Here is a 135,617-nt window from a genome sequence, read left to right as displayed (position 1 = left end):
AGGGGGGGGGGAGCGCGGGGACCCCCGGCGGAGCGGCCGCGCTCGGACCCTCGGGGCGCGGGACGGGGTCGGCGCGGTGCCCCCGGGATCCCCCCGCGCCGCTCAGGTGCATCCCCGGGGGACCGTCCCGCCCCGCCCCGCCCTGTCCCCGCACGGCCGGGGCGGGGTCCCCGGGGAGGTCGGGGCACCGCGGGGACCCGGCTGGGGAGGGAGACTCGGGACGGGAAACTCGGGAAGCGGCTGTCCCCTGAGGAGAAGGGAGGGAGAGCTTGGGAACGATAAGCAGCTGCGCGGGGAAAGGGACGGCGGCAGAGTGCGGGTTTCTCGTCTGCTCCCACCACCCCCGAGGGTCTCCTCCCGGGGAGTGGGAGCGCGCTGCCAGCACCGGGGCTTATCCCCGGTGCCTGCCGTGGGTTCCCACTCGCCCTCCAGGTTTTCTCATCCTTCTCCCTGACTGCTTGAATAGCCCTCTCCCTCTTTCCACCAGGCCGGGTTCCCGGACCCCCACCTAGGTGTGCAGCAAGCGCCTTCCCAGGCCCGCACGGGCTGTGTATGGCCACAGCTGACTCCAGAGAGGTACGGTATGGCCACAGCTGGCGGCTCCAGAGAGGTACGGACAGGGGTCTCCGGGAAGAAGGATGCTCCCTGCCCCGCAGTTCAACCACAGCATTGCTCTAGGCCAGCTTGGGGCTGAGAATAAGAACCAGACTTCCCAAGGCTTGAGGCTGCTCCCAGGTGGGGGTTTGGGACAGCCTGGTTTGCCATCAGTACACATTAACTGGATGCAATGCTCTCAGGCACAGGATGGGATTCTTGGGGCTGTCCGGTACAGGACCAGGAGCTGGATTTGGTGATCCTTGTGGGTCCCTTCCAGCTCAGGATATTCTGTGATTCTCTGACACACCCTGGGTGGTGTATGAACAAGGTGTGGAGAAGGCAGCTCTGGGGAAAGACCCCCTAAATGAAGTGTGATGGGTGCCACATACTTTGCAGACACAGGGTAGACTAAGCAACCCCATGGTAAATAAAGGCAGCTCCACCAGGGCATTAAAATCTGTGCCTTTGTCCTGCTGGGGTATCCCTTTGTGTTGGGCAAACTGTCACCCACAGTGAGAACACTCGGTTAATTTATGAGACCAAAAGATGTGGTCATGGAGTGGCCATGGGAACTCCTAAGCTCATCAATTAACCACAACCAAAAACCAGCTCAAAAACGATGACTGTGGCCACAAACCACGGGGCTGCTGTGCCTGAGCACAGCAAACCCACACCAGCGCCTTGGTGTCCTCCCAGCACTGCCCCAGAGCTCACACACCATCACAGACGCCTTCTTTTCATATTTCACTTTTTTTTTTTTAGCTTAGACCTGACCCATGCATTAGAAAAGCCCAGGGATGTCACCGAAAGGACACGCACAGATAAAAGGCAGTGCTGACACTGTAATATCTCTGAGTTATTCCTATACCACTCCGAGTTTAAAAGAAACATCTGTTAGCAAGGTATTTGGACTATGAATCCATCAAAATTTGTGAAATATTGCTATCGCCATTTCAAATGTATCACACTGTGTGTTATTCTTAACAAGGAAAAACAATTTTGGGAGTAGCTGCTGTGCAACTTTTTTAAGTTAAATAACATTTTCATTGAAAATACTCCAGTCTATAAACAAAGTTTACATGAGGGCCTGTATAGCACTGTTCCTAAAACAGACCTCTGGACTGGGAAAGGCAACTGGCTCCCTCTTTGTGGGATGTGTTCCCCTCTTTGTCTGAAGACCTCACTTGGGTTTTGTTAGGATCAGAGAGTGGCGGTGCTGGAAATGTTTGTCCCTGAGGAATTCAGTCGCACGGCATCCAGTGCCTGCTCTCCTAAGCCATCCTGTTAAACTGAGATCCCAAAAATTGCTTATGTAACGCTGGTTAACCATGCCCCTGTGCGAGGAGGTGGCCAGCTGGGGCCAGAGAGCCAGGGCAGAGCAGTGTAGTTTGGGCTCTCGTAGGAGGCAAGAGCGTATTTGAGTAGCTCCTTGGTTACTAAGAAGTGTTAGTCATGGGGAAAGCTGTAGTATTTATTCCGTAAAATGTAAATACATAACCCAAACCACAAAGGAATAACCATGGATGGAAATAGTGTAGCGTTTACTGAAGGAGCTGGGCTGACTTTCTACAGAAGCTGTATTTCCTCAGCCCCATAGAGCGTAATTCACCTTGAACGGAGCTTCTGCTCCAGCCCGTGGAGTTACACATCGGCTGAACTCGGTCCAGGCACACTAAACAACCCAGTGTGTTACATATTCCAACCAAAAAAGTGATGCCAAAACGGAGCTAAAAATACAAATGTGGAAGGTTTGAAAAGCAAACACTGCTTAATTCAGCGGTAGATGCAGCATTAAAGATCCAGCACATCAAAAACAGAGAACATTGTGTCTCCACTCAACGCAAGGCTCAGCTCCCCTGATCACACCTCACATGGGTGAGAGGGGACTGATGGTGGTCTTGCCTGTGACCCAGTCCTGGCCTGACTTTGGGATCTGTTGCCAGGTTTTTTCCTCTCTGTCTTCTGTGAGAAACCTTCTGGGAATCTCTGCACCTGGACAGCAAGACCATTGGTCTCCTCTGGAAGCAAAGCACTGGGGCATTGGGGACATCATCCTGCAAAGACTGGCCAGACAAAGGGGTGATTCATCATGTGCAGACCTTGGCTGTGACAGTAGACTTTGTTGGTGGCAGCAAGAAGCCCAGGTGTCCTGGAGCCCCAGTGCCCAGCTCTGCTTGCAGGGGTCATTAGCTGAGGGGCAATTATTTGCTCACTTTTGTTTCAATCGTGGGTTTGCCCAGACATGTTCCTGATAAAATCCCAGCCACTCACATCTGACCCATTTCCAGGTTTTCTGTACTCAGGACCTACCAGCAAGCACTGCAGGTTGAGGTTCAGCACCTCTAGAAATTAGGCCAGCTCTGTTTACAAGGGAAACTTCTCCTCTAATGGCAGCATTTCAGGAGATGCCTCTGGACTCAGACCTTCCCAAACCAGTTCTTGCATCCTATGTTATTTTTAGAGCAGCTGCACCTTTTTGGGCTCTAAAGTTTGCAAACAACCCGCCTTGGGAAAAACAAAAAAGAAAGAAAAAAAAAAACAAGTGAACTTGCCTCACCAGATTTGTGCTTGAGCAGAAACAAGCCTAAAACCATAAATAAATAAATAAATAAATAAATGCCTATGTCAGAGACATTTTAGTGACATGAATTACAGGAGGAGATGCCCATAAGTGTGCTAAGATCAATTCCCTCCTACCCTTTCCTTTCATCTGCCCAAGCTTGTCAATTAAAACAAAGGGAACTGAGCAAACAACTCCAAGGGATTACATTTTCCAAAGTAGCTCTTCACTAAAGAGCCGACTGGTAAAAACAAGTGCAGCTGCTTGAATGGCGAAAGGAACATTTTTTACAACCACTCTGAGATTTTCATGATTTCTCTGAGTGCTTCAGAGCTGGCCTGTTCTACCAGAATGTTCTACCTCCTCTTGAATAAATAAATTCATACTTCTCCTAAAACACAGAACTGGGCCCAGCTTGGACTTTATTTCTGTTTTACATTTAAGTGTCTCTGCCGAGGTGTCAGGACCACGTCTAGAACCACTCCTGAGCTAAGAGGAGAATCAGGTTCAGCACTGCTGTTTTATTCCAAACAGGGTTTTTTTTTTTTTACAAATCCCTCCAAAAACACTGTGTGGGAACATTAAAATAATGCAGTTCTAAAAAGGCAGTCCTTGGTAATCAGACACATGACAGTCAAAACAGTAGGATTGTCTGCTCTTTTCTATTTTTAAGTTTTTAAGGATGATTTTTATTGTTTTGAGAATGCTATTAAAAGGTTGGCTGTCCCACGCAGGGTGAATCTTAAGTTGCTGTTACTTGACTCATTCACTTTGTCACTTTTCAGAGATGCCCAAGAGTGAGCAAGGGTAGGAATGTCACCCCTTGTTGTTCATACAGACACTGTCTGTCTTCTGCTGTGAGAGTGTGAGGTCTCTACCGCTAAATATTGTTCATTTAGAGATGACGGGCCTCAAAATTCGGAGGTGTGGATCTTTCGGGCTGGACATCAAGAAGAATTCCTTCACAGAAAGGGTGGTTAGGCATTGGAATGGGCTGTCCTGGGAGGGAATGGAATCAGCATCCCTGGAGGTTTCAAGAAATGTCTCAGTGCTCTGGTCTGTTTGGGAAGGTGGTGATCGGTCAGAAGTTGGACCTGGTGATCTTGGAGGTTTTTTCCAACCTTAAAGTTCCTGTGATTTCATGATTAGGGAACACATTCAGCAACACGACTCATAAAATAGAGGGAGAACCATTTTAATGGTCTGTTGTTAAAATTCCCCTGAGCTGTGTTAGAAACACATCTGTTGTAAAATCATCTCCACATCAATAGATTTCCTCGAGGGATGTTACAAGAAGAACACGCACTGATTTCATCCAGCTTTTGGAAAGAATCGCTGCCTTTAGCCCATGTTTGCTTCTGCACTGTGTTGCTCCCCACCCCATCAAAACCTCATCCCTGTGAAGCAAGGAAGACCTCCAGAAGATGAAGGACTCATTCCTCCTGCTCTGCAATTGTGGCTGGTACTAATAAAGCCCATCATTCTCCTAATGAGCGCCGTCCAGCCATGTGGCTACCGGAGACAAGCAGATTCCTTTTGGATCTGATGAATCATGAAGGCTTTTGGAGAATAGCACAGGGCTGGCAGCTCCCTGACCTTACAAACCACTCAGTGTGTCTCTAGCCCTGAGATGTGGCTTTGTCTGACTTCTGCTGTGACTGATATTTCGCTCTCCCTCACAGCCAAAATCTGCAATTCCACACAACCACATAGCACCTCCGGGGTGCCGACATTTGTCTTTGTCCTTTAATTGCAGCTTGAGATCTGCTGCCAGCAGAAACTTTAATGATCTCAAACACTACTACAAGGTGTAAATAAGCAGAGCAGGACAATTGCTGTAGAAATAATTCACGTGAGCTCTACTGGATTTTTAGCAATAGCAAAGGATTTTACTGGTAGGTGTTATAGCAAGTGCTGGGAAATGTCAGCACATGGATGAATTTAGAGTTCATTAATGTGAACATCCTCACCTGAAAGCAGAGAGGAAGGATCCTGCCCAGGAGTCCCTCTTGGGAAACATGGCTATGCCCTGTGGCCTCCATCTCCAGCAATAACAAACTGGTGGGGCTCGTTTATACCAGTTGCCTGGTGACAAAGTTCATACTCACAATTAATCATCATTCTTAGAAAGTGCTCACTGAATAAACTTACACAGGGTGTGTGTGAGAGCAGAGCATGAGCCTCCCACAGACACGTGACACTGAAAAGATGGTTTCTGAGGGAAAGGCTCCTGCTCATACTGTCACAGAATATCCTGAGTTGGAAGAGACTCAGAAGGATCAGAGTCCAACTCCTGGCCCTGCACAGACACCCCAACAATCCCACCCTGGGCATCCCTGAGAGCATTGTCCAAACACTTCTGGAGCTCTGGCAGCCTTGGGGCTGTGGCCATTCCCCTGGGCAGTGCCCAGCACCCTCGGGGGGAAGAGCCTTTTCCTGATACCCAGTCTAAACCTGACACAGCTGCAGTCCTTCCTGACAAACCTTTCAGCAGGACCTACTCCAGCCCAGAATGGCAAGGCTCTCTGTTCTATTATTGATCAAGCAAGCTAACGAGTGAGGTGTTAGCTGGGTTTATTTTCAATTAGAGACGTTCTTACTTACTATTACCTGCTCTACCTCGTTGTGGGGCAATAAAAAAAACACTTGTAAGCAGAATCAAAGCCCACCTTCTGCCCCAAATAACCATGACCCAAAAGTACTTGAGCGGGGATGCAGTTTGTGTCAACAGTAGTGAAACCTGATTTCATTTTTGGCTTTTTTCTACATAAGCAATTATCTGTTTTCCTCTTCCCTGCTTCCATCATGCACAGACACTGACTCAGCAGCCCAAAGGAGGCCTACTCCAACCTGGGAAGTTCAAAGGTGATAGATTTGGTGCAGAGCTACAAGTACTGGGATGCCTAAAGAAAGGTTGTCCTAGTGATGAAGGACCTGATTTCGACTTCAGAAGGTCTAGGTTCAGCTTTGTGCTTCTGTGACAGTGGCTGAATCATCAGGAATCTACTTTATCCAAGTGGTTAGGAGTATATTAAACAGTGAAGAGTAATTAAGAAGAGGCAATTAGAACTAAAAGCAGGTCAGAGCCTCCATTCTGGAAGAACAAGAGTATTTTGCACCCTTCTCAGAAATAAATAAAAAATAAACATTACTTCTGAAGAGGTCCTCAATTTCCATCCCAACAAACAAAAGGCTTTTAAACCATTTCAGTGGGACTCCAACTCCTGGGAAAATACTGGATGAGTAACAGGATATGGAGACTCTGTATGATCTCTCACTGACAGCATGTGGAACAAAAATTGTACTGCCCTATCCATCACTGGAGAGACCCTGGTGATTCACTGTCACCCATGGCAGAGGAAGAGGAAGGAGAAGGAGAAGGAGGAAGAGAAGGAGAAGGATGAGAAGGAGAAGGAGAAGGAGAAGGAGAAGAATGAGAATGAGAAGAAAAAGAAGGAGGAGAAAAATTAAAAGAAAAAGAAGAAGGAGAATAGGAGGAAGAAGGGAAGAAGAAGCAAAACTGAATATGCCTGGAAACGAGAGATTAAACACATTGTAGTCAGAGCTGGGTTTCCAGCATTTTTCAGAAATACTCATCAGGGCTTTACATTACTGGCTGGCAGCCACGTGGCCTGTGAACTGAAGGGAGGCCAATTTCTTGACCTGCAGGTTTCAATGCAAAGACAGTCTGTCCTCTCTGATACCTTATCCAAACGATGTGGGCAAACCAGCGTCGTACGTGCGTTCCGTGCGTGTCTGATCCCACAGGCAAACCAGCCTTTCTATTTCTATTTCCTAAAATATCAGCCACCAAATAGCTTACAGAGGGATAAAACTGAAGAACAGGGTCAAATAAAAAAACAAAAAAGGAGGAGAGGGACTTTTAGAAAGGAATATCTAAAAGTCAGTTTGAAGAGAAAAAAAGTGAAATGGCAAAAAAAGAGCGAGTCTGCAGACATCTCATATCTCTCTCTTGCATATGAAGGGACCTTGGAAGTGAGGGGGTGCTCACCTCCACAGAGGTCCACCTGGGCAGAGGGTTTACAGAGCCAGACCCCAGAGGATCAGCAGGAACGTAGAACAGGAGAGAAAACCGATATGGAAAAGAAGTGAAAACCAAGAAGGCAAATTCAGACTGGGCAAAGGGCCAAGGCAAGGCCAAGTGCAATTCTAGAAAACAGGACTGGAGCCAGAGGCACCAAGGTGTCATGACAGGCCTGCACTGGTCTGCAATTACAACCTGATGATGCACCTGCCAGGAGCACAGCATCACCCAGACAGGATGAGAAATAGGCTTAAAACAAGATTTTTGAACAAAAGGCTCAGGATGGAGGGCCTGAGCTAGCAGTTTCTACTTGTGCAGGATCTGGAGTTAGCATAAGGCTGGTATCTCCCAGTAGCAGCCCCCTGGGCACACAGGAGTTACACTTTGAGTCAGGGAAAGCAGAACTAAGTTAGAACAGTTTCCCTGAGGACCTGTTTGTTCCCCTGGCTTCACCCTGCATTCCTGCTTCTTCCACCTCTGTCCTGCTGACTGTGCTGCCTTTTCCCACCTTCTGTACACATACCTGATAGAGCAGCAAGCCTCAGAACCAGGTATTGTACGCAGCACCACACCCCAATTCGAAGAAATATTGCAAAAAGCAAATGTGCAATGTCATTTATAAAACTGGCATCAGCTCACAAATGTTCCTCACAAAGACCCAACACTGAGGTTACTCCATGGCTGCCAGAAAGTCACCTGTCCTGTCTCCAGAGGCCTCAGCAAGTCACTTCATCTCCATCACTCTTTCCCTACATAGCAGTTAGGTGCAAAGTGGTGCAGGAATCCTGATGCCTGTCCTCTCCAGCCCAGGCTGAGAAGCTGAGTGGTGTTGGGGCTTCCAGGATAAAAATGAAGTGGATTAAGGCAGATGTTTGAAGAGCAGAGGATAAAATGAGAAGGTCAAAGAGAACTTAGAGTCCATGAATATTGCCTTGAGTCAGGGATAGTGGAGACAAACCCCAGATCCAAAATACCAAGGTGAGATTGATGGAATCTCTCTCAGGGCGGTGCTACGAGGAGAGCTTGGACTTGCAAAGCTGTTGTGTGAATTTTTTCCCTCTCTTGGGACCACTGGCTGCTCCCAGAACAGCCACCATCCTTTTTCACAGGTTCCCCTACTGTTAAAACACCAGGAGTCCAGGATGAGACCACCACAGGAGGTGCCTTGATATGGATGGCACAACTGGATCACTTCCATCGTGTTTTCTACTGGAGGAGAGGGACGGGAAGCAGATTCCTGAAGGTATCTATGGAGTTGAGAATGGCTATGACCTGGGGGCTGAGAAAGAGTCACCAGAACTTTGGAGACCCAAACACTGTGTCTATGCTTGCAGGAGGTACACAGCTCCAATGTCTTGGAGTATCTCCCAATTCACTCTCAACCCTTTCCAGAATACAGAGAATTTACCTCACCCAGCATCCTCCCTTCCCTGTCCACACAGGATCACCCCTGGCCTTTTACCCAAGGATCCCTTTTGCACAGGATCACCTTTTACCCAAAACAGCAAAACTCAAAGCCCAGTCTGAAAAAAACACCAAACCTAAAACCTGAAATGAAACCCAAAAACACAGCAGTGTACAAAAGGCATTTTTAAAACAGAAACTGACTGAAGGCTGGGCTCTGTTCTGTTGCTTGAGGCATGTAAATGCTCTATTCATACATTTCAAACTCCTCCCAGCAACAGAGCTCCCAAAACACTTTGTGTCTCTGGGGTGAGCAGCTTCATGTCTCCCATGGCAGAGGGCACACACAGTGATCTGGCTCGCGTTACTGAGCAGGATCAGATGATAGATGAAGATCCATGATACTGAGCAGCAGCTCACAGGTCAAAGTCTTTCCCTTCTGTCTGAAAATCCTCCTGCACCTTTCTTTCCCAAAGTAAGTAGAAGCCCTTCATTCTCCAAAGGCTTTTGTTGCTACCAAGCTTTATGTACTTACACATCCCTGCTAGAACAAGACTTCAGCACAAGAGAATTGGCACAGTATGTTCCAGCTCACATAATTTTATTTACTTTTTGTTATGCTAAAATCTTTTGTAAAACTGTTGATTCTACTGCCCCATGAGAGGTGAATTGTAAATCCAGCCAAAAAAATCCTGCCCCACATCCCTGCATCTTAGAAAACGTAGGTTTGTTACTTTTCAGTCTCTTTGTATGCTGTTAGATTTTCTCTCTGTAATTTTATGCTGCTCAGGCACCTAATGACCTAAGTGGTCCCAGGAGAGAGGAATTGGCTTCCTCTAAGAAAAAAAAAAAATAACAAAAGAAGGGGTGTTTATTTGCAATTTACCTTACCTGACTTGTTTAAAGTGTTATCAGAATGCAAGCACCTACTTTCTTCTCTTCATTTTCAGTCGATATCCAAGATTTGCTTGAATTGAGAATGTCTAAAGCCTCAGGCATGATCCTGGGTGTTCTCAAGACTTAAATGCCACTGCTTAAAGAGTTAAAGATCTAGATGGCTGCACTAAGAGGATGATAAACTAATCACTCACTCACTGCTGGTGAGCCTGGTGTCATTTACTGAAACATGGAATGCATTTAACAATGTAAGAGAAACTCCATGCAGTGCAAAAGCCAAAGATTATTGTTAGATTGTCAGGGTTTACTTTGGAGAAAGTCCTCAGTCTAATTACCTACGTTTAAGCAACAGAAGTATTTTTGCCCTCATTGAAGAAGTTCACATTTTCCTTTCAAGCCAATGGATGGTTTGGGGTTTTTTTAATGCTACTAAGGATTGCAGAGTCTGTTCAGGGGGCTACAAAAATTTAAGACAGGGACTAGGTAGAAGAAGTAATTCTTCCAGGAAGCAAGTAAAAAATGTTTCCTATCGTCATAATCATGAGAAAAGTAGAAATAAAAATTAGACTACTAGTACTGAACATTTACCTACTGGTTTGTGTCTTCCAGTTCTGTGAAATGGCTGGAAAGAAAAGGACAGCTCTTGGCCCTCAACAGAAATGCATATTTGAAAGCCACACTCTTTTTTAATGCTATTGGAAAAAAATACTTTAAATCCTTTTCACTGCAATCTCTGAGCCTTGAAGGAAAAGAAAGAGCAGGTCCAACATTTTGGTTTTGCACTTTTTGCACCAGAATTTCGTGAATATTGGCAGTTTTTCTTAAAATGAGATCTTAGTTAAAGATCAAGATACCAAACATGAATAACACGTCAGAGGGATTTTGTGGCGCTCACCCAGTGGGCATCCAAACTGCAAATATCACTTTATTCTCTTTTACTCTATTAAACTTCAACTCCCTTGTGTGAGCAGTTGGTACAGGACCCTTTCCCAGCACACCAAATCCCAGAGCTACTCCCAGTAGATGCCACCAGAAGATTTTTGTTGATAGGAAAGCAAGGCCTGGAGTGACAGAGCCAAATGAAGGTGTGACCATAACTCATCGTTGTGGATCAGTGTCACTTTGACCCAGCAAACATGGGCAAAACCAGGCAGTGCAGTGACATCAACATGTCCTGGCAGCCAAAGCAGCCTCCTGAGACTCTGGCTGGGTGCTCTGATGTGGTCATTGCATATCCCTGCACACCAGTGTCAGTCTGACCCGATAAACACAGGTAATAAAAGCAGAGGAAGCAACACCAGCTTAGCAAGTGTTAACTGCTTACCCGTTCTCCAGAGACTCACAGTGGGCACTCTGCTCCCCAGCTCGGACAAAGCTTGTCCCATGGCTCTGCTGCTGTGACCCAAATGACTTCTGACGAGAAGGAGGAGGAGGCAGAAACACCTTCTAATGACACCTGCCTTCATGACAAGCCTGGCAAGACAGCACATGATCATTTTCCCTGCTGGGTGATGGCTGGTGGCTCAGGCAGTTCTGCTGACCTCGGTTAGGGCAGTCTCTGAAGAAGAAAGCAAAGCTCCAGCCTGAATCAAAGGATCAAAATCCAGCTGTATAGGTGGAAATTCAACTGATCAAACAGAGATGTCTTCAGCATCGTCCTGAATTGAACATCAAAAATAGATCAGATTGTTCTCAAGCAGTGGCTATTTTCCTGCACACCTAAAAGGAGAATCCAAATGAGTAAGTCAGGTGTTGCTGTGCACACTGTAAAGATCTAAAGGCAGCAAAGAGAAATGCTATTCAAAGGAACCTGCTCTTCCTGTTGTGTAAACCTCTCCCTCTACAAAGAGGCAACATTTTCCCTAGGAACTGTGTGACAACACTTGCTTCACTGCACTGCATGAAAGAGAGAGCAAACACTTTGAGATCAGTGGGACCAAAACATGGTTTTTTTTACAAGGGCATGGAGTGACAGGACAAGGGGGAATGACTTTAAACTGACAGAAGTCATGGTCAGATTAGAGAGTAGTAAGAATTTCTTCCCTGTGAGGGTGGAGAGGCCCTGGCACAGGGTGCCCAGAGAAGCTGGGGCTGCCCCTGGATCCCTGCAAGTGTCCAAGGCCAGGCTGGACGGGGCTTGGAGCACCCTGGGCTAGTGGAAGGTGTCCCTGCCCATGGCAGGGGGATAGAACAAGATGGTCTTTAATGTCCCTTCCATCCCAAACCATTCTAGGAGTCTATAATAAGAACTGGGGAACTTTTGAAATACACTCACAGCTCCACAGACCACAATTGCTACTGCAGAGCAAACTGTTTCTATTTCATCTATATGTGCATGATTTTAGGACTTGAAAAACTGCTGCCCTTGTACTTCTCAGCAGCTAATAAAAACCCTTGTTAGCAACATCTGGGTACAAGATAAGGGAACCTTACAAGGAAACATGAGGCATTCAACAGGTTTCTGCAGTGGGTTCTTCGTCGATCCTCTGAGGACTCTGCTCCAAAGTCCGCTGAGGTGTTGGGGTGTTTTTCCACTGACTTCACTGGGCTCCAAACCAAGACCTAAAGCCTCCCTGCTGTGTTTTGGACATTTATTTGTGTTTGATCTGTAATAAGATCTTTCATTTCTCTTATTCCTGTAAAAACAAATAAAGCCAGAGCACAAGAAAGCAACTAAACACATGCTTAGCTTTAAGCATATCCCTAAACCCACTCACTTAAAGTCCTTAATTCTATGGACTCCTGGGAAAGAAAAGCACATGCTTAAAGTTAAACACGTGCTTGGGGTCTTTGCTAATTAGTGATGGCCTTGTGTCTTACAGGGCCCTAAACACTTCTTAGAGCATCTGGGGTTTTAGGGCCCATATGGGAGAAATTACATGGAGACCATCTCAAAAGTGCAACTTTTAGTATTGTATCTGATGCTGGAAGCCTTTCTTTAGTGGCTTTAAGGCTGATTCTGTTACAACACCATTTACAACTAGTTGAGGGAAGAGTTTCTTAGATACTTGTAAAAATAAGAATATCTAAAACCAGAATCTCTCCTTGGCTAATACTACAACACCAGCTCATCAGGATGATCAGTCCAATCAACCTAAAACTCCTTTTTGGAATGGATGTGCTTATTGGCATCTCAAGAGCAAAACTGTCTGACTTCAGCCAAGGTTTTGTCCCTGACATCCTTCACTTTGCTTAGAGGATAAGTCTGGCTCTGGAAGACAAGTGAGCCTTTACCTTTGGGTCAGGCAGCAAAAGGAAGAACATTCCCAGTAAACTGCACAGAGCAAGAAGCACTTTTTCTCACTGCACCATGTTTATTTTGGACCTCTGCTAAAGTGTTAGAAGTCTCAGCTATCTTGATCAGACAAGGCCTGAAATGTAACATGTCTGACAGGTCAAATCAGTGTTCTTCCCAGGGAGAGAACATTTGGGAAGTTTCTTCACAAAACACATGCTAGCTCACAGGAAACCTCTCACCTTGTCAGCATCTCCTCCACAAGGACTGAAACTTGTCTTTCTGTGGCTCTTGCACTCTGTCTCTTATATGTTCCTGAACTCTTTTTCAAGGTGCATCAGTGCACTCAGCTTCAGATGCTCTTCGACTTTCAGCTCTCTATTAAATTTTATGCTGTCCCCTGTTTATAGATTAATTGTTCTGGAGGCTGAACAATGAGGCCATGTCCATTAGTGAGGAATCTGGATCAGATGTGGGCACACAACGTTTCTCTCAACTGCCAAAGCACTCAGCCTGGTGCTCCTGCTGGCTTTCCTATTTATACAGCCTGTGGGAAGACAGGTGATATCTGAACCCAGCAGAAAGCCTTCAGAAGAATATTTTTTTTGGAAGAAAAGTGATTGTTTGGATGCTTTACATCATGTGGCTGCAGTGTCTTTGATCTGAAACTAGATTTACCACAGCTTCACACTTACCTCTGAGGAACAGGGAAGTTGTGAGTTGATGCATCAACCATCAGAACCACCACGAACAAAAAGCTGCTCCAGGCTGTGCTTGCCTAGAAGCACCAGCTGCACAGTCCTCCCCAGTCCCAAGTCTAGTTAAACACATAAAATAACCTCAGCTTGGCCCTTGATATTTTAAGGATGGAAAGGAGGATAAACACAGGGAACTTCTCTTGGATCCTTCTGCAGCCCCAGTTTTTAAGCTGGTGATCTCCTTAACTCTCTGATTCTTCAGTGTCAGAGGTCCAGCTTATAGTGACTGTACAGAATAGATGAAACTTTTGTAAGAGGCATCAGATCCACCTTCTCTCAACCTCAAAACAATAGATGCAAAGCAAAAGGGCCCGGGATGTCCATCCAGTGATAAGATCTTGGATGGTTTTTGCAGCTGAAACAGTCGCACTGGTATTTCCAATGTTCTCTGAGCAGCCCATGTAATAAAGGAGAATTTACAACCAAAAACTCACCAGCATCTTCTGTGCTGAGTCTCTGATTGCATTAAAAGTCCTGGAGATATGATCCACTTTTAAACTACCCTTTGGCGATGACCTACATCACTTGTTGGAGAACAGGGGTTGATATCACTGCAGGCAAGCTGACTGTAGAAAGTCTGCATGAAGGACATACCATACAATTTAAAATTACTCTCTGGTCCCCTGCTCAATGCTTTCCTAGAGACTTCTTTCCCTCCAGCCTGTGGAAATGAAATACTGTCTTCCTTCTGATAGCAAATAGGTAAAAGAGTTTCCCAAGAAAGTTGGGGAAAGAAAATTGTGTTCAATACACTTCCTAAACCCAAAGAAGAATGGAAGGCTGTACTCTCAGTAGACCTCAGAAAATTCACTTCTTTCACCACCAGATGCCTGTTCCCAATGCTAACTCTAACCTCTCTGTTTCCCTTCCTTTCCACACAAGATTGATTCACAGAACTTGATTTAAAGGATGTTTATTTCCATAACAAAAATGATCAGGGGTCTAGAAAACATGACCTATGAGGAAAGATTGAAAGAATTGGGTTTGTTTAGTCTAGAGAAGAAAAGACTGAGGGGGAGACATGATAACAGCCTTCAACTATGTAAAAGGTTGTTGCAGATAGGAAGGTAATAAATTGTTCTCCATGTCCACTGGGTATAAGACAAGAAATAATGGGTTTAAATTGCAGCAAGGACAATATAGGTCAAACATTAGACACGTTTCCTGAGAGGAAGGACAGGTGAGAACTGGAGTAAATTAGTCAAGGAGCTACAGACTCTCCTGTCACCAGGAATGGCTCAGACCTGGCAAACCTTGCCTTGGGGTAGAGGGATAGATCATCTCTCAGGGTCCTCTCTGCCCCTTTTTCTACTGGTCTATATTTATACCAGAGAAAATGATCAAAAGTATATTTGTTCCAAAGAAAGAAAAGAGAAAATCTTTCCTGAGCTCTCCCTGAGATTTTTACTGCTGGTTTTATCTGCAGTTGCAGTGCATTTGAAGGCATCCACATTCATTTTTATTTAGACAATTAATGAAAGGACGATTTTTACAGCCCTATGCCCCTGCACAGGTTTTCTGTTATGGTTCATGCTCTAAAATGACATATCTACCCTCTGTTCAAAACCTTTCCTCTGGGTAAGACAATGACCCCACAACCATCCACCCCACAGCACAGGCTGGGTTTGGATATTGAATCTCAGCTCTGCTCATACCAGTTGTGTGAAACCCTCCAGTTCACCTTCAATGCAAAGGACAGTGGAGTAAAAAACCAACCTCTCTGGCCAGTGAAGAAAAGGTGACATGGATAACAAGGAAACATCTTCTTTTGGCACTTTATGGAAGCAAAATAGTTCTGCAATTTAGTTTCCATAAAAAGAAAAAAACCCAACCAAAATCAGAAAAAGGCAAAAATATTTGTAAGAACCTTTTAAAAAATGTTCTGATTCTTCATCTGAAACGAATTTTTGACACTGTTGGCATAACTGCATTTCTAAAGTGGTTTATGCACACACACATCCCCATGTATGTGTAACCAACCAAAAATAAATGGAACATTTTATTTCAGGCCAAATAAACATTTAGTATGGTACCAAGAGATTATTTTTTTAAGAGAGCTTCTTTTTTCCTCAAGTTCATAGTATTAAACATCTGCAGACAACAATAGCACTCAACATTTCATAAAAGGTGTTCTTCCTTCAGGTTTCCACCTCAGCTTCCTATAGAAAAGCTGCAAATCCTACAGGTCCTGCTCGACTGGGCTGGTCTGATAACAGGGTTTGTCTCCATCTGCTGGTGTTTCAGCTTTTAGAGTCTCAAATGTCTGAAAAACAGTAATATTTTTGAAAAGATTTGAGAAATTCAGGAAATAGTCCTCAGTAAGTTCTCTAACTCCTAATTTTTACTGCTGAGACCAAGTATTGTCTGTAAGGCTGGATGCCATTAAGTAAAATCATGTTGATATATCAGTGCTGATTAGGAATTGATTTTCTCTAGTCATGCTGATTTAAGATTCATTTTTTCTGATATTGGGTAACCTTCTGTTTGAATCAACCCACCAGGGAGGGTGACAGATTTACACCCAGGGTAAAACCCTACGTAGTCACCATCCAAGTCACCAACCATGAAGCACAAGTGTCCACTTGTGAGACTTGATCCTTTGACTTTGGACTGACAAAATCATCAGGAATTAGACAGGGTTGCTTCCCTCCACTGATGCCAAAATGTGACAAGTGCCCCATCCTTGGAAGTGTCCGAGGCCAGGCTGGATGGGGCTTGGAGCAACCTGGGATAGTGGAAGGTGTCCCTGCCCGTGGCAGGGGGTGGAATGAGATGGTCTCTAAGGTCCCTTCCAACCTAAACCATTCTGGGATTCCAAGTGCAGGAACAGATACCTCTCGTTGTGTCATCTAAAGCCATGAAAGGCAAAGCTCATCCTATGCTCCAGATATTAACTGCACCCCAAGGGCTTGTTCCCTCAGATTAACACAAATTCTTGTCTTCCAGCTGGATTTAGCTGGTGAAGAACCTCTCCCAGGTCTCTCCCAGCAAGGCACAAACATTTACAGTGATCTGGCAGCACATCTAGAAGTCGGGGAGCTGATACACAATACCTTGTGCACATTATATGGCAGGATTCATCTTACCTAACTCTATCCACCTGAGAGGCAGCCTCAGGTCTGAGCCAGTCATTTTAGCTCCCTGAACACCCAGCAGAGAGATGCATTTCCAGAGGGCAACTTATTCCATGACTTCAAGACACCAGTCTTTGGCAAGATAAATCCAGCCCTAAGAAAACATTGTCACCTACATTTTTTTTTTCACTTCAAAATAAAAGATCACTCTCAGCCTAGCCACCAGCAAATCAGATCTGGATTCAGCATTCACCTGATGGGCAAGTGAGGCTCTGGAGAAGGTAATGGAAATGCCCTGAATTACTTCAGCTGAAAAATACAGTCGTTTGCCTGTGTCAGAACAACTACCCTGGCTCCATCCTACAAAATTTAAATACCTTTGTCAAGGACAGTACTCACCAGGATATTCAGTTCCTGGGAATAGGAAAGAGGTTTTTATGTAGAGTGTTCTTGATTAAAATAAGTTTCCTTGTAACATGTTTCACCAGTGATTCTAAAGATGATGATCATTAAAGTCCTGCGTCAGATGCTACATAGGCTGCCTTTACTTTTATATTTAAGTGCCCACATGCACATAAATGCAGCCATCAGAGCACCATTACATCAAGAATATACGATTACATCAAGATTTATTTAACTGAACCCCCCCTAATTAGGTCATAAGGTATGATTAAGCAGTTGTTAACTGTGTCGTAAGGAAGTCTACAAAGGGAATGAAATATTTAAAACAGTAATAACATACCTATCCTGCTTTGCTATTTATGCACAGTTAAACACATAAAAACAAAGGAGCAACTCTTAATTACAAGGACAATTTATTTTGCTGACCTTCTTTTTGGGACACAAGCCAAACCCACTGGGGGTTGGTTTGGTGGTTGCTCCGGTTGACTTTGCAGGGAAAATGTCCTGGCCCGTTGTTGGAGAGGCTGCAGTTTCTGCCTGGAGAGAGCAGAGCCTTTCACAGGGCTAATTTACAGCCTTCCCCAGTGGTCAAGGGCAGCCATGAAGTACACAAATTACAGTTAAAAATAGAGATGGCTTTATGGAATCTCATTCCGGTGGCTTCCAAAGGTGCGGGGCCAGGAACACACATCTCATTCCACGCTGCCTCTAAGTCCATTTTCATCTTTTTTTCTTTTTTTCTTTTTTTCTTTTTTTCTTTTTTTTTTTTACTTTTCACCTTGGATCCTGAGCTCCACTTCAGTTTTGAACTTCCATAGGAAGGCAGGAGGTTAAACCAAACTGCTAACTGTGTCTCTTCAAAACTGACATTTAATACAGGGTATAAATCACTGTGGGAGCCTGTTATTCCTTCAGGAATGCAATTACATAGGGTCAAATAAAACATGAAAGAACCCAACAAGTTTTAAAATGTAGTATGTTCTCAAAAGCAGGCAAGAAGGAATGCAAAGCAGTCCAAATATGCTAACATCCACATGTTGTCCTGTATGAGGGGGATTAGAAGGGAAGGTTTCTGCTCTTTAATGATTATGTTGTTAAGGGTAGGTTTGTTGCAGGTTCTTGCTGAATACCAGCCCACTCAGGGAGCTTTGGGCAGATCACTGTATTTATTTAAAGCAGGTGTCTTTTATGTATCTCATTATTTTAATTGCCACCGTAGTTGTGTTTAAGATACCATTTAGCACAAAATAGGATGTGCAAAGTGGATATTCACCTTTTCCCTCGAGACTCAGAGCTGCACCCCCACTCTTCTGGTGATGGAGAGATATCAGAGACACATCAGGGGAGAGAGAAACACAGCATTGCAAAATCATCTCTTTGATAAACAAATCCTCCTGATTTAGGCCACCTCCATCTCAGTCTCACTGGTTTGCTTTTAAAAAAACAGGCAAAACCATAAATAAAACCCCATGAAACCTGCTAAAATCTGAACCAAAGATGATTAAGCAGGTTCAGCACCTCCTATAACATCACTCCCTGTCACCATTCACATTTCACTCACATTTCTCTGAGAAAAACCCTTCTGCTTTCATATTTTAGTGATGTATTTAAATAGCCTGCAAGGAAAAGTCCAGAGGTTCTAGCAAATTTTTGAGGTCAAATTTGCCACCCTCAATTTCACTACTCTGTATTTTATACCGTGAATAGTTAAACTAAGCAAACTTTGAAGTTTCTTAATTGAAAATCTGCGGTTTGTCAAGGCAACTTCTATCTGAAAGTAATTTTTTTTCAGCTAAATGGAATTTTTTAATTCAAAATGAAAGGCTTTTTGAAAGAAAGAACCATTTTTCAGCATCTAAGTATAAGAATGGCTAGAAATGTTTCTTCTTCTCTTTTTAAAGAACTGACTTCTCCTCAAGAGTGAGTGATGTTTAAAAACTACATATATGAGAGAGTATTTTGCTTTTTAAAAGCCTTATACTTTTTAAATTGCTTCAATCTTGCTTTTAAAGGTTTTGCTTTTCACATTTAAAGCAAACCTTTCACTTTTTAACCCTCTCCCTAAGAAAGTAACACAAGTAATACTCTACATTTTAGATGTTTTCCAGGGAAAAAACATTTAAAAGAAATATGTGAAATAACTCATTTTTATCTTTTCAAGTGAAGCAGGGAAAACCTTAATAAATTGGGAAAAAGTAAGGGTTTCCTCCAGATCTTTTAAAAATTACGTTTTTACAGCATATTTCCTAATGGGAAAATTACAAGTGGGGATTTTTTTCCTACAAAATCCCCATAGCTCCCACTCTCAGACTCCCTGATTTCACCTCCACTAAAGCTGCCAGAATAAAACTTTGGATTTCTCTCCCCTGTTTTATAGCAACCCAATGCATTACAGCTCCATGGGTCACTGGTCCTGCCAACACCTATATATATTCTCAGAACAAAGCCTGGGAATAAGATTTTGCAGAACACACCCTTTGTTAAAGGTAGAGGTAACACTACTGTCCATTATAAAAATAATTAAATACTTCCTATTGCAAGAATATGGTTTTATTTGCTTAAAATGTTGTCCCACTCCAGCCACACGGGTGAAATACCTCATGTGAATCGTGGGCCTCGGGGTTGGTTTGTGTGTGGGAAGGATTTTTTAACGTATTTTTAATATCAAGCAGAATGACTCACCTGTTCCAGAGGGGAACAAAGACTGCTCCAGGGGTTTCTCAAACAATCCCTGAGCCCTGTGCTTTGAAATGTTCTGGTGTCTAATTCTTCATAGGAAGGGCTTAAAAATTCCTAGCAAGGGAATCTCTGGATAAGGAACAGATTTTTCACTTGTCATGTGAAACTGTCCCCAAATGCAACCAAATTCCGAATGTTTGTAAAGAGTTGTTTGCACTTAGGCACAAATTGAATGGAGAAAGAAACTTGAATTTCACTTCCAATCTGAAGCTGTCTTCCATTCTGGGAGAATTCCCCTTTTTATAGTATTGTTTGGAAAAGAAATTACAGTGAGGAATATCCCATCTGCTGAGGAAGCACCCCCGAAATCTGAGGACACACTGGGTTTGTTGGCAGAGGTGTAGGGTCTGTGTGGTGCCAGTGTCCTGAAGCATCTTCAAGACTCCAGTCCTGATGCCTGTGACATGCTCTGAGCCTGACACTGCCATGAGAAATTAGCTTGGAAAATGCTACTAACCTGGCAAAAGTTTCGATGTTTTTCAGCCTTTCTAGAAAGTCCTCCCTCCTCCAGCTGGGAAGGTTACATCCTTCAGATCCAGCTCCTTGAGCTCTCCTCTGCTAGGAAAAACTAAACCAACAAAAGGGAAAATTCAGGTTAGATACAGGGAAGAAATTGTTCCTTGTGAGGGTGGGCAGGCCCTGGCACAGGATGCCCAGAGAAGCTGTGGCTGCCCCTGGATCCCTGGAAGTGTCCAAGGTCAGGTTGGATGGGGCTTGGAGCAACCTGGGCTAGTGGAAGGTGTCCCTGCCCATGGCAGGGGGTGGAACTGGATGGGCTTTAGGGTTCCTTCCAACTCGAACCATTCTGGAATTCTATGCCCATTTTATGTATACCTGAGTCTGTTCCAGGAAATACTCCCCACACAAGCTCAGTGACAGCAGATGTGCTGCAGAGATGCTCCTGACTGCAGAAATCTAAGGCACGCATGGTCAAGATAGAAGTTGAATACAGAGTGAGTAAAAAGGTAACATTTCATCCTTTCATCTGCATTTGGTACAGAGAGGTCACAGAATCCTTAAGGTTGGAAAAGTCCTCAAAGATCATTGAGTACAACTGTTCCCCAGCAGTGCCAAGGCCACCATTACCCCGTGTCCCCAAGTGCCACATCCACATGGCTTTTAAATTCCTTCTGGAATGGTGATGCCACCACTGTCCTGGGCAACTGTGCCAGGGCTGGACAACCCTTTGCATGATGAAATTTTTCCCAATATCCAATCTAAACCTCCTCTTGTGCAACTTGAGGCCATTTCCTCTTGTCCTGTCCCTTGTTCCCTGGGCAAAGAGGCCAACACCCAGAACACAGAGTTTGCAGTGGTCCCTCAAAGAGAAATATTCATTTCACCAACCCAAGTAAAACTGAAATAGTGAATGTGCTTGAGCAGGGAGGGAGCAATGTCAGTCCATCTCTGAATGCTGAAAGAAGTAGCACATGGAACTGCAAATCTGCTGACAAGATTTATTTACCTTAGAGAAAAGCAAAATACAGTGGCTTTATTTAATGACAAAAAACCAACTTGTGCATTAATAAGCCCAATACAGCATTATCAATATTATACAAAGGTTCTGAAGAAACACTGGGTAAAGTATAGACAGCTGTGGCAAAGTGTGACACGGAGGACAAACTTCAGTCTGGACAGAAGTGTCAGGCACTTGTACCAGGTTGCTCTATCCAAATATTAGGTAAATTCTTGGTATGTTACCACACAACATCTCCGGTGAAACTGGAGAAGAGAGGGATGAGACAAGTGTTGTAAGGAGTATAATAAACTGTCTAAAACAGAGATGAGAGCACACTGTACTGATGGAACAAGTGAACTGAAGGGAGGTTACTGGAGGAATTCTCAGTATCAGCTGTGGGATGGCTGCAGTTAACACTGCCTCTACCATGCTGCTGCTAAATGTGGAATCATTTCTATCCAAATTGCCTGAGGCACAGAGTTAAAAGACATCATCAGTACCAGGAAGATCAGAATATCATACCTGAGGAAATGACCTACAAACCACAAGATGACTCAGGGACTAATACAAACATCTTACTACAGTCACTGATGCTGTGTAGGGCACTCGTGACTCTTTCTGATGAATTCTCTGCTCAATTGTGTTTGAAACAGATTAGTTCAAAGTGGGATAAGTGTGGAAAACAGGTGCAAAGGCTGGTCAAGATCCAGGAGACATCATGACAACAGAGGTATGGAGTAAATGAAAGGTCAACACTGGCAAGTGTGGCCAAGAATAAGGAGGGGAAGATTTCTAAGGATCATGTCAGTAGGGTTCACAAACAGGACCCCAAGAGGAGTCCCAAAAGTCTGAAGCTGCAGCCTCATTAAGTTAAAAACAGCTATAAAATGAGGCTGCTTGCTCTCACTTATGGGAAGCTCAGCTCTCAAAAGGGAGAGAGACTTAATCTCAAAAACCTGATAAAAACAACACTAAATATGGATTATTCAGCAGGGGGAGGAAAGTGCTGAAAGATGGGACAGACTTAGCAAGCACTTAGAGCTGAGTAGCGTGTTCTCTGCTGATAAAGTTGTGGCTCAAGCTCTATTCCCCATTTCCTAAACACCTTGAGTGAGCACACATTTCAGAGGAACCACCAGATGCAAAAGGCACTGCATGTTAGACAGGATTTCCATCCCCTAGAAAGAAGACAGCTCTGAACAAGATCCACCTCTGAGACCAGCAAACGCCTGGATTACTAGACATTGTTATCTTTAGATTTAAAACAATGTTCTGATTTGGAAAATCCAGGTCAGTTTGAGGGTTGCAGGGTAAATCATAAACCAGGTGTGTGAGCAGTTACTGTGCCTGCCATAAACACAACGGCTGAGCCGTACGGGCAGACCCTGAGGATCATATTCAGTTGGTGCTTGATCTCTCTTATCCCACTGGTGAAACTGGATTTTTACTAAGTATTGTGATGGAGATCCTTGTTCCAATCCACACAGGCACACACACACCTACATGCATTCAGGCAGGCAGTCTCATAAACTTTAACTACATACAGAAATTCCCATATTGCCTCTTGGATATGCTCCAGCTCATGAAGGGGTGCTGGTGGATGATCAGTACCTGCCTGGTACAAAGCCTTCTCTTTTCTCCCTGGGTTGAGGGCTGTCATGAGCTGCCCTAATGCCTTTGCAATAAAACTCATCAAATTCCCCCAGTATAAAGTAACGAGCTGTAGCCTTTCTACCAACCTACATCTGCTGTTTACAGCAGGCCAAGAAAACAACCAGTGATGTCAACTTTTCATTTTGTTCCTCAGATCATCAACTCTCTGAAAATAACAAAATCTGAAAGGCATATGGACCTTCTCATAAAAACAACAAACATACAAACAGAACCTCAGATGAGTTTCCCAAGTCAGCAGGATCTGTCTGCTAATTATTACAGTACAGAGGAACCAACCATCCTGTAGCCAGAAATTACCCAAGAAGAGGCCTGAGTTCTTCCCCCAGGCTGGGCTGTTTGGACACACTGAACTCCCTCATTTCTGGGGATAATGTTTGGGGTTTGGCTGCCCAAAGCAACACAGCCACAAGACCTAAAAGGCTAGATTTAGATTAAATATTGGGAAGAAATTCTTCCCTGTGAGAGTGGGGAGGCCCTGGCACAGGGTGCCCAGAGAAGCTGTGGCTGCCCCTGGATCCCTGGAAGTGTCCAAGGCCAGGTTGGATGGGGCTTGGAGCAACCTGGGATAGTGGAAGGTGTCCGTGCCCATGGCAGGGGGTGGAACTGGATGGGCTTTAGGGTCCCTTCCAATCCAAACCGTTCTGGGATTGTGTGATAGCAGGGCACTTGTGATGGATGTTGGGGACTGCCTTTACCCTCACCATCATGCTTGTGCCTCTCACATGTAGACAGTGTGGGCTCTGCAGAGACAGGGAACTCATCTCTGGCTCAGGAGTCCTTGAGGAAATATTTTGACCCGCACAGAGAGAAATACAGATAGATGAATGGTATTGGGTCTGGAGAAAGCAGGCTGGAAAAAAGGGGAGAGAAATATCTGTAGCCACAGATGATTTTGACCCTGGAGTGCTCTCTCCTGCACCAATCCCCTCAAAGCCTCCAAGGAAATGTGTCCATGGGGGATGAGAGAATGGAGACGAGAAGAACACAGCATCCTACACAAACACAACCTTCCCTCCAGACCTGCCAGGCCTGCTCTCTCCTCATCACAAAGGGCAGGGAGGAATGACGTGAAGCAACAGGACAATTACCGTCAGCAGATGGGCCCCCCATGCACTGTGTCTGTGCTCCGAGCTGCTGCCAGCCCCTTCTTCCAGGGAGAGGATAGAGCTCACCTCCCCATCCAGAAAAAAAAAGTAGCATCTGTGGGAGAAAGACATATGTCTGGCCTCCACCGTGAACCCCGCGCCTGGCAGGAGAACGCGATGCTGATTCCAGCCCCAGCTTTTCATTCCTGTTGTAACAGTCATAAACGCCTGCTGAAACCTAAGAAGAACAAGACTGTAATCCTAATAAAACAACATTCTGGAACCCTGAAAACTAGATGGAGGCTTCTCAGGCCAACTTTAAAATTATATTCGCTTTTCCAAGAGCTGCACTTTGTGTGTGCCGGCGGGATGGCCGCTGGCAGGCTGACCCCGATGGGATGGGGGATTTCAGCAGCGAAAGGACAGGAGGCAGTTCTGCAGCACAGCAGCCATCCTGTCCCAAAATATAGAGAGAATCTCCCAAGCCCATGCTCTCAAGGTCCCCTCCTGAAAGCAAGCCTTGATCTTTTTTCCCCAAATCCAGCCTTCTTTTCCAGATGCCCTGAAAGCCCGACTCCAAAGAGCAGGAACAGGCTGTGCTTGTTTGAAGGCAAAAGCTCATGCAAAGGCACAGCTTTCCATGCTGAAATCTTTCCCTTCCTTTTTTGGAGTGTGGTGTTGAACAGAAGCCATGGGACTTGTGCACTTCCACCCCCAAATTGAAGAGCAGGAGGAAAGGGGGTTCAGCTTTCCCTCCTCTCCATCATGCAGCTCTCTAGGGACACAATATATGTTGTGCTCCCTTGGTGGCATGCCTCCAGCATGGCACTACATCGACTGGTGCTTCTCTGTGGGCCTTAAACACTGACCGGCACTGAGCCCAAGGGTGGCAGGTCCTCAGTAACCATCAATTTGCATCCTTCTCCTGGCATCTGTAGCGCTGGAGCTGCACCAGCCAAGAAGCTGCTCTCTGGAACATCGAGCTGTGCCAGCCCTTTCAGAGAGAAAACCCCTCTGTTGGTAACTCTTGTGATTTTACTGCAAATCTTCCCTGATGTTACGTGAAACCCAAGTTCCTGATGTGTCACTCCATCCAGCACTTCCACTTTAAGGAAAAAAAATTCTGTGGTCTTTCTGGTCTTAAAGAAAACACATCCCAGGAGGTGGCCTGAACACATGCTAAAGGCTAAAAGTAGCATTCACAGAATAAAAACTATCCCATGATTTTTAAAAGGTTTTTGCAGTTCTGGGGGCCTGACCTGTGATCTGGGGAGTGACATGTTATAGAGAACCCAACAATTGATTGGGCAAGAGCACTGTCTGATAACAGGTATTGGTTGGTGGTGGTGGAAAACATGTGAAAGCTCCCTGATCAGCTCTGTGGGGATGACATGAGTCAGTCCCTGCAGGAATAGCACATTGGAACTGCAAACGCCCACAGGGCACTAGTAATATTTATCTGGCAAACAGCATTTTTTATCACCACATTGTCTTAGAAGCATCAATTAATTAACTCACCAGTGAAGCAGGAAATGTTTTTCCAGGCTGAGGAAACTGTGAAGGTGCAGAGAGGCTCCATATCCCAACCCCAGGCCAGGGAGGCTGTCAGGGTCAGGGCTGGCTATTTAACAGCTCAGCACTTCAGCAGAGGATGAGCTTCCCCAGTAACCCCATTCCCACTGATACACCACAAAAAGCAGCCAGGATTTCCGAAGAGCTCAGCGTGCCCGTGTGCACCACAATCTCATCACCACTGTCCTGGTGGAAAATGAAGGGCTGAAAATCTGCTCCCAGGCCACAAAAGGCTGCTCTTGGTGCTGACACTGAGGCCCTCTTTGGACTTGGGTGAATCACTTCACACCCACATAAACATACACAGCTACACAGCTCCTCCCCACGCCACAAGACGCGTCCTACTCATGACATTCAGATCGCTCTTGACTTCCCAACTTGGCCCTGACTGTGGGTGGTGAATTCTTAGAAATCTGGTCCTGAGCTATTTTGGATTGGCCCTGCAGAGCACAGAGACTGACACACCTCAGCTCTCATGTGCATTTAGTGCTGCACAAGAGGGGGCAGATCTCAACTGATCCACAGGAGCCTCAAGCATGGAAGAAAGAGGAAAGATCTGCCCACATTAATGCACTGTTCCTCATTTGGTTTGAGTTTTGCTGAGTGCAGCCTTTAATCTCTGCTGAGTGGAGTTTTTTGTGGAGGGGAAGATTTGGAAAGAAATCAGTGGACAATATCATAGATCAAAATCATAACAGGTATTATAGCTGGCCATAAAAGAGAGAGCATCTCTGAGTGCAATGCTCAGATGGAGGACATTGAGCTCTCAGAGCCTTTCACACACTAGTTTTCCCACTTTAGCCAATATAGGCATTTCCCCTGTGCTTCTTCCTCAGGATCCCTTCAGCAATGGGATATATAAGCTGTAGAAGTCACATTTCACTTCCAGATCAGCAAAGTAGAACATTGTGTGGTATTTCAGTCCACAGAGAAGGAGGAGAGAGCGAACACTTTGCACTTAAATAACTAAAAGCTTCTAGTGTGACACAAAGGCAAACTTCACTAACCTTTAATTTTCCCCACTTCTTAATGGCACACAGATCCAATGAAATCAAATGAGATAATCCCAGCCTGGTGCAGCCTGGAAGCAGAGGTGAAAACCTCCCAGAGCTCACGCAATCAGAATAGAGCTCGGACATTGTCGACTTCCCCCCTCAACTATTTCCAAATAAAACACTTTTGTTGCTTGGCTGCTCCTGCCAAATGAGTTAACAATAAAAGAAGGAACTTGCAAAGCTTCTATCCACAGGAAAAAAAAAAAGTGAAAAAAGAAGGAGGAAAAAGAAGTTAAGGAACTTTAAGAAAAAAACAAAACAAAAGGAAAAAGCTCCAAGAAACTATAGGGCAGATCCTCTGGCTGGAGTAAATCAGCACAGACCCAGCTCTGTTGCTTTACCCCAGGCAAACTGTGGGCCTGGTGCTATTCTGCATTTCTCAGGGGCAGGGGGTGGTCTCCACTGGAAGATTGCGACACTGCAGGATACTTTTCCATATTAAAAAGGCGCTTTTTAGCGTTTTGTCTATTGCCAGGTTTTGGGTTTATTGAGGACTCATTTGGCAGAGCCATCCTGGAAGAACAATACAGATGTTTTATGGAGAAATAAACTGGGACTTGGGCTGGATTCTTTCAGTGCTGGATTCCACCTAATTTGGAGGGAGAAATGGCTCTTTTAATGAAGGGTGCAATCAAAACCTGTACGAAAAGCCAATATGCCCTGGGCAAGTGGAGCAGGAGATACACTGCCCCTCTCTGCTGCCCAGTAAATTCTGGTCTCTTTAGCCCAGCAAAAGCCTCCCAGAAAGGGTAGAGAACATCCTTTTTCAGCCAGGGAATCAGAGCACCACAGCTTTCCCTCTGCTGAATCTCTTGGAGGGAAGTGGTGACTTCTCAACAATGGGTCTTTACAAACTAAATCTTCCCCATCTTCATAAGAAGCTGATCCTGTGGAGCCACCTGGCCTTGTGAGTTCTCCCTCATCAAGGATCCACAGTCATGTCCTTAATTATCACCATTTTTAAATGGCAGCTTCTGGAGCACCTACAGATGATGTAGGCACTTCTTCACTAATGCAAGATTGCAAGGGAAGGGTTGAAAAAGTCTTACTCTCCACTCAGAGGCAGGTTGGGCTCACTTCCCTACAAGGAAGGTGATGCCAGATGACTGGGAAATCCAGGTTTATTGCTAATTGTCAGCTACACGGTGTAGAGTGCCCCTTAAATCATGGCAATTGTCATTGACAGAAGAAAGTGCTTGCCACCCTCCAGCGATGCTAAATAGTCATTGTCCTTTAGGTCAGATCAAGCTAGAGGAAAGCTGCAGGCTAAAAAGCCTTTTTTTATCTTTTCTTTGGCTTCTTCCTTACTTCCCATTACCAAATTTTGCTCTTTACATCAACCATGCCTTCAGATCCTTTTTTTTTTGTGGAGCTGAACACTTCGGTTAGCAAAGCGAAGGAAGAGAGACTTGAGTGTTAAACTGACATGCCCTCCCAAGGGTTATTAAATGTGGCCAGATGTGCTGGGCTATGCTAAAGAAATCTTCACAGGGGAAGACTCCAGAAGTGAAATACTGGAACAGAATTTACACAAATTCCCAATCACAGAGTTGCAGGTACCAGAAAATAACATACAGCCTAAGCAGCTCCAGGGAGTCGAGAGTTTGCAAATCAAGGGGTTGGCTGATAGGAAGAAAAGGGTTTTTGGGAATTGCTTTGGGCCAGCATCTAGCAAGGCAGATTAGGCTGGCTCTGATCCAGCAATGCCCTTAAGCACATGCTTAGCTTTAACCCTGAAGGAGCCACTGGAATCAATGGAAACATCAGCACCCTCGTGTCTCACAGACATTCAAGACAGGTTTGTGCAGTCACAGCAGAGAAATGAGCCCCCCTTGCCAGGCAGAGGTTTGTTTCTCCAGCACCTGCTCAGGCTGTGTGGGGTCAGTGCATCAGGCTACCTGCAGGGACAGAAATCTCCTGTTCCAAAACTGTTTCTAACTTCTCATTTATTTTCCTCTCTTTTGAAGTCAACAGCCAACTCTTCAAAACCACCTGTGAAATTCTGTAGGAGTGGTTGGAGACATTCCTGCTGGCTCCTCCAAGCCTGGATTTCACTGACATCTCTCTCTGCTTCTCTCTCAGTTTGTTATTTAAACAGCACATGGGGGTTTTTTGACCTGTCTTGAGAGACTCAGTTTTGAGGATAGATGGATTTGTTTAAGGTGGAGCTTCTCAGCTCTGGACTAGAAACGGCTACATGTAAAGCAAGGATGGAAGCTCCCTCTGAGCCCTGTGGAAAGCTTGTTCTGGGGGTACAACAAGGGATACAATAAAGACAAGGAGTTAGTTTTGCCTAGCAGCTGAGAATAACAGTGCTGTTATTTATCCATTACTGCTACTCTAGACCTAAATACTTGATTTTTAATGACCAATGACAAGGATAACAACAGTGGGTTAATATATTCCATTTCCTATTTATCTGATGAACTGATAGCCAGTCATATGCTGTGCAATATGCCGTTTTTGGCCATGCTTTCCTTTGTGGTCTCTGTTTGCATTTGCATTAACCTGGGAGTATTAATCAGGTCATGTAGACACCCAGGAACATAAACCAACTCAAACACCCCAAAGATACACACCACACTCAGAATCAACACACAGAAACCACAGGATGGAGTGCAGTGTCCATTAACTGAACCAGATTAATCACATACACACCAAGGGAGGCCAAACATAAAACATCTGATTCCCACCAGCCTCTAACTATACAAACCCAAGTAAATACTAAAGCACCCAGAGGCATGACTGGCCTCCTGTCCCTACCACATATGCTGTTAACCCCCCTTGGAAACAAGGCCATGAACAGGTTAAGGAATTACTACCCACAAAAAGACTTCTGATATGACCACTCCCTAGGAAACCACCTCCAAAGTCCATATTCTCTAAGCCCAAGTGTTATAATCCTTTCCACAAACATGTCAAGCTTGTTCTTATAAGCTTCCCTTAAGTCACAAACCTTCCTCTGATTTGAACCCAGTGTACTCAGACCAATGTAATCATAAAATCATAGAATATAATCAGTTGGGTTGGAAAAGCCTTCTAAGATCATCAAGTCCAACCATTCCCCCAGCACTGGCAAGGCCAACATTAACCCATGCCCCAAGTGCCACATCCACATTCCTGTTAAATCCCTCCAGGAATACTGTTAAATCCCTCCACCACTGCCCTGGGCAGCCTGTGCCAGTGTCTGATCATCCTTTCTGTGAAGAAATTTTTTATGACATCCAATCTAAAATTTTTACCCATTTAGCCTCATGTTCTTTACCTTACATGGCTTATTTTCCTCTCTGATGTTCCCCGTCCTGATGTTTAGATGTACAACCGTCACCCTTCTTCTCAGCTTTCATTTTCTAGGTTCAAAATGTAGCTCTTCCATTCTTCTCCCAAAAGACGAGCTCTTCCCTCCCAACATCTCCACCATCTTTTTCTGTAAGGAGCCCAGGTCAAACTCACACCTCAGGAACATGGGGACCAGAATGATCCATAGGATGCCACAGTTCCTGGCGTATTTATCTTCTCCTGGAAGGAATACCTCCTGGGATCTACGAAGGTGTGCATACGTTTTTCAGAGCCCATCCCATGAATTATCCACACATTCTCCTCCTTTGTCATCTACACATGACGAGTCTCTGCAGTGGAAATTCTTATTACTCCCTAAACTCGTGACATTGCATTTTTCAGTACTGGATTTCATCTCTTTGCTATTATTCCAGTCTTCAAGGTCATCCAGTTCTCTCTGCATGGCACGTCTCCCAAGTCTGTGTCATCAGCGGGCTTCAGCAACATGCTATGTTTTGTGCCAAGGTCATTCATGAAAATATTAAATAAGATCCATCCCCAAGAAAAATCCTTGCAGAACTCCACTCATACCCAGCCAGACACTTTCCCATGCTACTTGTTGTCACTCAGTCAGTTCATCTGAGCACTACTTGTTCAATCTCCATTTTTATGTGTTAAACATGTAAACAGCACATCATCAAACTATTAGGAAAAGGTTCTTCATCCAAATAAAGCCTCACCCTTGCAGAGAAAGATTGTTTGAACTCTCCCAGACCAACTTTTCCCAAATAAAACAGCTCAAAGGGGCCCTGAGCAACCTGGTCAACCGGAAGGTGAAAGCCAAACCATTCTAGGGTTCTGTAGTGAGCAAGTTGTCATATGACAACCAAGATACAATGAGGATGGCTCTGCTTGCTGGTAGGTGAGATCTTACACCTGCTCAACTTATTGAGAAGAGTCAGGTTCCTAAAAGCTGTTAGGCCATTGTGCATTAAAATTAACACTGTCAAATTAATGTTGTTAAAGCATGAAGCAAGTACTGAGTTACTGTAATCTTTCCTAATGGAATAACACTGTTCCAGAGAGGCTGGAGGACATGGTTTAGTGGTGAACATGGTGGTGGTGCTGGGTTGAGTTGGGATTGGTGATCTCAGAGGACTTTTCCAACCTCAATGATTCTATGATTCTATGCACACAGATGGCTTTGTGTATTAATATTCTATTATTGATAAAATCCACCAACTGCAGTACAGACTTGTGCCTCTTTCTGTCTCAGGCAGGGGAAAAAAAATGACATCAGTCCAAAGGGAATAAAGGTTATGTTGCTTTCCTTTGATAACACTGGGAAACAAGCAGCTCGCCATTCAGGATTCGTTGGTATTCGGTGTAATAAACACACTTCCTGATGGATGCATGTGCTTACAACGAGCACTGTACAGAAATGACACTGCAATTTAGGAATAAGACAAACACGAGTGATGGAGTTCAAAGCCCCACCGCACTCGCTGGGCTTGTGTTTGGTTTGCTGTTTTGTTTTGAGCCGACTCTCCATGCCCGAGAAAGCTGGGATCGCCTCGAGGGTCGCCCCAGCTGAAAAGCATCTGCAGTGATCCCCGCTGACCTTTCTCTCTGATAGCACCCTGCCTGCCTTTTAACAGGGGCCTGAACCGAGTCAGAGGTGAAACAGATAAATGACTGGAGATCCAAATGTTTTCTCAACAGGCAAGTTCCCACACGCTCAATTTTCTTTTCCTCCATGAAGAACAAGAAGGGAAAAAAATTGCAAGTGATTAGCTAATGAACATCTGGTTTGCTTTATTTGGGCTTCCTTGCAGCCAGGGGTTGCATTTACTAATTTTTATTTCCTACTAAAAACAAAAAAGAGTTTTTTGGTTTTTTTTCCAAAGCCTGTAGAGGAGAGACTCCTCACAAGTGCGGCCGTTCTTTCCACCACTGTGATTACCTGGCCCACATGCCACGTCCTGTGTGGTTACCTTCTGTCCTGAACTTTTCATGTGGTTTGACATGTCTTTAATTTAGACAATCAGACCACGTCTAACCTGAAACAAAAACACTCTTTGGAGATCTTGAGCCCTTTTTGAATCCTACAGATGTCAACCCAGCGGGATGCAAATGTTAATTATATGTGTAAAAAGGGTCGATGTAATTACATAGTAAACACAAATATTATCTGATGTAAATATAGACTGATTGTGCTCTTGCACAGCTGACTGCTAAAAATAGCTGATTTAAGGCCCAGCTCTGCACTGATTTCAGATTTGAGCAGCACCATTGATTCTCATTGACTTGCCTGTGCTCACTTCAGTTCCTGAATTCATCTCTACTTGTTTATTTTCCAGGGTTTTCACCAAACTGAACACATGACCCCGCATGGGAATAATCAGAGATGGGATTTCTGAACAAGCAAACAATGATTTAAAGATCTGTTCTTCCTCCACCTCATAGAAATCCAGTTTTCCAAGAAGGCTTGATTACACACCTCAATTTCCCCAACCATTTCAGAGCATTTCAAGCAGGTTCCCAAAATCTGTTGCTGCTTTGGGGAGTTACAGCCTTTCTTTGCATGGTCAATTCATTTCAGAGGCAACTATGAGACTAATTTTCACTGTTTACTGTTGCCCAGCACTGAACCAGGGGTTAAGGAAATAAATTGCCAGCCATAAACCCTTTAAAAACATGGCTTAGTTTCTTCCTCCCACTCCCACAGATTTACCTCACACTGACTTTGCCAGCGAGTTGCTCACTCCAGTCTGTCTTCACTGCAGTCACAAAGGCCCTCAAGCCTTGATGGCACATTTTTATTCAACAGACTTAACTCCAAAATTGTTGAAATCGCCATTGATGGCAACTCTTGGGGCCTGATCCAGAGCAAAGCTGCAGCAGTGTAAATCTGGAGGGACACTCACATGACACTTGTAACTGATATCATACCCTGCCCCAGTTTATCACCCCCATCTTTATCGTTCAACCAACTTGTTCTCTAGAGAAGGATCATAAACCCACAGGTAATTGCAGGATGGCCACACAGACAGTAAAAAGAAAAACCTGCAGATGGGTAGTTCAAAAACAGATTTCTCAAAAAACACCAAACCACTGAAAGGAGCCAAGCTGGGTCTCATTTGTGATGTACTGAGCATCTATAAGTTTATTTAAAATCAGCAATAGCTGCAATATGCAACTCCTATCAAAATCAGACATTTACCCACAACTGTGGCTTTTGAAAGACGTGATTTACTTCAGAAGTGAAGAAGAAATAACAGGGCTTTTAGACAGACTAATAAATGTATGGTCCAGAGACTTTTCCAGTAGCATATTTATTGTCCAAGCCCTCCAGTCAGCAGCACACTTAATTTTAAGCACATGCTTAAGTGTTTTACTGAACAAAGCTGAAATGTGGACCCACCAGGCAGCTCAAGAAAATCACTTTCACATCACGAGCAGTGATAGCAACCCAGCTTTTTACCATGCTAGGCACAATCCAAGCTCAGAAGCAGCTCTTCCTGGAATCTAATCAAGAACAAAGCAACCCTGGGGAGCAAGAAGGGTTTTCCTGACTTCTTAGGCTGTCCCATATGACCACCCATGCTGGGTGATCCAGCATGGAGCCCTGGAAAGGCTTCACCCAGTGTGCAGGGCACAAGCTTTAGGAGCAGGTGGTGGTAGTGACATACAGGAATGAAAAGGATGCAGGGTTAGGCAAAGCTACAACAACCACACTGTTACACCAAATAATTTTATGCACCTGACAGTGCTAATACACATTTAGAGGTTAGAGGCCCACCAAAGTCTGTATATTACCTGCACCATGTACCCCAGCTCCCTTGTCCAGGAGACAAGGGAAAGGTCCAGGGTGACCACAGACATAACAGGTGTGTAAAATCCTTCTTGCCTTGTTGAAGCCACTGGGTTAATATCCTACTCCAAGGTTTTTGTCTGGAAAAGGGACTGCTGGCACCTTTAAAAAGGGACTGATGGTCATCTTTAAAAGAGAAAGGGAAAGTAAAAATTATATTTGTTATTTTATAAGGAGTGTGGCATCAAAATGTGTCAGTCAGAAGAGGGCAGGGATTATTTTGATAAATTATCACCCACAGTGCTAAACACTAGAGAAGCCACATAAAATTATCTCTAATTGAAGGGTGGATTCTCTGGTATCCACTTAGATTACAGCATGTTCTAACCTTTTCCTGCTTTCCTGCTCTCTGCCATCTTCTAGTCTAGTAAGGGTTGAGCTTAGCTTTCCCTGTGCTGGGAGGAGGAATTAGAACTCTCTCTAAAGACTGGCCATATAGTTGTATAAAAATTGCTAAAACTGAGTAATTTTGAGATTCTCTCACATGTGAGTGAAATTGGCCCATGGATAGAGAGTGATGGGGGCAAAAAGCAGGGACAGGGACCCACATACCCAAACAGTTCCACCGAGCATGGCTGCATTAATCTTTCTCTCCCTTTAGGAGATCAGACTAAAAACAACAACCTCACATTGTCTCATTGCAGCTTCTTGCTCATTTAACACAAGAGTCTGTGACATATCAGATATCTGGTTGTGCTTGGAGGACTTGGTCATGCCAAAGTTCATGCCAGGCTCCATTCACTTGCACCAGAAAAGCAGCTCTTTATGTTCACAAAGAGGTTCAGAGCCTGTGCTGCAAGAGCAGATCTTTTGTCTGAGCAAGCCATGGCCAGCATGCCAGACCTGCAGAAATCCTGTGAACATTCCAGCACCAGCCTGGGCCCCTGCAGAGCCCATCTGAGCCTTCTGACCATTTTCCCTGTTAACTTTTAGGGACCCCTCAGGAGAGGTCTGCAAGTCCCCAAAAGAGGCACCAGCTAAAAAGCACCATTCTCTGTGCTCCAGAGCCCATTTACAGCTGCCTCGGGTCTGCCCTGGCTTGGAAAGCCCTGCAAGACCTGGAGGCTGCTCAACATACCCCACATACCCCACACTCTGCCTGAGCTTTGAGCCTGCCTCCCACAGGTGAGCACCAATCACAGAAGATAAATTCCCCAGGACCAGTGATGTGTGTAACTACGGGAGGGGATGTCAGCCCCTTCCTAGGAGCTACAAAGCAAGAGTTTTGTGTGCTGTCCTGGTCCTCCCTTTCCTTGTGGAAAGACGAAGCGTTTGTAGTGTTCTACAGCTGTTGTAAGAGTTAAGGAGAAAGCTGGTAGTTCCACTGGGCAGTAAAATGTCATCCACCAACACCTGCATCCATAGAATCAGCAAGGTTGGAACAGCCCTCCAGGAGCACTGAGTCCAACCATTCCCCAGCACTGCCAAAGCCACCACTGACCCATGTCCCCAAGTGCCACATCCATACAGCTTTTAAATCCCTTCAGGGATGGCGACTCCACCACTGCCCTGGACAGCCTGTTCGAATGCCTGATCACCCTTTTAGTGATGAAATTTTTCCTAATAACCACCTGACTACCCCCTCCTGTCAGGGAGTTGTGCAGATCCACAGGGTCCCCCCTGAGCCTCCTTTGCTCCAGCCTGAGCCCCTTTCCCAGCTCCCTCAGCCACTCCTGGTGCCCCAGACCCTTCCCCAGCTCCGTTCCCTTCCCTGGACATCCAGTTTAAATCCATGCAGAACAAGGACAGCACAGAGGTACATGCAGAGCTTTAAGAAGATTAAACTAGATAAATGCAGGGGAGGAGCAATTTCATTTAGAAAGGCAACAAGAGACCTGGATTTTCATCGCTGCATAGTTGGAGTTCCTCTCCCCTCTCTCCAATGCTCATAGACCAGGACTCCACTGCAGTGGTACTGAAAAACACAGGACTAAAACCCAGTTGTTTCCCTCAAATACTCACAGCCTAAATAGTTTTTCTTTAGCAAGGAACATTTCAGTCCATAGGAGCCTCTATTTTCCTCAGCTGTTCTGAGGCAATCCTGACCCTGCCTGATTTTCCACGTCACTTTCTGCATTGCCCACACGCCCCTGAAGCACATGGAGACTCACTGAGCTTTTCAGACATCACCTCCCAGCACAGAGGCAAAGTAAGGAAAAATCATCCTGCTGGTTCTGATGGCTCATGGATCAGAGCTTTATGTCCCTGCTCTGCACCTCAGCTCCCAGGGCCAAGGAGCCATCCCAGAACTCCCAGCCCCCATTAATGCCCGCAAAACTTAAAGATTTGCAGAGTTTACTTGCAAAGCCTTTTAGAAGAAGAGATGAGTAAACAAGAGTGAAAAGTTAAACAAAGGAAATACATTTATGCTTGTACTGTTTTCAAGTTTATGCAAACAATCCATTTCTAAAGCTGTCACTGACAGTCCTGGCACGTTCTCATTCCCCAGCTCAGAGTCATGTTGGAAACTGAAATCACAAGCATTTCTGAGATGCTTTGGGCAAAATACCTCCCTCAGCTCCACCAGCCGAAAATCAGTGAGGTTGGCTGTGGCTACAGAGCCATGGCAACATCCTTGTGCCATGATTCTGGAAGAAGAGGCAGAAGAGTCTGAACTTCTCTGGCCACAGCAGCTGTGGAAGAAACTGGAATAGAGATATCCAAATGAGTTATGAAGAGATCAGTTGAAGAAATAACAGCAGGAAACCATCAGGCAGAAAGAATTAGAAAATACTATTTTCTATCTGGTCAGGCAGTAAGTGGAGCTGCCATAAATGTAACCTTTTGCTCATGGCTTGACCAAGGGAAGGAGACCTGGAGAGCCTGCTCTCCGCCGGCACAGCCCACCACGCTCCACGTAGGAAGGGAGGACTCTCTGCTAGACCCAAGCAAAGGGTCAGCAAAGCCACAGCTTCCCAAATCATGTCCCAAGAAGCGGCATATGGGTTTGTTTCAAAGGGAAAAGCATGCACAAGCTCTGCTTCAGCTGGAAGACAGCACAGTTGCCATTCCGACGCCTCCTCACCCTCTTTCCTCCCCTCCATTCAGCTGCACAGGACAGCACGTTTAACAGCTGATCCATCTGGAGCAAAGCCTACAAAGTTAATTTCTAGCTTTGAGGTGGTTACTGGTAATTGTAGGTAATTTCAAATATAATTGCAATTGAGTTGAAAAAGCTCTGTTTGCAGTGTTTATGCTCATCACTCTAATTTAAGACCTAGAAAGCTGGATACGCTGCTCTTCAAATACACACCCATTTTTCATCTTCCTGATTTTACCACGAGCGATCATAAAAACAGCCCCAGCAAACCACAGTCTGCAATGCAAGGCAAATGTTTGAGAAGCTGCATATAAAGTTTCAAGCAAAGCTGCTTGAAGGTTAACGACGGAACATGTTAATGATTATCAAATAGACAAGGAAAGCCGCAAAGCGCTTCCAACACAGAAATGCAAGAGCCCCTCAAAATAAATGGTGGCTAACCTTGTTTGGAATAATACTTCTCTTCAAAGCCATGGAACTGTTGCATGTCGCAAATATGTCCACATGTCGTTTTAATACAGGAATAATTACCCATGGCATGTTTGTTAGTGGAAAAAGCAAAGGTCTCCTATTACTTACACATAATAAAACCTGCATTGTTTACCATGAATGAGTTATATGAGAGTGGTAATAAATAAGTGTTGTAACAAACTTTGGTGCCCAGGCCTGCAAACTGTTCTTAATATCTGCAGTTTGGTAGCACCTAGAGGCCCTGCTAAAATCTGTGATGCTGAGCCTGCTGCAGAGCAAGAAACTGCCCCTGTTCTGAAACGCAGAAAATATGGTATAGGTAGAGTAAAAACATTCAACCCCCTGAGCAGGGTGAGTCAAAACATACAAGTATTTGCAGAAAGCTCAGCTGAGAGGGACACACTGCAGGTGGCCCTTCTGCTCCCTCTGGGATGTGCCCCATACGTGCAGCCACGTGAGTGGAGAGCAGGAACCAAGCAACCTTTGATTCTGCTTGGAGCAGATACTACCAAAGAGCCCACACCAAGCAAAGCTACTCCTGTGTGCAACTGCTCCCAGGCTGGGGACTGTAACATGACCATTTTAAACACCAGGATACACCCTTGAAGTTAAAATCAACAGCTGCGTGCTGGCTTATAGGACACTTAAAATATCTGGGTTTTAAAAAATACATTTGGCTTTCTATAGTTGAAAAAACTACTTGGGAGTTTTAAGCTCTTTGGTGGCTAAAGTCATATAGAATCACAGAATGGCTTGGGTTGGGAGGGACCTTAAAGACCACCTAGTTCCAATTCTCCTGCTATGGGGAAGTTTTATCTGCCAAATCTGTGCATGGATCAGAGAATCTCTGTTCATCTCTATCCAATGTTAATCTCTGTCAACATGGGCCTGCTTGAAAAAAACCACCCAAACCAAAATCCTTTGCTTGCTGTATTCTCAACTCATCAAACAAGACACTTTCAAAGCTGGAACTACTCGGGAAATTATTTGTTTCCCATGAAAACTTCAGAGGAAAATTAAAAAACAAAAATTCTTTACCTTAACATTTTCCTACTTTTTGTTTTAAAATTTAAAAATATCTTTTCTTAAACTGTTTTTATTGGGTTTTGTCAGCCATTGGACCATCTGAGAATAGTTTCAGCAGCAAATTATCCATCCAGCTCTTCTGTGTGAAGACTTGCTATTTAAATGCAACCCACCAAGGCAACCTTCTCTGCAGAATTCAGAAATGTTATAGTTTAAAAACTATATCTAACTTGTCTGCAGAAAACTCCAAAACCTTGCTTTAGTAATGAAATGGACTTATTTTAACTTCTCAGCAGGTTGTTTCATACAGCAAAAGAAGCAGCTGTGGGATTACTGGTAACACTGCACAGGATCTGTAGCTCTGCATCACTTGACCTGAGCCAGACGTTGCTCCCAGCAGTGTTTGCTCCTCCTTCATTCAACCCCTCAAAAATGCAGGGCCGTTTTCCTATTTATTTCTGTTTCTTCACTTAGGAAAAAGGAGTTTAGGACAATTTAAGACCATCACCTCAAGCCCGAGCAAAATCCCAGTACCTCCTTGCTAGATAAAAGGGTTTACTAAAGATGAGGAGCTTTAAGGAAAAACTAATGACCAAATTGAAAGAGAAAAATTCAAGCAAATGAATTTCATGGCAGCCTTGCAAGGCTCCTTTAGACTTCTGCAGATGGAAGTCCAAATGATTGCTCTAAAATAATGCCCTGATCTCACAGGCATCAAACAAATCCAGGTGATTTGCCCTTCTCCAGCCTCTTGGTTTGATGTGTTAGACCCACAACCCTACCCAACCATCTGGTAAATGTGGAAAAAGGAAAAGCTGAATGATCAGGATCAATGGTGGTGGGGACCAGGACTTCAGATTTATCAGCAGAACCTCAGCACTTCATTGTCACTGAACTCCAGTTTCTGCAGGCACTGACCATGCCACAGGAAGGAAACCTCCAGCTCCTGACAATTATTTTTACTCTGTTTTTCCAGACTTCCAAAATTTTTGCTGTGCTATCAGTGACTATAGCATCCTTTAAGGCTTTACTGAGGAGGCAAAATAATAGGGGGGCCTCAGAAACTTGGTAATCAAAGGCAGATGCATGCAAGACATTACACTCAAGCTCTAAGAATAACCATTAATTGCTTGTGTGGGTCAAAAAAATTAGCTCCCATGAAAAATTAATATCTAAATGAAGACTAATGAGAGGCTGGTTAAATGTAGCAGAGAAATAACAGTAAGGGAGAAAAATTTAGGACCTTGATTCTAAGTGCCTGGAGTAACCAAAAGTGATGGTGAAGCTGAGACTTGAAGTCTGATCCTTCAGACAGGGCTGGACATGTTTATTAGTTCAGTCCATGGGTCACCTTTTTGTTACTTAGGGGTGTCTGGAAAAGCCTCTGTTGTTATTCAAGTTGAAAGGGCAGCAGGACCACTGAGATAAATAAGAGTCTTTCCCTGGGAGGACTCTGGAACAAGTTAGCAAGAAAAAGCATGGAAAAGGGATTTTTCCTGCTAATGCTGTGCATACTGAATGCCCCAGAGATACTCCTCCAGGAGCACAGAGAGCAGTGCTTTGAACAGATTGCCTGCAGCTCATCAGGCTGTTTTCCCCCTTTATAGCACATGCTGTCTTCCCATGCAGACTGGAGGCACTTTTGCACAGCCTGTGACCCAAGGAATAACCTCGATGCATCCACAGGAGTCTAAGCAGAGCAGAGAAAAACAGCCAGAGCTCACCCACCCTCCAGGTTCACATCTTTGCCCGGGCTGGCATCAGGTTTAGCTCATGGTGATAAACTTGGTTGGAAGTAAAGTTTATAAATTCAGTTGTTGAGACAAATTTGAAGCTCCCAGCCTGCCAAGCCCTCAAAAGAAAGGCAGAAGAGATCTGAACCTACTGTAAGGGGTACAGCTCTTCCCCTTCTAAGTTACAGTAAAATGCAGGGCAAAAGTATTCCATCCCAAAAACTGAAGTTACTCCTGCCAAATACCAGCCAATGTAAATAAGACTGCACTTCTTGATCTCTGGGTAGCAATTAGACCTGAAAGATGGTCTCATGTTATGCCCTTCAGCATCCCAGCATGGCTGAGGCAGCAGCAGCTCAGGAGCCTTGCTCAGCAGTGTCTTGCTTTGTGCTTTGGGGACTGAGAGCATCACAACCCCACGAGATGGGAAACAGCCCCCTGCCCACGTGTGGAAGGGAAGATCTGTCAGCCAGATGCCTGGGACAGAGATGGCTGGAGATAATCTGGTACCATGCACATTTCAGGGAGATCTTACTCTTCCACAGAGAAGTATGAAACCAGCCAGGGAACTTATTCTTCTCAGGAAACCTTCCCATTTCCGTCCTGCCATTGGTCTGTGAAACAGGGCATGGGTGGGTAATCCCCACCGAGCACCAGCCAAGTTCCCAGACTTCTTTCTCAAATGCTTTGCATTTCAATGCGCACATTGGAATACCAGCAAAAGGACCTTTCTTGGTAGGTGTTCTTCTGTTCCTGGAACTTGGCAGTGATGCTGGAGATGCTCTGGTGTTCCACAGGTTAACAGGCAATGTGAAATACTTGGAAAAAATGCAGCAAATGCAAGGCCAAGATAAAATATTTCTAGCCATGAAGATCAACCCTAATCTTCGTAAAATGCCAGTCAACAACAGCATTGTTTATTACTACCAGCTATAGTCCTGCTGGTACTTTCGAGCTGAGAACTGGTTCTGATTCATATTTCATCTGTTCTGCATCACAAACCTCCATCCTTTTGCCTACTGCTCCAGTGAAGAAACTTAACTCCAGTATTTCATATTTGACCCATAATATGTGGGATTCTCTACTCATCTTGAATCAACCTTAATACCTTGCACTCAGATTTTGGTGTTTATTGACATTTCATAGAGTATTGCATACATACACTTGAATTATAGATTTGATTTGAGGTGATTCTTGTGTCTGTTAATCCAAACATTTGTATTTACTGTGAACTCTGAGACATCTGATGTGGTTACCAGTTTTGATTCAGTGACTGAAGCTGTATAAATAGAAGGCTCTTTCCCAAACTACAGTTTGATCCCTTTTCTGAAGTCACATTTGTATGTGTATTGTTAAGCACCTTATTTTTTGGCACTGTCTTCTAAAACTGATCCTCGTGGTCCCTTCCAACTCAGGACATTCTATCATTCTATGAATTCATTCCCTTAAAACACTGCAAAGCAAAAAGGATTTAATTCCTGGCTAACCAGGTTAAAGACCTTTGTTTGAACATAAGCTTTCTGTCCTGAGGAACCACGATTAAAATGAAATTTTCAAAAAATCTGCATTTAAGCCTCAAAATCAAGCCAATTAAGGAAAGCAGGTATCTCACTACAGCTCTCTTGTACTTATGTCTCATGATGGGGTCTTCAATTACAGCATCATTTCAGACCACTTTTACATATCTTAATTCACAGAGTGAACAGTCCCGAATCAATGAGCAGCTACTCAGTATTTTGCTCTGCCCTCATTACACACTCTGTCTCTACAACTTCTTTTGCAACTCCAACCCTGCTCTGAAGGCAGGATTAATAATTTCTCCATAGGTTTTCCTAAAGAGCAGTTCAGTGGAATAGATTAGTGCTTGCCCAACACTAATCAATTCCCATTCACCCTGCAAAATGGGGAAGTGGTACATTGCCCATCTTATAGGCAAGGGGAATGTATATATACATTTCCCATTTTATAGGAACAGAAAGAAGGTCAAAAGTGCTCATGAATTTCCAGAGCCCAATTTGCTATGCCTTGGACATGATTATTCATGGTACTTAGCATTAAACAGTACTTTATGCATCCAACATCCTGCTCTTGTTGAGTAACATGGCTGCTGGTGGTCCTGTGCACTTCGTATCAAAATTGTAGGATTTTAAGTCAGAAGGTGAGCAGCAAACAGTGACCCCCAGGAAACATCCAGCTAAGGGATGGACAGTCCCACCTAGGGACACATAAACCCTATTTTCTCAGGCCAGCATGACAGCACCTTGATACTGGGACCATCCAGTTGGTCATTCATCACGTAATTTCCAGTTGCTGCATCAGCAGAGAAAGGATTCTTGCAGACTATAACCACATTACTAGGAGAATGAAAAATGTTCATCCAGACATTTCTCCCATTTACAAAAGAGGCAGTGGTCTGAGGGCAAAATAGTTTGTGGAGATACAATTCAAGGTGTCTGTCCCAGGGGAGCTGCATCAATGGCAGCTTTATGCTGCTATTTCCTTTACAGTTTGGAGAGTTGATACAAGGGAAAGTTTTGGGTTGGCCCTTCAGATTTGCAGTAAAATGTGTTCAGTTTTCCAAGAGGATGAATTTGTGTGTAGTTTGAGACTGTTAAGAAGACACAGTCCTGAGACTGCTGAGCACCTCTGTACCTGGGCTTGTGCCAGTACCCATTGAGGAAAAGCCATGTGTGAGATGATCTATTTCTAGCTGAGTCTTTAAAACTTCCAGGGACAAAGATTTCCCTCCTTTACTCCTCCACTAGCAACTTGTTTCAGTCTTGCCCTTGCCAGGAAAAAAGGTTTCCCTAATGTCCAACATGAAGCTCCCACACTGCAATCCATGGCCTTTGCCCCCTTACAGTGTCACCTGCCACTATCAAGAAGAGTTTGATCCCATCATCTTTGCAGCTGAACTTTAAACAGTTGTATTAAATTTCCTCTTTACTTGGCCTCAGTCCTGAAAGAAGCCAGGATTTCTGTCCTTTCTCTGGGGCCCAGATACACTCTTGGCCCAGAACAGGGGGCCCTGCTTCTTCCAGGGTAAAGGCCAAACACCTGTACAACCACCCCAGGGCTCCATCTGAGCCACAGGCTGAAGTTTCCCTTCCATGTAGGCAGCTGGGGAGGGTTATTGACCTCTTTGATATGGACTGGGGACACAGCCAGAGTCGGCATCAACAGAGGAAAATTCACATCAGAGGTTTTTTAGAAAGCAGAACAGGCAAAAATAGTCTCTGATGTGTAACTTCAGGCCTCTAGCACACAGGGAGACCTGTGGGGGCACCCTGACTGGGTTCCCAAAACCATGGGCAGACAGAGCCACCATCCTCACCAGACTGTTCGACTACTGAGAAACTAAAGCGGATCAAAAAATCTTCTTTCCCCAGATGCCATTACATTCTGGGAAACCTAACCAGAAGCAGCCAGGCAGGGAGGGAGTTTAGACCAGGTCCAAGAAGAGAAAAGGCGGAGCTGGCTGGGGCAGTTAACCTCTGACAGACAGTCTGTAATATACCTGACACAGAAAACAAACCAGGTGGTGCCACTGCTTGGAAAATACAGACACAGCGGGGGCCTGGGCGTGGAGGAGGGGGAGAGAGGGAAAACATGAGCAGGGGAAAACCGAGAGGGCAGGAGTCGTTAACCCCTGATAGCGAGTATAAAGTATTTTACTCCCCATCTCATTCATTAGAGCGCGTCAGCTCCAGGAGGACCACATCCATTCCTGCACATAAATCCAGCAAGTTTCTCTTTTTAAAAGGCCAGACACTGTCTCTGCATGGCAATCCAGCTGTCTGGCCGTCTGCCTGCCCTGCCTGCAGGACCACAAGAGCTCAGCTTTGGCAGGTGAGGGCAGCCCTCTCCTGGGGGCTCCCACACCCTCTGCCTGGCACTCCCGCTTGCCCACTGCGTCCCTGCAGCCCAGGAGAGTGGGATGGCCCCAAGGGCCACTGTGTCCCGTCCCTGTCAATGCCAGCCCATGGGCAGGAGCAGCTCAGCCCACCCAGCAGAGATCTCAGGGAGGCAGAGCTGTTCACCAGCTCCGTAGTAAAAGCTGATGTGGAACAGACTGCTCAGGGAAGTAGAGGTAGAATAGGGAGAGTCACGATCCCTAGAAGCGTTCAAAAGATGTGTGGATGTGGCACTTGGGGACATGGGTTAGTGGTGGGCTTGGCAGTGCTGGGTTAGCAGTTGCACTCAATGAGCTTACAGGGCTTTTCCAACCTTAATGACTCTATGGTTCTATAAACTTCTGGATGACTGATTTCATCCACGGTCCAGCATAGTCCTCTCAGGCATCTGATCATAGGAATTGTGATACAGAAGAAAAATGGGACTCTCACCCTCTCTGCAGAGCCACATCCTTCACAACCCTAAGGAACAAATCTCTTTTATAACCCACACGTAAATAAGGGTACAATGATGAGGGAGAGGAATGATGCAGAATAACTTGCATCTGGTATTGGTTTGGAGCTTATCTCTGCACTTCCAGCTTGAGGGGACACAGTGTACCCCCATCCTGCCCCATTTTTATAAGTTGCTCAAACCAGCAACCACCCCAGCAAAGCTCTGGGAAATGTACGAAGTAGTTCTGTCCTTGAAATCCGACCTGAATTTTTACTAAAAAGTTAGCAATTCCAATAAAAGAACAGGGGCACAAAATCAAACTATTTTTAACACATCTGTCTACAGTTAAGCAACATTGTTTTTCTTTGTGAGAATTAGTAACATCAGAAAAGTTGGAGAGCCTTGCTGGGGCTGAGGTATTACAGGGCATCTTGTATACCTTGGCATTGTGTGGCTTTCCAGGACATCATTTTAACACTTCACAAATCAGGCTTTATGGACATTCTTCTCTCATAAATCCACTGCAAAGCAAACACAGAAATTATATGTTACACGTAGCCAGGTAAACTGCACGGAAGATCACCAGCGAGCAGAGCATTTTTAAAATGTATAAAAACCATAAAGTATTTTTGGTGTTTTATGATGGCAACATTTCTTTTAGGGCCTGATCCAGCCTTCTTTGAAGTCAAATGGAGTCTTTCCATTGACATCAGAGGGTGTGGGATTTGTCTCACAGCAACTTACACCAATGAGAACAATATTTTGCTCTGAAGTCATTACTTTCTGCCATGGATGTTTGGAAAACAGCTCGTCACCTGACAATACACCCTGAAGGTACTGACAGTCCATGTGTTTTCATTATTTAAAAATGAGACTTGGTAACGGGCTCAGCTGTTTAGGGAAGGTAATATTTTTCTTAAGTACGCCTACCATAAAGTAAATTAGCAAAATCTTCTTCGAGCTGTAACTAAAACATAAGGGCACAGCTGCCCTGGAGGAGTAAAAGGGCTCTCAATGTAAACTCCGCTGATATCATCACCATCAGAAGGTCATAAAATTGATTGATTATAAATACAGTCCTCATTTGTTTACAGCTTGCATTTTTGGGTCCTGGGTAATTAGCACATTAACCATCCCTCGAAGTGAGCGCTTACAGGTGCTGCTCCCAGATAGCCAAAGTGGAAAACTGCACAAGAGCAGCCTAATTTTCCTTCCACAATTGCAGGATAGATGCATTAGGATGTAGGGGAGAAATGTCAGTTATGTGTTTAGCTACTTGATCACACCTACCCAGGAGCCAAGGGCGTAAGGGGGCATTAAAATGACCTCTTAATTTCCTTCAGCTCTAAGGTAGCACCCAAAAAATGAGAGACATGTCAGCAATGTGAGGGAGATCTCCTCTTTGGGAAGCCTGCGGCTGCCACAAGTCTTTTAAGATTCTTTTTCCCTCGGCACAAGCCAACAGAGGAAGATAAAGATCACCCTATTTGTGGTAACTGGTACTTAGTTCCTTTTAGTTACACTTAAAATAAACTCTCTTTGAGTTCTCCAAAGGTTTCAGCCTTCAGACACACCACTACCGAGCTGTAAGCCAGCCACCTTCCTCTCAGCCCCTCTTGGCTCCAAGTTCACGACTACTCTGTGCTCAGGGCATTAAACTTTAAAGTCACGTTTTATTTGTACAGCTGGATGCATCAGGTTTATGCTTATTGTCTAATTAGCCAACTAAACCACTTCTGAAAGGGTTTTAATGCTTTACCCCCAGTGAGATCTCTGAAGTGAGTGTGTGTTGAAATGCTAATGGAGACAAAGAATTCCTTTTTGTAGGAATTTGCAGTATTTTGGATACATCTCGTGGGCTAAATCTTCAACTGCTGTGGCTTGGTTGGAGTGAGGCAGGTTATTCCCAATTACAGACGTTGAAGGACTCCTGAAATGTAACAGGATGCCAGAGAAGCTATTCACTGATATTCTTGTTTTCAGATGGCTTAAAACTATGGCCAGGTTCCAGGTTTTTCCTATCTTCCACAGAAGTTTACTAGAAATGCCTCCTGCATGTGGGACAAGATAACAGCTACAGGATTCACCAAGCCACGAACAATTAAAGTATGCACTATCTGCCCTGACATTTACACAGTTTTACAGATTAATTCTTTCAAAACATTTCCACTGGCATCACCTGCTGCACAAGTAATTTGAAAAATCTCATACTTACGTTTTTTTCATCCATTAAACAAGAGTAGCAAGTGAGCAGAAAGTGAAGTGGCTGGCATAGCTGGTATCACCTGTGCATTAAAAAGGAGATCTTGCTTTACTTTTGGGGTATTTCTGTTAATGCTAACAGTGTTCCTAAACGGAAATACTTTGGAGAACTGCTTCTTCTGATGTATTTGTATAAGCTAGAGGAAAAAATCAACCTGAAAAGAGCCTCTGAACACTACAACATTGGCAGTAAATAGTGCTAATAACCCTTAATTACGGGCCTTATTTAATTCCTGTTTCCAAGTGCCATGAATGTAGCTAAATGAATGTGCTAAATGATAGCAAATTAGCTTTAAAAATGTTAATGGAAAGTTGCTTAGTGCTGAAGGCTGTTTTTTGCCCTTCTGGCAGGAGAGCAACTTCTCCATTAAGATTCCTCTCTAGCCCAATTGAATCCACAGATCACCCATTCAGTTTTTAGACCCTAACACCTCTACACATGCAGAGACCCATTTTCACTTTAAATCAAGAACATTTTAGTTGCTTTACTCCTCAGGTTGTTTCATTTATGGTTGGACTCGATGATCTTAAAGGTCTTTTCCAACCTAAAGAATTCTGTGATTCTGTGTTTTGGATGACTGAATCCTCCTGATACAGTTGTTTGATTTTGCACTAACTCAACACCCACCAGTATACACAACAGCCAACCCAAGCTTGGCTCCTTTCAGATCTGTTTTGAGTTCAAGGTGGCAAAATTTCCCTATAAAGTTTATCCAAAGAGAAACATGACAAACATTACAGGTGCAGAATACAATGCAGTGCTCCCTTGGTCTGATAAAATTTAGCATTTCACAGTGTTCCTGCGTCCTGGGCATGACGCCTCCTTGTAAAACTGTCTCATGACCAAACCACAGAAGAGAAGATCAAGCAAATGATTCAATTTCTAACATTTGAAATCTCTGGTTTTTTTTACACTCAAGCCAGTTGCCCAGCTGAGCCCATAAACACAAATGCAGTGGAAAATATGATGTGCTTGGTCAGACGGTGTTCCTGTAACAGCGATGACCCAGCAACATGAGCACAGCAATTTTTCTAGCTGCAAGTGATAATCTTTATTGAACTGATTTGTACAAAGAAGAGCAAAAATTAATCACAGAATATCCTGAGCTGGAAGGGACACACAAGGATCATCCAGCCCAACCCTTGGCCCTCCTCAGGACCATCCCCAAGAATCCCACCATGTGTCTGAGGCATCATCCAAATGCTCCTGGAGCTCTGGCAGGTTTGGTGCTGAGGCCATTCCCTGGGGAACATTCCCTGTTCAGTGTCCAACCACCCTCTGGGGGAAGAACCTTGTCAAGAGGAAGAGCTTCTGTTCCTAAGACTGTCCATCGCCCCACCTGCACACCTGCATCACTTGTGCTAATATTATTCCTCCTTACAAATTTAGCTTCAGATCTGATCTTTGCAAGAAGTAAGTGAAACAGGAGATAAGAGACAACAACATCTCTCCCCACCACCCCCCCCTCCCCCCCCCCCCCCCCCAAACCTTATCTTTGCAAAAAGAAACCCAGACCAAACTTGCAAGTTATGCCAGAAATGTCTCTGGCTATTCTGAAATGTTTTGCTGCCATTCCCCATCATTTGTTTTTTTCACACTGCTGTCCCGCTGCACTTTGAGGCTGGATGATCACTTAATGTAAATTGTCACCGGCACCCAAGTCATTGACTTGAGTTGGTTTGTTGCAGTTAAGAATCTAGTTCCTGATAGCTCGGCTTTGGCAAAGAAAGGGCTGAACTGTGTTTTGCAAACAAGCAACACAGTGAACTTCATTCTGTTTCTCTGTTCGTGAACCAGCATTGGTTTGGTAAGAGATATTTGTTATTCAAGTACTTGTTGGACAGTTTGGATCAACAATGGCTCATTCCAGAAACAGTTCATTTCAATTTCTTGCTGCTCATGGGGTGAGAACTGTCACCTAAATCAGATGGTACTGATGCTAATCTTTGAGGGGATGAGTAAGCCTTTTAAAAATAGGAGAACAAAGACTGATGAAGAACAAATATACTTGTTCACATGTAAATGCAAGTAAACAATTCCCAAACTAGCCTGCAAATAAAAATCTGTCCAGGCATAAACAGAGAGTTATCAAGGACACTGACAGCCTCAGTCTGGCAAGCCCAGGTGGAGTAAAAACTATCAGCGTTGAAGGGATGGTTATAGCCACTCTAATTAACTTGTGTCTCAATGGCAACAGGATTTCAACCTCTAATTCCTCCACTGACCCCACTAAACTGTGGCTGAATTACAGTATCCTCCCTGCACAGCTATTTAGGCTTTCAGTGATGAAGCATTCAAGGCATCCCTTAGTAAAATGCAGCAATGCTTCATTACTCAGTGTTGCTATTTGCTTACATTTTGCTGTTCAGAAACAATCCTAGCCAGGTTCCCACCTATCAGTTCATGATATTTCTTTCACTGCTGGATTAAAAATCACCACTGGTACCTTTATGTGATGCACACATTGCAGTCAAGTACACTCTTCACCTCCTCTTTCAACACTCACAGTGACTGTCTCACAGTACTCAACCATCAACTATCTCTAAACATTGGAGAGTTGAGGTGAACTTCAGGAAAAATATCAAATAAAGGTTGAACTTCCTATGAATTTCTTAGGGGGAATCAGGATGAAAACATCAGGATGTCCCTACACTGTATAGTGGTGTGTGCAGGGTTTTCTCACACCTTTTTGATGCAGGCACAGATAGAAAAACAAGGGATTTTTCAAAGCTCTGCCACTTTAACTGCCTGTTTAAAATGTCTCTTCAGATCCTGCAACTTCACTTACTACTCTGCATTGCTTCTCTGCTGACACCACGCTCAGGACAGTCTCCTTGGCTTGAATATCTGCACAGCCAGCCAAGCCAAACTGACTTCAGAACATTTTATGAAAATGTTAATATTGCTTTGTTACCTTACCAGGCAGATGTGAAGCCATTCCCAGTTGGATTTCGACATCCCAGTGCTGGTGGGTCAGTGCCTATGGCTTCGCAGAGCCTTATGGAGCTCCTCATTAGAGCACTGTTAGAGTGATGTTATTGCAAAGAGGATTTCTACATGCCATCACTGCAGCTCTCACCTCATCACCAGCCAAATGAAGGAACAAGGAAAAATACTAAAAGAAGGAACTAAAAGTGAGCTGGAATTAATTTCATTGAAATAAATATTTTTGTATAATCAGCCGTACAAGCTAAGCTGTTACTGCATCACCCAGGAATGAAGGTTCACTTCTCCAAGATGCAGACTTTTCCTGTGGATTGTTCTGAACCCATCAGGATCCCACATCCTCACCATATTTTCTCTTTGGAAGTAGCATAAAGAACTTATTCTACAACTTGGGCCATATATAAAAAGCTCCTGAGCACTAGGTTATCTCAAAAGTGGAAATCAAAGTTTCATAAATGGCTTATCAGATACAAAGATTAAATTTTATCTCCAGATAACCACGGGGTGCTCAAATTCCCCTTTGAATTCCACATCAGATACCTCACTTAAACTACCAGAATTACCAGAAATTACTAAATCATACAATCACCATAGATTGGTTTGGGTTGGAAGGAACCTTAAAGATTGTCCAGTTCCAAACCCCTGCCGTGGGGAGGGATGCCACTCAGATCAGGTTGCTCAGGATCCCATCCAAATCACCTTTTCATTAACATTTGAAAACAGGGCCTACTCCTAAAGAGGAGCTTTCAGCTGGTACAAACCAGATTATCTGCACAGATACCAAAGGGCCACAGCAATTTGTAGCACTGGAGAATCTGTCCTGCCCAAATTCAGGGAGCTCCTACAGAGCTCTCACGAAGACCAGCAGTGATGTATAATATACAGATATCAGGAAACCATCTGGGAATTCCCCACTGTGCCCCTTGACCGCAAAGGTTACCCTGTCTTGGTTTAATTTAGCTGGTTGTGGTCTGCCCCGTGCAGGGAGAGCACATCCTTCTAAAGACATTAGTGACTCACAGCCGGAACCAACCATTGTTGAGAGAATTTGTTGTTTGTCAGGGGAAGCAGAGAAAAAGTTTTGCCAAGTACTTCCTTTGGTAACATCTTATACATTTTAATGTCACAGCTGCTGCCAAGGTAAGCAAGGTAATGTCCCCATAATGAGTTACAGCTAAAGAAGTGCATCCAAATCACAAGAGTGCCCTTGAGCTGTCCCAAGGAGCTGCTGCCTCGCTGTCCCTCCCTCAGGCATCCCAGTCCTCTGCACGTGTCCCCACAACTGATCCATATGAATCCAGCGGTTGATAAACACATTCCAGCAAGTGGCAGGAGCAGGCTCTTCTCAGGGCAGAACTGAAGAAACGGAGCGGCTCTGGCAGTAGTAATTCTCAGGAATGTGCTTCCTACACGTTTGGTTTTTAATTACAACAGAGACAATTAATGGCTTCAAGAAAAAAAAGGAAAGAAATTAGATTTGTGGACGTATAGTATCACAGCCTTGAGGGATAATTAAATGAACAAAATCCGCTGTAGGAGGGAGAGTGCCCAGTCCTGCTTGTGGGAGAGGAAAGTCACCGAGCTCTGCTCCCTTAGCACTGCTGGTTTGCACTTCAGTATCTGAACCATCTCAAAGTGAGTCACCTGTGTAAGGTCCACAACAGCACTTTGTTTCCCAAATTGCTCCCTAGATCTGCATCAGCATTGTGACTCTGTGTCAGGGCCCTGAGGGCACTCCTGGCCCCTACGCTGGGTTTCCCTCCACACCCCTGCCCAGGAGCTCAGCCCAAGGCCATCAGTCCCAGCCTGAGCTAAGCCTGCAGGTTCAAGCCATCCTAACCAGAAAACAGCCTGCGTTGTTCCTCATGCCACCGGTCTGAGCATCAGAGCAAGTGTGACCCCTGGAACAGGCAGCTGGAGGAAGGAGAGGAGAAGATAGTGCTCAGGTGGAAGGCGATGAGAAGATGGTGCTCAGGTGGCAACTCAGCTCACCCCACCTCCGTGGAGCTGAGTTTCTCTTCCCTGAGACCTCAAGGAGGAGAAAATCACATATGGAGCTTTTAGGCTGTGGCGTTTTTCCCACAGATAGAAAAACAGATCTAGAAAGCTTATTCTGGGTTAAGACACTTAATTTAAAACACAGATTAATTTGGGGGATATATCTCCCAGGCATGAATTCTATCACTAGTCCAGCTTTTCCCAAAAAACTTCATAGAAAATCATCCATGAGAAACAGCTTCTTGCACCCATCTCACTTCGGTAACTTCACAAAAGCAATAAGAATTATAGAAAAACCCGCACAGACAGCATTTCCCAGACTTGCACGTGCACATTCACAATTTGCTTTGACATCAGGCTCGAGTTTCCCTGAAGCAATCATCGATGTTTCAGGTCTCAATTTTTCATTGCCCACTTTGGGGCCTGACTCTCAAAGAACAAAGAACTTCCTGAAAATCAGTTCCTGACATTATGGGCCGGTTGTTAATTAGAGACGAAGGTGCCTACATGAGGCATTTCATTTGAACATATTTGCTGACACACTCTGAGCCATCGACTTCCTCCTCACCCATCAACGGCACAACACACAGAGCTGACTTGTGCATCACCCAGGAGCTGATAGGAGCTTCCAAAATTAAAATAAAACTTTGGAAATTATTTTTCTGGTAAGTGCATTGAAGGCCTGCCTGCTACTGATGTCAATAAGATTTATTTACTTTGTTGGTGGGCAAGATGAGTTCTGAAAGAGCAACTCTAATGAAAATTGCCCGGGCATTTAAGTGACATTTTGGCAAAACACCATGGAAACATTTGGTCACATCCTCACAATGCTTAATTTCTTCCTTAAATGTGCTTTTTAATATGTCACAGTTGTTAAATTCGTAACAAAAATTCCCTTGAGACTAAACAACAGTGCTTGGTATGTGAAAAATCAACAATACATTTACACCAGTAAACCAAGAGGAAATCTTAAATAAATGTATCATTGAGTATCAGTGATGTGACCTTTATGAAATCTGACCATTCTGTGGACTGATTTTAGCAGCAGGATGTCCTAAATAAACTCAACTGGAACATATATTATCATACTCATTTCAGTTGTGACATAACTACCCAGATTTGCTTCTTCTGATGGGTTTATTGCTGTCAGTCAAACATCACTGTATGGGGGGGCAACTAAGCACTTAAATTCATTTTTAAACATTCATTATTTTTAAATGACCAGCATCCTAGAATCAAATCTTGAAATGTATGGACACGTCCAGCTATTTTTGATGGGAGGGAAGAGGAGTGGAGATTTCTATGCAAAATGACTCAGATAAATTCCTGCTAAACCTGGTGTGAAATTTGACTGCTGGGGTATTCCCTGCTGTTTCTGCCTTCGTGGGCTCTGCAATAAAAGTTTCTGCGTGGTCTAGTGGAAGGTGTCCCTGCCCATGGCAGGGGGTTGGAAAGAGATGGTCTTTAAGGTCCCTTCTAACACAAACTGCTCTGAGATTCCATGGTTCTGTTCTTGCTGCCCTAACTTTCCTTGTGTAGGACTTACACTGCATTATATAAATCCTCAGAAAAAGTAATTAACAACTTAATTTATTTGTTGTGCAAAGTGTTGAGGCCATTTCTAGGTGCTGTGGACATGCTAAAACCCGTTTATTTCCCAGCCAGTATAAACAGATTTCAGTGCATCTGCATCTCCCTCCAGGACTAAGGGCTGTAGTCCCATTTTAGTGGGATTTTTCTTATACAGAGCACTCACTGTGTGCTGGTGTGGCAGCAGGACCATTCAGAATAGGAACTGACCCTTTGCTTTTTCCTTTTAAAGGAAAATCAGCCCATTTTGGATCCTGGTTTCTAGGGCAGAAATCCCATAGTGCTTTTAGCCTTGAGCATTTACTCAGACATCCTTTTGGCTTCAGTAAGAACACAAACAGCAGCACAATTTAACAGACACACCAGTGCACTGGGATTCAGAAGTTCAGGAATCAGCTCTGCTGCTAACCGTGGCCACCTGCTTTACCTCTCAGTGCTCCTGCTCCTCTCCCACTCTGTCTGCCTTGTCTATTTGAACTGCAGGCTCCTTAATGCAAATACCATCTTCCTCTAACAGTATTGAGTGCCCAGCACTGGAGCATTGACCTCTTTTGGGATTATCAAACATCTGTACTATAACAAGTAAGAGCACAGAGACAGTCCTTGCCTCTTGGCTTTACTAATAGATGTGGGTATTTCAGCCACGACCTATGAGCCCTGTGCTCTCCAGCTTTGTTATCTCTAATTACTTATCTGCTAAAGTTGTTCCCTTCTGCACAGCATAATCCATTAACCCATTGCTCTGTGTTATTCCCTGACACTGCATTCAGAGGATGTTAGTACAGTTGTAAATTCAATCATTCCACACTATCAAAAATGCACAGGTCAAACTTAGGCCCCTGCCTTAAGCTCCCAGAGCACAGGCCATGATGAACACACCTTCTTTCTATGCTCAGTCCATATTTTTTCACACTGGCATTAGGCATGCTCTTTATGGATAGCAGAGGTGGAGAGGAACTCAGATATGGTGGGATGGTGTGCCCCTGGCTCTAGGTCTCATTCCAGCCTGGGGACAAATAGGCATGGATCTGCCCACAGTTGTCCCAAAGTCTGACTCCGTTCAATCTTGTTTGAGAACCACCTGTAGCTTTCATGCCAGTGCTGGTCTCCTCTCAGAGTCAATGCCCTTGAGTTCCCATTTTCACACCCACACTTCCCTTTATAACACTTTGTCTCCTTTTGCCTGGCCAGCAAGTCCCCACTCCTTGTCCAATAAATGTCCCTCTCCACACAGAGTGTTTCACTGTCCCTGCTTCCTCCTCCTCTTCTCTATCACCACAGATGATTGTTTCTGTCCCATACATTCCTGATTTTATTAACCCCACCCAATTTTCTGTCTCAAGCTCTGTCTCTCCTTTCCCAGACAACTGGCTCTATCCCTTTACTTGTACCCACTCTCAGTTTCCCTTGACTCATTATTTTCAATCCCTCTGTAAGTCCTGTGCAGTTTCCTCATGCTGTTTCTTTAAGCATAACCTTGGAAAACTCCTTGCTCCCATCTTCCCTTTCCCCAGTCCTTGCACTAGTCCTGGTCTCCTCTGAATTTAAGTCATAGATTCCTCCTCTACATTTTCTGGCATTTGATGACCCAGGAAAGAAGAGAACAAAGGGAACAAGCTCTAAAGCCAACCTACATCTGAGGGGAGATCTGAGGGGAAACCTCATGGTAGGTGCAGCTTCCTCACAAGGGACAGTGGAGGGGAAGCTCCGATCTCTGCTCTCTGGTGATCGGTGACAGGACCTGAGGGAATGGCTGGAGCTGTGCCAGGGGAGGTTTAGCTTGGATTTCAGGACAAGGCTCTTCCCTCAGAGGGTGCTGGGCCCTGCCCAGGCTCCCCAGGGAATGGGCACGGCCCCGAGGCTGCCAGAGCTGCAGGAGCGTTTGGACAGCGCTGCCAGGGATGCCCAGGGTGGGGTTGTTGGGGTGTCCGTGCAGGGCCAGGAAATCACTTTAATTGCAGTGGTGATAGCTTGATTGGAATTCTGCCCATTTACCACCAAAACTGTACATGAATTTTAAAATCATATTTAGAAATGTGACTTCAGTTGGGAAGTTCTTAATTTTTTTAATATATGTGTTTTACAAAAGGGGGGATAGGTTTAAGAAAAAATGGAAGTTGGAAGATTTCCCACTGGGAGATAAAGGCTGTGTTTTTTTATGATAGCATCTCTCAATTGCGGTTCCCAGGCTAAGTCAGGAGAGGCTTCTTCCAGAAGGGACTTCCCACATGTGTAAACTCTCCTCATCCAAATATTATCATGTGCTACAGCAGTAGCCAGCTAAGATATTAGAAATATTAGATATTAGGAGAAGGTTCTTCCCCCAGAGGGTGGTTGGGCACTGCCCAGGCTCCCCAGGCAATGGTCACAGCCCCAAGGCTGCCAGAGCTGCAGGAGCATTTGGACAATGCTGCCAGGGATGCCCAGGGTGGGATTGTTGGGGTGTCTGTGCAGGGCCAGGAGCTGTACTGAATGATCCTGGTGGGTCCCCTTCCAGCTCAGGATATTCCATGATTCTGTGCATCCCCCTCCTAGCACTCTGGACTGTGGTTATGTTTGGAGCAGGCAAACCCCATCAAGATTTCAGCTGATTCCCCACTGCGCACACACAGACTCAGATCTTCCCCTCTTGTGATTTGCCAAGGTAAGACAGATTTGTATTGGTACAGCAAAAATACAACATCCCTGGAAGCAGCAGGATAAATACACTGTGAAGAAATGATGTAAGAAAAGCTTTTTGCTGTTCTTCTGAATGAAATTCCTGTACTCAGTCACCAAAAGAGTACCTGCTGCTTCTGGGCAGATATTTTAAGGCACTTGATTCATTAATTGCACTTCACCTGATAAGTTTCTGGGCCAGTACCAAAAATAACTGTATTCTCTGCTCAGACATATTTTGAATGGTGCCATGTGATGATGGGGGGGAAGGGAGAACATGCAATCCTGTAACCTTCAAAGCTCAAAGTTCTCATTAACCAGCACTAAATGTCAGAGCCTTTCTAGCTGAACCTGGCAAAGTTATCAAGAGAGTTTCAAACTAGGACTCCTAAAGGAACAAACCCACTTAATGTTTGCCCACATCACCTCTGCTGGCCATGGGTGTCTTTGATCTATTTCTGTGAACACGATAAAAGGCAGCATGTCCCCAGCCAAAGCAATACCTTTCTCAACTGGATGGATTTCCAGTATTCCAGAAACTACTACAGAAACTATTTACAAGAGCATGGAGTGACAGGGGGACAAGGGGGAATGGCTTCAAGCTGTCCAAGAGTAGGTTTAGATTAGATGTTAGGAAGGAATTCTTGGCTGTGAGGGTGGTGAGGCCCTGGCACAGGGTGCCCAGAGAAGCTGCGGCTGCCCCTGGATCCCTGGAAGTGTTCCAGGCCAGGTTGGACGGGGCTTGGAGCAACCTGGGGTAGTGGAAGGGGTCCCTGCCCATGGCAGGGGGTAGAACTGGATGCTCTTTAAGGTTCTTTTCAACCCGAACCAGTCTGGGACTCTATGATTCTATGAAACACACGGCACCCAGTGGCCTAATCATGCTGCACTGATCTTCCCATGACAGAGAGACACCAGCACCTTCCCTCTCTACCTGTTCTCAAGACAGTGGATCACATCTCTAGAAAACAAAGATCAGAAGAAATCTAGCTGCAACAGCCCAGCCCATCCACTGTGCAGGTGGCAAATTCCCCCAGGAGTCAGTCAGACAATGCTACTGCTCATTAGGGCTGGGTGGGACAGGAGAAATGGGAATAGACATTTCCCTTCATTCATCAAACTGGAACAAGACTGAGAGTTCTGAAAAAAACAAGCACTTGGCACAGGCAATGACTGGGGACAAATCAGGAGAGACTTTGATCATTAAAAGTGCAAAGAATGAAGGTTAAGAAGCAGTTGTTACATAAAGGGGATTCTTTAGTTACAGGAATGTTTGATCCGATTCGCAGCTAAGGATGTGTACCCATTTTAAACGGAAAATCCTTTAGCTTTGGTATGAATTTATCTATCCTGCCAGACAAATTGCTCATATCAAACTCATTTGGATGTTCAGCCATTGAAAACACAGTTAAAGCATGTCCCTTAATTAGAAATCCCATGGAAATGAAAACAATCCTCTCTGGCATCACTTACTCTGGATGGTAAGTTGGACTTATCATCTGGCACGGCCTCCTTCCTGTTTGCGTGGGTGGATTGAGGCAGACAAGGAATTCTGCTCCTCTTCCAACAGCCCTCGGAGACAAGCAACCTCCCATGCCAAGGTTTCATCTCCCACAAGTGTCTCGCTGCAAATAGGTCTGGGAGACACGATGAGCTTCTCAGATTAGAGGTGGATGGGACAGGCGTCTTCTGCTCAGTAGGGACCAAGGGAAGCTTAGCTCAATGTTTTAATGGATAAATCTATTTTAAATCTGTTTCATTTCACTAGATAGGAGTCTCTTTGATGGGGCTGAATTTATTTTCCAGAAAAATATCTTCAGTCATTTGCTAGTAAAAACAATATAACTCACTTATTACCTTCTGCTCCTGGAAAGATGAGGTAACCCGGCCGTATCCACCGTTCCAACCATTTTACTGCTGTCTTCTATTATTAAATATGTTGTTCAAAGTCCCATGTCCCACCAGCTTGTTATTATATAAAAATTTCAAGCTCATTAAAAATTAAAAGAGGTCTCTAATCCTTACAGTCATGAAGAAAATCTTAAAAGATTAATCCCAAAGGTTAAAAAGCAAAAGGTAGATTTTACCTTTGAGTACCTGCCTACAGTCAACCAATGCATCAATTAACTTTGGGATATATTAAGATCTTTCTAATTTGAAGTCTTTAATTCAAGGTGGAATAACATCTTGAATGAAATGGTCCTGTTAGGCAGTAGGTGGTCTGCAGGGCTTTTGAGCTCGACTCAGGAATCACACAGTGAAATTCTCCAGCTTGTATTCCTCAGATCACAATTGAGAACCACTCCCAGGGACATCAGACTATTCACTGATGGGAAGAGAACCCAAAATGCTCTGGTTTTGTTCTTGTGGTGACAAATTCATGAGCTTTTGATGTTAAGCACTGGCAATGTTGATGCACTGCATCCAATTTCTTTGAAAACTTGCTTTGTTTATGGTCCCTTTTTATAGGACATTTCTCACTCTATAAGAAACAGATCCTGAGCTCTCATCCAGCATGGCCAGTTCACTTGAGATGAACTACATCAGGATTTTACCTAAAGTAGATCTAACAATTTCTCCTCTCTTTCAGGAAGAGCTTCTGAAGGGGTTACCAGATCAAAGGGCACTTGACCTCATCCCTCAAATTTCCCAGGTTTTGCAAAAGTTACAGACCAGCATCACAAAGCCTTGGTAGGAATTTCCTCTTATCCCACAAAAGGCCCTGAGGAGACTAAAGAAGTGACATAATCCTGTTCTACATGGACTCCACATAAGCAGGTTAAGAGGTGCGAAGAAAAATCATACAGAAGGGAAACTGCCTGTGCCAATCTTTCTCTGGGAAAGCTACTTCTGCTGTGGGACTAGTTCAACAAGTCTGGAGTGGTTCTGTTCCTTTTCCATCACTTTCCCCACCAAGAAGTTCCCCATTTCTTGGCTAAGCTACCCAGGACAGAGGCCGAGGAGAGGAGATTGACTGCTAGAAGCAATAAAAATAAGAGCAGGGTATTAAATAAGGCATTGCTGTAGAGTAATAGGGAGGGTGGAAAGGAATGGGCTCATGCATATTACAGTCCTATAAAAGAAAGAATTCTTAAATTAGTATTAAAGAGGGCTGAGTTACAGCATGAGAAAACTAGTTTAATCACCTATTGTGCAGCTGTAGTTAATTTTGTACAGATTTTACAGACATCCCAGCTATCATACAATGCTCTGTGCAATCACTGTGGGTGACACTCCACTTTTATCACAAGTCCTGTTAATGATGTCATTACTTGGGCAAGTCTTCCATCAACTTCAGTTAGATGTTTCCTTAAGTAGGACCCGAGGTCAGATAACACCTGATGAATATACATGGCAGGAGGACAAATCTGCTTCCTGACTGCACAGAAGAGAAACACATGGTATGTGGGGATACTGAAATACACACACATGCTTTCCACCCGGGCAATCTCATCAGGATTAGCTCCAACCATCTTGGTAACAAACCTTTAAAGCCCCTCTGGTGAGGGGTGTCTCCATGGGAAAGTCATATAATAGTCTAAAGCTCACTGAAATTCTAGTCCTTGCTTGGGAATGTAAATGACTTTCTACAGATTGGGTTTGAAAATACTTCATTAACAGCTGATTGATCTCACTACATCTAAGTCATGACCGAGTGATCAGAAAGCTGTTTCTGATGGCCACCTGAAAATCTAACAAACAGGGAGCTTGATGGCTAAACAAGCAATTAGCAGTGCCAAACTAGATGATTAGTTATCAATCAGCTCAACTGCTGATGTTCATCAGACACTTTAAAGGGTAGCAGCAAGCTAACTGGAAAACTATCCTTAATCACTTATCAGTTTGCTAAATCATGGAGAGCCAAATGACCTCAACAAGTTGTTCATTAAATCCTAAGAAAGCCCAATCTCTCTTCACGGTGTTTTTAAATCTCCAGGCATCATGTGAAGTGTGTCTTATCCTGACAGGGACATCCCCCGCACATGCAGGAAAGAAAAAGAAAAAGAAGATAAGAGTAATATTTAGTGTAACTTAGTGAAAAGCCAACTTTTCACTTGCCAGACAACTCATACCCTTAGAAATTAAACTACAGACAGCCCACGTGCCCAGGCCACCTGTAGCAGGTTCACCAGCATAGGGAGTTACACAGAGCTTCCAGCACTGCAAACACATGCAGATCTTGGAACAACACGGATTCTTTCCATCTCCTGCCTCAAGGGAGAGAAAGGATGAGGATTAGACCTCCTGGGGCTGCAGAGCCCAAAGTCTGGGAAGGGGTTAATCTGGCAGCCCCAGCTTGTCCCCAGGACCTGAAAAGAAAGAAGGAGCACTAAGGAGTGGGGGATGAGAGAATTTGCACCCAGCCAGCGAATCCACACATCTTCTCTTTGCAACCACAGGAATGACTTGCAGGCTGCACACTTAAAAATACCTTAGTTTCTGCTTAGTTTGGGATTGAATATGAAGATTCCTTCCATTACAATGGCTATTGCAACAGACTCCTTGCTTTCTGTCACTGCTGGACTACAACATTGTCACTGAGCTTCATGAAATTAAGGCCATGCAGACCCTGGAACAGGCTGTGCGTTGAGGTAACTCCTTTCCTTTCCCTGACTTTAAAGCCTGGTGAAAGCACTTGCACTTGGTGTGTTACTGCACCTGCTGTCCCCAGATTTCAGCACACACTGCCAAAGGAAGGCCAGCCCTGTCCCCAGGGTACTGATGGGAAATTGCAAAAGGAATCACTGATGTCACCATTTCTGATGTGGGAATCTATCGTAAACACACTCCCTTGCAAAACGAAAACTTCTCCAGAAGAAGAAAGGAAATTCTGCTCCTTGGGAAAAAAATGTCAGATGACTTGGGTTACAATAGTTAACTTTCCTTATGGCCATAGAAAAAACAGTTCCTGGCTTGATTGGAATCGTCCATATGCGCTGATATGCGTTAATGTTAAATCACTGCTTGGTTGAGCCTCTCCTGGTGACCTGGAGTAAAAGTGGAAACCATTTCACTTCTTCCTTTGATTTTCATTGCTGTTCTTCTATGAATTGCTTCAAACATAGAGCCAGGCTTTTCCTGACCTTTGAACACATTGCTGTAGCTACTTCTTTCCATTGGTCTCTTAAGTATTAGGAAGAAACCAGCTAAGATTCAGAAGCATTTGTAGTTGCAATACTTTTGTATTCTCCAGACCCAGGGCTTCTGGTTCCTGATGTCTTTTGGTTCTGTGACTTTCCATCTGCTGAGTAAGTACATGTCAAAGGACTGGTATTTCTGCCCCTGTGTGTTTGAAGTGCCACGATCCTGACAGTTGTGCAGCAGATGGGTTCAGTGACACAGCAAATGCTGCAACCACTGAGGAAAGTCTGTGCTCCTGGGTGGAAAGCTCTCCTTACCAGGCAAGTGAATGTCAGGTTTTATGTTGTTCTTCCACCTATCCAAGCTGATCCCCTTCAGCCCTTGTGGTGAGGTTCCCAAATAGGTATGAATGATGAACAATCACAAGTCTGTCAACACATATTTCTAATCTGATAAGAAATTTTGAAAATGCCAATCTGTGTAGCTAATTTTTATTCGCTCTTCCAGCTGCTGCTTCCTCCCCTGTTCTCTTCTCATGAATACTCAGCATGTTCTTTATTTAAGGACTACCATGATCACAGCCTCTGAGGTTAGTACCTGCAGACTCCTTTCCTGTTCTTTCAGTCATCAGCCTTCCCATTGACAGAGTAGAAAAGCAGTAAGATAAGGTTTGCTTGGCTTTAGCAATCTTCTAGTCTTTGGGAGTTATCTGGATGTTCCCAGTACAGCCTATCAGAGCTGCAAACACAGAGAGGAAGCAGTTGTACAATTTTATAAGTACAATTTGGACAATGAAACAAAAATACCTAGAGACAACAGTAAAAGCAAGAGCCACGAGATCAGCTTATTGCCCTGTGTTTTTGGGAAGCAGGGAGGCATAAACCTCCTAAATTTTATCCTTGCCATTGTACTGAGGCATTCACATAAACACATATAAGAAGATTAAAGTTAATCATAAAAATTGTTGGTTATCTCCTTAATAGTTAGGCAATTTCCTTAAAAGGAAATAAAGGAAATGCATTTTATTATATTGACAAGAGTCGGAAATTTTAAAAGAAAGTTAATTTCCATGCATCTCAATGACAACCTAACAGCAGGGGATGGAAGGAACCTCAAATTTGATTAATAAAAGGTTGCAATCACAACTGGCCGTTTTGAGGCCAGAACCCGAAACCAAGAAAAGGCAGTGAGAAGCAAAACCCCACCTGAGTTACTACAGGTGCCCTGGCAAGCAGGACCCTGCCCACCTGCATCACCTGCAGGGTCAGGCCACAGGTAGCTGGGAAGCCCACCACATGTGTGTGGTCAGGCTTGGCAATATAACTTTGCACTAAGGCTGTAAAAAAGCTATTGAACAGAACTTTTCAAAGGATGATGTCAGTGGGTGGGGGCACTACCAGGCTCACAATAAGCCAAGTATAACTACAGCTGAAATAAAACATTTGCATATAAACTTTCCCTCCTACAATTTATTAGCAGCACAGAGATAATGGTGTAACGAGTTGGTGAAGAGTTGCCATGAGATCATATTTGACTTAATGTGGGGCTTGTAGGCATTGTTGCACAGAGGAAAGGCTCATTGTGTGTAGTACAGTAAAAACTGCGGTTTAAAACAAAGGGATAAAATAGTTGCCTTAACACAGCAGCAGCATTGTCATTGTAAATCTGCCATGCCACATATTTTATTACATTTTCATAGCAGAAGAGGGAATTTACGATGTGATACTACAAGCTCCGCCAGCCTTCTTCTGTCAGTGGGGTACCTCTCTTAACTCATATCTAAAATATTTGCTGATACTGAAACGTGACTGTGAGATACAAAAACAGTCTTTTACAACTCCAGAGAACATTATATTCATCTAGCTTAGGGCAAAAAGAAGAAAAACAAATCGCTTGAGCATCTGTTTCTGCAGAGAGTGGGCACTTTCTGAGGGAACAAAGAAAGGGAACCACTGCTGAGCTGAGGCTGCTTTTTCGGGTGAAGCAGAAACACAAAGGTATTATTACCACAGACAAAATTGGTGCGAAGGGTGTATGTGAGAGACTCACCTTCATCACTACATTTTGGGGTAATATTCACTCAGTGTGGACATTTTTGGGCTTGAATCTCCTGTAGACAAATATCAACAGCAATGGGTCAGGGCATTGCATTCATTCCTCCTGGCTTAAACTAAGTCACAATATGCTCCCTACAATCAAGGATTTCTGGGGGCCAGTTATAGGATATTCTGAATATGCTGACCTTCATACAATTGTTACTTAACCATGACAGAACCTTGTCCATTCCAAACACAAGCAAAGACTTTTGATACTAAAGGTTCCGTATTGAGAACTCAAAAATAAGAAGAAGGTGCAGGTGACACCGCAAATTTAATTTGATCAAGCATTAGGCAGGTTTCTGTTCACCATAGCAGATAAAGAACTTGGTGTCAAGAAAACCCTTAGGCAAAAAGAACTAATAAAAAGAGCCACAACTTAAGAATAAGACAACAGTAACAAAAATCTAGTAGGTTGGTTTTAAATCAAGAGGGAAATAATAGGAAAAAGAACTTCAAAAGCATTCACAGGGAGGAACATTCCACCAAGGCAAAGTCATCTGCCCTTGCTTTCCCCAAAGCAGCATGATCAAAGCTGATTATGGGATTTCAAGTCCTGATTGTTTCTTTGTATTGCCCAAGCAGAGAAGGAAAATGCTTGATGCTACCAAAAGGACAAAAGGAAGATCCTGAGATATTACAAAGCAGGGAGAAGGATTTAATGTCTTTAAAGACCATCAGTGCCTCCATCCCACCCGTGTGATGACGTGAGACACAGTTTACCAGGGTTAGGATTGGCTGTGCAGTTTGAGGTAATGCACTGATATAACACTAAACAACAACATATGCACGGCATTTGTAATGAGATTGGACTTTTAACCTTCTGAAACAGTGGGAAATAACGGGGCTTTTAAAAATACCAGCTCTGAGGTAAGGAGAGGGTCAGCCCAATACAATTTATAAATATAAAACCAGTTGCATAGCTGAGTTTCACTTTAAAACATAAATTATTTGAAAGACTAAGAGGAAGCCAGAGGAGGAGTGAGAAAAAGAAAGCTGGCAAAGGGGAAAGAACCAGAGACAACAGAAGAAATGAGAGAGGAGAGGAGTAGAGCCTCTCACAAACTACCCCAGTACCGTCTCTGGGGCTCCAACTCACACACCAGTTACTGACTGTCCATTGGCCTGAGCAGCAAACTCTGAACACCAAAATCTGAGGGGTGACTCGTCCTCACTGACTGAAATGAAACCAAATGTTTGTTCCACTGTAAGGCCTGAGCTGCAAACACCACATGCTGACAGCTCCATCTGGATTGATGGACCAGATGAGGCTGGAGCCAGACACTCTGAAGCTTTAACTGCAACTAGAGTGGATCCAAAAGATTGACAGGAACTTAATAAATTTGGTGAACTCGAAGACTATCATAGAATGACAGAATATGCTGAGCTGGAAGGGACCTGCAAGGATTATGGAGCTCAGCTCCTGGGCCTGCAGGGGACAACCAAAGATTCCCACCATGTGCCTGAGAGCATGAGAGGTTCAAACAGTGGCAAAGCCAAGAAGGCCTAAAGCAAGGCACTAGTGCTGGACACAAATATTCAAGATTGTCAAATACTGGCAGCATTTTTTGGTGGAAATATTGGACCTGACAGGACCCTACTGAACTCACATTTCTGCAATCTCAGCCAATGACACAGCATCTTCTATTCTGGGACATTTCCTTCACACATTATCCAACATTACAGGCCACTCAGTATCATTACTCAGTTCCCTACTGAGTGAACTTCACTGTACCTACAACTTTGACCTGCCTCAAGAAGAGCAGAAGAGATCAGTGGCTCACCAAAGCAGTCATGGGAATTTGATACATCAAGGAACCTAAGAAATAGAAAACCTGCCTTGAAAATAAGAAACCCCAAGTCTCTTCTCTTGGAAATGGAAGGGAACTTAGGGGAGGCCGATTTCCCCACCCCTATGGTAACAACCTGGAGCCCACCACATGCCCTAGACGCCAGTCTTGCCACATCAAACATATTTTCATCTTGGTGCCATCTCAGCTGGTGGTGGTTTTACTCAGAAAAACTCAAGTTCTCCAAGACCTATGCACTCATTCTAGGATATATATCCCAAAACTTCTTCCATTAGGATCAGTTCAGGAATCTACTCCGCTTCTCTTTCCTGGGCCTGATTTTTAAGAGCACCTTTTTGCTTTCAAATCACAGCACCTGTACCAGCCCTGTGAAAGCCCTCCAGCTCTCCACCAAGAAATTACTCATGGCACTGCCACGGCACTTGGCAAGTGGCACCTCCTGTTCACCAGACTGCTCACAGCACTGGAATTAGCCTGGGACTGTAGTCCCTCATCAAGCAAAATGACTCAAGGAGGATTTGGCAGGAGAGGGAACAGCAAAATCGGACCCGAGTCAAATGCAGCTCTCCAAGAAATTCCTTTTCACTTGCGAGCGACGCGCAGACTGGAGCTGCCTTCCTGTGACTTGCCCCCACCCTCCTGCAAGGCAGCATTAGAAAGGAGCCTGTCACCCAGGGATGTTTTTCAACAATACTTCATGTCCTCTTTTACTGTCTTCTCTTTAAGCCACTTCCAAACTCAGTTCCCTTTGCTCCATACTCAGATCAGACTAATAAGAACACCACCTCAGGGAAAAGACTTGTACACAGACAGACTTCCTCTTCAGAGGATCAAACAGACCAGACTGTTCCTTTTCAAGTTTTATTAATCCTGGTTCATAATTTCCACCACATCATTAGTCATTTCCTATTATTGAATAGCTGGTAGCAGCATCATCGTTCAGTAAATAGCAAGATAACCATGCCACCTGCAATTTCTTGGCTGATACCTACCCACAACCACATCTGGGTGAAAGACGGTGAGGTAAAATTAAAAGTCAAACCCTGTAGACTTTTTTTTGATCTGTGGCTCATTTCTTTTATTCACATCATCTGCTCAGCTGGCTACATAAGCTGCCACAGACCTTGTTTAAAAACAGCTCCAGAAGATTAACACTAACCAACAGTTTGGAAATGCGGTGATTTTCACTGGAATTCCCCTTCCTGAGGCGCACAGGGTCTTTGGGGAGCTTGCTGGTTATCAGGGTTTATTTTTTGTTTGGTTTCCTAAGCTTTTCTTAGTTTGTCAACAAAACCTTAGCTGATTTTGACAGCAAAAATGGGCAGAGAATTCAAGTGCCTTGAAGCAATCTGTTTTCTATTCAGGTTTTCTTGCCCCTTCCCTAATAAACCTTATTTTTCTTAATAATATCCTTCTTTCTGCCATCTGGCTCAAGCAACTAATGAGGAGAGAGTAACCCGGTCTTTTCAGTTTAGTAGCAGCTATATACTTAAATTTCTGGAATGTCGTCTTGGACATTCTTCATTTTTCCCATGCTGAAAGGGTCTCCACACACAAGTTCTGAGTTGGGGTTTCCATGTGGATCCCTTTGTTGTGTATCAGGACTGTGTAGCTGTGATGGCCCAGAGGCAGCTGTTAGATGATCAGAAAGGGCTGTTCTCCACCCAGGCAGTAGCACTTCTCCCCTCTCCTTCTTCCCATTATCTCAGGGTATTTTCCAGCCTGCATTTTCCCCACGTGCTCCGCGGGAGAGCCTCGCAGCAGCTCCACGCCAAGTTCACAGAAGACAATGAGTCTTTCCACCATCTCCAGGGGCAGGGGATGGAGCTCCCAGTTCCTAGGCCTGTGAAAGGATTTCCTCCCTTTCACTTGTCCCCGTGAATGCAGCCTGGTACGGGAGCACGGCCACTGCAGTGTGACTCCAGCAGCCAGGAATGACTTTGGGTTTATGGCTGGGGTTTCTGCCGCAGCCTTCCTGCATGACCTTAGGCAAGAAATCGCTTGTCCTTAGACTTTCTCAGGGCCTGTTTCAATTCATCCCTGCTGTTGTGAGCACAAATATTGGTCATTAGAGGTCAGCTCAGTCCAGGTGAAAAGAGGTAATTAAATACCTAATGACTAATGCATTTAACAGCCTTTTGGGGAGTACACAGCTGCTTTATCAGGGTGTGACCTGTCAGGCCAGCAGTGTCAGGCCTGCAGACTCCTTTTCCCATCACTCGGGCACTTTCAGGTGGAGTTTGATAAATCCAGGAGCAGGATTATGTGAATTGGCTGCACAAGGCTGTGATAACACTTACACAGGTGACACCCTCACTGAGTGAGTCTCTCCTGGCACACCTTGGCAATTTGTAGGTCCCTGACTGTGACCTGCTATCACTTGGTGTTTCAGTCTTACCTACAAGAGGCAGCAGGAGCTGGCAATGCCTGTTTGCACTCAGTCGGTCTGCAGCATGGGAGAACTAGATTTCATAGTCCGAGGCCCAGCTCACCAGGCATGCATTACTTTATACATATATATGTTTTTATCTCTGTTATTTTCCAAAAGAAAAACATATCTTGTTAATATACACACATTTGTACAGAATCTGGAATGGTTTGGGTTAGAAAGGACCTTAAAGCCCATCTTGTTCCAACCCCCTCCCATGGATAGGGACACCTTCCACTACCCCAGGTTGCTCCAGGCCCTGTCCAACCTGGCCTTGGACACTTCCAGGGATTCAGGGGCAGCCACAGCTTCTCTGGGCAACCTGTGCCAGGGCCTCACCTCCCCTCACAGGAAGGAATTTCTTACCAATATCTAATCTAAACCCCCTGTCTTTCAGTTTAAAATAATTGCCTCTTGTCCTGTCACTACTATGTATTAGACCTTGCCAGTATAAAAAGTTTCTCTCCCTCATTTTTGGTTTTGGGGTTTTTTTAATATAACATACATATTATATAAAATACACCTATATCATTAAAAAGCCCCTAAAAACTAACTTCCCACAAGTATATTTCAAATCCCCTGCCTGTGTGAACAGTCCATAACCACCTGTTCTATTTTATAGTGTAATACACAAAGCATGGGAATTAGGTTGTGTATGTTCTTATATGCCCATGATACAACCATCTGTCAAACTCTCATAATCTCTTTTCTCCCTGACCCATCACCCTAATTCCACACGAATTTTTTGTGGCTCTGTTTCCTCTGTGGTGTAAGCAGATGGAATGCTCTCTTGAGCAGGGAAAGGAGAGGATGACATCACCACAAGTCAAAAAATACTGCATGTACAGAGCACGATATTGCAAAGTACTTTGTGTTTTACATAATTGTTCATGTACACAGGTTGGAGTATTAAGCTCAGAAGCAATCAGATGAAGCTCAGTACCCAGAAACAGAAAAACATAAGGACAATAAAAGCATCTCACCTCATACAAGACCACTGTGGCAGCATGAAAGGCGCAGCTCACTGTCTAAATCCCAGGATCACCTTCTTTTTTTTCCTGCTCCTCCACGTCTCACTCAAACTCCCACACCTTCCCTCAGTTTGGATAGTACATTCCTTCCCCCAAGTTACTCCTCCTCTCAGCTCTGCTGGCTCCTCGCAGCTGGGGAAGCAGAATTAGGGTGAGGTGGCCTCAGCTCACCTTCACCTCATCTAACTCAGATGTCATCACAGACTCCTCACTGTCACACAGACAAGAGACTCACCTCCCTACTCCCTTCCCAGTGAACATGAGCTGATCCTCCTTCCTTCCAGGGTTGAAAAGCCCTAATTAGTGTTCCTGAAGACCTCAGACTATAACAGCATAAAAGGCTTGTCTTCTTAATAGTAGTAATGAAATCCTGGATTCACTAACTTCATAATAATTGCTATATGGGTATAATGAATGGCTTTTGCCACTTGAAAATGAATTTTCATTAATTGGGGCTTTTGTTCTCACAGCCACCAAGTTATTTGTTTGCCCTCATGGTTAAATTCCTGCCGTAATGATGAGAGAAGCATATAACGGGGAATGATGGGCATCTTTATAAACAAAAGTGGTCACATGAGACATAAATCAGAGAAATGGGATCTGGTACAGTAACATCTCAAAATCTCAGCTAAGACAGGCAAAAGCCTGTTGATCTTGATATTCTGTACAGATGACACAGTCTTTATTTTCAGATCCTGTAATCCTAAGAGTTGGCTGAAAGGAGAAATGATTTCCATTCACATGTAACAAATGCGAAATGAGGGCAGTGAGCAACTGATCAAAATCAAGGACTCTGAAGGAGGACTGGAAACTGAGCCAGGTTTCCTGACACCCACATCAGGGCTTGAACTACAAGACTCCCCCTTATTTTCTTCCAATCCCCAAGGCAACCTCTGCCTTTGTTAGGATCCCAGTCACAAAGCTGCTGTGTAACTCCTCTGTTACACTGAGCACTGCTGAACTCCAGTGCACAGCACCAGGATCCAAGGGTTTGGCTCCTACCGTGGTCATCCAGCCCTTTGCGGGATCAAACCCCGACATCCCCAGCCCCACAGCTCAGCATGTCATGTTCCCTTGAAGATATGAAAAACATGTCTTAATTCCAGGAGAGATCAGCTCTGTAAAATGAACAGCGGGAAGGGAAAGGTTTATAATGGAACGTAATTATTTAGCAGTGCATTGAAGAGCTGCCTGGCATGGCCTGTCCTCACAGACAGCACTTCCTCCTCTAATAGCTGTCCTGATAGCTGGAGCTGTCCTGGCTTTTATCAGCTGGGCAGCCTCGCACTCTGCTCGGACCCAAATGATCAAGTGGCCTTCACAGCTGCCACCACTTCCTATTAAAAGACTACAAGGGGCCTGTGAGATTAAGGAAGGATAAAAACAAGTACTTGTCATTTGGGAAGCAACATCGCTGGTTATCTAAAGCAACGTAATTATATCGCGAGCTTTATCTGTGAGTGGCTTTTTCCTTCCAGGAGGTAGGGAATAGAAAAACTTTTCACTTCATAATGAATCCTATTGAAACTCTATTTTGCCCTTGGCAAAAGGCCATTATCCAGCAGAAACATGTAATCATCCTAAAAATGCATAATGGCATGGAAAACGGACAAGTAGTTTCTTGAAATATTGTTTGTAAAAGGCCTAATTTATAATGGGGATTGTTTGTGTTAGGGCCTTTTGGCATGTATGGTTAACAAGAACTTGCTGTTCTGCTGCCAGTTCGTTTAATCAAGAGGGCCTTGTGTCGGCCCCGGCGATATGGCCGAGGAAACAATGGGAGCTTTTTCCCTGAAACTGCCCCATCGTGACAGAGAGAGCGCCCTGCTATTTAATCTGGAGTTGTTGTTCCTCTTGATAGACACCACTGCTGTCAATGCACCCCATCCAAACATACACACTGTCAGATCCATTGCACTGCTGTGCCCAGCGAAAAAAAAATATTAGGAATGATCTGGCAGTGCCACTAATTGAGGGCAATCATGGAACTGTGGCCTCTTTGTACCGACACGATTGTAGGAACAGCGCCTTCCCTACGGAAATGTAGCAGCTCACACACAACCAGGAATGGAACCTTCTGGTCTGGCACTCGTCTGTGCTCAAAGTTGGATTGTGTGCAGGATTGTGTGTGTTTCCCCAAAAGGAAACAAGAAAGGCTGTGGTCAGTACTCCTCACCCCTTTGGGGTGTTGGAGTACACTTTGATCACATTTTGTATCTACAAAAAGGGGGTAGAAATGTCCCCATTTTATCTGGCTGTGTTTTTGTCACACATATTAACAAATATGTAGATGCACCAGGCATCCTGGTCTGTGGTGCACAGAAAGGTCTCTCTGATGTGTGACCTCTGCAGATGCACAAGACGTGTTTGTAACCCCTCCAAGCATCTCTTTTCTGTTAGGAGAAGCTTGTGTTCAAGTTCTGCAAACTTTTTATGGCAGATCCAGCACTTGACACTGGGACATGGGAGCCTTATTCTGTGCAGAACTAAAGCAATACACAGCAGGCTGAAATGTTCCTGCCCCAAGCTTCGTGTGTAGTTGTTCACACTAAAAGCAAACTCCACAAGTTAGAGGAATCTGAACATCTGTTGTGTACCAGGGGCTCCAAGAGAGCTGGAGAGGGACTTGGGACAGGGGCCTAGAGTGACAGGACGAGGGGGAATGCCTTCCCACTACCAGAGGGCAGGGTTAGATGGGATATTGGGAAGGAATCCTTCCCTGTGAGGGTGGAGAAGCCCTGGCACAGGGTGCCCAGAGAAGCTGTGGCTGCCCCATCCCTGCAAGTGTCCAAGGCCAGGTTGGACAGGGCTTGGAGCAACCTGGGACAGTGGAAGGTGTCCCTGCCCATGGCAGGATGTTGGAATAAGCTGGACTTCAAGGTCCCTTCCAACCCAAACCATTCTGGGATTCCACGTTAAATTATCCATGAGCCATGTGGTGGGGGTGGATGGCTGCTCCTGCCATGACGTGGTGCTCCTGGGCTCAGAGCAGGGTGCATCCCAGCACTGGGTGACACAAGGCCACCCACCCAGTGAAGAAATGCTGAAGATTCAGGCTGCTGCCGCGAGGAATTCCCTTGGAGGCAGGGCAGCACCACAGCCTTGCTCCTGTCTGCTGCTCAGCACTTCTGGTCAGAGCAACACACAGATCCAGGGGCTGCCTGGGTGTGGGAATCAAGGTACAGATCCAGGGGGCATCACTACAGTGAGGGAAAGATGTGCTGGGGATGAAGCGACGAAGTTGTTTGACAGCACAGTGCAATCAGATACGGCCTGCACAGGAGTGCCAAGGAGCACAGTGTGGAGAAAAAAGGAGGAATCATGGATTTCAAGATTCATGGTGCCAAGATCTAGACTTGAAAAGTTGCATCTTGTCACACAAACCAGCTGTTTGCTGTATACATGGCAGCTGTGCCCCAAGGTCTTGGGCACAGATGAGATCTGTTGTGCCTGGCACTGCACATACATTTATTTTAAGACAGTCCTTGCTAGTGAGAGCTTAGAATAGACACAGAATGGTATTTTTAACAAAAGCACAATAATTGCCACAACTAAAATGAAAACAAAGCTATAATTTGGGCAGCTTGACAGTGTGTGAAGGCCTTGTGTAAAGAAATGTAACTCAAAGGATTTTTCACTTTTGAGGCATTCTGCTGAATCCATGGGTATCTCCCTAACATATAGAAAAAAAAAGAACCCTTCTTTATTTGCTCCAAAGCTGTGTTTGTACAGCAACTGCTGAAGAAAGACCTTCTTCCTTCTGTAACCAAATAAAATGATCCCTTTGGTTATTTATAGTCCTCACAGCCCAAAGACATCACTTGGCTCCCTACCACAAGCCCAGCCATGTGTTACTATATTAAAAAATGCGAAAATGTAATTATGGGGTACTCAAGCCAGTGTCTGCAGACAAAACCTGCCAGGAGGAAGAGACAGGAAACGTGTGCCCTTTGGAGCTGCACTCGGCTTTTCCGCCTCAGGACTCCACCAGGGCTCACAGAGGAGGATTGGGGGCTGGCTCCACAGCACAGCAAAGTCACATCTGCCTTTCAGCAGAAACCAGCCTGCTGAAAACTGCAAGTGCAATCCTGACCAAAAAAAAAAATCGAATTCCCTCCCTGCCAATTCCAAGAGCCGCATCATTTACGCTTGGTCACACTGCGAGCCACCCTGTCTGCCCACAGAGGGGAAGAGGGAGTAGGGTAGGATGCAGCAGGACTTACCTCCCCTGCACAAGCCTCTTGCATCTGTCTGGGAGCTTGGCCCTCTGCAGCGAAGCCATTTCTTACATGTTCAAATGAAGAGCAGAGCACAGAGACCGAGTTATTACCCCCTCACACTCTCTTCCAGGTAAAGGGCTGGTGCTCCTGGGACAAAACACTGATCTTGATATCTTTTCTCAGCTCTTGTGCATCTTCCCAGTTCATAAGTCTCTTCTGTCCAACTGCTCCTTACTGTCCCTTTGCTGGCAGCTCCTACCCACAGCAGGACAGCAGAAGGAAAACCTGTCACACTCCGTGATTTAATCCAGCTGGCCCCACAGGGCTGCAAGCTCCGTAGGCTCTGCTCTTCTCCTGAGCTGGGCACCATACCCAGGCACAAATCCTGGCCAGGGTGACTGTTCACAAGGACTGACAGCTTTAGGACCTGGAGATCCTCATTCTCCTGTCACCTATTTAAGCATCTCCACATGACGGTGGAGGGGGAGCAGCTGGGAGATGCTCTGGAGAAGGTAAAGCTCCCACCTGATGTGCCCAGTAAGCCTGTCCACGGGTGGGCACCTTTGACTTTAATAAGTGACTCCAGGTTCACACTGGTCTGGATGAAATCAGAGTGGAGTTAAGCTGAGACAAATCCAGGCACGGCACCACTTTCTCCGAGACCCCAGGACACCCACACAAGTAGCTAGTGAGGAGTGAAGGAATGAAGAAAGAAAAAGCGCTTTTCCTCAGGGCATATGAGCTCTGACAGGAAACTTTAGAGAAACTTTGGGGGAGGGATAAGTCATTTGGATGATGAATTGCCCACTGGCCTTCCACAGTAATTTCCAATCAAATTGTCTTTTGGAGGCTTCCCTCAGTGCAGGGCACAAAATCCTCTTCTAAATACACAGGGTCTCAGGGTGAAGAATCCGGGTGTATAACCTCAGAGTGTGTGTATATATATATATATATGTATAACCTGTGTTAAAAAAGAGCTCACAGCCAGCTGTTCACCTGCTCCTTCCTTGCAGCGTCAGTCTCTTGTTTTTAGCTAAACCAAAGCCCCTCAGTTTCTCCCTCATTACTGAGCATTCACTGACAAAAGGGTGTTTACTTGCCGTCAGAGAGAAATGCAAGAGATAAGAGCAGTTCTCCCCACCCAGCACTGCCAAGGCAGCCAGAGAAGGGCTGGGAAGGCAAAGTTTTGCCCATTTTCAGAGGAAAACAACCCAGCTTTCCATATTGTCCAGCCAAAGCCAAGCACTCCTCTGCAATGCTCACTTTTTAAACCTCCTGCCAGGCTCATTCGCTTTGGGGGTTTGCAATAATCTGCAAGTTTCAACAATTTTGCACAGTCCGATTCTGTGATTAATAAGATTAAAATCTTGCCAGTGGAAGATGAAGCACCAGGATGTTCCCGTACCCTCACACCACTCATATCCAAGCTGCTGCCTTGTCCATTCACGCTGATTGCTTTAGGCTCTCTCAGACCCTGCTACCCTTCCCCGTATCCCGCCTGATAGTGCCTCGTTTCTGCAGCATTTCCCCCAAATTCCCTGCTCTGGCCAGAGCCGGTGGGACCTTTCCAGCGCAGTATCGGCAGTGCCACCTTCTGGCCTGCGACACGAATCCCAGCCACCAGCCAGGTCCTGCTGCACACAGGCTGGACAACCCGCCCGGCCCCTCTGCGGGTACAGCTCGCATGGCCACGTGCCAAATCCCACTGGAAGGTGATCCCCAAGGAACACCAACTGCGCTGTTCCAGTTCGCCAGATGGAAGAGCTGGGAGCACTCGGGTCCTTACGGTGTGCCCAGCACAAGCAGTGTGACATCAGTAACTTCTCCCTGCACCATAACCAAGCGGCACCCTTCCCTCCAGCTCCACGCGGACCAGCCTGGGAATCCTCACACTGTTTTCCTCCACAGGAAGATGTGTAAATAAAGGAGTAATTGCTGACTGCCTGCACTATTTTCATAGACTCTCGGAATGGTTTGGGTTGGAAGGGACCTTGAAGACCACCCAGTTCCAACCCCCTGCCATGGGCAGGGACACTTTCCACTAGCCCAGGTTGCTCCAAGCCCCATCTAACCTGGCCTGAAACACTTGCAGGGATGGGCCAGCCACAGCTTCTCTGGGCACCCTGTGCCAGGGCCTCCCCACCCTGAAAGGGAATAATTTTTTTCTAATACCTCATCTAAATCTCTCCTCTTCTACTTTAAAGCCATTCCCTCTTGTTCTATCACTACATGTCCATATGAAAATCACTCTCTATCTCCTTTATATTTTTTTGTCCTGGTGTCCCAGGATCTGGAAATAGGCTGTTTCTCTTACTCCAAATATCTGTTTGCAAACTAGGCTCCGGTATCAGTTCCCTGTGTCCTGAAAGGAGCAACCACTCTGCAAATAGCTGCAACTCTACATTCATTTTCAATGCTTACAGCTCTTGCCTGGCTGGCAGATGCTCCACAGCTACTTTAGACCTTCTGCCCACTGACAGGTGCATTTCCATCCAGAAGAACCTCAGATCCATACCCTGAAGCGCAGCAGCATCAGCCACAGGAGGGTGAAAACCTATTTTCAAGACTGTGTCTGTGAAGTTGTTCTCTGGACTTCAGTATTTATTCTCTACATTATTTACAGCCATACTAAAAAATGAAGTGCTTCGTGGAGCTTCTCTGTGGGTTTTGGCCACATGGAACAAATGGGATTTCCTGATGTTTGTATCACACTGGCAGCATTTCAGCAATTCCAGTGCACCTCTCTAAAGGAGAACTTAATGCTCATTTATTACAGGCCCCATTACACCCCTGGCAGTGGCTAAAGGGGCCTTGATTTTGGCAGAAATGTCGTTTACGCCCACCTTATGTCCTTTTTACAGCATCCTGGTGTAAAAGAGGGACAGTGTATTGCACAGCTCCAGCTTGCATCCTGGAAGCCAGAAGTTTTCCACTCACCCTGGCTTTGGTGAACTGGGAAGACAATTCCAAGGAAGAGCCGAGCCTCCTCTAATACTTATTTTCCCCCTCTCGCATCTATCAAACCCTTTATAAAGCTGTATTAGAAAAACAGGGAAAAACAATAGAGCAAAAGCAGAACTTGTGCTGGCAATGATGGAGCTCACTCTCTGTGGTGGGGATATGTAGCTACAGCACCTGGAAGAGGCCTGGGGGATTGCAGCCCACCGGGACATGGTGCTGGGAATCCCTGGCTGGAAAAGTCCTGTTCAAAGATGATGCACTTCTCTGTCTTCTGGAATGACATCATGGCATCTGCAAAACCCCTGTTTGTGATTCAGACCCAAAGGGTATCCCCAAAGGGGTAACATTCCTTCTGGTGCTGTTGCAAGGAGGCCACGAAACTACCATGTGACTTTGGGAATTTTATCCCTGCCCTCTAAATCAGACAGGAATCCTTCCTTCCTCTCCGTTTCCTTCTTCAGCCTAGGAGTTCTCCAAGGCAAGGGTTGCCTCCTACATACATGGACCATGGCTGGCACAGTGGACTCTGATCTTCATAGAATCACTGAATCACAGAATATCCTGAGGTGGAAGGGACCCACTGAATCCAGCTCCTGGCCCTGCACAGGACACCCCAACAGTCCCACCCTGGGCATCCCTGAGAGCATTGTCCAAACCTTCCTGGAGCTCTGGTGGCCTCGGGGCTGTGCCCATTCCCTGGGGAGCCTGGGCAGTGCCCAACCACCCTCTGGGGGAAGAACCTTCTCCTAATATCTAATATTGCTAATATCTTAGCTGGCTACTGCTGTAGCACATGATAATATTTGGATGAGGAGAGTTTACACATGTGGGAAGTCCCTTCTGGAAGAAGCCTCCCGACTTAGCCTGGGAACCGCAATTGAGAGATGCCATCATAAAAAAACACAGCCTTTATCTCCCAGTGGGAAATCTTCCAACTTCCATTTTTTCTTAAACCTATCCACCCTTCTGTAAACCACATATATTAAAAAAATTAAGAACTTCCCAACTGAAGTCACATTTCTAAATATGATTTTAAAATTCATGTACAGTTTTGGTGGTAAATGGGCAGAATTCCAATCAAGCTATCACCACTGCAATTAAAGTGATTTTTCCATCTGAATATATCTCTGACATGGAAAGAAATTACACCATCACTGTATAAAGCTGTTTTGATAGATCAGTTCCCTCAATGAGCATATTTTATACTCATCAAAACTATTTATACATCCTCACATAACAGAGCTATTCTAGGAATTTCAAATCTGAATAATAATATTAGTCATTCTTGAAAGAACAAACACATGCAGTATCCTCAATAATGCAATGTACAAATCCCTAGGAAGAACCCAATTCCTTTTTTCTGCCTGCTCTTGTGCAAATTCCCGCATGCCTGCATGGATCACGCATTCAAAGATTCCGCAAAACCCAACTGAAGAGCAAGAGAAAGCAGTTCCAGGCTATTTTTAAACGTGTACAACATGCACCAAATCCCAACTCCTTAACATATGCTCCTGAGAGCTTTTGAAAATCCAGCTTAAGGGAATTAGGCACTCGGATCTAATTGAATTTCAGTGCGATATGGACACCTAAGTCCTTGAAGCTCCTTTGGAAACTCCTGTCTTATCCAATACAGGGTTCATTTTCCAGCTGAAAAATACCTTAGTAATGGTACTCTTAACACTCAACAGCCATATGACCTATTTTACTAATGTGTTTGGGAAGGAGGTTAATTAACAGTGGATAGCCATATCCTTAAGCTTAATTTTTCCAACAACCCTGCTCATAAAAGGAAAAACTGAGTACATATTAAAGGTTAATTAACAGTGGATAGCCATATCCTTAAGCTTAATTTTTCCAACAACCCTGCTCATAAAAGGAAAAACTGAGTACATATTAAAGGAAGCAAGCAATTAAGTCACACAAATAGTGAGCTCATTGAACTGCAGCTGACTTCTATCATGTCAAAGAACAACTAAACACAGAAGCAATGAAAAGATTGTTGCCACGACCGCCACTGAGAAGTGCCTGGCAATAAAGATGAATAACTTCTTACTTGAAGATTACTGATTAAAGCTCTTAGGAACCAAAAGGTTAGACATAGGCATATCTGGAGTAAAATATTTTAATGCATGTTTGGCAGATTCTGTAACATATTTACAGTGGATTCAAAGCAAAGATTTATACAACTCCAGTAAACTCAGCATTAAGCAGCCTTTAAAATCACAGCAGTTCCAAACATCACAAGTACAGGCGTAACTGGTTCATTTTGATGCCTTAGAGAAGGAGCTACCCCTGCTGTTTCCTAAGGACAGAGGTGGGGAAATGGAGTATTCACAGGCCTGAGCGCACTGTGGGAGGGAACTGGGCCTAAGGAACGAATCACAGAATCCAGAATGGATAAGGTTGGAAGGGACCACTGGAGGTCACTGAGTCCAACCTCCCTGCTCAAGCAATGTCCCCTCCTGCATGGACAGGTTTGTGTCCAGGTGGGTTTGGAATATCTCTAGGGGAGAAGACCCCAAAACATCTCTGGGCCTGTTCCAGCACTCAGTCATCTCAATGGTCTATAGAAAACATCAGGCCAGCACTGGATGGACCTTTTCCACCAAGCTCCATGGCAGAACTTATTGTCATCCCTAAAATGTAGCTCTTAACAGAGGAAAATTCTTCTCCACAATAGATACAAACACATATAAATACAGTTAACCCCATTTCTCACTTATCTATACCAACGACATCAGCAAGTTGGGAGCAAAATTCCCGAGCACTGTTTCAGAGACTTTCTTTCCCCCCATTTCATGCTGTGCTTTCCTGGAGTGTTTTCCCAGAAAGAAACCGTGGTTACTTGAAAAGGAATTTTGGTTTTCATGGTTTTAATGCTGATATTCCCTGATGGAAATGCTTAGCTGAGTGTTTCTGTTTCACCTGGTCCACCAAGGCCACAATAGCCAAAATCCAGTGCCCCACAACATCCACTGGGATAGTTGCTCCATTAGTTCAGCAGCAAACGTCCCATCTTGGTAATTTCTAAATGAAAAAATGCAGATCAGCCAGTTCAGGAGAGAGTATTACTTAAAAAGAGTGTATCTGTGTCCCAGAGAAGCTCTTCTAGGACATGTCCACAAGACAGAAGCTGTGCAGCATGGAGATGTTCCTCCTCCACAACACAACTTGCAGCAATGCTTTTTGGATTTCCAGCCCATTAAAGTTTTCACACGGAAGCGCAGGCCATGTACTAGCAAATCTGAACTTAATGACAATAACTATGCTTTTCCCAGTGACATCCCATGGAATTCTATAGAGGCAAACTGTGGCAATCTCCTTTTCCTGCATCCTGAGACTCCCTGCACCACAGCCTGAAAACCACTGAGCCAAACAGATGTGTACAGACAAGAGAGAGACCTCAAACAAAACTGTCAGGCTCCAATGGTGGAATGAGGGCAATGAACTATGCAGAAATGCAGGGAAAAGAACTGGAAAGGCAGTTTGGCCGGGAACTGACAGCGAGAACGTTCAGGCAGAAGACTCAGGAAAATTTTATTCAGATAAGTTCTGGTTGTTTGCCGTCTGCGACTAAATATGAGGCACCTGCAAATGCAATAGAGCAAAAATCTACAAAGCAGAAAAGCTGCTTCATCCAGAGCCCAGGGACGACTGGCTTCGTCTAGCAAAGACATTTCATTTTAGATTGAGAATCTATGTGCAGTTCCCTGAAAAAATGACCCTAAATATGATCATTACACTCTTAATTCTCACTGTAAAATAGTTCTGTGCATTAATGACATGAATTTTGAGTTCACATTTTTGAACATTGGATCCAAAAACCAGACAGAAATCTGTGGCCTCAAACAACAATTAGCCCATTGGCTTTTAAGTGCTTGACCTTTGTCTCACACACACCTCCACCTCGAAATCAACTAGCATCTTCTCCTGACTTAGGGAGATTTTGGTGCAAATACCTTCTTATTCCCAACCACTGAATGCTGATGGAAGCAAGACCTGCTATTACAGCTCTTTTTAATCTGACTTGGAAACAAGTAACTTGGAAAAAGACCTCCATTTCCACCTACTTTCTCCTCTGACTTGTGTCTTTTGGCCCTTGAAATTTTTCTGAATCCACTTCCCCTGCAGTGAATCACATGAGGAAGTAAAAATCTTAATTGTAACACGAAAGTTAAACAGCAAGACATGACTTCATTGGAGTGGAGATAAAAGGGCAAGGGATTGCTGGATGAGGTGAAAATCCTCATCTTAATTCATGGGACTTCTTGGGATCGATGGAGTACAAGCACATGAGAGTAGAGTGAAGTGGGGTTTTTTAAATGTTTCTATTTTAGTGCCTTTCCCTATCCCCTTCAGCTGCAACCCTGAGCTTTGGGAACAGACTCACAGCAAGTCACTAACACAAAGCACAGAAATGACACGTCATGTTGATCCAGAACAGGCAAGACTTGCAAACCCAAAGTGCTCACTTACCTGTAGGAAGGTAACAACAAGCATTTAACTGGCCAGGGAGTGTCTCATTAGCATGAAGGTGATAGTGAGCCTTGGCAACATGAAAGAGAGGCAAGATAAAAGGACAGTAGTGGGAAATACAGGAACTCTAATTACAGCGGCAGCAGGAAAAAGAAACCCAAGTGCTTTGCAGTGACTGTGTAACTCACGGATGAGCACGTGTTCTGTGTTCCATCTCTGTCCAATGCCAACAGAGGATTAGAGTCCTGGACTGCCTACCTTGGCTCAAACTATAGGTTTTCCTGTCTCTAATTTCAGAAATACCCAATATTGGCCGACATCTTAGAAAAAGCACAGCCCCTGATTGTCCATTCTAGCCCTATGATCTATGAATCCTCCCTACATTTATGGGGAGGAAGCAGTTTTTCAGCAGTTGTCTTTTTCTGATAAGACTAATTTGCAGTCTCCCCTCACCAAATACATTAAATTGTTTTTTAAAAAATTCATCTTCGCATTTAGCCATTCACATTCACTGGCCAGTGAGAATTTTGTGCAAAACAAATACAGACATAAGGCATTTCCTACCTATGGATGTTTGAAAGGGCAAATAGCTGTGGCATTTTGAACAGCGTTTGTATTTTCTCTCTCATAAATGGTTTGGCCTAAAAATTTCAAATATTCCTTATATTTGTGGGGGCTTTTAAGTATATTTAAGGTCATTTTAAATTCTATTCCTATTTGTTGAAATATTAAAGGGCATTTTCTATGCAACACGTGGCTTTGTTCTTGCCAGACAACAGGAGCAAACTGATTGCCTGGATTATACCCACTGTGACAAGAAGAGCTGGGAGGAAGCAAAAGGCATTCCTGCACATTACATGCACAGGGATATGCCCAGTTCTTCTGGTAAAATTAATGACGTCTCAGACTTATGGATATTTTTCATTTTGTGTGTCATAAGGGCATGAATCACCACTTTTGTGCAGATTTAAAAAAAAAGTCAGACTGATAGAGAAGGCAGGAAAGCCAGTAAGAGTAAATGAAACATACTTCTAAAGAAGGTTTTCATGCTCCTTAAATTAAGGCTTTCAAGTCTGCTTCTGTAGGCTCAGCTTTTCATATCTTCCTAGCTTGACAATGTTGTAAAATCTCCTTGGAACAGACAAAAACTCAAGAGAGAACCATAAAAATTGACATTAAAAGAAATGAAAGGAAATCCACCACATACTACCTTGACCAATTATGTTGACATAAGAGGAGGAGATCCTGCATGAGGATGGAAGCTCTGCAAAGTCAGGCAAGGGCAGATCTCAGCCACTTTCAATTTAGCAACAGGTTATTGATTGTGCTGAACTTGCAGCTAAAGCTTCCAGCCAAGGATTAGGGGTTTAGGGCTAAGGTGAAAACCATTTTGTCCATCACAACACCACAGCAACTCACTGAAAGACAGAAAGGTGAAGAGAGGTGCCTTAGGTGTTCAGTATGGAGCTGATGACAAAGCCTGTCCAAAGGCCACAGGAGTGGCCGTGCTACTCTTGTGGTTGTTCCTTAGGAGGTTTTAATCAATGGCATCTGCAGAAGTAACACAAGTAAATGAAAGTTATTTTACTGCTGAAAAGACAGATTTCATGCGGGGATAACATGGCATGACTGAGCTCCCAGCAGACAAAGCTTCTATAAGGATAGGAAGGAATTTTGCAGAGCCAGATCTTCTGCTGCCATTGTGCTTAAAATAAAACTTCACTTTAAAGATCTGGATTTCTGCTGGAGATCTAAACTTGTTCTTGTTGTTTTCCATATAACAATCCTCCTACCATGGAAAAGAAAAGAGTGAACCAATGCAGCTTCACCTGTGGGAAGAAAATCACACCCTCCTGAAAGCTGGGTCTTTCACACTGGAAAACTCAGTGGAAAAGTTCTGCTTACGGAGCAAGCCCATTCTCCAGCTAATTCCGGTAGAATCTGTAACAACAGACTCATTTTTTTTTTTAAATTGAATTTAAACTATTTTAAATAATCATCCACCACCTCAGCACTCCTGGCAAACAAAGGCCATCAATACTACCTTCCTTGCCAACTCACTCTTGGAGACAGATGAGTGAAGAGAGACTTCATGTGCTGGTGCTTCTCACCTCCAGGGAAACAGCATAGAAAGAATCTGCTTGTCACACTAGGAATTGAGGAGGGGGTGGGTAAGAGTCAAATTCATGTCATTACTGCATAGAAACTCTTTTTGGTATAGGCATTACTCCTGGGCTCATTACGAGGAACTATGAACTCAGTTTGACCACTGTGTTGGCGGGAGTTTCTGCAGGAGTGGGGGGAATTGAAGGGGAAAAAGGATATTAAATATACAGGATTATGATAATAAACAATAAGGTTATTTTAATGCTATTCTAGCATGTTTTTTCAAGCAATTTTAAAATTCATATGAAAAATACATGCACATAAGGAATTTAGGGTTAGATTTCTTCCTTCCCCACCCCCCGCCTGCAGCTACTCTGTTTCTCCTGGCTTGCCCTGTTTGCCGAGCCACGTAAGTTGTGAGCAGTTTATCTTCAGAGCTGTTTTGCTGGTTTGTTTGTGTTTAGCTGGAGTTCTGATCCTTTCTGGTTAGCGTCTTTCACTGGTAATTACAGGCAGTGTACCGTGAAAAGGTTAGTTTGGTCAGTGGAGCAGAGGGCTGGGCGGGGGGAGAGGGTTAGGAGAGTTTATCAAATGATCAGAGATGCCTTGTTGGCGCTCATCCTTTGTAAACAATAAGAAATGTCAGCGTGGCTGGTTGCTGTCACTGCTGACAGTATAAAGAGCAGAGAGTGTAGCATTCTTTTGGAATGCTGGTTTACTGGGAGAGGAAACAAGGCTATGGGATGAAGGCACTTGGTGGATATCCGAGTACCTTGGGAAAAGAGAGGAGTTTGGGCTTCTCACTCAGCAACCTAATGAAAACTAGACAAATAGTCCTGCATTTAATATATAGTTTCCACCGATTCATGCTTCTTTTGTTGGGAACAATTCCAGTCTGTATTGGAAAGAGACAGTTAAATATAAAGAAATCATTTCACATTGACAAGCAAGTTTCAGATTAAGAAGCCAGAGGAAGTTTATGAAAGAAAAGAGAGCTGCATTCGGATAGGTAAATTTCCATTCCCTGACCTCACATTCCTTCAAGTTTGCAACAAAAAGGGGGGAAAAAAAATCTGATTCCTGAACAAATAGTGAAATGGTAATCGGGAAAACCAAATAAGCATCTGTGTTATGAAATGCTGGGATACAAACAGCCACAAGTAAACCAGAAGCTTTGAACGGTCTGTGAAAGAACTGCAGCAGAAATAGGAGCAACATGAAACAATTTACAAACACAAAGCTATACCTGCAGGCAAACATTTATCTAAAGGAACAGAATGTTCTGCTATTTAGACTCTCTAAGGAGAATGTGTCCTGTAAAAACACAGATATTTTTCCAAGATTTAACTAGATCAGTAAACCCAACCCACCGCATTATGCAGCATTTCTAATATGTGGCCGATGTTCCTAAACTAAAATAAAACCCAGTGTAAAATAAAGGCAGATTTCCTCCAAGAAAACAAATCACACGTGTTGAATTGTGATAAACAACATACTGTCAAAACAGTGTTATTTAAAACAACTGACAGCACTCCATATTCACTTCTGCCTTGACTCACAAAGTACTGAATGGATTTTGAGAGTTATCAGTCTATCAGTCACCCTGGGAGATTTATTGCACTCGAGTCAAATAAAACTCACAGAGCTGTTTAACTCTTGATCTTCTAGACTCCACAGAAGGAAAAGGAGAGTGAAATTAGTCTGGGAAAACAGGTAGGCTCTCTGAAGCAGAACTTCAGCCGGTGTTAACTGACACAACTCTGCACTCCGCACCTAAATCCATAGAGATAGTCCACATCCATCCCTGGTCCATAGAGATGGCACTGCCACATGCACATGCCTGTAAAACCACATGATAAATAAATTCACACACCCAAAACATAGACATTTAGAGACACAGAGGTGGCAGAATTTCAAAATTTAGTGGTTTTTCACTCCAGACTTGGGATACCTGGTGCCAGAGAGACCTTCCTCTGGCAATCACAGCCCTGGCAGGTACCCTAAACTGGGCATCAACATTGCTTTGTTTCATGCTTGCCATGTTCCACTGTGTTTCACATTTTTCACTGTGAAAATGATGTTTGGTAGCTGTAAGGGACTCTGGAACAAAGCCCTAGTAACCTGGAATTTCCCTCTATATTTAGAAACAGGTTCTGGGTCACAACAGTAAGAGTGGACTTAAGCCCAAATACGGATGAGGCCTCTGAGCTTCCACTGACAGTGGTTTAGAGTGCTGCAGTCAGCGAGGATGTCATGAGCTTCGGGCACAAGATCAGGCCATACCTCTCATACCGAAAACTGCTTTATTTCCTGGGAAATCCTACCGCCAGTGAAATCAGCAGGAGTTTCACCTAAAAACTTAATAACTCATTCTAGAGCTTTTGTTCCTCAATGATAATCTCAAAACAAAGCGGGCATTATCAGTGACCTAGTCCTGCATAGGGGTAAGTGGACCTCTAAAATATTTCTTTTCCTTTATTTTCCCTGTGTTCTTTTTTAATTGCAAAGTAACAAAAGGGAGTCTTGCTGTTTGGATCACTTTTCATGAAGCAAATCTACAGACCCAGTCTTTAAGAATCGATTGTTCTCGAACTGCTTTCTGAACTAACAAATAGTAAAAATAAAATAAAATAAAAAAGATTTGCCTGTCATGGGAGTTGGTCAATAAAATGCAACAGTGTTTATTACAACATTTAAAGTCTGTGATTAAGAACACCAAAAGGCCTAAACTAGAAAGGGTTTTAGCCTGTAATTTCCCTACAGTCCTGGCCTGTACTTCCTTATGAGTTAGCTCAGCAGGGCTTTTCTTCCATGTCCATCATCAGCTTGTAATTATTGCCATTCTCAAAGCTATGCCAGATGGGCTCTTTAGAAGCCGGCATGCAGCTTGTTTATGAGAGAGTGAGCTGTAATATTACTCTACACAGAGACCTATCTGGTCCTAGTCAAAGAGCCATCGTGTTCCCTCCTCCCAGCCCTCCTCACTCTCCCTGCTTCCCTAGGCAAGCCTCTCCGTTTCAGCTTGCTTCCCCCTCGGAATGGGCACGGCATGGGGGATACTGGAACCCAGAACACAGAGACTGAACCCTGTCTCTCACTAGTCACCCTCCCATAAAGGTGTGTTGAAATCCAGGCAAGACACTGACTTTGGGGATAATTCCCTCTTTCTCCCACTTCCTTCCTCCTCTCTGAGCTTGTTTTTTCTTAGAGTGGGGACTGAGGTTTAGGGACTGGATCTTCCGTCCTAGGGAGAGGATAAACATTCGTGAAGAAGTTGAGGTTAAGCAATGGTGCAGGGACCGGAGAGAGGGAATAACCCGGAGTTCATCTTGCTAGAGGCGGTCAGCGTTAGATATCTGGGAAGGCCAAGACAGTGCTTCTATCAGTAGTTAATGAGGCAGGACTTGCAACAGATAGCCACTTTTAACTTACAAAAGCTTTTAGATGTCTCTGTTTACTTTGATCCATTTCAGTTCATTTGAGCCTTTTTTCTTTCCCTTTTTTTTTTTTAAAACCTTCCCCCTCCCCACAGCCACCACAGATAAACTGCCTTCCCCCTTCTCCCCCCACCTTAACTCAAACAATAGTATCATTTACCAACTTTTATACTTAACAAGTTTGAAGATCTTTAGTCAAGTTCTGCTACAATGGCATAAAGAAAAAACATGGCTCTTGAGAACACCATCATAAAGAGAGAGGGAGGGGAATCTGGCTGCAGAGACGTAATTAAAAAATCCGACTGCCGAAAGATAAATGAAAGGAAGGGGGGGGGGTGGGAATAACAGGAAAGGCTGCATTTTCAGGAGAGATTTAAAGTTATTTGTTCCTGATTGGGGGAACTGCTCATTCTTTTATCCCTTGTTATTTTATCCATGTGATGCCAAAAGAACTTTCTTTGTTAAAATGTTCTCAGAACGGATAAAACTAATTTGCTGGAATGTGAAATAATCCAGAAAGTAAGAGGACTGTGCCTAATGTTCACAGACTGAGAATGGCAAATTAACCGGCCACAGTTTCCAGTCCCTGGGGCACAGGACTGGAATTTAAAGCTTCCGAAGAGAGCCCTGGTGCTAATGGATTTGCATGAAACTTGGCATGCTAATGGAGATTGTCTCTTGTAATGAGCTTTTAATTAGGTCTGCTTGGTGCTTGACCTTCTTGTAATATGGGGCCACTCCTCAGATGACAGCATTTCTAACCCACAGGTGTGGATAAACAGAGCCTGTAAACAGACACGACTTCCCCCCCAGCATTCCCCAGATCTTCCCCCACCTCAGCATTCTCCAAATCTGGCCGCTTCTTTCCCTCAGATTGCTCACCTCTTCATCAGTCACTATTCCTTCCCTCCTGAGAACATCCTTGCTTCCTTGATTATTATTTTGAGAGAGATTTTAAGTCAGTTGTTTTCGTTTTCTTGTCTGTTTAAAGATAATATTCCCACCCCATTGGAAAACAAAACAAAACCGGCCACAGGAAGCTGCTGTTGTAAGTACACATGGGCAGCCACAGCATGGCACAAGGATGGTTCATGGATTCTAAGAGTTCTCCAGATTCCCACTGTCTTTCCAGAAAACAAATGTGGGAGAAGGCCTTTCTTTGCTAAACAGGCAGCCAAAACAGCCATTTCTAGACAGACACATGAGCCCAGTTACTGAGGCTGTACCACCCTCAAACACACGGATATGTATTTTTGTGTTTTCCTATTCCACCAGAAAGGGTTTCTTACCCCTCACTGTGGCTCTCTGAGTCACCACTCCTGCCTTTCATGCTCTCAGGGTGCCCTTCAAACGCTGCCAAGATGTGGTAACATGCTGGAAGGCAGCGCCTTTTGGGAACTGTGTGAATCACTTCTCACAGCACCAAATTCTCACAGGGGAGGATACCAGCGACCATGCTTTCCCAAATGCTCCAGATCCTCTCACTGAGGAATTTTTCCTTAAAACTCTGGGTGTGAACCATCTGAATATGTAGCTAAAGAACAACGGATACCAGTAAATAAATAGAAATCCTTCTTCCACAGCAGCCTCTGCCTGTTCCCCTTGTTAGGAATACAACCAGCAGGCAACCTCTGAGGATACATATTCATGGCTTCATAGAGTGCGAGGCCAGAAGCAACCATTAGGTCATCCAGTGTGATTTCCTATATATCACAGGTCATTAACTTTCACTGGGTTACCCCTGTGCTGAACCCAATAATTTGTGTTTGACCAAGTGTCACTCGTAGCTGACACAAACCTTTCACGAGGGCGGCTGGTCTTGATACGATGACATCAAAAGATGGAGAACTGTTGAGCCTTTTGCTACAGTCCTTGGGTTCTTTAATTATTAAATACCCCTTTCATGAGAAAAGATCTCATTTTCAGTTTAAATATATGTAGCCTCTGGCTAGCAGGTTTCTCCAGTAAATTTCTCCAATGGCATTTCTCCAATAAATTAAAAAAACACTGCAAGTATTTTATATCTGTGAAGGTATTTGTACTCTGAGATAATTTACTATCAATCTTATTTTGACAAGATAATCTAATTGAAATTAGGGAGCCCTTGCTTAATTTATACTTACTGGGAAAGACTCAGAGCTACCTGCCAGCAATGAAAATGAAAAGGCTCTGAGGAACAAAATCTGCCAAATTCCATAATGGAGGAAGGTTATTGAAGTCACTTTAGATACCTGCATTGGAGATATCTATCCCTGAGCATGTCAGGAAAACAAATGAAATAAATAATTTCCCTAAATTATATATATGCATATAAATTATATACATATAGCCTGAGTTGGTTTAGGCCACTCTGTCTGGAAGACTGATACACCTTAATTCTCTTCAGTCGGTATTTTGAGTGTTAGACAACTAGCTGAGATGTAGACAACTTGTGTTACCATCTTTATGTGGCACCATTGTCACTATTAACATCCAAGTAAAATTGTGTCAATTCATGCCAACCTAATTCATACCAACCTGTAATTGAATAAAAACTTTTTTCCTCTTAAACTTATACACAGAGGTAGAAAAGCCAAAGAACCTTCCTAAATACTCTGGCTTGATCCAAAATAACTCTTAAAACCTTATTACTGCCACAATATGAACCTTCCCTTCTCTTCCTTCTGTCTGGAGCAAAGGCTTCAGGTGGAAAATCTGAAACTGAATATTATAATTTAATCAAAATGCAGACACTCCTCTTGGCAAATGTTTCAGATGAAGATAAAGGACAAGCATAAGACAAGTTTGTCTTTGTGGAATGAGTCATGGGAAGATCAGCTGTCAAGGCCTACAACTCATTCGGTTCTTCTTACAGATGTTTTTACAATTAAGAAAAGTGACTTGAGTGTCAAGTGGGAAAAAGAGTATTCCCCCAGGATTCATCCATTAACTCTGTCAGCAGTACCCCAAGCCTCCACATCAGAGCATGTTCCTTGCCTGTTGACAATACAATAAAGAATGACTATTTACCATATGGTAATTGTAGTTCAAGATGTGTTGTCCACATGGATTCTGCTTTTGCTTCTCATGTATCCAAACAGGCAGTTGAGGTCTTTAGGATAGCAGTGCCTATGGAAACATCTTTATGGCTGGATTTGTATGTCTTGTGTCTTCAGATGAGCTACCATGACCACAAAACACTTGCTGAATGCCTCAGGGCTGTGAAAAGGTCGAAGAGAAAAATCCATACTTGAATCCTAGTGAGATATCCTTACGGGTAACTCGAGGTACTTTCTGTAAAGCCAATGAACGAGCAGATGAAAGACAGTATCTTGCCACCAGCTCTGTAATGAGGTATTAAGGAGGAGTGTTGAAAAGCCATGGAAAGTTGTTGAGATATTCAAAACCCAGGCGGGGATGGTAAATCTTTCTTTTTGTGGGTGAAAATATAGCAGGAATTTTTTAAAAAGTCTCCTGATTGTAAATTCTCTCTCCTCGGGATCTAAGTTATAGTAGAACCTACAGTGGTGAGATCTGGGAGCAAGCTAAGGAGCGATTGTGTCTAGCACATTTCTAAGAGTTGCTATACTAGCCAGGAACTGTTTCTTCTTTTCCCAGTGATTATAAAGCCCAGATATATTCCTCTGCACATCACAAGTGTTACAATGGATGTGAAATGTTCTTCTCAAGTCTGTTGCAGCTTGGATGCTTTGAGGATGACATGACACATATGAATGTATTAAAATTAACAATTAAAATTTTCTCCCAGAGTTTTTCTCCCCAGATGGCCTAAGTCCTCTTGGTGAAACAAGAAGAAATGCTCCTTGGAGGACTGACAGGTAACATCATCCCTAGAGATATATGGAAGCCAAAATCAATAATCTCAATACTGACAAAGTTTGATCTCCTATTTTCCACTAGGCCACAGGAACAGGATCTAAACTGCATAATCCAGTTAATTAAAGTGATGGTGTCTAGTTTATATCTATATGTATATAGTTTATTAAACTTGCTCCTGTCCCTGATGTTTCAGAATTCCACCAAAAATAGGTGATGTAGTTACTAATTGAATACTTAAGGTGAAAATCTGTTAATTTTTTGGACAGGAATTCAGGATGAGTCTTAATAAAATGTCTTCCTTGGGAAAAGAAAAGATGAAAGAGATCTACCATTAGTGGTTTTCCCTCTGTTCTTTTTTGCTATTGCTTAAAAGAACTCAGAATTACTGGACAATTGAAAAAGAGAACAGAAGGGTGATAAGTAAAAAAAGTCTCCTGAGCATAGTCAAAATTAGAGAAAAGCTTGGAAAAGAACAATTTCTTTGCAGGTAAGTAAATCCTCTTGAAACCTTTTATTGACCTTTTTAACAGGGGTATGAAAATATTGAGCATTTCTCAATTCTCCAAAGGCTCATTACTTTTTCAGCAGGTATTCTCGAACGATTTGAATCTGCCTTCTAGATGGAATCACCACACGACAACAGGCCTGGGTAGAAATTTTCATTTATTTATCTTCAAGATACACCATTCTAAACTTTCCAGCTAAGGAGGAGGTTTTATGCCCTTCAAGAGCAGGCTCGGTTTGCCCCAATGAAATTAGCAACTTCCTGGATAAACTGTGGAATGCCAACAGTGCAAAGGGGGACACGAAGTGATATCACATCCTCCGTGAAAAGAACCAGCATTAAATGGATCATCACTTTTTTCAGGTCAGAAAACCAATACTGTTTTGGCTAACAAAGACTCTCCAAATCTTCTTAGCTCGTTCCTGTGCCAGCTTTCTGAATTAGGAGAAATTGGAGGGAATGTGGATAGCATTTCCAGTCTCCACGGGGAGAAGTTTCCAGCCTCTGTTTTTAAAAGAGGCCAGAATACATTCAGCTAAAAATTTAGTCCTGAAACAAAGGTAGAACTTTCTGTTACCTCTAACTGTAAATACAGGTGCATCTAGAAACCTTTATTTCAAGATTATTGACCACACTGTGTAGTTTATCAGGGATTACATGCTTTGAAATTCATTATGGGGTGATCTTTTCTAGGTGATCTTCTGCCCTAGAAAGGTGGAAAACTTAAATTCAAATTAGAATTCAAATCAGCACAACTTCTTAAGGTCTAATTGAATTTAAGCTGTCTCCTCACCCCAGAGATTAGACCTTGCTCTCCTCAAATACAAAACTGTGTGTGAATCTGAATATCCAGTGGATGTTTGTCTGTAAAGCACATTTAAGTGAGAACAGGGGAATTGCCACACTGGGGCAGAGCAAGCATCAATATCTTTTTCCCAGGAATGATCCTAAGGAGGCATCCAGAAAAGAGCAAGAACAGGACAATCATTTCTGATATTTGTCTGAATACCGTTCATCTCCAGCTGTGCTCAGACTGCTGGATTTCATGGTTCTTCTGTTTAGAAACTCTTCACAGCACAGATCTCTCTTACAACTGCTTGTACGGGCTCCCTTAAAACTATTTTTGCATCCATCTGCACATCCTCTGATGAGGAGTTCCAGGGCTGAACCACCCATCTCTGTCTGGTTTGCACAGGACTCCCATTAACTGAATTAGCTCACATTGCCCTCCAGGTCTTGTACTGATGTATGAACGGCAGATCCCAATGGATACTCTCTGCATCAGTCAGTCTTGAAAGCTTTTCCAGGCTATCAAATCCCAACCACCATCCCAGACATTTATCAGCCCTATTGTTCTCTGAAGGTTCCTGAGGGAGCGGCTGGAGCTGTGCCAGGGGAGGTTTAGCTTGGATTTCAGGACAAGGCTCTTCCCCCCGAAGGGTGCTGGGAACTGCCCAGGCTCCCCAGGGAATGGGCACGCCCCGAGGCTGCCAGAGCTCCAGGAGCGTTTGGGCAACGCTCTCAGGGATGCCCAGGGTGGGGTTGTTGGGGTGTCTGTGCAGGGCCAGGAGTTGGACTCAATGATCCTTGTGAGTCCCTTCCAACTCAGGATATTCCATGACTCTGAGATTTTAAGATGAGGGTCCAGAATTCTACACCATGCTGAACGAGTAGGCAATAAGTTGATTTATAGAACACTATAGTGATCTTCTCTTTCCATCTCCACTCCCTTCCTCATAATTCCTAATATATGATTTGGGGCTTTTTGACTGCTGTTGAGCATTGAACTGACATTTCCACAGAAATATAAAGAACCCTGTTGATCATTGCATCTTTTTCCTGAGCAGTAGTGGCCAGTTTAAAGTGGCAGTGGTCAACTTAAAGCTCCTCACTTTATAGTGAAGCCCAGATCCTGTCTCCCAGTGTGCATCCATTTACAGGTAGGTCTGTTGAATTTCACCCTCTATTTTGTTTATCAGTCACTCACTCCTGCCAAGCTCTTTCACATTCTTTCACTATCCATCAACAACTTTATTCCCCTGACTAAATCCTGCCTCATCACCAGATGTTCTCACTGTTTGCTCTCCTCCCCTGACCACTGATGAGTGCATTGAATAGAACAGGCTCCACTGGTGAACTTCCCTCACTGCAAGAACTGAGTGATTTCTCTGCATCCTGTTGTTTTAAGTTGGTTACTTATCCATGCAAGGAGCTTCTCTTCTATTGCATGGATGCTGAGTTTCATTAAAAGCCTTTTATGGGGAATTTTATGTACAGCCTTTTGGAATTCCCAAGGGGATTATATCTATCAGATCAGTCTGTTCACTTGTTCATTGATCCTTTCAAAGAACTCCAAGACATTTATAAGGTAGAGCTTCCCTTTACAGGTGCCATGTACACTTCCCAAGTGAGTCATATCTATGCATGTGTCCATTACACTTTACTAATTTGTCCATACAAACACATGTATTACACTTCTGTAGTTCTCTGAATCCTGGCTAAAATCTTTTGAAAAACTGGTGTTACATTTGACCCTCCCGATGCTGGAAAAGACTGGGAAAACTGGAAGTTCTAAGGCTCACACAAGTAATCCATGGAGCAGCTGTTAAGGGAATATCTTGTCTTTACAGCCCACAGAAATGGCCAGAGCTCAGCCAAACTGCTCTGCTCAGTTCAGGCACCAGAGATCTTAATTGCCATGATTGCTTTTGCTCTCTGCATGGATCATGCAAAAGCTCTGCAAACATCCAAAACCTTAAACTCACTGCTCTACCCGGACACTGCCAGTTTACACTCCAAATTATTTAGGTTTTCTAAAAGCAGACAATGAGGGCTTTGTTCAAGAAAAATGCAAGTAAGCCAACAAATAAACAAGACAAAGATAGACCCTGGGGATAAACATTTCAGCTTGGGACATTTACAGTGTGGTTTCCGTTATCAAACCCAAGTGATCCTGGTGAACAGGGTAGGGAATCTTCTGCAGCCACCTCAGTGAGCACACAGAGGGCAGCCACCGGGCCCCCAACATCCTCCTGTTCTTCATTTCCTACCCCAGGTGCTCAAAACTATGTTCTTGAATGATGTAGTTCCTTCTCAAAAATTAGGGTTTCTTTCCAGGGTTTTTCACACCTCCTGCTCTCCCATTCATTCCCCTCCTTGTGACTCCAGTTCCAACATCCTCATGTTCCTTCCACATCTGCCAAATTTTCCAGTAACCACATCTCCCTGCCTCACCTTGTCCATACCTTTACCCCTTTCACCCCAAACCTCAACTACCTCATCCATTTACTTTAGTTCTTCCCAATTAGTTCATCTCCTTAGGGTAGAGACTTCCCTCCCTTGGGCTCCCAACATTTTAATGGCTGACTCTCAACATTAATTCACTTTCTTTTATGTGCAATAGTGATGAAGGGTCAGACTATACCCACTATTTTACGCATGGCACTTAATCAGAGAGAATCTAAGTTACTGAGGCTCACAATCTGTCACAGCAGAAAACTGAACCCATGTCTCCCAGGTCCACAGGAAATGCTGTTATGATGGACCAGCCCCCTCTCTCAGGTGGTGATCCAACTGCAGAAGTGGTGGTGGCATGTGACAGAAAGAAACCAATTGTTCTAAATACACACAGCTCTGGTCCATGTTCAGACCTCTCTAGTGCTCACATCACAGTTCTGTTTAAGCAGGTAAGGCAGGAAAAATGGAGTGGTTGCAGCCCCATCCTGAGATAAACACTCAGTACTCTGCAGCTCAGCTAAAGGAAGGCATCCAAAGAAAATCCCATTTGCCAGCAGAGCAGGGCAGTGATTTTGTGTAAAAGGAGCCTCAGCAGTGGGTAAGCCCAGCAGCTCTGGCAGCACCAGCCTGTTTGTGCTAACGATGACAGCTGCACAGAACTGGGAAAGTTTGTAACTTTTCATGTTTCCAAATAATCTAGTTGCCCTTTTTAGGAGTGCTGTCCAACTGGAATGGCCCAAGGCCTTGTCTCACCCCTCCCTGGAAATGGAAAAGCAGCTGGTATATCCCACACTGTACCAACGGCCTGTAAAAATTTATGTTATCCAGCTGGCCAGGAACAGGAAGAGTTTCTAGAGCTAAAGCCACATTCAGGGACTGGTGCATTTGCCAAGTGCCTACGGAATGAAGGGAAGATGGGTCTCAGCCTCAGGACTGCACTCCTGCTCACGGGTCCCATGCCTGCGGACCCCTTGTCGTGCAAGCATTCCCAGACAGATCAGGGAACAAAGTGTCAGACTTCCTTAGATTACTCACATGAACCAAACAAGTGGGATTTGGCCTGAATACAGGAATCAGTCAGTTATCCACTGCTAAAATATAGTGGATAATTGAAGATGAAAGGCAGCTGTAAACAAACAGCAGACCAGAATATTACACTATTCAATAGCACTAGAACTGAGCAGCACATGGAAAAGTACATTCCTGTCCATCTGAAACGGCAGGATAAACTTTGATAAACAGGACGTCATTATCAAATTATGGACCAGATAAAGTGTCCTCTGCCACACAGATGAGAGTGAATGTTGTCACCCACAAAGGAGGTTATGCCAGGAACTGGCCCCTCTTGCCAGTGGGAGAGCTGAAAGTCGGGGACGAAGGGAAAGGTTAAGAGCTTCTCCTGCTGCTGGGGAGGAAGGAGAGGACAGCAAGACAGCTGCTGTTGCTGCTGGGAAAGGCCACCTCCTCCAAGCACCCCAACTTCTCCATCAAAGTATTAGTGGAAGAGATGACTTCCCCAAGATCTGGTATGCACCCAGCAGGCAGCAGGGCCAGGAGTCTGCCAGCTCCAAAACAGCTTTGCCTAGAACTACAACCTGCTGAGGTCCAATCCAATATTCAGACCAGATGTATGAGTCTGCCAAGGAACACATCCTGCCCCTGGTGTTTCTTCTCACCAACAGAAACAGAGCCAGCACTAGATGCTGGGGAATCCCCATCTCTCCATTTGCCCACTCCCACACAGGATGTCTGAAATTCCTCCTGATATGCCATGATGACATCCCTGTGCTGTCCCATGGCACAGAGCATCCGCTAAAATCCACCATCCTGCTACATGTGCACGATCTCCCAGCTGGGCAGCTGCAAAGACCAGCCCTGTCAGGTCCTGCCCAGGCCTGGCTGCAGCCCAGCTGATCTGAACAGGCAAAAAGAAGTGTCAGTCTCATTTACTAGGAATGACACAGCCACAGGGTGAGATTGAGCTTTGGCTCAAAGCCTTCAATGTGATCATTCCTACACCACCCCCAAGGAATTGGGAGAATCAAGTACGACCCCTTCCCAGCTCATCACTTGTTGCAGAGTGGGGGGAACTATGGCAATCCTGTGGCCAGAACATCTTGCTTTTCCCTCATTCCAGCTCAATTCCACAGGCTGGCACACTGTGAGAGAAATGAAATAGCTAGTGTTTCTTCCTGACCTTCTTCACCATTTCCCCACTCATCTCTACACCATCACTCCTGCCCCTCATCTCTGGGGGAAGGGGGGAATGAGAGGCTCCCATGCTGGGTGGGAATCTTGCACGTCCTCATGCAGCTGTGCTATGGCTGGTCCAGTTGAGCACATACTGCAGAGATGATTCAGTCGCAGTAAACTCACCACAATCTGTGTCTTTTCCTTTTTTAAACATGATCATTCCGTTTCCAAGAACAGACCAATAGCTTTTATAAGCCCTACAAATATTCACCTTTAAAAATATGCTCCTTCTTTCTGGAGAAATTACTTTTATGTCTATTTTTAAAGTACAAAGGAGTTGTGGTTCTCCATGCGGTTTTACAGTTTATGGTCCCACACATTTTGCAAACTGTAAAATACGGATGTTTCCCTAGTGGAAAAATTTCACTATAAAAAATTCATGGAGTTTCCTGTTTTCACATGGGGCTTCAGTATTTTCTCTTTAAAAAAATATCACCCCTATGGAAGAATCTGGTAGAGCTTAATGGCAAAGGAGCAGCATGCTACAGATGTGGGAAGTGTCCTACAAAATGCAATGGGAAATTATAACGTCTGTTAAGAAAGTCATCGAGTAATTCAGAAGTCCCTATTACAGTTTTCATTTACTGATTTGTACCTTTCTATAGGAGGTTATTTTTCATTACAAACTGACTGGGTTCAGCCTTGTTACATCTCATGTTCCACTGAGGTAGAACAGCACAGAACAGAGCTCTCAGCCCAGGAGTGCTTTGGGACACACACCACGGGGACAGAGGGATCTGCCAGGATCCCAGTGTGTGCAGCATGTGTAACAGTGACTCCACAGAGTGGGGTGACAGGAGGGACCAGGACAGCCCCTGGAAAAGGATCAGCAGGACACTAAGCATAAGGGAGGCATTGGACACAGCACAGGCTGCACAGGCTTATAGCAGAGGGACTGAAACATCGTAGAATCACAGATTCATAGGATGGTTTGGGTTGGAAGGGACATTAAAGCTCACCTCATTCCACCCCCTGCCATGGGCAGGGACACCTTCTACTATCCCAGGTTGCTCCAAGTCCTGTACAGCCTGGCCTGGAACACTTCCAGGGATGAGGCAGCCACAGCTTCTCTGGGCAACCTGTGCCAGGGTCTCACCACCCTCATAGGGAAGAATTTCTTCCCAACATCCCCTCTAACCTGGCCCTCTGTCAGTTTGAAGCCATTCCCCCTTGTCCTGTCACTGTCTTACCCCTTCTTTAGGAAATCTCCTCTTGTTAGGACTGGCTGGAGGAGCCTCTGAGGAAGAAAAATGTGCCACAGGAGAGTAATCAAGGAGGTCTTAAGGTCTCCTGGGATGTCTGGGTGTCTGATGTGACTTAGATACCACTCATTACTCAGGGCTTAAAGTGCTTAAAGGCAAACCCTCTCTCTCCTCCTCTTCTCCTTTCTATCCTTCACATCTCACTTGTGTACAAGAGTGACAACGTGACTTGTGGCAGCAGCAGGATGTCACTGCATGGCCACCCTGTAAGGGAGCATTTTGTGCAAGATGAGGACTGATCCAATAGCCCAGAGAAACTCCGCTACAGCCTGGGCTGAGAACTGGCTTCCTCCCTTCCTCCAGGAAAGCAGGATCCTGGATTACAGCAATGACAGCAGCAAGAATAATATCTTGCCTGTGTGTTCAAAGCCCTGCCTGGATTTTTTAGTGGCTGTACAAATGGGCCTGTTGACAAATACTAGTGCTCAACACAGCCTTTGCTTCCCATGTATCAGTAAATCATCACAGCTGCAGCAAAGCTATGGGTCTCACAATACTTTATGTACCATCATGATCTGAGCTCTCACAGCTGCCTTTTTCACTTTTGTGATTTCAGCAATGCAGGGATACCTGGGCAAACTTACAGCCTTGTTTTATCACATACTCACCACATAATGTTGTCACATAATGCTTACCACGTAAGACTATTGGTATTTTCAGTGTAGCTCAGAGGGGAAGCCCACCAGCTGGGTAACAAATCTTTTCTAGAACTTTTTGCACCTGGAATAATGTCTTGAAACCTCTACAAAATCTTGTGAAAGGGATTCTTTTGTCACAGAAAGATCAATTTTTTTGGCTTTTCATCTCTCATCCCAGATGAATTTGCCAAATCAGAAAATCCAGTTCTGTCAATGGAGATTGTGCGAATTCAGTTCAAGACTGTCAGTCTAGAATCTGTTGTTCAAATCTGCAGATAACATGAGGCTGCTTGCAGTGCCTTAAGACACCTAGGAGTCACACTGGAACAGCCTTCACTACACAAAAGCCCTGGAAATTTAGGTAAGGGGACACAGACATCAAGAAATGTACTACGGTCACACAGCCAAGCAGTGTAGAGCCAACAACTGAAAAATTCTTCTTTATTTTTTAATTTTTAAAAGTATTCTCTGCATCCCCTTTGCAATTCTCTGCTTTTCTGCACTGTCCCAAGGGCTGACCACAGCTGAGGACAGGGATTTCTCTATACATTCTTCTGTATATACACAGGCTGTGCAGGACTGCCGTGTATGAACTGGTCATTGATTTCTCCACACCCAAGGCCTCTACAAGGTTTTCCCTTTGGGCTGGGAAACAGCACAGCTTCACATCCCAGAACTCAAACTCAATTCACTTCCTACTCCCCCTCTATATTCCTCCTTTTTTTTTTTTTCTTTTTTTTTTTTTTAGCTGAATGGCCATAAACTTCACCAGCAGATTCCATACGGGTTATGTTACACCACCACCTGACTCCAAATCAATTACAGTCCGAAGGGATAGAGTTGCAGAGAGTCTGTGAAGCCCAGCCCTGGGGTTTCCATGAGGGACAGAGAAACTACAGTGCTAAGAACAGAGCCTGGAGATCCAGCTGAAAGAACTGAGTGATTTCACGATGAAAGCATGGACTGGGAGGCAGGAGAGCCCGGTCTGTGTGCCTTGCTGCTGCCTGCCTGCATGAGATCAAGCTCCTTATTTCATATCTCAGTATATGGCTCCTTGCACACCCAGAGTCCCCCATTTGTGAGGCTTCTCAGTGCTATCATAACCCAAATATTTCATTATAAAGATATAGAATGTTTTCTGGAGGACAAAGGCACTGTGAGGGTCTGAGATTCTGTTTCAACACAACACCGGAGATTCCCACTGCAATTCTAGGAAATATGAGCACACCGATCGGTAAGAGCTACCAGAATAACCCATATTCTTCTCTGACATCCATCATTAGAGGGAAATCACAGGAAGATGAGGATGGAAGGGACTTAATTCACTACGTTCTGCTTCCTGCTGTTACAAACAACCATGTCATACAATCCTTTTCATAAGTCAGACCTGACAAACAAACAGGTGTATTTTACAAGGCTGCAAGAAGTGCTTGTGAAGGGTACAGCCACAGAGATGAGATCAGGCAGGTTTCGGATGCCACAGATCTCATGAATGAGGCCCTCCACCATCTATACCAGTTGTGCACCACACCAGAAACAACATAGAGCAGAGAGGGCACCTGGCTTTGTGCTTAAACACAGAAAAGGCTGAGCACAAGGATTGCTCATCTCTCCTTCTTCATGTTTTCCCAAGAGAGACTGGAAAAGGGATAGAAAATATGGTATTTCTTACAACCCTGGGACACACGATGCTTAGCACAGCATTGTGCAGCACCATGTTGAAATAGCAAAGATAATTTGTTTTCCACCAGTCTCAGCAGAAGCTGTAACATTCCTAATGAAATGAAGTTCAGCTCCTTCCCATCCAGTTCTCTTCAGCTCCTTTAGCCTAAGGTTGAACTCACCAAATCCAGAAAAATTTCTGAGACTCACAGCTCTTTATTCTTCATTTATCTCACTGAATGGAGAAAAACAGCAATTACTGTGTGGCAAGAAAGAAACAAATACAGGGCCTGGTAAAATGTGCTGCATCCCTGCATGTCCCAGTGGGGCACAGCCTGAAGTCTTGGCTCAGTTTTTAACTCAGCACAGCTTGGAAGGATATTAAAGAAGGGAAAATGAAAGAAAAGTGAAGATTTCTGGATAAACCAGTGGAGATGCTGTTGCTAAGCACCTGTTCAGCAAGTTACATAAAGAAACATGACACATCACCCAAAAGCCCAAAGCCAAATTTCTCTCTGGCATAACTATACTAAATCAATCAAATTACACAAGGAATGACCTTAGTTCAACACACCTCTGCCTAGCAGCCACTCAGGGTTTGCCCTTCCCAGTTTTAGTACTGTTTCTCCAAAAGAATTGCGAGGGAGGCCAGGGAGTTCACCGGAAAGTCAGCCTTTGTAGATTTGGAGTTACGGGGAGGGGAAAGGAGGGGGGTTACAGTTCCTCTCTTGCCGAACCTGCCCTGAACTTCCCTGCTGCAGGAACTCCGAGCTCAGCACATTCGTTAGCGCCTTTCAGGGCATTCAAACCAAAGTAAGCACAGAAAGGGAAAAAATCTTCCCTCGCCAGCTTTTGATACAACCTGGAAAACAAACAGCTTGGAAGAGTTCCTTTTTCCTCAGCAGTGAAAATCGTGGTAAAGCACCATCTTGATAGTTCCCAAAGAGATTCATTTACAAAGATCAGTATAGGGGAGGCTTGTTTAGTCTCCCGAGATGTATCTCATCCTCTGACAATTCACTGAGACCTTTGCTGTATCTCGCTATATGTGTATAATTATCTGCTCTGATACCTGAGCTCCTATGCAACAGTCTTACTCCAAGTAATCCAAACTATCCCCAAGGCATGGCACACACAGAATGGCCAGGGGAGAGAGGGGAGGAGGGGTAGCGGACTTCCCTCGTTTGCCGCTGGAAATCAGCATTTTAGGGCCTTGTAGTCATTTCCTTGCTAGTGTGAGGAAACTTTTTGTACATTTATATAAAATAGGAGGCCAGAAGTGCACACCCCCATCTTACTTCCTAATATATTATGTTCTCCCCTGCCGAGTCCTGGGACTTAGTCTGGATTTGGTAACTGAAGTAATATAAATGTTAGCTAAGAAGTATTCCAGCAATATGGTTCCAATTTAAGCTTCTTTTGAAGTCTAAAGAACTAATATGTCTCAGAGATTCTTCACTGGATGTTTAGCTCTAATGTAATTTGTGCAGGAGTGCACACTGCTCTCTAGAAGCCCTTCTGCAATGCTCCAGAAAACAGGTTCCTTCCCAAGCAGGATGGAATCATAGAATCCCAGAATGGTTTGGCTTGGAGGAGACCTTAGAGATGATTGAGTTCCAACCACTCTGCCACAGGCAGGGCAACTTCCACTAGACCAGGTTGCTCAGAGCCCTGAGTCCTTGAGGTTGCAGAGCAACCATGAACCCCAGCCCTGACTGATACTCGCTGGCCTCTTGTGAATTTTGAGGCTTTGCTCAGGGAATGGTGTCCTATTTGCCAGGCCTTGTGGATAAATGAAGGCTGCATCTTGCCACTGGTTTCACTCCCCTTTTCCTCTTGTTTTTCAGAGGCCAAACAAGCCACCTCTGAAGGAAGCCATGCTCTGCAAGCTGTTTGCACTTTACTTCAATAACATGCTTCTTGCAACGCTGCCTTTATTTGTGTAGACATGCATTCTCAAGGTTTGCCTGCCCCCTTTTCCTCCCTCACACCCCTACGGAGCCCCTGCCTGAATCCAAGTAATGAGCTAACCCATGGAACTCATTGCCCTTTATCTTGCTGGGGAACGTGCACCTTTTGAACTGCCATCTGCAGATTGTGTTGATGCACTGACTTGTTAACTGTGCCATACTGTGAAGGAAATGGCATGATTTAGATCAAGTGCTCTGGACGGCTGTTCATAAGAAACACTTGAGCCAAGCTGTTACTGCTCAGGATGTGCCCTGGGGAGAGGGGTTTCGTTTCGGGTCATGCTCTTGCCTTGTATGAGGGCAGGCGCAAAGTACTGAAATCACAGTCCTTCCCTGAAGCTGAGGGGAGGGGGGAGGAGAAACATTATGAAACCATAGAAGCGAAGCTGCCAAATTAACTTCTCACCCTTTCAATCACACTCCAGAGGATAAAAGCCTAACATTTCTGCCTCAGAAACAGGCTCAGTTTACACCAAACAAGTTATTTCTCTAATTTATCAGACTTGCCAGCTATCATTCTAATTTTTGGAAACCTCAGACTTTTTATGAAGTCAGATGTACAGCGTTATTTGCATGGTTGTAACATATCACCAGATAAATAGGTCTTGGGGAAAGAAAGGCTTTTTAGAAAGGGATCTGCAGGTTTCCTTACACATTTAGGGATTTAAGAACACTATCACTGGGAAAAAAAAGTGGTTCTGGATTTAATTTTCTTTAAAAAAAAATGCTACTTCCAACATAATGTAACATAGCTCAACGTGAGAGGAGGAGACTATGATGGAAAGCTCATCAAAAGACTCCCGTTGACTTCCACTGGCTTTGGATCAGCCCTTAATTCTTTATCTTCCTTTGCCTAGTAGCACAATCATGGAAACAAGCTAACACCCAGCAGCCAGGCCAGGCAGAGGAGGAGGAGGCAGCAAGAGCCATTGGGACCGGCTGCTCGCCCAGCCATTCCCAACACAAACACTGATTTGTCCGTTCTATGTAAATGGATGATTAGAGTCATTCTCTAAGACAAATTTACTTTTCTGCACACTCTAAATCTGTTTAGTCACTTTAAAGGTGTCAATTATTGGAGCATGCTAAGACTATGAATTTCTTAGTAATAGCTTTAATAACATTTTGAAATGGAAAGCAGATACCTTGAAGTTGGCTTACTTTGAAAAGACATATGAGTAGATCTGGTTTTAATTTATGTCCTATTCTACATCTGGAATCCCTTATAATTAAAACTAAAAGCTGGACTACTACTTCCACCTGTCAAATGATGAAAAGATGAATGCACTAATAGCTTACTAAATAGCCCAACATGATCGAGTTTACTTTCCCGTTTTATACAGTAAAAAAGGATTTTGGACAGGAGGCTAAAGGTCTTTGGTCATTACTAATAACATACTTTCAGTATTAACCTACATACCCCACTACCAGCACCACCACCGGCACCTTTTAGCACCAAGATCTCTAAAATGCACTTTGCATTTTGATCACTTGTGTGTATTCAGCTCTGCTGCTGCAGCCTCTCAAGCTCTCCCAGTCCACAGGTGGATTTTCTTCCCTGTAACTATTTTCAGCCACTCCATATTTTTCTTATTCTCATCTTATTCTCTCATTAACTACTTTAATCCATCAAGTTTTCCATCTGTATTTCTGAAGCACTCTTATCCCAAATGACAGCTTTCTCACTGATGGGAGCAGTTCAGGGCATGTGGCAACTTGGACTCCTTTTTTGCAATCTTCTGCTCCCATTCCTTTATGATCCCATTGCCTCCTGTTCCTGTTGATCCACTTGCCTCATCTTACTACACTGTCTGATTCATGACAATTTCCCTGGATGGATTTGCACAGAACCAAACAAATCTGGACCCTCAAAAGGTCAGTAGGGCCTTGAGGTACAGACATTACAAATAAAGTGACAGCTGTTGGATTAATGGTTAAAACACAATAAAAATACTCTCCTACAGAAATACTGACCACTTTTTCCCTAATGTGTTGATACATCACCCATAGGTCTTTATAGGTGCACAGTCAGATTATTAATCTTTTAGGGGAATCCAGGAGATTCCAGCTCTTCAGTGAGAGCACACAACCTCTGGAGCCCCTCTGCTCTGGAGCCAGGCTGGGAGTGTTCACCTGGAGAAGGCACCAGGGAGATCTCAGAGCACCTTCCAGAGCATAGAAGGGCTCCAAGAGAGCTGGAGAGAGACTTTGGACAAGGAATGGAGTGACAGAACAAGAAGGAATGTCTTCCCAGTGCCAGAGGGCAGGGTTAGATGTGATATTGGGAAGGAATTTTTCCCTGTGAGGGTGGGCAGGCCCTGGCACAGGGTGCCCAGAGAAGCTGTGGCTGCCCCTGGATCCCTGCAAGTGTCCAAGGCCAGGTTGGACAGTGCTTGGAGCAACCTGGGCTAGTGGAAGGTGTCCCTGCCCATGGCAGGGGGTAGAACAAGATGGGCTTTAATGTCCCTTCCAAACCAAACCATTCTGGGATTCCATGCTATAGCACTGCAAAGGGATTCACCCCTCTGGTGTTTTTTGGATGTGGGGTTTCCTTTTTCAACATCTTTGAAAATAATTGGGCAAACATGTGCTGGAAAGAATGGCTCTGAAAGGCCAGAAGAATCCCAGAATAGTTAGGGCTGGAAGGGGTTTAAAGATCATCTAGTTCCAACCTTCCACTAGACCAGGTTGCTCCAACCTGCCCTGGAACACTTTCAGGGACAGGGCAGCCACAGATTCTCTGTGTAACCTGTGCCAGGGCCTTGCCACCCTCATTATGAAGAATTCCTTCCCAATATCCCATCTAACTCTGCCCTCTGGCAGTGGAAAGCCATTCCCTCTTGTCCTGTCCCTCCATCCCTTGTCCAAAGTCCCTCTCCAGCTCTCCTGTGCATATACATTCTTTTAAAAATAAAAGAATAGCAAAGGAGTTCATTTCAAAGGAAAATAGTTTTGTCTTTAGTTCTGTCCTTGCAGAATCCTTGCAGCAGCCAGCCAGCTGTGTGGGCTGTCTCTGAAGATTAATTGTCCCATTGCCTCCTCTTGTTTCCTCTGTTCATAGAAATATGAAAATATCCGATCTGGAAAACAGGATTTTACTCTGCTTGCTAAACAGCTTGGAATATTCTAAAATGTAAGGATGTCTGGCCTAGATAAAGCAGCCTAATTAACACTGTCGTTGGTATCCTCACAGCTATTGCTATTTCCAGTGAACAAACCCCCCTCCAGTGGTTCTTACAGTTCTGAATATAGCTGAATAAATTATTTTCATGTTACTGCATTCCTCAAAGGAAAATAAAAGTCTTGTCTCCTGAGTTGCTAGAGAGCTGCCCAAAAGCCTCCTTGGCATAAAAATGCCAAGAGACATGAATATTCCAGCAAAATGCTTGAGCTCAGGCAGGGAGTTATGGAAAAAGCTGTCCCAAATATTACAAATGCGCAGCACTCGGCCTCTTACGTCAATGCAAAGAGTAATGTTTCGGCTGCCCCAGCAAGTAGGAAATGATGCAGGTATTAAACATTATTACGAGAACAGAGACACATTAGTTTCTGCTTATGCAGTAGGACTGTGAATGGAGCTTTTTGTTGGGGAGGATTTTCATGAGGAAAGTTAATACACTTTGTCCAGACCATGAGATGGTACAAATCAGTGTAGTTCCATCTAAATCAGTGGATCAGTGTTGATTTACAGCAGCTGAGGATCAACCCCCTGTTTTTTTGGCCTGCTGAGGATTGTATAACATATACTGCCCAGAAACACTGATGACAAATTTGAAACTGTGTAGGGATACACTGAACCAAGAAGCTGATTCAAACCCAAACTGGCTACTCTCCTTTTAAATCACTGAGAGCTGCTGTCTTAAACATTACTGTCAAAGGAGCATTTTTAAACATGGATCAAAATCTGGTGGCTGCACCCTCCGGTCGGTGCCACGCATGCTGCATTCCATCCAAACTCCAACCCGCTAGTGCCGATTCATAAATGATGTGTTGGTTTAATCTATTTTTCACAGAGGGTGTTTCAGAGCAGGAAAATTAGAAACAGGTAGAAGGGACTATTATTACTGTCTCATAGTGTGCTCTTGTACATGAGGATTGGATTAAGATAACATCTGGTTTATATTTCTTGAACTATTTCCCTTTTATCACAAGAAAATCGGCAACCCATCTCACAACTGCTCCTAATTTAGATCTAAATATCACTGATGAAACATTGTACAACATGCTGTTATCTATTAAAATGATTTCCCTGAAGGAACAGTGGATACTTTTATATTTTCCACTGAAGCCAACCATATTCCCCCTTAGCCCTAACTAGTTACCTTATAATCATATACTCAAATAGTAAAAACAAAATCACTTTGGAAAAAGCAAATGAATGCCCACCAAACCTTCAGCTGATGTAAGTTAAAGCACATTCACTGATTTCAGGTCTGTTTACACCACTCTCCTTGTGATAATGGTTTTGGTCTGAAAACCTGCAAGGTGCTGAGGATGTTCTGCACTCATTGCTTTTAAAAGGAACCGGTTAAATCATACAAGCATAGAAGCATGGAACGGTTTAGGCTGGACAGGACTTTGAAGATCATCCAGTTCCAACCCTCCCTGCCATGGGTAGGGGTGCCACTCACTAGATCAGGTTGCTCCATCCAACCTGGCCTTGAACGCTTCCAGGGACGGGGCATCCACAACCAAAGCTAAGTTCAGGCTCAAATACATAATTCAGCAAAGTTTTTAAGGATGTGCTTTTACACACACACAGCAGAGAACAATGAACAGTCTGAGGTTTTCCTTGGGAAGCAGAAAGGCAGAGCACAGCACCCTGTCATCCCTCCCATTTGGTTCAAACAGAGAAATTGTCCGTGGAATCCAGTAATCTTTTTTTCAGCACTTTGCAGAGTTCAAGTCCCCAGAAAGCTGCCTATTGAGTTCAGCAAATAAAAACTTCTGTTTTCTTCACGAGTCTATAATTCATTTTCATGGACAGTAAATCAGAAAAGGGGAGGAAAAAAGCATTTTACAATCTCAAGCTATTTTGCATACCTTAAGTGCACATCAGTTTTTCCCATTTCCATTGTATCGTTACCACTTAAAACAGGGGAATTAGATAAGCATACTTTCCCTGTATTAACTGCTTTAATTTAAAAGTAATTTCTACCATCTGGAATTACTATTTACTGTTGTTTGGAAGAGGGGGGAAAAAAGAATCTGAAACTGTAGGAAAGATCATCACAATTTCTTTCAAATAACCAATCTGAAGGAGAGAGACGCATACAAGGAATGTAATTGATTATCCACTGGTCAAGTTGGATATTTTGGAGGGAATTCTGAGAATAAAAAGTCTCTACAAATTATCAGCGGTCAGACTGGAGCCATTCAATTTCCACCTGCTTGTGTTTGTTGTCTGGCAACCAGTCAAGGGTGCTATTAGCAGAATTAAGCTCCAGAAGAAAAGATTACCCTGTAGGAGGTAAGATAAAGACTGGAAAGTGTGGCTTGTTATCAGTATCACAATAAGGACCAGGTCAGAAAGGATTCAGTGTGGGTTTCCTTTCAAACAGGTAATCTCTGCTGAAATAATAGAGTAATTGTTGCTTTGAAACCTTTCTGTGCTGCAGCACACTGCAGCTCATTTGATACAGATTCTGGATTTAATGGAGAACTCCAGCAAACCTGAAATACACACACAGGGAAAGCAAGAAAAGAACAGGGCACCAGTGAAAAATGTCTTTATCCTGTAATTCCAGGTCAATATAGTGAAACATAAAATATTATTCAGGGCAGTTTTATACCTTGATTTATGTCTCTCCTCCTTCTCAGGCTGCTTTCTATCTGTCTATAAAGTTTTGGTCTATAAACATGCAGTAACGTAATACAAAATATTGCAAGAGTAATAACATATGCAATTACAGTTCATCTCACAAATCCTGAACACAAGCAATGAATCAAAGCTTTCCAGAGCTATTCCTTGAAATACAACTTTTTCTAGGTTCTATTCAAAGGCCTGAAAGCAGTCACTGGGACAAGTTGCAAGAGCAAGATGCACATTGCAGATGAAGGACAGCATTTTATGTTTCTCTGGCAAATTGCCTAAATGTTTGTCTTGAAAAGTAATTGTTGAGTGGGCTTCTCCTTTTCTTTTCTTCCTAGATAGTGCACCTTTCTCTCAGCCGTCTCCTCTGGAAATGTGCATTAACTGTTTGGAGATGAAGCTGCAGCTTGGTTTCTTACTGTCTGCAGAAAGTGTTAACCAGCAAAATGGCTGAACTTCAAAGTCTCAAAATGCAAAAATGAGCTGGTAAACAATGCCAAAGGATAAGAAAATATAGGAAAGAATTCTCTCATCTATCTATCTGTCTATCTATCTATCTATCTATCTATCCCTTACCTTATAGCAATTTTGGGTTTCCAAGTCTTGGAAAAGAAGCTCCCTTTTGGTGTAGATGTCATGTCTTACACACAGTCCTTTCCAAGCCACGGCACAAGGAGAGAAGCCTGGTAGAAGTTGGTCAAGGCTGCATCTTTTGCTGTAGCCATTCTGGGTCCTGGATGTGGAGCAGAAAGCAGCAGATTACACAGGGTTGTTCAATACAGAGACAGTTCCCTGATCCTCACCTCAGTTCCCTGATCCTTCAGTTATCACAAGGTTACCTGGATTCAGATATGAGATAATTTACCCTTAAGAGTTTGAAGAGCTGCCCAAGGAGCTCTGAGCTCGTACAGTTTTTATTTAAGAATTCTTGCAAAAGCAAGGAATGTGAAGAAATTAATTTATGTACCAATGTTTCTATAAAACCTGGGCACTGTGGGTAACTACAGAAGGATGAACACAGCATCAATTCCAGGTAAGACTATTATAAGTTTGTGAGAAGATGCACTCAGTTCTAAAGCCAAAGGCTCATAACCCAGGTAATATCAATCCTCTTAATGAAATGGAATACAAGTCTTAAATTCTAAAAATTATTTCATGATTTTGTAAGCAGAGAAGCTGTGGCTGCCCCATCCCTATAAATGTTTCAGGCTGGGTTGGACAGGTCCTGGAGCAACCTGGTCTAGTGAAAGATGTCCCTGCCCATGGCAGGGGGTTGGAATGAGATGAGCTTTAAGGTACCTTCCAACCCAAACCATTCTGGAATCCTGTTTTTAAATTTGTTTGGTTTAAAGTAGTGAAGCTCACAAAATAAAAAAAATCTGCAAGGCCCACTTCACAAAATGTCAATTTTCAAATTGTACTTTATAAAACCTGATTAGAACCCAATTTATGGCATGGACATAGTCAAGAAAACACTCCATATAGAAAATCAAATCCAAAGGTGCAAAGAAAAGAGTCTGGGAACTCCCAGAGGTGCACAGCACAAGGATTTCACTGTGCACAGTGACTTTAAATCACATTCCACAGTTCAGAGGAGAGGCAGTATTGCTGCTGATAAAGATTAGAGATGACACAAGGTTGGGTGAAGGAAAGAATAACAGTAAGCATATGTAAATCCATGAATTTGAGCTGGATTGTTTGGTGGATGAAGCTCTTTTGCCTATTTACAGATCTTGTAATACAGCCAGATGCAAGGCCATGGCTTGGCAAGGGCAGTGCAGGGCTGGTTGGCACTGGGAGATGCTTGGTTCCTGCTTGGGATGTATCAGCTACAATTTTGCCTTCTGGGCACTTGCCTTCAAGTCACTCCAGTCACTCCAAACCTTTCCCAGTGGAAACGTTTGCACTGGCCTAACACTGCCCGTGCTGCCTACAGAAAGCCCTAATAGTTATCCAGGGAGGGAAAGGAACAAGTCTTGAAGGAAACTCAGTGTCCCAGCCCTTTAAAGTTGGTTACCAAAACAATTCCTTGCTGTATCTTGTATTTTCCTAACCTACTCCTAATGCTCTTCTGCTTCTGTGATACCTTAAAGGCAAAGAAATCACCACACAGACATAAAAGAAAAAGCTAAAAAAATTAAAAGATGGAAAGCTCCTCATTCATAATAAATGAGCTGCACAGAAGCAGCCTCCAGGGTCTCCTGACTCCACTGGAGTCACTGGGGAGCACATGGCCTTGCCTACAGAAGGATCATGGCAGATTTGAGCATATGAGCTGAGGGGGCTGATCCTGCTAACACTTCATACCAGGCAGAGAGCCAGGTGCACAGAGATAATCAAACCAAATCCTAATTAAGTGTCTGAATTCCCAGGGAAATCCATGCATAGTGAGATGCCTAAATATGATTGTGGATATCAATCCAGCTGCTAATCACTGTAAATACACCACTGATTTCCAGAGCAGATGATGGCAATTGCCATTTCATTCTAATTCATCTGTTTTTCTTGAATGTGAGAGAAGCAAACTCTGAGGATGACTGCACTATTATTAGTTGCATTTTCCTAAAGGAAAATAATAACTTTTATACCTAAATATGAACCTGAGCTTGGGCAACACAGGGAGAAAATTAGCACATCACTAGAAAATTTTAGAGAATATATTCCATAAAGCTTTGTAAAAGAGCTGTAAGATCTTAAGGAGATTTATATCATTTGAAACATAATGACTTCTATGATTTTTGCCACATTACCCCTGCAGTTAGATGAGAAAAATATTTGATGAATAAACCAAAATAACAACATTCTGATCTCACCCAAAAGGTATGCTCAGCTTGTCACAGGAAATAAGAATCCTGCACCTATTAGATCATATCTTTGCTACCCACTCAGAGCAAATGATTGATATAACAGACATGTTGAATCAAGATGTTGAATCAAGATGTTAGATAGTTCTTTTCCTTCTCTACACACTTACTTGCAGCCAACAGATTTTTTTTCCTCCGGAATATCTGTGATTCCTTAGATTCTTTGAGGCTATTCTCTTAATAATTGGAGGAGCTGGCTGAGCAAAAACCTGCAGCATAGTGCTGGGTCAGAGGGATCCTGTCTGTGCTGCTGCAGTCAAACCAGCCCAGCCTGAGGAAGTACAAACACTGGAGTGGGCAGAAGAGCCATAAGCAGGGCCAGGACGGAAAACAGGCATGTCCCTGTTATTTCTTTAACAGTTTAGGGCCTGATCCAGGTCCCACTGAAGGCAGTGACACAATTCCTACCGGGTTCAACAGAAGTGATCCTGAAGAGAATGTTTTCTTTCCAACTATCTGAGTAATAGGCTGGGTTCTATAGGTGTCCAGGGCAAAGAAAGTAATCCTTCCCCACCTGCACAGCTCTTCAGGGATGCAGACCACCTTCAAAAGAGCAGTACCTTCTCAAGGTGGAATCTTGTTGGTGGGATCCATTGGTTTCTCCTGTTCCCTGTCACCTTCCTCCTCTCTGCATACCAAGATTACAGCTGGGATTTTCAGCTGTGAAACACATCTTTAAAGAAAGCAGCTGTTCTGTTTTCTATTTGTATGAGCTTTTGCTCTTCATGCCTGGAGATAAGTAAGAATAATGCAGAATAATGACTAGAAAGTTACTTATCTCTGCAATTTGGGGTATAACTCAGAGCATGTGGGTGTTTCAAGCTCATATTGGTAACACAGCTGTTAATTGGACATTTTGCACTAAGAAACTTGTCAAAAGTCAGAGGTAAAACTTTTTTATTTTATTAAACTACTTGGGACACAGTAATGGAGTTTGATGTCTTCCAAAATACAGAATTTTTTCCTGTTGCTTGTGTTCCTTTGTATCTTAAGGGAAGAAATGAGATTTTATTGAGTAGAAGTGTAATGGGAATGACACATTTGAGGAAAGAAGTACCCACATCATTAGCACCAGGAAATGTGGTACATTAAGAATGTAGGAAGACATTTCTTAATAGTGTAAAAGAGAGGGTTTATTAGTTTGGATTATCCCAAGGGGTGTTTGTTTCTCACAAGGCTGCAGCAAATTCTTTTCCTCTTTCAACTCCCACAGCAGTATACCTTTGGGAAACACCTACTTCTCCTCCAGTAACTTTCTCCTGCCTCTAACACATTCTTACCCTCTGTCTAAGGAGCTTGCTCTTCCTCTAAAGGACAGAACACTGTAGCTATTTTTTCAGAACAAATCCTATATTTGGTAGGACATGGATGAAAATGAAAGAAATAATAGAAGACAAGAAACAAAGTTGTTTCCTATGAAAATATACTGCCTGCATATTCAGATTTTATTATCAATAAAATTTATTCCTGACAGATTCCTGACATCAGTCCACATACTGCCCTCCTATTGCACCTTACTTCACCAGGTGTTACACAAACAGCACTCACCTGATTTTATGCATGAATTTATGATTTAAGATGGATTTCTGTGGATGAAGAGATGGATGGATATGTGAACTGTGGGCAGAACTGTGCAAATTCATTGTAACTTTGAAAAACTGGATGTCGGCAATAATTTTTTTAAGTTAGAAAAACAACATTTGATTCACAGATGATACATAGAGTCAAGCTCTAACTAAAAATACTTTGCTCTGAGGATGCTACTTGTTTTCTTCCACTGTCAGTGGGAAAACCACAGATCTACAGACTCTGGGCAGGTTTTATAACCAAACTATTCTGAGAAAACAAATCTTAAAAACAATATATGCAATACAGCTGCTTAGCAGTTCCCCAGGGCTTACTGGTGCTCACTGCCAGCTCTCAGCTCTTTTTGCTTTGAGCAGGGAGGGCCAAATTCTTTAAATTATCTTATACTGTATGTAGGTCTCTCTGCCCTCCATGCTGTCACCCTGGATGGCTCTGACAAGTCCCCTGCTGCCACATTCTTGTTCTCAGGAAGATCTGTTAACATTTTTGGCTTCTTTTGATCTCTGGACCCTTCTCCTGACACTTTTCACAGCCTCCTGAAAACGGGATTCTTGCAGTCAATAATTTGCTTATTGTCTCTAGTGTAAACTTAGATGTTTTTCATCCTGGAAACTATTTCCTCATGTGTTTTTTCCTCATGTTTCCTCATCATTCTACCACCTGAAATGAACACTGGCACCTGCTCACTGCTCAGGAACTATCAGTGTTCTGGGATTTATACCTGGTAACTCCTTTTCTTTATACTGTTTGATGAGTTTAAGTTTATGGAGGTGCTACAGCTGACAGTGGATTTTACATGTGAAGCCACACTTCAGGATGTGATAGAGGACAGGGAGTCCCACTGGGCCTGGAAATGTCCCTTCCTTCAGACCCTGGTGCAGGACAGAAGCCTAAACAAACCATTAAGCACAGTAAGAAAATACTTCTCAGCCTAATATATTCCTCCCAGCACCACCATCCCTCCAATGGGTTAAAATAGCACAGTTTTCTGTACCACAAAAGACTGTAATTTGTAAGGAATTCTAAGCACTTGGAAAGCACAAGGGGACACTGAGAGTGGGGAGGTCCTACCCCATAGACACTCCATCCCTTTCAAACCATGGGAATACAGCTGCCTCCCTCCACATGAAATGCAGCCTTAAGAGATGAATTTTGTTCTCAGCCTGAATAAAAATAAAAAAAAAGATGTTGCCAAAAGTGCACAGCTCTCCCTTAGCCCAGAATCCTTCTTTTAAAACAACGAAGCCTTGTATAGATTGCACACAAAGGAGGAACATGGAAGATAAGTTTAGCCTTGCTCCACAAGGAAATCTGATTATGTGTCAGTGTTCAGCCTTTTGGGACAGGGAATGTCTCAGCTCTGGGGACATTACACCCCAAGTGGCACCTACTGTCACCTCCACCCCTGTGTGGCATTGAAGGAAGACTAAAGAAATAAGTTGGGCTGAATCTCCAGTTTAAGAACACAAGGAGCTCTGGACATTCAGGCGTTGTCCTCACCAACTCCATGCAGGAGAACCAGCCCATCCATTCCTCTGGTTTCTGATGGTTTCCACTCATTTAATGATTAGAAAAGCAAAAATACCAAAAGAATTGATGACGTCTGCTATTACTCATTGGACCTCTCCCTCAGAAGGAAAGAAAAATGGTCTGGTTACCTCAGACAGAGGTGAAATCAGTGCATCACAGGATCTTTGACATGTCACGAGCTGTGCAGGTCAGGTGGGACCAGTTCAGTGTCTCAGGCAGCACCATCGGAAGAGGAGATGACCCAAAATGGGGTTAATGGCAGTAGCTGGCAGAGATGATATCTTACACATGACAAATAGAATTCAGGTACTTAACACTTTGGGTCATTAAAACCAGAAGGTGAATTGCAGGGGGAAAAGAATATTTTTTAGTGTTTCAGCCAAATTCCAACACATGCAGGCTATGCTGTCCTGGGAGCAGGGAGGCAGGTGGGACCTGAACCGCTCTGGGACTTTCACCTTCAGTTGTTCTGAGGCTCATGGGAAAACACTGCTGCCAGAAGAACTCCAAAGAAGCTGTACATCTATGGGGAATTAAGAGAGAATTAGGTTGTGAGCTGTAAAACCTGCCTGCAGAGGCACATGGCAGCACAAAGGAGCACATGGCAGCACAGAGAGGCCCTGGGGGGAGGAGGTGTCACAGGGCAGACCCCTACGAAGTGTGTTGCTGATGTGGCAACACGGGATAGGTCACGCACATAAGGAAATGCTGTGCCTTGGAAAAGTGCACAAAACCAACTCACTCCTTTGAATAAACAATTCAGATTCCCTGCCAGTCTGAGGTCGTGATTCAATCGCCGACATACCTCAATCCAAACTCAAGGACAACACGAGGTGAGGCTAGCAGGACGTGGAGCATTGTGCTGTGATCACAGAATCACAGAATGGTTGGGGTTGGAAGGGACCTTAAGGATCATCTAGTTCCAATCCCACTGCCATGGGCACGGACACCTTCCACTAGACCAGATTACTTGATGCTTGGCCTTTTGGAAAGCAGGAAGTCAAGATTTTTGGGTTTACTTTATCCTTGGTTTTTTGGAAAACAGGAGACAACCTTCTGAGGCCAGTTCTGCTGGAAGGAAAGATCCCATCACATCGCAGTGTTCCTTATGTGTTCCCTGGCACTCCCCTGACCTCGGATGCGATTCCCTCAGCCTGCAGGAATGCTTTTGCTACACCTGACCAAAGAAAAAACATTATTTTCTTACAGATTTGTGAGTTGGTTCAGCTTTTAATATGCAGTCAGGCAAGTAGGGGAGCAGCTGCAAGAGAGGAAATCGATCCACATTGTTGGGAAGAAGGGCAAGGAAGAGGAGTAAGAATGCCCCTGTCACCTGAAATGAGGTGTTGGACTGTTTCAGTTTTATCAGGCAAGTTCCCTGTGGTTTCTCTAAAGTGAGAGAATATGGCCCATTGCATTGGTGACCTGAAGAAGCATCTAGAGGAACCCCTCTCTCTCAGAGGAGAGAGTAAGCCTGGTACAGCAATATTCCTGACTTAAGATTGTACTTAAATGCTTTGCCAAATAAGGACAGAATTAAAGCATCTGCATTAGCTGAGGTAAATACAGCCCGTGGTATCCGTGCCTTGATTCACTCTTGCCAAAAGGTCACTTTAGCTGGACCCAGAGGGAGGGCTGCTTTATACATCTCTCTCCAAACAAAAATCCTACTTTTCCCTTGAATACTTGCTTTTTTGCTCTTCTGACCAGGCACACCTGTTTTCTCTACTAACTCAAATCCTTGCAGCCACGTGTGCCCAGGGGATGGAGGGGGAGAGTGTAATAAATAGCAGAAGCAAATAATTTACCCAGTAAAGAGCATTCCATGCTTTCTGTATGCAAATTCTGCATAAAAATTCTACATATATGGTGCAGAACTGCTCTGAACTGAACTCTAAAAATGTTTAATGCAAACACAGCTGTTATCAAGTGTTGTTCTTTCCAAGAGTCCATTCAGTTTGATGGTTATCACTATGCCAACAGCATTCCCAGTACAAATCTCTCTTCCTGAGACTTCAACAACTGTTTTACAGACAAGAAAAGTTCATTTCACCCTGAACTTGGTTCTCTGGATTCCTCCTAAATGTGTTACTCTCCCTTCTAATGGTACTCAGTGACCCCAAATCAAGTCTAGCAGATATTGACATTTAACTAATTTAGGTTTTTAAGAATAATTTTAATTTAAGGACATATTTTATAGCATCCCTGTTCAACAAAATATTCTAGTGCTTTTGAGTAAATAGTCAAATCTCACTGGTGTCGGAAGAAATAAGGTATATTGTTTAAACCACATCATCTGGCAAAATTTGCTGAAGTGTCTTGAATTGTAGTAACACCTTTTTTAAATACCAGGTTTTGAGAGCTGGGGTGAATTAGAGAATTCTGAAAAATGTAGATCTACAATATTAGTTGACTGGTTATTTTTCTACTTATATTACCTTTCAGGAAAGGGGTATTTTTCATCCAGCTGCAGAGGAGGTTTTTTAAGGATCAAAAGTCTTTAAAATTTACAATTGTACAGAACTAAAGGGGACAGCACTTCACTTCCTTCAGGGGCTGATCATTGGATCTAGCTGTGCGTTGTGTTCTTGAAAAAACACCTAAAATAACTCAGCAGCTGGCATTTTCAAATGCCACAGGAATGGGAAGGTCAGCTCCCCAGCCAAAGATTATTTAAACTCAAATCAGGACCTGGACTGTTGATTACAGAATATGGTTTAATATTAAGTGCATGTGCATGTTTTAAAAAATCAGAGCAGGAACATTCTCATTCATGTCACTGAATATCTACAAGGCAGATGGGAGCTTTTTGCTGCTTTGCATCCCTGTTCCTGTGCCCTCATCGAATCAATTCCCGTGGGGCAAGCAGGGATGGCAGCTTTGTTCGGGCTGCCGCTCTTCATCCCTTTCAGATGGGTGGATCTTTCAGGATCATCCTTCCCAGCACACCAACCAGCACTGCAGAGCTAATGAGGTGGAACAGGTCATCTGCACACAAACAAGGAATGGGGACAGACCTCCTTCCACTCAGAGGCAAAGACAAGCATATGCTGCAAATTTTATTAGGTAATTAGAGCATTAGTAGCATGTTTAATATCAAGTCACAAGAACATATCGGTATTGTTGTTGCAAACCCCAGTCTTATTGTTCAAACTCCATTTTAGAGTGAAGTAAACACTCCCTACACCACTTCAAACCACTCAGGACAGCCTCTTCCTCCTCCTCTCTCCCTCATTAGCTCACCAAGCAGCAGCATTGAGGCAAGTGGGGGGTCACTGATGTGTTGTAATTAGTGATAGCCTGTCACTGGGAAAAGCAAAGTCTCTAATTAATGTAGGGCAGCTCCTTTCCTCCCTCACTGCTTCCTTTGCTCAATGAAAAGGAGGAGTTATGGATGGGAAAGTCCAATAAAAAGCCCGATGGACATTTACATCTCTGACTGGCAGTAATTTAAACAGGTTTGGTTTCATCTGGGCACAAAGAAAGCTTTGAGAAAAGCAGGAAACAAAGGAACATTGGCCTGTCCACCAGAAACCAAGCTACCAACCCCTGACTCCTCATGGTGAATAGTGAGTGATACAACCAGACAGTCACAACTGAGGGGTCCTGGTGTGACCAGGCAGTTCTGTGATGCCCCTGCATCAGCACTACATTTGGAGACTGTGCAAAGTCCACCCTCAGGGTCTTTTGGGGTTTGTGTGATTGCTTTTAGGATTCTTGAGCAGCTGGCATCAGGAACAAGGATGTGCTGTAGGTTCTGCCTGTGATTTCCTAAGCTTATATGGAGCCCTTTGCCAGGGATGGTATTGTGGGCGTACAAAGTGTGAAAGGCAAGTGCCTGGCCATGGAATTTCTGAGAATATTCCCAGAGCTGAGCTCAGGTCTTTGCTTTGCAGAGAGTTTCCCATCAGCAACACAGAGGGAGAGAGGATCATCAGCTTATGCCACCACACTGTATGTCCAAATTTTGATTTCTCCTTCAAAAGAGACATGGTTTTGCCTTTATGAAGTACAGAGTAATAGCTCAGGTGGGGAAGAAAGTTTGTGGCTGAGAGAAACATCTTTCCTCAACTGATAGGCCCAAATCACTTCACAGGGACTCCCACACTCTCTCCCAGAGGAATCACATAAAAAGCATAGACAGGGAAACAAAAGATGACTGAAAACATGTCAGAGCAAGAAGGAAGCCCAAAATCTTTATCCCTGGCTGTATTTAATTGTACCTGACACTGTAGACATATGAAGAGATTGTCTTGCAAGAATAAGCTGGAGGAACTGCTTAAGAATTGCCACTGGCTCAAACCAGACGGACTTCAGAGGTCAGAGACATAACCCTAAATTTCTCAATCCTGCCTGAGAACCCCATAAGGGAGAGTGATTAAGATGGTCTGCAAGAGACAAAAGACAGAAAACAAGAAAATCAGTAGTCTTTCAGGAATGAAGGCAACATATTATTACAATGAATATGGAAGATCCCAAGTTCGAGAAGGACTACAGCATTCCAAAATCATTAAGGTTGGAAAAGACCTCTAACATCATCAAGTCCAGCTGTATTTCTTTGAGTAGAATCCACACTGACATCCATGATATTACACCAGGCACCATCCCAGAGCTCCTGACAGACTGCAGAAAAGGACTTATAAAGGAACTCTCAGAAAACTTTCCAAGCAAGGCAAAGAACAGTAAGTGAAAGTTTAGCTCAGTAAGGAAGCAGTGAAGGAGGAGAAACCTGGTTTTGTTGCACAGTGCAACAACTTTTACAGAGAACAGGGTTTTTAGTCTCACATAGAGGGTTAACAACCTCCTGGAAGATGGGCTGAGAATCTCTTACCAAACTGTGTAAATGGAAGTTGGGAATGAAATAATCATGATGCTGTGGGGAAGTGGGGAGGAGCAGAACTGCCTCTTTTAACAGCAGGGCAAGATGTTAGGTCAGCTCAACTGTATCATAAGACTTTACCCTTGGCTTTCCTAAAAGGAGAGGAGGAAAACCAGAATTTCGGTGGTCTGGGTTACTCTCTAGAGGTTTCTCCCTGAATTATAAAGGAAACCAAATGAGGTTGTATCTTAACCCTAACAAAAGGTGAGTAATTATTAGTAGATTTGCCTTCTCCAAGCTGCCTCACTGCACAGTCTGATGGCAACTAAAGTCTGTGGGAAGACAGGAGAAGGAGAAGCAGAGGTGAGTGTGTTGCTGAGGCAGTTCTGGTTTAGAGAAACTAAAACTGTTTGGACACACAGTCTGATTTGATCTGGCTGATTTTGGGTCAGCTGGGAAGAAGGAATCTTTATATGCCAGTGGTAAAAAATAGCTGGGGATAATAATATCTTAAACTGGCACAGCGAGACCTAGAAGACAATGTCTAAAGGCATTTTAAGGTGTTGTGGTTTGAGAGAGACTAAGTTTAAAAACCTCTGTGTTGTAATAGCAAAAGTAGTAAAAAGGTGTCAGAAACCTCCTTTTCTTCCCTTCACTCCCTGAAGAACAAAGGATTATACAGTTGAAACTTGGGGATATGTCACATAACCAGTGGTTACATCTCCTTTGGCAAAGAAAGGAGGAACCAGAGAGCATTTGGGTTTTTTGCAGACACTTACCTGTTAGGTTGTCAGAGCTTGTACAGAAACACACAAGCCTGAATGCTGAAGGTCTGATGTGCATCGAGTTGTCATCAGGGTGTGAGAAAAGCTGCTTTCAAGCCTCTGTCTGTAGTGGATAGAAAGAAAAACGGTATTACCATGGATGGGTGACTTGGCCATGTTAATATATATTGAAATATAACATGTAGGTTTTGCCAGCAGGATGGGGAGAGAGACTTGGAATGCAGCAGGGCTTCAAGGGGAAATGGACAGACACAAATCTCTGAGATGCTGTGGAAAAAAATAATAGTTCATTTGATCATAAGATATCTATAAAATAAAACCAGAAATGCAACACTGCCTCTGTACACACCTATTAGACATCTATTAGAGCAGCTGCTTTGTTCTGATGCTCATGCTTTGAAGGAGGTTGGAATAGTCCTCAAGTATTCAAAGAAGGGCTACAAAAAATATTCAGATCTTGAAAAGGAAAGCTTATAGTAAGAGCCTTAAGGAGTTCAGTTTGTTGAGCTTAATACATGGAGAAGTGGCCTGAGACCCAGGAACTTCTTGATCTAATGGAAGTATAACAAAATCCAGTGGCTGCATGGAGACAGGTGAATTCAACTCTAAAACAAAAAGTAATTTCCTTGTAATAACCATTATTAAATATTGGAACACATTAGTACAGAATTTGGCTGACTTTGTTCCTCTTAGCCTTTAAGAAAGACCAGATACTGTTGTAATTCAACACTTTAATCCAGCTTCCAAAAAACATTTCATGGCCAACAGAAACAGGGGTTGGAAATAGATGATCAGTGGGGTGGTCCTTCCTGCCTGGAGAGCACATGTACAGGTAGCAGGTACTTCTTTAAGAAAATAAACAAAGACCTGCTTTAAAAGACAAAGTGTAAACTGATCTGGCTGATGTGGTCTGATGCAACAGACTTAGCTTTATTGGATTAACTGGCAAACTTTATCAGCTTCCCAAGAGTCCCCAGAAAACATTCGAGTGCCCACCCTTTCAAAACTGTTGCTTAAAAAGGACTGAATACAAGCAACAGCAGAAAAGGTGGATCCAGAGAGCAGAGTTATTAACCTTTGTGCATAATGGTTAAAATACCTGGCTTATGGATTTATATTCACAGCTATGAAGTCAATATGAATCAGTTTGTAAAACCCTGCTGCTCCTGTGTAAAAGAACAACCACAGAATCATACAATCCCAGAATGGTTTGGGTTGGAAGAGATTTAAAAACCATCTAGTTCCAACCCCCTGCCATGGGCAGGGACACCTCCAAACCCCTTGAGTTAAGCAGCAAAGAGCAAAAGTAAAATGTAAATAAAACTTGCCTGTGCTACAATAATCAATCGTTTACATCACTTTCAACCTGTGATTAACAATTTTTAAGGAGTCAGCAGCATAACTATAAAAGACCATAAGGTCTTAAGCTTGCTGTGCAAGACCCTGCACTTCTTTTGGGAGACTTGTCAGAGGCTGTAAGCTGAAATGTTTGGAGACCTCTAGCTTCAATTTTCAGAAGCCAACAAATGCATTTGAATGCCCTACTTTTTAACATTATTCTTGTGATTTTTTTTTTAGGAGACAGACAGTAGAAATCTTCACATTTTCCTGAAAACTACGGTCCTCTGAAGAAGTTTAAAATCAAAAATTTAAAAAATGGAAAAAAACCAGTTACTTTTTTTTCTTCCTTTGTTTTTCCCAAGACCTGGGAATAAATCAGAAAAGTTTCATATTGTATTTGACAAGCAAATTCTTTAAGAATATCACAAAAAGCAAGGTGCAAAATGTCTAACAAGTGTCTCTCCTTAAGGCTGATCCATCTGCATCTGAGCTATTCTCCAAAGAGGCAGGTTTGAAGATTCCTGCATGCACAACACCCCATGTGGGCTCCCAGCCTGCAGTACAGCTCCCGAAAGTAGATTTTGATGGGTCAAAGCCATTTTATTGAATTAGCCCTTTATTGTTTACATTAAATCCAAGTGAGCTCAGAAATACTGACTTATCCTTCTGAAAGGCTGGATTATACCGCGTGGCTCGGATGCAAAAAAAGATTAGGGTTTTTATACTAATTACTTCCAGCATGAGGAGAGCATGGACAGGAAGAGCGCTGATTTTGGAAACACTCTGCTGGGCAGTTCAGAAATATTTGTCAGATTTTTTGTTGGATTTGTCATATTTCTTGCCACAAGTAGAATGACTGCTGCTCCGTAATGCAATTTGGGGTGCCACACTGTCATTCAACCCTGCGTAGGAGAATTGCCATGTGTGGGACAGAGGGAAGTAACAGCCCTTTTCCACTTGTTCCTGGTTGTTTTACCCACTCTCCCACCATCTCTGGTGCTGTGCAGTGTGGTATCACTTCCTCCCACCCTACATCTTTTGTAGCATCACTTCTCCCCACACTACACCACCCTTGGAGAAAGTAAGAGACTAGAAAAAGGTTATCACATTATTACTAAGTGAGCTTTCATTCATTTCTACTTAATCAGATAAGTAATGCTGGAGGAAACAAAGTTTCCCAGACTACAAAACCTGAGGTGTTTTCAGCAGTTTGAAAAATCCAAGTGGGATACGGACATGAATATTTCGGAAACTTGACACGTCAGATCAGTGCCATTGCTGTAAATCACCAGTGCTGCAGTCAGGCAAGAGCAGACACACAACGTGTGTAAGACACTCTCACATGTGTGTCCTTCCCTAAACAAACCCTCATATTTCTCATGATCAAACAGGCACCTGCCTATGCAGAACAAACTCAACTCTGGGAAGCTTTTGTGGCCAACAATGGAAATTCTTCACAGGGAAATCATAACTATTGGGGAATTCCGTCACTTGTATGGGCAAAACAGATGGCCCAGAGGTGCCCACAGCTTTCACTGAATGGCTTTGCACACAGTGACATCAGATATTCTCACTACACAAATTACTCCTTGGGGCCTGGGGTCTGTTGGCATTTGTTTGAGTGATGATACTCTGTGTAGTTTGTGAAACAGAACAAACAGGAGGCTTAAAATGAGCCTAAAGATTTGTGAGCTGCTGAGACTACAGAAAGGACACCCTGTATTGCTTTTACATCCAATACAGCAAATATATTTTTATGGTTGTTCTTATATATTGAGCAAAATGTTTGTACCCAAACTCTAAGTTACAGAAAGGAAATGCACAGACCTTTCCACTCACACAGCTGTGATGGGGAAGGTAAAGCTCACAAAAGGGTCTTGTTTTAAATCTTGCATTCAATAAACTGCTAGAAGAACAAAATGAAAACAAGCTATTGTGTTAATCTCCAGATTAGCCCTCATAGTCTGTCAATTTAATACTGATTAGTAAACAATGTCCATAATTAAGCTGTTGTTGGAGACACAAATGCCCCACGAGCCCGAACTAATGCGTAGTATTCAATCCTTTTACAAAGGATGGCAGATACAATTCCAGGAATGTTAATGCTGCCAAGTATCCATGATGTACATAACAAAAGAGAAGGCAGAGAGTTGAGGTAATTAAGCTCACACTAGACCTTCTCTCCAACCTGTACGTGTTTATTGACTAAAAGTTATTAGGTGCAGTAAATAAAATGCCACTGAGTCGTGGGACCAAAAATGGGATGAAGTTTATGGGGCCGTCAAACCCTGGATTCCCCTGGCATCAAAGCACACACATCCCCCTTGCTAAGGCCAGTGACATTAATGTGCATGACAGGGGTCCATGGGGCCGTGGTCCCCTAATTGTTTAGGAGACCTTTTAGTCTGGTTGCAGACTGCATGTCTTGGTATTTGTGGAGCTAATTGCACTAAAATCCGCCAGCACAGTGTTTGCAGTGATGGGTTAACTCATTTATCCTCAGGATAATACTCAGCTCTTTGTCAACCTGGTCTCCCGCATTCACTCCTGACTGTCAGCCCAGATGCGGGAGGAGGAAGCAGACTTCCAGCAGCGCTGCCCATGGAAACGCCCTGGCTGCACATGTGAGACAGCAGAAACATTTAAACAGGAAACAAAACAATTTTTTCCAAGTGTTTCCATTATTGGCAACCTGTTCTACCTTTCTCATGAGGGTCACGAAGCCCAGATTTGAGTTTAGACTCTGATAAACTCCAACAGTTGGGACCAGCAGAGATGCTTGGCTGAGTTCCCCTTTCTTTATTCTTCTGTACTGGATCCCATGGATCATGGGTTAGAAGAAGAGGATCTTTAATGTCCCTTCCAGTCCAAATCATTCCATGATTCTGTGATTCAGTTTTGAATTAGCCCCATGCAGCACAGCCCAGACAGGGCAATGCTCTGGGTTCCCTGTAACATTCTTTTTTCTCCCTGAAGAAAAGAATCAAGGTGGAAAAAATTATAAGCCATTTTTTATTTTGATCTCAATATTTTTACATGGGGACAAGGTGTCACTCTGTTTTTCCCACAGTTTCAGTGACAACAGAATGCAGAAAAATATTTTGTCTAATACGGACTCTAATATTTACAAACTCCAGAGTAAAAGTAATGTCCAAGGGATATATTTCCTTTGGACAATTTTCCAGAGTCCTTGATTTATGGTATTTTCACAGACTTCTTGCCCCATGTTTACAAACATGCAATAATGAACAAAATTATAATTATAGCAATACAGAAGCATTTTCTGTCCAGGGATCTCAAATGTCTTGGCTCACAGAGTATTACTGAGCACATTTCCTATGGGATGAAATGTATTGATAGCCCCATTGTACAGTTTGGACATCTGCAAATTATATTGTTTTGCCAAAGGTCAGCAAGAGCATAAATTAGTGGGAGAACTAGGAAAAATACTCAACAGTATCTTCCCCACTCTCCATCCCAGGCTGCCCATGGAAATGCAGAATGGCACTGAGTGGCTTCCTGTTTGGACATGTGGATTTGATTAAGGCAGGCCACAAGTTCCCAGAATTTTTGGCCAGGTGGTGACTTAGCTTTTGGGTGTTACAGAAACACAGCACCTCTGCCCTGCCCTCCTGCCACCCTGCAAACCCCCCTGCATGTAGAGAGCAGCCCTGCCCCATCCACAGCTACAGGCACAGAACAGAGAGCGAAGGAGTTGGGAGTGGGAATGTGCAAGTAGAGGTTAGGGGTAGCACTAGACCACAGCACACCAATTTATTTTGGCTTAAACTGCTATGGAATCACAGGCTCAGTGGAAAATGCTCCTTCTAGAAATAGAGCCAGTATTCCCATCCCTTGAATAGACTCATAACTGAGACACAATTTTATCCCATGTTTTAAACTCCTCTCCAACACCCAAAAAGCTTCTTTTCCTTATAAAGGAGTAAGATTTGCTCTGTCTTCACAAAAGCCTGCAGAAAAAAAAGCTACAGTTTTCTGCAGCAGCTGGTTTGGGGTGGTTTTGTGGATCAAGGAGAAATGGCAGACAGTGTCACTGTCACAGCGAGCCTATTGGGGAGCCAACCAGGATCACTGAAACACTCTCAGAGAACCTAAGGAGAGCCTGGAAGTCACTGGGACCCTGGGGATATGCAGCTTTGCCGAGGAGCTCAGCAGTCCCTGTAGTACTACCAGAGGTTTCCCGAGTCTGAGCCTTTCCAGAAAGCTGCTGCTCTGCTTCGCTCACCCGTTCCAAGCTGTCGGAACTGGAGCAGGTGAGACAACAAAGCACAAAAATGCAGCTCAAGTCTCCCCAGCTTGCTCAATGGTGCTTCAAAGGGAACAAAGGCGGCAGCTGACAGCAAAGGAAATTTGGCCTTGGGACTGAAGTACAGAAGTGAGAACTAGAAAGTATAAAAGTTTTTCCCATTTGACACAGGAAAGTCACACAAGAAGCTGCCAGAGCTTTTACTGAGCCACACGGGAGATTAATAGAGGAATAACCTCCGTTTCCACTTACTATCCTGCTTAGATTGGGAAAGGCTGTTTAGATGAAGACTCCAATTCTGCTGAAGAAAGCACATTTTCCAAGTAAACCCCATTTTGAGCACATAGCAGAAAAACAAGAGTGCAGATAAACTGTAGTCCCACTTCACATTTCAAGTGCCACTGAATAAAACAGGAACTTCTCATTGCTTAGCAGGAAAGGAATATATGCTTGTCTCTGGATTCATAAAAGAAATGGAAGCTGATCTTTCTCCTTATTCTTTGAATTGTCTCATCATACAACTGGTTTGATTACAATTTGCAGAGAACTTGGAAGTACTTAGATGAGAGAAGCAACAGAAGCATTCACACAGTGTATTTTAGAAAAATATTATCCCCTTTCCATATAAGAATATGGACAGGCACATGAAAATTGCTGTCTCTTTTTCCTACAGGCCACAGCCAAGAGTTAATGATTCATATGTAAAAGCAAAAATGCCATAATGAACTTAACCAGATGTGGAAAGCTGAAAATGGAGGTGTCAGTGGATAGCTGTCCTTAGCTCCTCAGTGTTGCAGTCATCTCTTTCCTTAAGACCTGGAGTGGAAGAGTTTGAAACTTCTCCATACCAAACAAAGACAGCCCCTCTCGCTAAGTTCTTTTTAAAATAAATTGTTAGCTGGAATATTCTCTAGACTAGCTGTAAGTTCTTTGAAAATCCACTCTTTAACATTCACACAGAGCTTTGGTACCACCAAGAGCACCAAGAGGCAAATAATTACCTGAAGCAAACCTCACCGAAACACACCCTTGAGCTCCTCAGGCCAAATCTCAGCACAAGAGCAAATTCTGCCAACAGCAGCTTTTTCTTGACTTCTCAACCGCAGAGAGCTGAAGGGAGGCTCAGGCAGAATGGAAATGTGCAAAGTTACAGGCTCTGCAAACATCTTCTCCTGGATCCAGCAATACCTGTGGAAAATGGGACAGCCTTCAGCCCTGTCAGCTTCCTAGGAAAATTGCTCATGGAAGCACTGTATAGCAGGCAGAATTAGCAAACGTCTGCTGTTTACACCCTTTAAAATAGCCCTGCTCCATTAGCCTGGCATGGGACACCCACAGGCACCTTGTTGGGACAGCTGGGGTGGGGCTGTGACAGGGCAGAAGAGCAGGAGAGCAGCTGGAGCAAGTTGGCTCCAACCTCCTTCCACACCCCACCTACTGTGCAGTGCAGTATCTGTCTCCATCAAAGGAAGGGCGTCCAGGCGCAGGGAAGTCAAGCCTCACGCTCTGATACACAATTTCAGTGTGATCTTGGGCAAATTGCTTGGATCCAGATCCTTCAGGGGACTACTTTTACAGAGCCTTAAGTTACTGCTCAGAATTATACACTTAAATAGCTTTGTCATCTCTCTCAGTTAAAATTTCTCTGTTCCAGTTGTTCCAGTAAAAAATAGGACATCAACCCTTCCTTATTTCTTTGGAATGCAATAGGAATAAAGATAAGTCTCTAAGATGCCAGGGTAAGAGACATTTAATGAAGTTAACAGAGCTTCTATTAAAATGTAATTTTAAAAAAGAGGGCTTAGCTCAGCTTTCTGATCATACAGTATCTGTCCTCTCCACAAACATCCTCACTTGATGACATTTCAGTCATTAGTAATTGGACTGAGAGGAAAAGGTTTCAGAGAAATGAAAGACACTTAATGTTTTAAAAGAAGGTGCCTCTTCTATGAGAGCTTGGCAGTGCGTCCCACCACTGAGAAAAACCTGTGGGACAAGCTCAGCCCTCACCAGGCACCAGGAACCCACAGGGGCTTTAGCTCTGCCCCAAACACAGAAAAACTTCAGTCAGAAGATCCAATGATACACACGAAGACAGGGAGCATGATTAATTGTTCCACTCTTTGCCAAACTTCTTGTTTAAAAATCCTTTTCACTGCCTCAGCCCTTGTCACTTTTCCTGGTGCTCACCTCTCTTTTGTGAGCACTTAGATGACATGGCTTGGTGGTGAACATGGTGGTGGTGCTGAGTTGAAGGCTGGACTTGGTAACCTTAAAGGTCTTTTCCAACCTTAACAATTCTATGATTCTGTGATTCATTTACCTTTTCTTCTACATTTCATACAGGGTTACCAGACTGCATAGATAAATCTCTCCTTTTTCTTGTTTCATCAGTTCAGCAGCAACAATGAGAACAAGCTATTACCTACAGTCCCACTTTCCCTGGGTAGTTCCACCCATATCTGAAATCCCTGATTGCTCTCCCAGCCTGGCTCCCAGAGGTTCTTATGCTGTAGTCTGTAGTTTGTGAAGAGTCCCTACAGTCCTTCCTGGTGGGCTGTAAGGAACACTTGGTTCTGCAGAGTTCCTGAGGTTTCTTTCTCCAGCTGGATTGGAACAATCCTACTGAGTTGTTATTTTAAAAAATTAAGGTGCTTTTGGCACCTTCTAGTATTGCTTCGTTTGATCAGCCAAGGACACAGGTGCTACAGTTCCTATTTCAATAATCTGTTGCAAAACAGAGAGGAAATGGTTTCTGTGGCTGACCAGTGGAGAGGATATGGACTGTGTGCTCTGAATGGAAGTCTTAGTACACACAGGTTTCCAAACCCCAAAACAGCGTCATAGTCATCAATTAGGATTAAGGCCAAAGCAGCTCAAGAAACAGCACAGAAACTGCCCACTACGTCAGATCCAAAATCTGCTGAGTTCACCCTTGTCCCTTGGAGGGTAGAGGGGAGAAAGTAGCAGATACTGAAGGAAGAATGTGCTCAGAGAGGTTGTGGACTCTCCATCCCTGAAGTGTTCAAGATCAGGCTGGATGAGGCTCTGAATCACTTGGTTTAGCAGAAGGTGTCCTTGCCTATGGCAGGGATTGGAATGAGATGGATTTTAAGGTCCCTTCCAACCCAAATCATTCTGGGATTCTGTGAATGAAGGACACAGGCCAAATACAGCACAGCTCTGCCTGAACTCCACCAGCTTCCAGCAATCAAAGGGGTATGGAGCTTCTGAGCCAGGGTTGCGCCAAACAACCACATGCAAAAGCCACCAAGAGCTTTATGGCTCTCACTTTTTGCCTTCTCTAAATTGTTGGAAGGTCAGCTGTGATAAAATATTCCAGAAAATTCACAATTTTGTTGTTTGCTAAAGTTCCTTGGAAAAAAGGTAAATTGTCCTCTTTCACATCATCTAGTAGTTTCCAAACAGAATGTTACCTGAACAGTGCTTAACTGCCTTGAATCACTGGTTTTCACAGTTAAGCTAAACCTATTTGAATAATTTTTGAATAATTTACATCTCCCTTTGCACATTAAGATACTACTTAATCCAGGTCCCGTTCCAAGAACCGACTCTTGAAGTTTGCTGTAGGTCTGATCCCCTGATAAATCCCAGTTACCCATTTCTCCTGCCATTGCAGAGGCAGAATTCCCAGTCTGCTCAGAAGAGTTGGCTGGATTGCCTGTTCATCCTTCAAATCTGTTTGCTCTTCATTCCCCAAATGCAGGAACATGGGAGATGTTCTGAAGCAGAAAAGAAGAAACACATTACCCCTAATTTTAGGCATCTTAGTTAGAATTAAGAAATTGTAAGATATTTTTCTGTAAGCAGGGGCTCAGGCAAAGTTTCTTCTATGTCAGTGAGAGTTTGTTAAACAGCTTTGAGGGACTCTGGATCATTTCACAAATGAAATGAGCTGAAGTTTTTGTGTCAGCTCTCATTTACCAAGCAACAATCATGACAGAGGCAGCAGTTACACCCTGGAAGGGTGGAGGAGTGGGGTAACTGAGCAGGGGATTAACAGCAACTGTCACCCATCATCTCTGCTGGTGGTTCCAACTATCAGCAACCAAAAATGCCATGGAAAATCCTACCGCATTTTCCCCTGAAGGCATTCCCTAAGGCAGAAGGAAAGTAGGTTATAATTTGCTGCAGGAAAACTGGGCATTACTCCATCAAGGCAGAAAAAAAAAAAAAAAAAAAAAGTGATATTTTAAAAGAAGGCTATGAAATCAGATGCCATCTTGTGGCCAAACCTCATGGAACTGCTATGGGAGATACAATACAGCCACAAAACACACAATAAATACACAGACAAAAGAGAAATAATAAGGTATTAGAAAACTGGTGACACACTATGGAGACTTTTAGTCTCCAGATCTGTAGTTCTCTGTTAAGTGTTTTTCTGTTTGCAGGTGCAGAACCAATTCCTCCACACTTCTGACAATTAAACTCCAGTAAAAGATTTAATTAATGATAAGATGGTCTTTAAGGTCCCTTCCAACCAAAACCATATTGTGATTCTATTCTATTCTATTTTGGCCTTTTAGATGATTTCAGATCACCTCTTATGTCCAGTATGACTAGCTGTGTGTTCTCTGCAGAATATGAAACCATCACACAATCAGGTAAAACCTTTACTGTCACACATTTTAAATGATTCTCATTCCTGTTTCATGGTTTTGTTAACCAGAAATCACAGGATCACAAACTGGTTTGGGTTGGAGGGGACCTTAAAGATCATCTAATTCCAACCCCCTGCCATGGGCAGGGACATCTCCCACTAGCCCAGGTTGTTCCAAGCCCCATCCAACCTGGCCTGGAACACTTCCATGGATCCAGGGGCAGCCACAGCTTCTCTGGGCAATCTGTGCCAGGGCCTCCCCACCCTCCCAGGGAAGAATTTCTTCCCAATATTCCATCTAACCCTGCCTTCTGTCAGTAGGAAGCCATCCCTCTTGTCCTGTTACTCCAGGCCCTTGTCTAAAGTACTACACCATTAAATCATGTGGCCCTCCCATTGCACTGTTGGAGGACCCCAATTCCTGACTGTGCACATCACAAATATAAGTTTCTGCCATAAACACAGGCATCCAGTGCCACTGAACACACTTTCAGCCACAGCGACATCTGCACAGGGCTGGGGGATACACCAGAGGACCTACAGGAGCCCCGGGCCTTTTCCAGAGTGACGGCTGGAGCCCAGGTGGGATTCCTCATGTGGAAATGGTGCGAGATGCCTGTGTTTAGGGAAATGACCTGTTCCCACCCAATGGAAGCATACAGGACTATACATCTGAACATAAAAAGAAATACATCTGAGCTGGTAGCAGCAGCAGTTCTGAGTAAGGGGTTAACTAGCAGCCATTACTACAGTGAGGAAATTACCCCAACAGAAGTATAATCCACATGGTAGAAGACAAGTGTTATTCACAAGTTATTAATACAAGAGACCAAACGAAGGCAATGCTATACTGCTCTGTTAATCTCATAAACGCAGATGTTCGTGAAATGAAAAACAGCCCAAGTACATGACCTTTCATACTGATGTAAAGGAATGCTTAAGATATGATGGGATGTTATATATCACAGGATGTTAAAAACATCACAGAGAAAATTCAGTATGGATAGCAAAAATGTAAAGAATTGAATATTTACAAAAAGATGTATCTGATAAGATGCAAAAAAAAAAAAAAAAAGAAAAGCAGATTATACATTTTCATAATCACTATTTGACACACTTTTATAGACACCACTGGTCTTACAGTGCCAAAGTACAGTAATGGCAGGAATCACTATGGCATGGAATTGCTACAATTATTGTACACTTTCCCTTAGCGTGAAAGGAACTGTTCATTCTTGGGAAGACATGAAATGTTCTGGTTTTATGCACAATAAAATGTTATGCAGAAAGCACCCTACATGCAAGAAAAATTAAAAATCTATGGACTGAATTTCAGCCTGTTCTTGGAGTCAGTTCTTGAGGTAATCAATTCATTTGGAAGCAAATTAATTTGGGGAATTAGGAAATCTGAAGATTCTAAAATAAAATGTCTCTGGATGCTGGTCACTCTTTTCTGTTCCAGCTGTGGTGAATGAACACAAGTGAAGAGCCACAGGTACTGCGGAGAGAACAGAAGGAAAATCTGTGTGTGCAGACTGCAAAGAATTCAGACATAATCTTTCGGTCTTTCCCCTTGTTTCTTTTCTTTTCAGATGTTTTGGTGTAAAACATGTGGTTTACACTCATCTTTGTGTAAACTTCTCCAGGCTGATGATTTCAGACACAGGGCAGGTCCTCTGTAAACAGGGTGGACAAAGCTGGGCCTCAGAGCGTGTGGAACATGTGTCTATTGTAGCTCTTTATTCCTAACACCACCTGGCTGACGGGGATTCTGGATTCTCCAGCCACACACTGGCACAGACCTATTAGAAATGATGGAGTAAAGGTAAAGAAACCCAGCAAAAACGAAGCTCTTGTCCCCACTCTCCTCTCCCAGCATCCCCATCCTTGCTGACACTGGAACAATGTGGCCTCGGTGAGGGGAGCGTGGGGCAGCTTTGGGAGGTCAGTTTACACCCGGGTCAGCTTAGACGTGGTGTATACAGTATCGGGGTCTGTTTTCTATTTGCTTGTCAAATACCAACACCATAAAGAAAGGAATAGTACTAAATCCACCATTTTAACCTTACACATACCCACAATTACAGCTGAAATAACTCAGCAATTTTTGAGTTATATGAATGCAAAGAAAGCATCTGTAACCAATCACCTATTTCTTGTTGGTGCTTTTTTTTTCCTGGCAATTCTATATCTTAAAAATTGTGAATGCAGTTCTATTTTTTTTAAAAAAAAACTTGTTAAAAAAAAAAAAACAACACATGTGCTCTCAGGCTGAAAACACACATGCCAAATTCAGCCTGGAGAGAATTTTTACGGCTGAGTTATAAAACCCTGAAAATAGGGATTTATAATGGAAATGCTGACAGACCATTAACTACAATAATAACATAAATGGAGCAATAGAATTTCCAAGTTATCTCCTTTTTGTTTGTGTCAGCATTCCTGCACCAAGAGCCTGTGTAACACACAGACACACACACACTGCATTAGCAGCACATCACTAAGGGTTCTCTCCTATGGCATTCACAGGATGCAGAGGAAGACACAGCAGAGGAAACAGAAAAGGGCAATATATGTGATGTATGTCTTCAGGTGCACCACATCTCCAGTCAGCTCCAATTCGGTATAGAATCTAATTAACTCTTGCTGGATATAGGTTTTGTGAGGAATCCTGCCACCAAGCAAAGGCAAGTAGCAGATACCAGTTCACCTGTTTTGCTCCATGCTGTATCCACAGGAGAGCAAGGCACTGCATGCTGATCCCACACACTTCCAGTGCCCGGCATGAGGACTGCTTTGAGCTTTCTTTGTGACCCACAAAAGAAAGAGGTAGGTGCTAATTTGGCATTAAAACAGGGCACACGAGGACTGTTAAAGTGTACAACTACACTTTGCATGCTCTTGCTTAAAAAGCTCAAGCTCTGTCTTCTCTGGGAAGATGAATATACTGAAAATATGCAAAGTGTCATGCTGCTCAAGATAATTTGTTCCCTGTTAGAGACAGGGATGAGTTGTTTAAAATAAGTGGCAGCTAAAGCTACAAAATCTGTGCATTCTTCACCCTTCCAAGAAAAAAACTTGTACTGGTGAAGCTGTGTTTAGCCCATCACTGGAAGTTTATAACAAAGTATGTATTCCTTATGAAAACAGAACTTCAGATTCATAGAATCCCAGAATGATTCGCATTGGACAGAACCTTAAAGCTCATTACATTCCAGCTCCCTGCCATGGGCAGGGTCACCTTTCACTGGACCAGGTTGCATCCAACCTGGCCTTGGACACTTCCACCGATCCAGGGGCAGCCGCAGCTTCTCTGGGCAACCTGTCCCAGGGCCTCACCATCCTCACAGCCCAGAACTTCCTCGAATTATTCTGCATGGGGTTGACACTGGGAGTGAAGGAAAATGACAGATCCATGTGCAGTTAGGATTTGTCAGATTCAGGGCTTTGAAAGATACTCCAATACAATCAGCATCTGGCTTGTTCCCTGGCTCATTTGTCCTCCACTTACTAAGACACCTGACATAACAGAGCCAGTATCACTCCCATTTTACAGATGGTTAAAGAAAGGCACAGCGGTGAAATAAATTCCTCAATATTACGTATCAGATTTCTTTCAAAATCCAGGAAAAGAACCAAGTTTTCTCCTTGTTTTAGTAACCTCTGCTGTACAAAACCCAGATTTTAATCTTTCTCATTTTAAGGGTAAAAAGGCTCAATGTGACCCAGGAGTTGATACAATTCATCTGCTTCAGAAAAGCCCTGGCTCAGTCCAGAAGTGGACAGCAAACTCTGAGATCACAGAAATTATTTTTTTCACAAAAATCCTGAGTTTTACACAAAAAGAGCAAGTTTGAACAAAAGAACAGTCTTTTTCTGCTGACATCATCAATGACCCTGACAGCCCTTCCCTGCTATCACCCTTTTCTGACATCTACCAGCTCCCTCAACAGGGAACCATTCTCCTAAAATTATTCTCTATTCTCTGCATCAAAAGAAGGAAAACTAGTGGCTGTAACAACTCAAGCTGCTTTACTGATCCTTCTGCCACTATTGCTCTGCTTTTGTCCAACACACGTGTCTGAGCCTCGTCTGTGCTCGGGATATTTGGCAGGCCAAGCACCCTTTGTCCCCCTCGCATGCCGAGCACTCCACAAAACTGCTCCCAACAGCGCACAGGCGCTCACGCCACTGTTTGGATTAGAGAGCCTGGAGATGACACGTGGCTCTGCCTGTTGTTTACAGCCCAGGATAACACAACAGACACTCAGTTGTCCCAGTGTCTCGCCAAGATTAGCACGTGGAAGAGCAGGAGCTGGCCAGGGCTAAGGCTCAGCAGGACAGAGGTTAGGCTTGCAGGCAGAGGGAAAGGCTCCAAGGAGTATTGCGGTTCCCTCGGAGTGAGGACACGTGCTCATGGATTATCAGGAGAATCTGGGTCCTGGAAGTTTTCTTTCTCTTTATTGATACTGAGCTCTCTCACAGCAACATCTGTGAGCAGCACTTTCTACCATCTCTGATACGCCAAAAGGCTGTGTTACATCCATGTGATGACCCAGCCTCTGGGACAAATGCTTTCCTCACTTCCCAGCTGGCTATGGCATTGTAGCCCATTTGGACTTGGAGTCTTGGCATCAAGGAAACTCTAGATGGTACCAAAGACTGTAGCACAACTTCTTTCCCACGGCAAATGTGGGCAGGTTGTTTACTTGTTATCACACTGGCTATCCATAAAATACAGTCCTAAACTCATGGAATCACAGACTGGTTTGGGTTGGAAAGGACCTTAAAGATCATCTTGTTCCGAACCCCTGAAACGGGCACAGTCACCTTCCACTATCCCAGGTTGCTCCAAGTGCTGTCTAACCTGGCCTTGGACACTTCCAGGGATCATGGGGCACCCACAGCTTCTCTGGGCAACCTGTGCCAGGGCCTCAGCATCCTCATAGGGAAGAATTTCTTCCCAATATCCCATCTAACCCTGTCCTCTATCAGTGTGAAGCCATTCCCTCTTATCCTGTCACTCCCTGCCCTTGTAAAAAGTCCCTCTCCAGCTCTCTTGTAAGCCTTCTTTATGTTCTGGAAGGGCATAAATGGAGTTCTGGACTGGAAGGAAGTTCTCATCCTTATTTTCAAGGGACCAAATGGCCTAAAGAAAACTGGTCCAGAAGCCCACAGCCACCTCCAGAGTTCCCATCTCAAGGATACTGCCAGAGCTGATATTAAAATGAGGATTATTGCCCTGGAAATAGAGCTGCCAGGCAGTAGAACATTTTCTGCTGTACCCAAGCCAACCACAAGCACTTCTGCCTTCCTATCAAAGCCCATTCTAAACCTTCCTTTCCATAGGAATAATGCATAGCTCAACCCATCCAATAAACAGAAACCAAAGGGAGTCCTCCCTCCATTAACTTTTCTCTCCACATTTACACAATCCATGCGCTGCCATGCTTTGAAACTGGAAAGAAGTGTGGGGTTTTTGCAAATAATCACCAGAACTGAAGCAGTGAAGCAGCCAACAGAGTGTTAACCTGGCAGCTGACTGCACTAGGGAATGGCAAAAGGATGACTATTCCCAGAAGGAAAACTTAGCTCAGTAATCCCCAGCCTTGCTGGCACTGCCTGAAGAAGGTTGGCATCTCAGAGCTTGATAATATGGTATTAATCATGTTCTTGTCCTGTATAGTCATCATCAAAATCAAACTGCAAAACCAAGAGGAACAGGAAATGCTGAATTAAGGTAACACTTCCCCCACACAAACCACCACTCCGACCTAATCCTGTTCCTCAGCCATGCCAATCCCAGTAAATTAGACTTCTCAAGCTGTTTGAAGTCCTCAGCAGCCAGCTCCAAAGTGAGGAGTAAGTACATGGCTTCCAGCCACATTTGCAATGCCTCCCTGCCAATTTCATCCTCCCCAGATGCAGGTTCATGAGCCATGACAAAATTTGGGGATGAAGTGGAACAGATGCAGGGAATTGTTTCTCCTGGTTTGAGGTTTCAACAGGAATGCTCCAGACAGCTTTGGTGAGGGTTGAAGGCAACAGAGAGAGCTCAGCACCTGCCCTCACCCCACTCCACACTCGGTGGTTTCACTGTGTCATGGTGAGAAGGACAAACTTTCACTATGTGCAGCCTTGGCTTTTAAAGTTACAGAACTCCTTCTAAGTGATTTGTAATATTATAAAGTGGTTTGAATTACTGAAAAATAGAGGGGATGGAATTTTTTTTTAGTTTTTATTTAGTACTTCAATTGGTTTGGTTATTTGTTTCATTACAGGAGATCAAAAATAATCTTGGTGTTCACAATGAACACTAAAGGCTATTCAAATATGTTGGAATAAGTTTAAAAGCAGGTGGTTACCTTATTAAGTGTTAAATATTCAGAGATGAAATATAGTCTGTTTCCACCTAGGGCATGCAGTAAATGGCTTCCACATATGCATAACAGCCCATTAGCACAATAAAAAAAATTAGTTATCCAGCTGAAATTAGAACAAATATGTACTAATTTCAAGAATTTCAAAGGATCGATTTTATTTTAAGAGCCTTTGTTCCAGCTGGATAACCCTGGGTCCCCTAATCTAAAAAAATACAGCACAATAGAAATGTTCTTTTGAATTCTTTTATCCACAAAGTATTTGTGGGAGGGGAGGTGGGTGGACAGAAAGTGATTTGGACTCATCAGGTACATGATAAAGAACCTTCAGATTTTCATTTCCTAAAGAGTTTGGGGATTCCACAGGCAGAAAAGCAGCATTCCAGGACAAAGTACTTCCTTGAGTCTGCAACATCGATAAAATTCACTCCTGAAACTCAGCTTAGTGAAGCAAACTATGATTGCTCTCAACATTTTGATGGCATTTTAGCAGGTCTCATCTCTGCATGAGTTACCCACTGCAAAATTAACTTGTTGAACTTTACCTGACTCTTTTGGAGTGAAATATTCACTGGCAGGTGGGCTCTAAAGGGACAAGTATCCAAGCTTAATAAACATGCAGTCTATCAGCTTGTGTGTGTTTTAATAACAGTAATAATTTTGTAGGTATTCAAAAAACCCAAAATAATTTTATTTTTACAACAACCTGTGGCAAGTCAAATCGGGAATAGGGCAGACTAATGCTAAAGTAAATGCCCATAAACTTTTAGCCATATATGCAAAAAATAAAATTCTACAATAAAAGCAGTTTAGCAGTCCCCATGCCCACG

General features: G+C 43.8%; 1 protein-coding gene and 1 long non-coding RNA gene across 4 annotated transcripts in view; both read right to left on the bottom strand.

The window, feature by feature from the left end:
• Positions 1 to 10,909, bottom strand: part of BMP4 (bone morphogenetic protein 4) — a 14,410-nt gene extending 3,501 nt beyond the window's left edge. The window contains exon 1 of the mRNA XM_042047869.1: positions 10,828 to 10,909. The gene's annotated coding sequence lies outside the window, so the exon portion shown is untranslated. The remainder of the gene's footprint in view (positions 1 to 10,827) is intronic.
• Positions 10,910 to 15,321: 4,412 nt separating this feature from the next.
• Positions 15,322 to 127,881, bottom strand: LOC121674034. Of its 3 annotated transcripts, XR_006019415.1 has the most exons (12): positions 127,403 to 127,881; positions 124,811 to 124,971; positions 118,170 to 118,278; positions 116,795 to 116,959; positions 107,167 to 107,323; positions 62,916 to 62,976; positions 57,258 to 61,604; positions 46,545 to 46,614; positions 44,769 to 44,850; positions 33,655 to 33,835; positions 20,169 to 20,279; positions 15,322 to 15,759 (listed from the first exon to the last, which is right to left on the bottom strand). It is a non-coding gene; the product is annotated as an uncharacterized LOC121674034 (long non-coding RNA). The 3 variants fall into 3 exon arrangements; XR_006019416.1 differs by lacking the exon at positions 33,655 to 33,835; XR_006019417.1 differs by lacking the exon at positions 116,795 to 116,959.
• Positions 127,882 to 135,617: the final 7,736 nt, after the last annotated feature.

This window comes from Corvus kubaryi, unplaced genomic scaffold (assembly GCF_017639235.1).
Source record: "Corvus kubaryi isolate FWS band 111438036 unplaced genomic scaffold, C.kubaryi_AGA036_p1.0 66, whole genome shotgun sequence".
NCBI lineage: Eukaryota > Metazoa > Chordata > Aves > Passeriformes > Corvidae > Corvus > Corvus kubaryi.
This window is presented reverse-complemented; position numbering and strand designations above follow the sequence as displayed.